Raw genomic sequence first — 144,179 nt, 5'->3', positions numbered from 1 at the left:
GCACAGAGCTGGCCCCAACGCTTGCCCAGAAGAACTCAGAATCTCTTCCTTTATGTAGAAAATAATTTAATTTTCCTCTGTTATTCCATAAAGAAGAATAATCAGCACATTTCCAACCTTTCAAATGTACTTGGAGATTTGTGGATGAGAGCAGAGGTCATTCTCACCCTTAAAAGAATTAATTGCAAATGACTTGGAAAATGGCTACAGCAATAACAGTGAGGAACTTCCCAGTTTTCTCTTTTCCTTTAATTTCTTTGTCTGTTGTGACAGATAGCAGAGGTGTGTTATAGAGTGTGTGTGTTGCTGTGATAAACTAATTCAGTCACGTGTAAGGTTTTAGTCCGAGGCACATCAACTGAGACGGCGATGTATAATTGCTTTGCAAATCCCATTACAAGGGGGAAAGATAAAGCAGGTTCTCTGACTAATAGACTTGCAAAAATCATGAACTCTGATTGAGGTTCATTACAGAGCAATTCTGCTCAGAGAGTGAGAAAATAACAAGGCAGCTCCATTGCCCCATGGTACACTGGGCATATGGAGCAGGGTAAGAAGGATTTGCTGTCCAGTGGGAGGTGAGAAGGATTCAGCTCCTCAGAGGGCACATTCTCAACCTCCCCTTGGACTTATTGCAGATAATTCCCATAGATCATTGCAGCAGCTGCTGCACACATTCAGGCTGGATCATCAGCACTTCGTAGGATACCACGGAAAATACTTGAAATTGCGTTCTTGGAGCTACAGGGAGCATTGCTGTTGGGTTCTTTCACTTCTCAAATGTAGGTCAGCCTCTGGCTACTCTTGCTTTGCTTCTGCTTAAGCTACATTTCCACTCTTTTTTATCTGTTTTGATTTTATATTAAAACATCTGACAGGAAAGACACTTTTCTATTTTTTGCTATGTCTTGCAGTAAAGATATTAGAAGCTTATTACTTCCTTAATGTGGCAAGAGCTGAATCATCTGATTTGAGTGTGTTATTTTCCTTGGTAATGTCTTGTTAGAGTTTGTGCTAATGTCAAACTTAATCGGGCCCTGTAGTTTTATGCTGTAAAGTGTGATTATCATTGAATTTTCATACTGAAAATTTTAAGTACATCATTTCATATTCAGTTTTAAGCACTTACTTTCAGTGGAAGACAGAATTTTAATCATTACAGCCTAATCCAGAAAGGCACATTGACAATAGCTAGAAGTCTTGCAGGAGCAACTGAAGGAAGGGCATATTTCATAAATCAAAATTTTAATCTCAGGCATCTGCAACAAATTACCCCTGGCCTTACTACATGGCCTTTCTCATACTGAGCTGTTAAATGGTCTGAATTGTGAGCAAAACTGCTGGTTACAAGCCATTTATAAGTCTGTCCTTCAGGGTCTGGACTTCAAAGCTCAGTGTATCCCACACACTACCTTTAAGTCTTCAAATAAACTGTCATCTCCATAAAATAGGTTTTCTACAAACTACAGAGGTAGAAATTAAGTTTTGATATGTGCTTCGTAAACAACTTATGTTAGACAGACAGCAATCCTCCTCAATACAGCTGCTGGTTTGGTGTAGAAAAGCAGAAAGTGGGAAAATCAGAATGTGCTTAGCTCATGTATGTGTGATGCAGTAACTGCAAATAAAAGTAAAAGAGGAATGAATAGGCTTGGGACATTTATGTCTTCTTACAGTTAAGCCAACCATTAATCTGTAACATTTTTCCAAGTTTTCTATTTGGATTGAAAAACCTAAATTAAAAGTAGGGTCACCTTGGATATAATGAGTCTTTGCAGAGTCATAATGGAACATGAAGGAAGTTTTAAATTAATCCAAAGGTGAGTATCTATTCATGGATATTTTGTGTGGTTTCAGCTCAAAAACTAAGTGAAATCCCCATAGTGTCAACCAACTCTTTCTTTGGGGCTTTAAAATTAAGTTATGCTTGCAGGAGGATGGTTTATGAAGTTCAGAACTGACTGTGCAGGCTGCCACAAACACTTTGAATTATCTGTGGGGCAAAATCTGTTACAGCTAAATAACTTTCTTCACTCCAGTCTAGTACAGACAATTATGGCAGAATGGATACACAAACATAGAGTCATAGAATGGTTTGTGTTGGAAAGGTTCTTAAAGATCATCCAGTTCCAGCCCCTCTTCAATGGTCAAGGACAACCCTGCCTAGAACAGGTTGTGCAGAGGGACATAAAAGCTGCTGTCTTATCTGCACATTATGGCTTTAAAACTGTATTTATTAGAGGAAAACCAACCAAATTTAACTTCACTATGTACAAATATAGACACACACACACACACTTATTTATGTAGATATGCATGCTATTGATTAGATGAAGCAATGCAACAACTTTCAGTATCTCAGCTGAATCAGATATTTAAATATTTTGTAGTAAAATGTTTAATTAAAAATAAAGGGAACTCAGACTCTCAAATTTTGTTCATTCTCCATCCCAACCTCCAGAACCAGACAGAGAGAAAGAATGAATGAATGATTGACATGTATGCATGTGCAGTGCATATGCCTCTATGTTTACAAATTTCTTTTGATTGCAAATGTAGATGTCAAAGAGAGTTTTTGAGGTTCCATTCTTCAGGAACTAAACAGGTTCTACTTGTTTTTGTTTTTTTCACCCTGAAGGAAGCAATCCCATTCCACGAAAGTGCCTTCAGTCAAAGAAAAAAAACTTTCTATCAAAATAACTTCTGCGGAACAAATTTAAACTGTTTCTATTTATTAAAGTCAATGCAATAATAAAACTCCTACACCAGCAGTGCTCATTAGCAGTTATTGCTTAACTATTATTTTTGTCACTACAGCTGTCTAGGTGCCTTACAGGAAGTGAGTCATCCTTGCCTTGAGGTACTTCAATTTCTAACAGGCAAATCCCAGAAAGGGCAAGGAGATGGAAATAAGAGAAATTACTACAGTGAAAGTAATGCCATCATCTTGGAAAGGATAAATTTTTATTTTTTTCAGTTGGTTCAAAGGCATATTCACTAGGTCCAGGATCAGTCAGGCAATGCCTGTCTGTGTGGGAGATATTATCCTTAAGCTTGTTTTGGAAGAAGTGTATTTAAAAAAGGACTTGTTGGATTTGGAGAAGAAGAGAAATTGCATGTCAGACTGAATCAAGAAAGTGATTATCAGAGTAATTGTGCCCTTCCCTAGGGATAACAAACATGGTCAGGAGATGACTGGTCTGATAGCCTGGGAAGGAAAATAGACAAGAGTCATTGGCTCATTTTCACTGTAAATGAAGCTTGACAGAAGATCTAAGACCTCTCAATACATCAGTGTGAATCACTAGGCCAGAACCAGGCTGTTATTAGGTGGTAGCAAAGCTTTCCACTAAGTATTCTGATGCTGCTTTTATCTGACATGTTGAATAGCATCGCAGCAGGACTGGAAACAAATCCATGACTGCATAGCTAGAAACAAACCTTTCACCAAGACTTAATCAGAGCTAGGTAAAACCCAAAGTTCTAGTTTATTTCAGAGAGGAATATGTATTCTTATCTGTTAATATCAAGGTTTTTGTGGGAACAAAGTCCTTTTGTTAAGTTTAGGATACAGCTGAGATAAATGTGCTGGTCTTTGCCTGTAGAAATGTTGTATGTTGTATGCCTTTGTGACACACTGTGGGCAGAGACTTGGGGAACACAGGACTAATCATGTTTTATTCTCAAGAGTCTGCAGGCTGGTTGGAGATATTCAGCCTAGCAATACAAGAGCCAATCAGTTTTATATAAAGTCAGATCTCCACCAGCATAAATCCCCTTCACTGGCCCTGTGCTGCACTTCAGCACCTCACCACACTTTGCCTGAAGTTCAGCCAAGCAAACTCAGTTCCAAATATTGTGTCACTGCTCTTCCTTGGCTTAAATCCTACTTTCAGAATACATTTCTTGGTCAATATATAAGGAAGAAATGAGGAGTAGAAAAGATTAATTATGTGGAAATGCTTCATCTACGTTCCTTATTTCAGCAGTAGTTAATCAGCACTGTAGCATTTCCTGGAAACATGATCAAGTTTAATTTATTAATTTCTTAATAGCCTCCAACAAACACTGAAAGTAATTAACACCCTTGCTACTTCAGACTGATGATTTTTAGAGCCGAGTGAGTTTGATTGTAGTGAGAGTGAACAAATCTGGCTCCAGGAATGGAAGCATTCAGCTAGAAATCCAAAACTTGCTGGGTGGCTGGTTTATTTTCTGATTTGGAGTGAAAACAATTGCAAAGATGAAACAAGACTGGGAAGGCTGGACAAAAGGATAGATGAGTGAAATATAGGGATAGAAAAGACTTTACACAGAAAGAGTGGGTGAGAAGAGAGGTCTCTTAAGCAGAGTTTGTAGGTCATATTGTTTTGGTAAAGCATATTTCCAAAAAAAAACTAAATAAAATGAGAGGTTAATTCCTATTTTTAAACACTAAATGGAAGGGGAGAAGTTTATTTCGAAAGACTTTGAGGTCCTTTGTTCCATAAAATTACTGAATGTTTAGAGGTCTCCACATGTTTGTGATTTTTTATAGCTTTTAATAAAATAAAGTTGTAGCAAAAGCTTGACATTTTTTCTCCTGTCAACTGCAGAATCAAGTCTTTATTAACCTTAGACATACCAATTTATTCTTTAAGTCTACTTACAAAAAGTGGAAGAAATTTTATCAAAAAGAAAATTGAAGCAAAATGAAACCTACACAGTGAATCTTAAAGAAAATAAACAAAAAAACCCACAAAAACACCTTCAATTACATGCAAAAAAAGGACCATTATTAAGCCAATCACTCCACCTTAAAAACAATCTTCAAAAACCCACTGATGTCTAACGAATCATAAATTTAGAAATATTTGCTGAATCAGGGCCAGATATATCAGAAGATACAATGATACAGATTATTGATTCTCTGACTGAAATCCAAGTGGTGTTTGTGGTTCAGGGAGCCATCGTAAATGGTTCCCAGGTGGTTCATGGAACCTTTTAATTACAGAAAATTGTAGTGTTTTGAGAGCTGACAGTGTTCTCTGAGCCTTATGAGCTTGTGGTGACCATATTCAGGAGGTGGATGTATATGCATTCTTGGATTAGAGCAGAAAATTTAAAAAACCCACAGAATGCTAGAAAAAAAGTGTGTTGGCAAGAGATAGCATTAGGGATTTAGACTGGGATACTCCACATTTACAGGTTAGCAGTATATGATGCCCACTTTCTGCAAAGATCTATCTTACTTCAGGAAATTTTAGCTTTCATTTTCTTTCTTTAATTTATTTCTGTGAGTTTTCTTTTTTCTCATCTTTAAACCTGTAGTCTCAGTTTTGAAAAATATCTCATAAATTAGAAGTGATACTCTGCTAATCTGGGTTTTCTTTCTGTCCCTCCCTCTCCTTGGATGCACAAAATCCTTTGTGAATTATCAAATGAAAGTCAAAGTTCCTTGGTTGGAGGAAAAGAAGAAAATATCCTTTTTGTTTCTACATCAACTTAATCTCAGTGAAAGGTTCCTGTCTTGACAACACTGCAAACTAATGGTCTCTCCTCATTCTTGCAACAGACCAAGCACAAAATGTGCCATTAGGAGCCTTCAGCTGCTGGCTCAACTTTGTACTTGAAGAATCAATTTTGACTCGAAATTACAGAGCAGTGTACAAGTATGATATTCATCCTCCTTGTCCTTAACCATCTAACATTTTGCCACCACTACTAAACTAAACCAAACCACCAGACTTTACAGTCTCTACTGCTCTCTGCAGTCCATGTAGAGAGAAGTCTTTAGCAGAGGTATCCAGTACAGGTGATCTGTTATTTGCCACTTTACATCTTTCCCCAATGAGATAGAGGCAATCCAAACTTGAACTCTATTGAGTTTTAGGCTAGGTTCACCTTTTTGTCTAATGAACACCATGGAATCAGCTCACATTTTAGCCTGCATCTATAATGCTGTGTCTACTTTTGTCTTCCCTCAGACTAGAAAAACATCCACAAAGTGGGAGAAGTTCAGTAGGGAGCACTGAGATGTTCAGGGTTAGAGGATTGGCCAGTGAGATGAGCCTGAGGGACTGGAGGTTGCTCACTCTGAAGAAGGAACAGCTGAAAAGAACATGACAACTAGGAGATTATGAGGAGGTCATCAAGAGAATGGAGCCAGGCTTGTTCTAGCCTTGCAGTGGAGTTAATTTAAAGGTAAGGATATGTATATGTTTGTATCAGAGCCTCTCTCCTATGGCCAGAAAATTACTTTGTTCAACTTTTTATTTTAAGAGATATTTAATAATTCCCAGGTACTTGTTCCCCATGACTTTCTGTTCTACCTGAGAAATCTAAGTCAGTTCTATTTAGGAACAAAAGTTGCTGTAGGAACCTGATGCTTCATAAAAGAGAAAAATGAGGGTTTATGCAACAGCAAGGTTGTGACAGGAATGGCCATACTGTGTCTCATAGTGAAATTGCAAAAGAAAAAATGCTATTGATAGCAAACCAAATTTCTTTAGAGGGTTCAGGGCAATCACCCTGGATGACTCACCTAGGATGAGTTTCACTTAGGACATCCGAGATAAAATGGCAAAGGAATTTCCTCAAATCTCCATTAATCTGGACAAATTTTTGTGCTGAGATCCACCTCAAACCATGACCCAGAGTGTGTCATACCCTTAACTATCTAAAAAGCTGTAGGTTTCAAAGTTTGACATTTAGGTACATATGGAGTAGATGGAAATTAGATTAAGACAATTTCATCTTGACTGTGGCAGTCACAGGGAGAACACAGATGTTCAGCATTTACAGAATAATGTTTCTGTTTTAAGGCATTGGTTATTCCTTGCTAACTACCCCAAATCAACACATTTCCACTGCTTCCAGCCTATCCATACCAGTTATCAAATTAGGATCTGCAACCATTCATTTCAAGTGCTGGCTTGGCATCAGTGCATCGTGGGCAGCCTAATAGAAAGGCTATTTGCTAACAGATGCATTTGGCTCTCTAATGTACACCATCCAGTTTTATTCAGCATTTACCTGCCTCAGTTATCTTTATGCAGCTAATTCACAGATGCAGCAAACCATGTATTATTTCATTTAACTGAAGGATCCATTTATCCCAGTCCCACTGCCAAATATGCACAGCATAGGAAATGCTCCCTTATTGTTGTTAAAGAGGGATTTGTTTGTTACCTTTTTTAAATGTTATGATTGCAATAATTTAGGTTTTTCTTTGAAGAATATAGTCTTTTACAAAAATTTGAGATAAAATTATTTAAAAAAATGAAGAGTTCAGTTACTGGTTATTTCTTAACAGTACTTTGGGTAGTTATCTGCACTTTGGTTCTGTTGTGGGCTAACCTTGGATGAACACCAGATATCCAACAAGCTGCTCTACTTTCTCCTTCCATCAACAGGGGGAGAGAGCTCAATAAAAACCTCATGGGTTGAGACAAGGACAGGGAGATTATTAACCAGTTACCATCATGGAAAAAAGAGACTTGAATTGGGGAAGATTAATTCAATTTACTGTAAATAGAAATCAGAGTAGGATAATGAGAAATAAGAACATATTTAAGAATTCAGCCCTCAATCTCTCCCTTCTTCCCAGGTTCACCTTTATTCCCAATGCTCCTACCTCCTTTCCTTGAATGGCACAGTGGCACTGGGAATGGGGTTGTGGTCAGTCATAATTCTTCAGCTCTGCCTCTCCTTCTCCTTCACACTCCTGCCCAGCTTCAGCACGGAGTCTTTCCCATAGGATAGAGTCCCTCACCAACTGCTCCCACATGAGTCCTTCCATGGGCTGCAGTTCTTTACTGCTCTGGTGTGGGTCCCTCCTGCAGGGTACAGTCCCTCAGGAGCACCCTGCCCTACTGTGGGTGCCCCATGGAGTCACAAATCCTGCCAGAAAATCTGCTGCTGTGTGGGATCCTCCCATGGGCCACAGGTCCTGCCCGGAGCCTGCTCCAGCACAGGCTTCCCACATAGTCACAGCCTCCTTCAGGCATCCCTTGCTCCTTCCCTGCTCTCCCATGGACCCAGGGGCTGCAGGGGCACAGCTGCCTCACCAGGGGCTGCAGGGGAATCTCAGCTCTGGCACCTGGAGCAGCTCCACACAGCCCCCTGCTCCCTTTGTAAATGGTGGCCATACGCATGAATTTAGGAACATCAGCTTCTCAGATCAAACAGATTCCTTGTGGAATATTTCCCCCTGGAAGCCTCTCAGATTTGTGTAAGCAAGCCTTTGCAAACCCATGAAGAACAGCAGTCCCACACAAAGTAGGAAGTTGGATTAAAGGACCTCCAGAGATGCTGCCAAACCATTTTCGCTTTTTCTTCACCATCATGATATTCTCTTTGGTGTTTTGTCCTTCCCTTCACTCTTTTTTTGTAGATCCAGGATGAATTGAGACAAGACAATTATTATTTATTAGCCTGTGAATAGTGACTTTTTTCCTTGGTTTTTTAGATGAGACAAATTAGGGCATTTATCCTACGGGGAAAAAAAAAACAATAAAAACCAAAAAAACCAACCAAACCAAAAACGCAAAAAAACCAACCAAACAAAAACCAAATCAAACCAAAAAAACAAACAAAAAATCCCAGAAAACCAAAACAAATGCTTTCCAGGGCAAATTTAATGCTAGATTATCTGATCTTTGAACTTTTAAAATGGTAGTGGAAGTAACAGAATTCTCCAGTTCTTCCTTCACTGTTTTTTCATGGTTTTCAAAATACTTTTCTCAAATCATTGCTCCACATTTCCCAATAGGAGGGTTGTGCAAGTGACAGTTTCCTTTGTAACCTCAGGGTGTGTGAGAGAGCTGCGTGAGCAGACACAGGATGTTTTCATCTGCCTGTTCTGGTCCATTTCTTCACTTCCACTGCATCAGTATGTAATCAATTGTCATGAAGATCAGCCCTTAGAGGGCATCCTGTCTCAAAAAGTTATCACCTCACAAGGCAAAGCCACACCAGAACTTGTGGTCACCAGCCACAAGTTCTAAAGTTTTTTTTTAATTCTGTTTTAAAGATCTGCTGTTATTTGCGGCTTAAGGTATAATTTCTCACTGTGGTCTGGAGGAGGGAGAAAATAATTAGCTGCTGGCAAGCATGCGGGAAGGAAATTTATTGTCATCATTGACAAATGGAGGGAGACACTCTCAACCACAAATTGTTTTAAGTCCCACACATTTTCTGCACGTCTCAAAGGTCATCCTGGAGGACTGGGTGATGACCTGAGTGCTGGGGTGCCACTGAGATTGCTCAGCCAGGGCTGGGCTGTACTGGCACTGCAAAAGCAGCTATACAAACATCCGAGCCCTAAAGTGCATTCACATCTATGCATCCTCAGGTGTTTTGTTGTTGTTTTTTTTTTTACACATAAGAAAGTCTGGATTTGCCATGGCTGGGAAATAACAAGGACCATGTGGTGATTGAGAATCACTGAATGTAGTGTACTTTACCTCCTCAACTTTCATGGTTGTGTCAGCTGCTGCTTAAATTTTCCACGTCACAGACGTCTTTCTTATGACTCACAAATAAGAACTTTCAGGGAGTTATGCTTGCAATGCTCACATCCTTCATAAATAACACTGTCTTGTTATTGAGGGGCAAGAAAAACAAAAGCCATGAAGTCAGGCAGCCCATGGATGATCAGCAGGATGGAAGGTGAATGCACAACCCTGCTTACTCTCACACCCAAAGGCTTTGCAAAATCATGAGATATGATAACATTCCAGAATTCCACCCGAAGTCTTTTTGCAATTCTTCCAGCCAATATCCACCTCACTTCTTTTCCTTTTCTGGTCTCTCTGAGGGTATCTATGAAACTCCTGGCAGCAGGTAGGCAGCTGGTGGGTCACGACTGCTGCTTATGACACGGGGAGTGATTGTCCTTTTGAAACCTTGTGTTCCCACCATCTGTCTGTCATACTTGCCTGCTGTGCTTTGTTTTATCTTTGCATTGCAAACTCTTCAGGGATGGTTTTCTTTTGATACATATTTCTGAAGTGCAGAAAATGGTAGGCTTTTACTTTAAGAGTCCTGGACATATAGAGAAAATAAACAATAATCAACTCTGGGTTTCTTTAAATGCTAAGAAAACCACATCTGGGTTAGTCACATCAGAGACATACAAGTCCGTTCCTAAACCTGATAGAATTTTTAGCTTGTAAGAAAAGTAATAACTCTGTAATTTTCTAAAGGAAAAACTCTTACAGCAGGAAATAAAACTTTAAGTGGAGTGGGCACAGAAGCTGAACTAGCGTATTACTTATACCTGGTGCCCAAGATTTCGCTTTTCTTTTACAACAATATGAAAGTGCCAGACACATTCAGTAGGTGATATCTACTTCCCCTGTTGCTCTTTAATAACTATTGCTAGATAGTTTTTTCTCTGGGCAGAAAGAGTAATATTCCTGCCCATCACATAATATGTAACTTCATGCAGAGAAAATAGAAGTATTGGTATTACATATGTATATTTTGTTTCTTCACCGTCGATACCACTCTCAACATATCCCTCAGCAGCAAGTGCTAATATTAAATAATCAATTAAATGTAAGATGGAAATTAAATATCTTTGATTTTGAAGCGCTGTGATGTGCATTTTTTGTGCCATAATTTGTCATTTCACTGGGGCATTCAAAGGAAAGTTTTTTAATGTGGGACTGCTCCACAAAGTAGCAGTTTCTCTTGTAGAAAATAAAATTGTTATCAAATCCAAAGCACTGCAATCCAAGTGTCTTCTGGGTCCATGTGCTTATTACACTAAGAAGCTGTAGTGAAGAGCAAATCAGACAGGAATATGTACTACAAGACCAGAAAGCAATGGTACCACTGTGCTGGAGTGCAAATCTGAGCACTAATTTTATTGTTTCTAACCAATAATATCTCTGGAATCTTACCCCTATTTACAAGTACCAAAAAAAGAAAAAAATCAAATGAAATGGTTTTCTATTTGTGAAAAAAAAAAATTCACCACCAAAGCTAAATACATCTATGATGCACCATACAGTTATCTACTCTAGAACTGCTCTCTAAAAATAAGTTCTTCAATATTTATAATCTGTCCCACTGCTGACACCAAGAAGAGGTAAATTATCTCCCTTGATCACAGGACATCCTGCCAACACCAAGGTCTTGGAGGAGATATCACATAGGGAGCATGGGGTAACTTCAGAGACTCAGCAAGGAATAAAAATATTCTTAGTTTAAAGAGATCTAGAAGTAAGGAAATATTTTTTGGATAAAAAAATGCTTTGTTATTACCTGTATGTACATACAAGTTGTGTAACAGAAGAATGAATTACATTTTGCTTGTTTGTTTGTTTTATTAATGGATGACTTGTGGGCAGCATATGCAAAAATCCATCAGCTCAGCGAAATGATCTAAGGATTTACAACATCCATTAATCTCTGGGAAAAATCCAGAGAAAGAAATATTAAATTTACATTTTACTGACAGTGCAGTAGAGAAATAGCCATGACTCATGGTGTTCTGGTTCCAGCATCAAAATACAACTTAAAATCTCAGGGTTTGCATTTTTCATCTCTTCCCTCTCTTTGGTGTGGATTTTTTTATTTGTTTGTTGCTTTTCTTTTGATGATTGATTCTGGAAGTCACCTGACTTGGAGATTCTCCTCAGTGTCACAAGGTGGGGCTGGCACAGAGTGGAATTGTGACCAGTCAGAGTAAAGAGAGATTCTCTCCAGGTAATACCTCATGAGAGTGGTGTGTCAGTGATGGAGACTGTCACATTCAGTGCTAAATCCTGGATGGCACAGTAGCACCACTGTAAAGAAAATTCTGACATTTATGGTGAGATGATATTTATTTCAGCTTGAAGTTTGTAGAACTTTTTTTTGATTCCAATTTCTGAGTTTGCCTTTGTGCAGGATTTCTCACCATCTCTCTCTACCGGTAAATACTGAGATCATTGCAAGCACATTTCCTATGCTACTATAAATAACCCCATTTAAATATTCATCTGCAAACATGTTGCAATAAATTATATAAAGAATACTCATGATTCACTACAAATTATTGGATCCTAGAGCCCTATGAAAAGTATCTGATTCTGAAAAATCCATGAGTTTATTTTTTTTCCTAATGTGAGAAAAATAACCAAGTTTGAATGATTTTTTGGGATACATCTCTGCCAGCGAAGGTTTGGGCTAACATTGTGGAAATCAATAAGAGCTCTCTTGTCAATTGCATTATGTACTGTATCAGACTTGCAGAATATTATGCATCTATTTGCATTGATTACAGGCACTTTTTATTCCCACTCCTGGAACTGACTGCAGTATTATCACTGCTTTTTAGAAAGGGCAATATAGCATGTCAATTAGAAAGATTGCTACCTCTGGTCATATTAAAGTAGGAAAACAAATGTAATTTCCACATTTCTCAGGTTCAGCCTTATACTGAAACACCACTAAAAAGCACATTCCTTCTTCTGTAATGCCATTATTCCCACCACACAAGTGCCATGCTCTATGCCATTGACTTCTTTGTGTCTCTAAAACTTTGCTTTGTGCAGACCTTGGTTTCTCACACAAGAAATCACACAGAATGTCCTGAACCTACAAATTTTTCCTACTCTGGGATAGATTCATATTTTGATAACAATAATTACATTTCAGAACTGTGAAGCGTCAGTCTCTTCTCCCAGGTAAAAAAATGAGAGGATCAGAGGAAACAGCCATAACTTGGACCAGGACTTTAGACTGGATCTTAGAAAAAAAAATCTTCACTGAAAGAGTGGTGGCATTGGAACAGGGTGGACAGGGAAGTGGTAGAATCACCTTCTCTGGAAGTGTTCAAAAAATCAGTGAATTTGGCATCTGGGGACTTGGCTTAGTGGTGGTTGGTTGGACTCAGTGGTCTCAGAGGTTTTATGATTCTGTGGTGTTTTAATCTTTGAGGTCTGAAAAGAACAGCTCACTAGGGGGTGTCAAAATACCATGACAATTAAGAGTTAGGAGGTTGCTGTTGCCTGGGGCTCATGGAAAGGTGGGAATACCTGGAACAGGACAATGCATGTTGGTAAAGAGAAATCTGGGCTGGGGCATGGAATCTACTTATTTCATTGGCTGTGTGATGAGATGACCTAAAACAACCTGAGCTCCATGGCATGCCTCATATAAGCACTGCTCCCACACAGTTACAGGAGCTTTCCAAAACAGCAAAACAAACTTTTGTTATTTAAGGATGAGAGCTAAATTTTTCATAGTTGTGTCTAAAATTCTTTCTCATATTTTAATCCATGAGTGGTGACTTTTTAAAGCAACATGCCATAGAGCTGTTCTTCACAACTAAGGAGAATGGGAAAACTTGTGTGTGATTAGAGCATAATAAAGAATAAAAACCAAATAAACATATAACAATAATAATAGCAGATACTTAAAAATACATTTTTTAATTCCTCATCATTAAATTATTAGTGTGTGATTTTACTGATAAGCGGTAACTAAAACCAAATTCACTGACATTTACTGTTGACATACCTACAGACCTGGGGATTCCCCAGAGGAACTCCGCTGGAAAAGAGTAAGAGGACTAAAATTGTAAAATCTCACTGGATTAGCACAAGAGTCAAAAACAATCATAAGACTTAGAGAAGAAGAAAAGAACTTACCCTCTTTTTAAAATTTATCAAAGTTCTTGTAACCAGCATCTCTTTATGTGTTCCCAACCTCCCCTTTATTAACTTTTTCTGACATATTTTGAAATATGACAGTTATTCAGTGAAACTATAAATAAGCCTCCTCCCCCTACTCCCCCTGATACAGTCTATTAGATCCAAAGCCTTCATTCCTGTTTTGCATAATTGACATCATTATCTGTCAGGTTGCTGGGCTCAGGTTTGCAGTCATTATGAGATCATTAGAAAAAGGGTTGTAATAAGTTCAGAAGGCCAATCGGCTCTGTTCTAATCACTGGAGAAGAGAGTGCTGATAGGGGCCTCAGGGAGAAAGTATTGAAGCAGCTAGAGGATTTTTAATGACCAAATCAAGTTAGGAAAATCACCACCTGTGCCTCAGTGAACAGGATAATTTCAGCTTGGGTGAGGGTGAGTGTAAAATGGATTTGTAATCACTTCTATTTTTCTCACATTCTTTTTTTATTTTTTTCTTCCCTCTTTTTATATTTCCTTAGGAGTGGGGTTGGTGACTGGGAATCTACAGAGCAGAGCAGCAGAAAATAAGGAAAAAAAATCCAGAAAATAAGGTTATTGAAGGAGAATGCAAACAGTGTCCTGTATCAGCTGAAGGCATTTCAGGTCAGAACAGAGACTTAGCCAATTCAAGGTAACATTAAGCATTTCAAAATCAAGGGGAAACAGTTCTGTAATGTAAAAATGAAAGTGCGGGTTTTTTATCAGTAGTCAGGTGGGGAGAGAAAAGCCACACCCACAGATGACTCAGTCCATTGTAATTTAAGTGTCTGAGGTAAGTGGACAGGTAACTTCTCTGGGAGTGTCTGGCTTTGTTCATTCTCTCCAGAGGGAATACAAATGAGTAGCTGAGTTAATAAAGCTAATTATTAGACAGTTAAATGATCACTCCAAGAGTTAAATGACTCTCAGCCATGACGAACTTGAGCAGACACGGCACTCTGATTCTGCCTTGGACTGGTTCTGTATTTGAATGTGCAGTTACTCAGTCCTTCCCCAAGAAACTGCCACTCCTGTCCTTTGTCTTACCCATCCAGACATCTCCAAAAATCATATTGCTCTCTTCCACATTGCCATTTTGTATTCTTTAGAGTTGTCTATATAATAATGTTCAGAAGACCAGAGCTCACTTTGTCCTGGGAAACCCTAAGCACAAGTTAAGATACAAAATCTTTCATCAGCACTCAGTAGCTGGGGCTCAACTCCATGTTATTTGTATTCACAAGGCTTCCAGCTAATGTGGAGCACAGGCAGACAAAATTTCCATCTGCTTTGGATGCAAATAGAATGAGCTCATGTCTGCTTAGAGGGCAAGAGCCCATGTAGGTGTATCCTACGTCTGGCTTATCTCTTAGATAATAAATTAATCAGAGCAAGAGCAATCTCCATTTTGTATGTTTGTACAGCCCTCAGCACAGGAAATTATGGGTCCTGCTGAGGTCTGAAAAGGCCACTCCATTATGAAAACTGAAATTTAGAATGAATGCACTGTCATTCATATCTGCATTAAATAAATATATGAAGCACATTAAAGCCAAGGTGAAAAATATTCAGCAGATATACTTCTAATGGAAAGATAATTTAATTGAAAAATAATCTGTTCACAATATTCTCATATACACTATTTTATTAGATCATATTGTCAAGAACCCATTTACTCTGCATCCTTTGGAAGGTATTATAGTGAAGGGAAAATTTAGGCTAGATGAATGGATAATATGTGGGATGAATGAATCTTCCTGTATTAATATATCTCATGTTAACAGAGGTAGGTAATTAAAATAATCTTTTTAAAACCAGATATAAGCAAGGAGACTAAGAAAAAGATTGTGTCAGGTCTTTTTTTTTTTTTTTTTTCTTCTTTGTGACTGATCTTTGTCAAAGGAGGTTGCTTCCTTGAAAGCTTTTTTTTCCCCTTTTTTTTCCACACAGAAACCTTTGACTTTATTATGAAACACTACCATCCACATAAAGGACTATTTAAAGCAAAGAAACATATGTTAGTTCCCTACCTCTATTTATACAATCAGATTTGTGGTTCATTTTGCTCAAAAATAGGGGTTTAGGCCACCAAAGAGCGCTTTATGCTGCGTAAAATTGCTATATGAGATTACTTAGTAAATGAATCAATAATGGTCCTGCCAGTTCTCAGGGATATCAGATTTTACTTGTTGACAAAATGAAAATATGAAACAGATCTCCCTTTTTTTCCCCTAAAGCTGGAGGAATCAGACTCTCTGCCCTTTGTTCATTGCCTTTGCAATCATTCCTAGAGATGCTGAATTATTGGGAAAAGCTTCAGTCATCACAGTCATCAAAAATTGCAGAGTTTTTTGACTGTCACAGTTTTGAGATGTGTTCTGCACACATTTTTTTTAAAGGTTTTGGTATTTACCATTAATTATTTATATATTTGGAGGTCCATGCCCAGAGAGTGGTGAGGAATGATGCTACATCCAGTTGGTGGCAGGTCACCAGTGGGGTTCCCAAGGGCTCAGTACTGGGTATTGTTGGCATAATAATGTCTTTATTCTTGTTTAATATCTTCTTGTTTAATGTCTTTGTGGATGAACTGTACCAAGGGATCGAATGCACTCTCAAGCAGTTCATGGATGATGCTAACTTCAGCAGGACTGTTGGTCTGCTGGAGGGTAGGAGGGCTCTGCAGAGGGTCCAGACAGGCTGGATCAATGGTCCAAGGCCAACTCTGTGAGGTTCAACAAGACAAAAAACAAGACATGACCCAGGTCATGTCCTTGGGTCACAACAACCCCCTGCAGTGCTCCAGGCTGGGGGCAGAGGGGCTGGAAAGTGCCACAGTGAAAAAGGATGGGGTTGAGTTTTGGGGCCCTCACCACAGGGAAGATCCTGAGGTGCTGGAGCATGTCCAGAGAAAGGAACAGAGCTGGGGAAGGGTCTGGAGCACAATTCTGATTAGGAGCAGCTGAGAGAGCTGGGCTGTTTAGTCTGGAGGAGGGAAAGGATGCTCAGGGGAGACTATTGTTATCTCCAGCTCCCTTCAAGAAGATTGTAACCAGGTAGGGGATGGTTTCTTCTGTCAGAAAACTGGTACTGAGACAAGAGGATATAACCTCAAGGGGAGGTTCCAAGGGAGGTTCAGGCTGGGCATCAGGAAGAATTCCTTCACTAAAAGGGTGGTTGAGCATTGGAACAGGCTGCCTGGCACAGTGATGGAAACACCATCTCTGGAAGTGTTCAAGAAATGACTGGAAGTGGCAGTCAGTGCTAGGGCTTAGCTGACAAGGTGTTTTTGATCAAAGGCAGGAGTCAGTGATCTTGGAGGTCTTTTCCAACTTTCATGGCTCTAAGATTATTTTAGATCATAATAAGGATAATTATATCTTTGAATATGTTAGCACATCTCCTGCCTGTGAGCCCTGGATGATCAACAGCACCTTCAGCACCAATGTAAGATTCACCTCACTGACTCAAACTCTTAAACCACTCCTCTGCTCTCCCTATTCATTAAACAGAAACAGGCACTTATAGAACATTAATACCTCTACTACTGCTACTACTACAACACTACTACTAACAACAACAATTTCTGTGCACCTTAGATAATTTAATTTAATCATTTGAAGGAATTTTTTTTTCTCTGTTAACTACAAAACATCAGTTGATATTCTACTCTCTGTAACTTTACATCACCTGATTATTTATGTAGCATAGCATGAATATTTTTCCCCAATCTGCCTTCCTTGATCTTATGTGATTTTTCTGAAGAATTAAAGCTTGAACCCTCTGTATGTGAAAGCAGTAGTATTTATATACACTGCATTTACTCAGTATTGACCAAAGACAGTGGGAGAATTTCCACTAAACAAGTGGCAGGCAACTGTGCTTAAAATGTGACTCCTTTCACAGCTGAATTCAGTAAGTAAATTATTCTGTAATTGTAAAATCATCAATCTAAAATACTTAGCTACGTCTGCAGCAATATATATATATAAAATATAGACTAAAATGACCAAAGTTTGTCCTATTGGAGAAAGCCTGCCTCACTATCTGTGACAGATACAGCCCTTGGCAACACAGATATGAGAACAGTTTGACTCACACACATGGTGAATTGTCCCTGCAAAGCCCAAATTCCTATTTCAATTCCTTGTCTAATTTGTGAATCATCTTGGTTTGAAGATTCATGTCAACAATTCAGTATAAGACACTTTCTGCACTCATGCAGACTATGTGCATGCTGAGATTTGTTCATTGCTAGAAGCTATTTAAGGACTTTAGATGAGAACAATTAATCAAGAGAAAATTTATTTCAGTGTGTGATTTGATTCAGTTACTGCCTTAGTCTCCAGGCTCAAGCCATAAAGCTGTTCTCCTTTTTACCTTCTACTGCTTGTTTGCAAAACCCCTCCTGAGTTGTGATGTGTGTCATTGTATGAAGCTTTAGTTGATAGCTCTGCTTGAACTGAAGTTTTTGACCTCACTCCTTTATTAATCCAGCTGGTAAATTCTGCTTGCCTTTAAAAGAAGTATGCTATTTTGGAAATTAATCCACTGGACAAAATACATCAACCTTATTCAGACAGAAGTGCCTTGTAATGTAGTTTCACTGAATTTAATGACTGCCCTGAATAAGAAAGTACTAATATAAGTCAAATGAGTAACAGAACATGGCCATCATTGGCATAGATAGAAATTAAGGATTTGAATTCTTCATTTTCCTTCCTTTATTTTAAATGAGGAGTTTGTACAACTTAATTAAGAACACAGAAAAAAATATTTTTTGCCCTACAGAGATATATCTTTCCTTTTAATGGGGGCTGGCTATGGTTTCCAGTGATGATTTGAAAACCCACAATATCCTGGTATTGATCAGCACCTTTCCCTGGACTTTGCCCTGATCAAAGACAGTATAAATCATAGAACCATAGAATTGTTTAGGTTGGAAAAAACTTCTAGGATAATTGAGTTCAACCAAGAACTTAACACTGCCAAGTCCACCACTACACCATGTCCCTAAGTGCCACATCTGCATATCTTTTAAATATATCCAGGGATGGTGACTGCACAACTCTGCTGGGCAACCTGTTCTGGTCCTTGACAACACTTTCAGTGAAAATTTGTTTTAAATGTCCATTCTAAACCTTTCCTGGTGTAATGTGAGACCAATTCTGCTTGAGCACTGTCTGTCAGGGAGTTGTAGGAAGTGAAAAGGTCTCCCCTGAGTATCCAGGCTAAAAACCCCCAGCTCCTTCATCTGCTCTTCATCAGACTTGTGCTATAAACCCTTGAGCATCCTCATTGCTCTTCTTTGGACACACTCCAGCACCTCTACCCAGTAACTGCAGATTGAAGAGTCATTTTTCTTTTAAAAATTCTCTTCCTATAGAATTGGATGAACATTCACCTTTCTGTTGCCAAGCGTGGGCTTGTTAGATGGCTTTTCCTGATACAGGAATATTCTACTGCTAATTGGATCTTCAATATTTGTCAATAGGAGTAAGAGCATACCAAAGGAAACATGGAAAAGCTATCAGAGCCAGAAAGTTTACTTCTTCAGATATCTTCACTCTTTTTCAATATTTGTCAATAAGAGTAAGAACATACCAAAGGAACCATGGAAAAGATATCAAAACTAGAGCAATTACTTCTTCAGCTATTTTCACCCTTTTACACCCTCCTGTTATAAAAATGGAAGCTTATGTATAGTTTTTATAATTTATTTTTATCTTAGAGTCAAATCTGTGATATTAAATATTTCATTTTGACATAAGTCTTCTGCACGAGAGCTGACGGGATCTTAGTGATATTTATTGATGAAAAAGATGGAAGTAGTTTTTTCTTGATTTGAGATGCCATTTTGGATCATTTTATGCCTAGTAAATTCATTCTGCAGTGATGAACAGATTGCCCTGTTTGCTTCCAAAAAGAAATCATAGTAGCAGCATTTTAAAATACACTGAATTCTGGATAAATATAAATATATGCTGTTGTTGTTAGTTTTGCCATTACAGTAGCTTGATCTCTGCTTCCAAGGTGCACAAACTTTCAGCTAACAGGCAGATATTTTCATCTGAGCATCCTTACTAAGGAGTTGCACAAAACTTAGTGTTGACAAAAAATGTGCCAAGAACATATTTCAGCTTTTTCTCTTAAAGAAAAAGTTTTTCACCCTATGCATTCATCAGGAGCCTACGTGTGGCTCAGAAGAGTCCGGAGGCTTTCAGACAGGACTCTTTCTGTTACAGCTTTCTGCACACAGCCCAGAAGCATCAAATAGAGGGAAAAACAACCCAAAACAAAACACATACAAGACCACAAATGGTGTAGAAGCAGGAAACAAGGGAAATCCCTTGCTGGTTCACAGAAGGAAAAAAATGTTCAGGAAATTTTGCTTGAAAATTGGCCCAGTGAAAGGAGCAATACCAACTCTACATTTCCTGCCAAAGGCTCTGAGATTGCTGCAAAGCAAATCTTGAAGTAGACTGAGAGAAGTAGACTGAGAGGATATGGATACATCCTTCATTTAGTGGTCTACATTACAGGGGAAACAGGTACAGCAGCAAAAGGATTAGATCTGAGCCTCCTGGGATTCACCTAATGAGTATTTAGCCTCCAACACTGTGCTCCTATTTCTGATGTATGGTTCTGAGAGTGCTCCCTACAGAAAAAACAAGTGTCAAAAGGGTTTCTTGATCACAGCTGACCATTCTGTAATATCAAAGAATGGTCAAGCCATGCAATATTTATCTTAAATAAATATAAGTATGCCATTCAAGTACCTTAACAAGATATCCAACCCTCCCTTTGTGATACCTTATACCTGAAATATCTGATAATCAATGGTTTTGTCAGATTTATACCTAAGTAATTTTCCCCTTTCATCACACAGAGCACATCTGCATTACATGTCTTACTTCTGAAAACTAACTTGAAGAAAGAACAGCCAATCAGCAGTGCTCACCACCATGAGATTTTATTGTTTTCTTTTAACTGAAACCTTGCACAAGACCCTATTTCTTCCATAAGTGTTGAATCTTTCAAGTGTTTTCAAAATTGTAGCAACTGAATGTATGGAACACAGCACTGTACTCTGCCATCTGATATTTCAAATAATAAATTTCATTTTCCTGTTTTTATAGGGAAAACTTTCTGGCGACAGATGGCAATTGCTAGAAGATAAAGAGATCACTATATTACCCAAACAGGCTGAAGAGTGATACAAGTTTCCTAATGACTTTTGCATGGAAAGATATCTTATTAAATGAATTAAATAAACATTTTCTTTGAAGATTTGAATTATAATTTAAACTTTTATTACAAGTGCCAAGGCTAAAGTTTTTTTTTCATATTCTGCATTGCTTCAATGGGTTTCCACATCAAGAAAATGGCAGGGTTTTTATCATATTTATCATTTTTATAATCACAAATTTTATGTGAAATTGTGATTTTAGGAGTCATAAACTTTATTATACTAAATTTTGTTCTCATAATTAATACAGGACAGTCAAGATGCACCTTTTGAGGAGACAGGATGATCAAAACACAAGAGGAGAAATAAGGACATAGAATTATTCAAGCATCAGTGACAGAACTGGAACTGCTTAAGGTCATAATAATAACTCATTGAATCTAACACTTGTTATTGAAGAAAATAGAATTTCTGCTCCATCAGAAATCAAATGGTCTCTCAATTTGATCATAGTGTCTCAAATGTCAGCTCTCACCATTTTCCCTACTTCTGGGATAAAAAGCTCTCCTGCCAAAAGGGCTGTATGCCTCGCAATGTTTAGTTGTCATGCATTTTGTAAAGGGACAGAAATATTCAGTGTGAAGAGAAAAAACATCTGTTTCTCTGACTTCTTACCTATTATCACTTGAAGGAAATATTATTCACCTCCACCATCCTCGCTTTTCCCTTCTCTCTTTGCATAAGTGACAGAAATGCATGTAGATAAGGATGATTCAAAACCAGACATGTAGATGTAGATGAATTACAGAAATATCTACTGCCCTTCATCAGAGATTTCTTTGGGTCTGGAAGTACATCAGCAAAACTATTACTGACAGATGGACACTGCTAACAAAGGAATGCTTTAAGATTATACATTGTTAGGGAAATTTTGCTATGAGGCAGAATCTAAATAACTTTTAAGATTCTGCATGTGAGGAATTTAAACCAAGGCAGCCATCAGTATTGTGTCAGTATTCTACTACTTAAACTAAGAGAGAAGGAAAGGGGAAAAAAGTGTTGACTTTGCATTACCAGCTAAACACTCAGCACACATGACTGGGCATGACCTTTCTGTTCAAACACATGCTCTCATCAACCAGGACAATAGAGGATGTCAGGCTCTAATGTTTGATATATATTCCACACGCTTGGTGAGCTGAATATGGCCCATTTTACTTTCCAATGAAGTAAGCGGTCCTGAACACACAATCATTCCTGGTAATGGCTTTTTTTTCTTTTTTTTTCTCCCCTCTGAATTGCAGTGTTGGATGAAATATTTTGGGGTTATTTTCTTGTTTTTATGCCAAAGTTTGTACAGCTTTCTAACAAAGGCATTTGCTTTTGTTCTTGAGGTTTCAGTGATATTCAGCTGGGGGTATTATGCAGAGAGAATGGTTTCCTGACCAAATGTCATCAAGCAAACATCCTGGGAGCTGATGGATTTTTAAGGCAATGTCCAGTTACATATGAAATAAACATGTTTGTTTCTTATAGAGATGAATCAGTAATGAGCTGTACTATACAAAATGTTTTTACACTCTAAATAGAAAACAAACAAAAGAAGTAAGAAAAGATAGACCAAAGTGCTTTTCCATAGAGCCAACAACAACAGTGATAAGAAAATTAGGCAACCAATTCTCTGTGCTCTCCCTGTAATCAAAATAACATCTGGTAATTAGAAGGGTGATAAATTACCTATTTTTGATCTTCCTACCCATTAAATCCTAAGGCTTTGATGGTGCCTTTGATGTGCCACTGATGGAAAAACTGGAGAAAGATGAAGATGGGAGACAAATTCTTGCATTGCACCACAAGTTGCATCCTGATGCCATTTCTTATATTGCATCCAGAACTGTAGTTACTTCTAGGTTTTGTTTTGTTTTGTTTTTTCCAGGAGGACAGTATTCTACATCTTCATTTTCATCTTTATGTACTCTGAGACAGAATCAGTGCAGTGGAAACTGGACTCTCTCCATTATTTGTTTTTCCCCATTGCCTTCTTTTTACATTTCATCAGTGCCACTCTGGCCTCCATGGACAAGATAGAATCAAATCTGAGCACAACTTACCAAAGACATTACCAATACCATACTCACCAAATGAAAAAAAGACTGTGAAGGAATAGATCAAAGAAGTTGATTTCTTTGGAACAACTTTTCTATATTTGTTCTTTTGGTTTTCAGCAAATCTTAATTAGAAAAGCTCTATTTTTCTTCTCTAATTACTTTCTTTTTCCTTATCCTTATATACAAACTTCAATTAAGTTCATTTAATGATCAAAATAATATTCTGTACACTTGTACACATTATTTACTTATAATCCATTTATGGGTAGCAAAACATAAGAGTCATTTCACCTGCTTCCATCTAATAATCCTCAGTAATGCTGCATAAATATCCTGTAAGCAATGGAACCAAAGAATAATTTTCATTGCCACAATGTATTAACAACACCTGGACTCTGGCCATAAGGTTGTACTCCTGGCTGTATTTTTTCCTGGGAGGGTGAAGTTCTGTAGTGATAACTACAGATGTGTATCTTGGTTTGGCTTTGTATTTCATGCAAAATATGACATTTCAGCAGATGTTTCCAGTCAAACAAAGCAGGATTTCTAGTGAAATTCTGACATAATGTGATCTGGGAGCACTGTGAACTGCTTACCTGAAGGCAAATAAATATCTTAAAAATGTATTGACTGAGAAATGCTTCTAAAAAAGAGGCTATCAGACACTCTTTATATGTTGTTTTTGATTTTCATCACTTCATGTTTGTTTCATAGTAGATACTCAAACCAGTGTTTTCAGGAGTCAGAATTGTTTCTGGTACTGCACTGATCTGTAACACTTTCTAGGTGCTTCATTAGAGCACAAAGGTCATATCCTGAAATTAGTTCAGTGATAAAGAGAATGGCAAGTCCAACCAAAGCAATAGAAAGGCCCCTTGGAGAAAACAAAAAAGCTGGAATAGATTCTGATGCCTCATTCATTTTTGATCTTTGAATGAATGACTGAGATCTAACTCTATAAATGCAAATTGGATTGCTGTGGAAGAAATATAGTTGAAGTCAACCACAAAGCCAACAAGTGTGGTGCAAAAGAGGAGAGGGCATTGTTACACATCAGTCAGTGACACAATGAATGAAGCAGTGAAAGTTAAAGCTGACACGAAGAAAAGTGGGCATAATTGTTGGATATGAAAAGTAATAAGGCTAACAGAGGACAAACTTGTTCTTAGCATGATCAGGTAGAAGTAGACTTGGGTTTTCATGTGGCCTGTATTTCTTCAGAAAATTTTTTGACAAGTGGATATTAAACAATCTGCCTGAAAAAGGCTGATATCTCCATTTTACACAGGAAACACAAAGCAAGGGTTTCTGATACCCCATAGCCTATCTAAGCTGGGACTTCAAGAGAATTTAGATACAGATTCCATTCTGATTGTATCACTGTTTTCCAGGTGTGTCTCCCAATCAGCCTGTCTTAGGTGTGCTCTTCAACACATTCCCTGGAGAGATGATGAAGCAGCTCTTCTTGGAACTCTTCCTGCTTTGGAACTCAGGAATATCCTTGGTTCCAAGTTTCGAAATTAAAATGAGCAGGTATTTTCCCTGCTTTTTCTTCCAGTCATCTTTTAAGGAGAAACACTTTTATGCATTCAACTGTCTGTTTTCATGAGGTGATATGTCTAAGCAGGCAGAGGTCCCCATTTGTGCAAACCTAATTTGGAACCTAAGCTCAACAAAACTAAGTATACTCCTCTCTCTTAGCTTTTTTTGCACAGCTTTAGATGCATCATCTCTCAGAAATCACATTTTTTCTTTGGTTATTTGGAGAAAACTATACACCTAAATGGCTCCTTTTTAGTGCTTTATCTGTTTTTGCCAAGTACCTACCTGCATTTTCTCCCATGCTGCACAGTAACTAATGCTGATGGTCAAAAAGAAAATCTACAGTGAAGCAAGAAATAGAACCTGTGTATTTCAAACCTCAGTTTATAATCTTAACGCCTACAGCATGCTTTGTCTTTGTGAAAATATACCAAACAAAATGCAAACAATACACAATGCAAACAATGCCTCCCTTCTAGAATCCAGGAGGGATTTATTCTACCACTGATTTTCTGGAATTCATGTCTTCTGAGTGCCAAATAAGGCTCTGTCCTGCAACATAAACTTCACTATGGTAATAAAGGTACATATTTAAATGTCTGTATGACTGAGGCTTAAGAATTTAGGCTGTTCTATTTTCATATCCCTGTTCTTCACTGTCCCAAATCATTCTTCTCCATCATCTCTTCCCACTCTAGTGTTCTTAGATTAGTTTACTTTTCAACTGATTAATTTTTTCTATGTAATGATCACTTAGTAAAATTTTGTGCATTATACCAAAATGGATAAAAATTATAACAAAAACTCCATAGACCTCTGGAGACTGAATTGACAGAGACCAAATTAAATCTCTAAAGAGATGCAGGTATTAGTAAATTAAACATTCCCAAGATTGTGCAATACAACACAAGATGATCTTCTGATACTGAGACCATCTGTCACAGAGTTGAATGTATCCATGTCATTAAACTCTAAAATTATATGGCTAAATCCAAACATATTTAGGAATCTTTTCAGATCCAGAAAAGATACTAAACCATGCTCAAAAATTTATTCAGATGGTCCCAGTTGTCCAAAGCTAAAATCATAGCAAGGACCATTCTAACATTTGAGTGACTGAACAGAAACTTTTCCTGATACTGTTCAACTCATTCTTCATATAGCTTAGAGAAGCAAAGGCAGCCAAAAACCAGGGATCAGAAGATTCTTAGAGGTAAGAAGCAGCAGTCAGTGTCTGACACATGGGAAATACAAGCTGAGGTCTTCAAACCCTTCTCTTTACAACTCAAATTGGCAGAACAGTTCAATGTTTCTTTGCTCAGGACAGCATTAAACTGAATGCTTCTCTGTTTTTTTTCTTACTATTACTTTTCCTTTTCTTGAGAATGGCACTTAAGTCTACCTTGTATTAATAACAAAAATAAAGTTGTTCCCAAGCCATGGTAGGAAAAAAAATTAAGCTCTTGAATTAAAAGGCTTTCTGAAGGACCAGACTTTTGTGAAGAGAGTCACATTCTGAAAGAAATAGTAATGAAAATACACATATTTTTGAAAAAAAATACAGTTACGAGCACTATGCCTCTCAGAAGAATGATGGAGTGATGTTCTGTCTCAAAAGACAAGCTGAGATCATAAGAATTTGATCATGGTTGCTAATAAGCCTGAGATTTTAATTGAAGCTTAATGACATGGAACTTGCACTGATGATCTTAGAAAAAGAGTGAACTTTCACTTCTCAGTCCTGTTCTCAGCTGCTGGCACTCGAGAGTGACCAGCCCAAACCATGTGTCTGGGCTATACTTAGAAGCAATGAGAGCTCTGAGACAAGAAACTCATGCTATTAATTTAGCCTCACTTATTAAAATGCTAATGAAACTTCAGCCACAGTGCAGAGCCAGGACAAAAGGAGAAGGAATGAGAAAATAAACCCACTGAGTGAGAAAAATTGTTGGTAGGCTCAAATGAGGCTCCACTATGCAGATACCAGGGCATCTCTTGCTTTAGAGGAGACAACACATACATGTATGGGATATCCTGAAGAGAGTTGATGGCTGAGCTATTACATATTTCCTATTCCATGTTCTGTGAATTAAGGCTCTCAGAATATGTTTCTCATAAATGTTCATAATTTTAGATTCCTACATGAAAAATCAGAAGAGTAATGTTTATATGCCTTTGAAAAAAATTGGAAGATTGGTTGGAAGATTTCTTACCTTAGAAATGTGAGTAACTATTTTCATCTCTATTTTCCCAGAAGCATTACCTTAGTGCTTGAGGACTTTACCCTACTTATATGCAGGATTGTAGTTTTCTGCCACATTACAGCCATGTCAGCAAATTTAGCATTCCAATACGACTTGGAAAGCCTTGTATAGAAAGAAAGACATGGCTATTTTAAACTTGTTGGATGAGAGGTGTTAGACAAAATGAGCTCCAGAGGTCCCTTCTAAACTCAACTATTCTCTGTTATTTTGTTCCAATCTCACAAACACATCTGTACTGAAGACTATGCCTCTCTGAGTCTTGGTTTTCAGGCATCACTTTCACTTCAGTCACCTTATCCTGGGAGAAGGGTTCTGTGCAGTGATTTGTAAGCACAGCAGATTCACAGCCTCACAGAGGAAGAGAGTGAGGGAAGACAGACAAACAAAGCACTTGACAGCAGGACAAAATGAAGGAGATTAGGTAGCAACAAAACCAGCTTCGCCTTAATTCAGTTTATTCTGCCATCAGAACAAATCCCTGACCAACATGGGACAAAATTTCTGAACAGAGAGGGAGCCTTTGGTGACACAGGACTGTAATGAAGCCTCTGCTGTGTTGAATGCACACAGAAAGAGCAGGGGCTGAGGAAGAGGTGTTTAAAGAGACAAAAAATCTACCCAGCAACCAGCACACTGAAAATTAACTGCTGCCTCACAGACCGTATCAGGAACACCCAAGCTTTCCAGAGCCACTGAATAAGACTCCTGGGATTATTGATTTTCTTATATCTGGCAGTGATGTTTTGGAATCTATTACAGATGTTATTTGCTTTATCAGAACATGTGCCAATTGACAAATTTCTTAATATGCTACAGGACCATGTAATGTCTTTACTAAGCCCCCCAGGGGCCCATTACAGTAATACTAAAGACATTAGTGATGTCTACAGCGGTATAAAGATACCTGCAGAAGACATTAAAGTGTCATATGGGAATCCTTCAGCTATTTCTGGGCAGATTGGTGTGTCCCTAAAGCATGATCCTCTACCACCCACTGATTGTAATGAGGATCTCAAGGGCAAGAGGTAAAAATTGGAGCATAAAGATTTATTACATGGCTTCTGTCTCCACCAATTCAGCACAATGAGCTCTCTGTTCCTAATTTGACTTGCCTCCTTTGTATTGACAAAGTCTCATGCCTCATGTTAACCTTCCCTTTGCACAGATGAGAAAAGATTAATACATTTCTAAGAACAGGAAACTTTAAAAATAGAGGCCAGTGAGTAGGCTCGTGTTTGTACAGCACGTAATATAATGAACAACGGATGCATGCCCAGAAATCCTACATTTTGTTACAAGAGAAATTATAACTTTTACTACAGTTAGTTTGTGCTTTGTTTTACAATAATCATCTACTTTGCTCATAGCATCAGTCAAGTAGCCTTTTCCACAGTTGAAAAGCATCAACAGAGTAAAATAACAACAGCTGCCAATTTAAGGTTATTTCTACCCATGAACTTCTGTTCATACTGTACTTTTCACACATTCTTTTTCTAGGGTGGAAAGCAAAAACAAAAATAAATTATACCTCCTCTGTTTCCATATATTGAGATATGTATTTGCCAGCACTAAGACAGTGATTTAATCAGCCCAGAGGGTTTCCGAGAAGCTTGGGTAGCAAGAAAGGAAAGCAGCCCAGAACAAGTGAAATAACTGCTACCAAGTGGATGACTCTCAATGGGTGTGACAGTGGTCACAAGGGTTCTTGGATGAGGGAAGAGACGAGAATGTTGACTCCATGTTCAGAAGGCTTGATTTATTATTTTATGATATATGTATATTACATTATAGCTATACTAAAAAGAATTAGAAGGAAAGGTTTCCTCAGAAAGCTGGCTAAGAATAGAAAGGAATGAATAACAAAGGTCTGTGGCTCGGACAGAGAGTCTAAGCTGTGTGGTCTGTGGTTGGCCATTAATTGTAAACATTCAAGATGACCCAATCACAGGGGCACCTGTTGCATTCCACAGCAGCAGATAACCATTGTTTACATTTTGTTTCTGAGGCCTCAGCTTCTCAGAAGGGAAAATCCTAAAGAAAAGGATTTTCACAAAAAGATGTCTGCGACAAATGGGAGCTGGGAAGAAAGACTCAGACTTTTGGAATTCCACTCAGATTGGTGAGAAATTGTCAGAAAAAACAGCTACTTACTGTTCTTGACCGATATCCACTTTTTTGATATATGTTGGTGTCCTGGTTTTGGGAAAAAATTTGGAAAGGAACTTCCAAAGGGATGTATTCCTAAAGGGCAAAATTCAGCAGTCCTTCCCCCTACCCGTTTGAGAGATAAATTTCCTTTATCCTTTATCCTTTCCTTTTATCTCCCTACCTGTTTGGGAGATAAACTTCCTTTGAGAAAAGTGGAAAAAAACTGATTATTTAACCAGCAAGTAGTCACAAACATGGAAAAATAAATAATACCGAACAATGGAACCTCTCGCTGTTTAGAAGAGATGGCAAATTCAGAGAGAGTCCTTTTTGTGGGGTGCAGCTCAGCTCACTCAGTCTCCTATCAGTCCCTCCTGAGCTGGAAAATGCCACAGCCCAGGCCCCAGTGCGCCACAGGTGTGAGCTCCCAGTGTTTTTCTAGGTTTTCGGTCCTGACCAAGGCTGATTAGTTCCAAGGAAAAGAAAAGCCACAGTCTGGGGAACTTCTCTGCCTCAGCTAGCTAAAAACACTGACTAAAAGCAAGGAGAGCTCTCTGCTGCTGTCCATGCTGCAGACAGCACAGTCCAGGAGCAGGATGAGGGGAGCGAGTGCAGTTTCTACAAACAAACCGTGCACTTCTTCTCCCTCCCTTCACTCTCAGAATCAGTCTTAAAGGTGCAGAACTTATTTCTGGGCTAAACAGAGAAATCGGGTTGCAATTCAGCATCATAAAGTCATCCCAGGACAGTTGGTAATATTGCAGAGAAAAACTTCTGAAAACCTGAAAATCCCTTTGCATACAGTAATTCCAATAATCCAAAAATATATTTCACACTTCTGGGGCTTCCATATTGTGGTAGATCATGTAAAAGTAGTCTTTCCTCCACCACAACACAGAAAATATCCCCTTACCTCATGTACCCAAAGGATTAGAGTAAACAAAAAAAAATCCTGAAGTAAAGTAACACAGGAGAATTATTTCATTTCTCAAAGACAGTCACTAGCTCCTTGCTTTTCCCAGTTTACCAAAGATGTATAACTGGTTCCAAACTTCACAGCATTTGGGAGCATAATAACTCCCTAATATCCACCTTAATCACAAGTCTGCAAGATGCAATTTTTTTTAATGTGTAATTTCTGTTTTAATACTAAAAATGGGTCTAGTTAATGATTTTACCCTTGTTAAAGAATATTTGATATTCAAAGAAGTGACTATTTTTCTCTTTTCTTTCCCTCTCCCTTTCTTTTTTAAAAATTAATTAGTTATTGCTGTATTCCACTGAAACACACACATTTCACTAAAATTATTGGTGGGAAGGTGTCTGAAATCCAGGGAGAAATCTCTGCATGCTGTAGCTACATCTACATCAATAACCTATGTGCACCCTGAAGCATTCCCAGACACTGAGGTAAGCTGGCAAGGAGTCCTGCATCCATGTTAATGACCTGTCAGTCACCCAAAAGAGCTCAACACTTGAAACCTGCCTGCTGGGATCCCTGGGATAGTCTAATTGCTAAATCTCATTGAGAACCCTTTGGGATGGTGCTGCTGCACAGGCCAAAATCACAGCATAAAACACTTGTGAAATATTACTAGTACAGGTATGTGACTCTGAGTTAAACCTGAATTAAAACACTTGACATTTTGGGAGTAATCCAATTTCACTTTCTCTCTCCCCACCACACACTCAGAGAAGGGCCTGAAGGATTTCTCATGATTCCCAATTAGCAGAGGCAGAAGGACCAAGTAAAAAGGGACACAGAGCTGCCCTCAGTAATAGAGACCAACTTGTTACACCCCTAAGAGCAGAGAGCTCTCAGAGCAGTGTGTAAGAACCAGCTAGCATGCAGACCCTCTTGTTATGGCAGTGGTGTGACCACAACCCCACACCATCATGGCAAAAGCTCTGGATTTGAACTTGTTGACATAAAACCACCTTCAGTTTCCCCCTTAATTTTGCTGTTTGATGAATGTGTGTAATTATGGACCAAAAAATTGCTTGCAATAATATCAAATGATCAACATGAATCACATCAAAATCCGTGGATTTATCTTATTTCCAGGTGGAAACCTGTCTGGCAGAAACAAGCTGTTCCTGGCATGGTTTGTGTTTTGAATTGACTGAAACATTCATTGCCAAAAGCTTCAGACATGGAAGCCTAAACCTTAAGTTTCCAAATATGAATATAAATACCTAAATTTATAAATGTAAGAACTTAAACATTTATAAAATATAACTACAGGAAACTAGATCTTTCTCATTGTTAAAGATGAGCAGAAATTAAAAATAAATTCTAGCCTAAACCGAGATATTTTGAGTAACAATTCCAAGGCTGTCCTCTAGGAAGACAGATATGTTCTCAACAGAAATAGATATGAGCACTGTGTTGAGAATGAAATTTAATTAGACAATTACTCTAGCTTATTTATCATAATATCCAGCATTAAAAAATGGTTGGTTAAAAAAAAAATCTATACCAATCACCTCATAGAAATAGAAATTACTCTCTCTTCTTCTTCTAAAGTCTTCTAGATCATTATGACACCAACCAAAAGTCATTCAGAGTTAGTGCAAAAATTATGTGTGTTCTCTTTATTCGTTTGTTTGTTTGACAAGTTCTAGTATAGGATGCAAAAGTTTGGGTTTAAAAAAACCCAAACTTATAATTGGCAATAATTTTTATCAGAGATAACTTGAAACTTTTTAAAAATTATTACCTATTTAATTTAAAATGTAATTAAAGGCACATCATATTTACTGCAGTAGGTGCCTTAGACTCATGTTTTGTTTGTTTTTCAGTGTGAATTTGACTCATATAATGTCAGTGTCTGTGCTCTGTGAAGGGAGATGTTGCATCCTGTGTGTTTCACTCTCTGAGAGCATCCTAGGAACGGTGTCTTTGTGCCCTTGCAGGGAGTCACACCAGTACAAGTATGAAAGAACTGAAGTAAAGCTGCTGCAAGATTCTGACACCAGCTTCTATGTGTGGGATTTGTATCAGAAAATTAAAATGTTCTGTACAAGAACATTTTTACTAAAGATCTGTTTAAAACTCTGTCAGAAAAGATTTGTTGCCGACTTTTTGATCTGCTTTAACTGAAGGATTCCTGTTATTGGAATATCAGATTTGACATTTCACATGATAATCCCTCAAACTGACTTTGCATTATGTTGCTTGATCTGATATTGGAGTTTATTTTTTTTTTTTGCTAGCAATCCTATAAATTTTTTCCCTTTTAATAGCTATTCCTCCATTGCTGTCTTTCACCACACACCACACAAATCTGCAGATCAAAGTAAAACAATTGCAATGTACAGCGTGACTCCTACCTTCTTTTATTGTTGTTGCTGTCAACATAAGGATTTTTCTTCAAAAATGGTAAGAGAATATAAAATATATACAAAGCAGCTTAATCTACAGCTGTTTGCCATAACATTTAACTGAGAAGTTAGGATTAGTTATGAAAAGAATCATTATAGCTCTAATAGATTAGTCCAAATGAAATAAATAAACTCTATTATTTCTACTGATTGAGATGATATTAGTGTGGGATGTTTAAAAACCATAAAAATGATGCAAAAAGGTTATTTTTTTTTAATCTTGAACCCATGCTAAAAGCGGTCTGTGCCTTCCTCTGAAGAAAGCCCATATATTTTCTTTCAAGGAATGCCTGGCTGCATTAGATTCTCTAAAAAACCAAGAGCAGTTCATCCCTGGAGGAAGGACGCTGAAACAGAACAGCTGAGAAGTGCCCCAGAGATTTCAAGGACGATTTCAGATGCCCAGTATTAAATTGTTTTATGGAGGTTCAGATCTCAAATAGAAGCTACAGTCCTTCCTTGACTGTTCTAAAATTTCCATAACCTGAAATGAGGCAATACTATAGGTAAAAATCTTTACAAATATGCATTTTTAGAATCCTTTTAAAGCACAGTCTTGGAAGAAGTGAGACCTCAGAGTGAGGTAATTCAGAGTGCATGTGATGGAAGAAGTGCAGAAGAATTGGCCAGTATTTTTTTGACTGTATAGAAATACAAAGGATGTTAAAAAAAACCATAAGCCCCAACACACTAATTTTAGAGTACAGAAAACTGGGAGCTATGATTGGTTTGATCATTGCTGCAAACACTCAGTTGAAAGGGAGGAAGCTTTTACTGAATTTAAGCCCTCAAGGCAAGAAGAGAGAAGGCTGAGATAATTGTCTGAAGAAGAAAAAATCAAAGAAGGAAGAAAAAAAGAGTATGAGATTCACAGTTCTTAGAGCTGAAGCAAGCTCATGGTCATTGAGGAAGAGGAAACAAGGAGAGAGAAAGAGAGAAAGTGATTTTTATGAACAAATCAAGATTTCTGTGATGGGACAGTCATAATTAAATGAAATCCATGTCTGGAGGATAAGAGATTCTTCTCAAGAGATGACTCAATGTTGCAGGATAGATAAAACAATACAGAAACACCCCAGTATAGCTGCAGCCTCTCAGTACTGTTAGCTGATTGTAAACACAAAGAAAAGCAATCTGAACGTGTATTTTTATCTCTGCACCAAGAATTTCTGTGTACCAGACCCAGGGATCATTCAGCCAGTCCTTACACATCACCAACAATCCTGACATTAGGCACTTGGCTGACAAAAATCCATTTCTTTGATGCATTTGTGTGCCATCATTTAATATAATAGACCTAAATTCATGTTTACTGTAGATAAATGTATAATGTTGAAATGGAACCTAAGCATCTATTATTCACATACCATTTTAAAAAGAACATCAGGTTTCTCCTGCAAAGAAAGACAAACCACATTTTTTCACTGTGGACTGTAGGTTCTGGTTACACATACTACAGTAAAGTCTTCATGTTTTCAAAAAAATCTGTTTAATTAATACTAGAGTGAAGCCTAAAGGTCACGTACACCCTTACAATTACTTAAAAACCAACAAATGATGAAGGATTTCTGCAGAAGTATTCATAATTCTTGTGATGTTTTCAGAGTTATAAGGAAACTCTTGTTTCGTAGAGGAAGGAATGAGAGATATCTTTGAATGTTGTTTACTACGGGGTAGAATTGGGCAGTTGCAGTGATTTCTCATTTCAGTTCTAATACATAAACTACTACAGAGAATTTATTTGTGTAACTTCGTTCAGAATTATTTAACTTAATTTATATACAAAACTTTACTGTTTTCTTTTTTTTTCTGCTTTTTATAACAAGAAAGGAATTGTGTATTTCCTATGAAATGAAAAATGCAATCCTTGCTCTCCTCTATTTCTAACACCATTTCTTTGAAGAGCTTGTGCAGGGAAATCTGTTAATTGAAAATACTGACAGGATCCCCAGAAGGCAAAAAAATCCAACTGAAAATTAGTCCAAAGTTTTACTGAAATATAGAAGTTCTCAAAACTAATTAACTTCTCTTTATTGAATGCATGCTAATGGAATAAAACTGTTCCATTCACCACATCAACATAGCTGAATAGTTTTCTAATAGATTTTTTTCCTCAGTAAGTGTTATCTTATGAATATCTTCCCAGCCTCACTCTGCCTGAATAGAGGTTAAGACCTGTAAGCAGTAGTTAGGAATTTATTAATTGAAAAATATAAATAAATAAAAGATTTTCATCAAGATGTGAATGGTCTTCTGTCTAACTTCTCTTGGTTTCCTTTTTTCTTTTCTTTTTTTCTTTTCTTTTTTTTTTTTTTCCCCACTCTGAGCAGGGGACAGGTGTTTGTGCTTTTGAAGGACTGAAGGTCATTGGTAGCAAACAGCTCAGTTTGAAAAGCAGCTGCTTAGGAGGTGCTGACAGCACGAGTCCTCTTGTGCTCGGGCAGTGAGGAGCTCACGGCTGCACAAAGTCTGAGCTGCAGGGCTCTGCCTGGGCACAGCGCTGAGCTCAGGCCCACAGCATCAATTAGCATCTCTAATATACTCAAGTCACCCCAAATTAAACCAATTGTCAGATCAATTGGTAATTTTGCAGTCAACATAAGGAATTTTTTGCGTTTATTCTCTTGTGTCAGCAGTTTTGGTAAGATTTCAGGATTTTTTCTTTTTTTTCGGTTTTCTAGGAATTTGGTTTTTTTAATCTTATACCTCAAGAGACATTTCTTGCTGTTCATACTGCTGAGTAGCTCAAGCACAGCTCTGATATGATCCCAAACACCCTGCAGACCTGCAGCTGATGGTCCCAAATTCCCCAAACTCAGGTCAGACTCAGCCAAACCCTACACAAAGCCTGGGCCGTGTGCAGGCATACAATTACCTGGGCTGACCCTCTCTGGAAAGCTCTCAGCTGTAGCCCCCAGGAGTGATTTTTGGCACAAGTTTCAGCATTCCTGATGAATCCAAAGTGTCAGGCTCAGTCTGGGGAGCACAAAGACCCATTTTATACCTGACAGAGCCGTGCTGAGTAACAGGCAGTGGCCATGTGAAATATTCTGAGCCACACTGCTTCATTCCCTGAAGAGAATTTGGATAGAGCCATTCCAATAGAGCCCTAGGCCATTTAATCATATCCATCATTGTCTGGAAAAGATTGTGCTACTGATACACAAAGTAAACATCCATCAGTTTAACCCAGGGATCCAGTGAATTCAAACCATTTATGAAAGGTATTGTATTTGCAGCTGAAATCAAATAATTGATCTCTGTCTAGGTTTACATCTGTTTCACCTTTCATGAAGTTCATCCCATAATAAAACCATTTCATTCACCAAGTGAGGATTATTGAAATACTGCTTTGAGTATTGCATAAATCATTTGCATTTCATAAGTACAATCCTTTTGTCCTTCCACTGCAATTTTCCCTTTTATATGTTTATCATGTTGCAGAACAGTCCATGGTAAAAGTATTTCATTAGCATGACTTCACTGAACTTCAACCTTTCTTCCCATCAAATGTGAGCTAACATTACAAATGTGACCATTCTCAGCTGGGGTGAGGGGGAAAGGAATGCAAACCACACAAAAAACAAACCAAACAAACAAAGAAAAAAACAAACAAAAAACCCCAAAAAACCCAAATCACAAACCCCACACCTAACAGTAAAAAAATACAACCAAATTGCCCAAAGTAAAATTCCTTAAATCTTTGAGCAACCTTTTGTTTGCAATCCTCCCACTGAAAATCATTTAGGATTAGTTGTTGGCTAACAATAATTCTTAAAATCCATTGAGATGACCTGGCTGTTGTTTAGGTCTGCAGTGTAATTTGAGTGTCTGCCTGTCTGCAGGTGCCTTCTGATGATAACCTGGAGCTGGAATGGACCCAGCCTGGCCAAGCTCCTGGTTTTAGCAGTAGTAATTCCAGGAGCAGCCACAGCCTGTGTGCCAAGCATGCAGAGCAGCTCAGGAAATTCTCCACCAGACAAAAGACTGAACAATCCAAAGGTGGGAGTGACTCATCTGAGGTTATATGGCAAAGATGAAAAGTAAAGGTCTTTTTAATCCCCTTTCTCAGGTCACCAAGCCCCACTGCCCTTCTCATTGGAGATGTATTCTGGTCTTTGGATTTGATAATGTCCTTTCAGAACAAAGGATGATGTCAGCTGATTAATGGTGCAGACAGAAGATTGCAAGATCACCCAAGGTTAATATGATAAACAATTAGGGAACTTAGGATGCAGCAGAAATCATATTGTCTGACAACTCTTTCATCCTTACAGTGGTGAAACCCTGAAACAAGCTCCCCACAAATGCATGGTCTGCCTCAGCATCAATAATAATTCACATCTCAGTGCTGTCAGAGATAAATTTTGCTGATCTCAAGGCCACTGAAATCATCCTGAACCAATAGTCACAGCCATCAGTAAGAGAGACAGAGTGATAGAGGAGGAAACACTGAAAGAGAAGCCCTTAGATTGTGCTTGCCATCAAAGCCCTCTGTAACTTTTAGTTAAGTCAGTCATGAAAGAAATTTCTGACCATAATGCCCACAAAAAAATGGGCACAGTGATTCCAATCACTGCTTATTGGGCACCCTAAAAGAGTTTTGTGTGTTAGAGGCACTGGAAGTCCACAGATGTTAATTAATTTAATATGACTGAAAGTCAATCCAGCCAAAAAAAAGGGATGTGAGCATTTAATCAATTCAAGCTGTTTCTTCCTCTAGAGCCAGATTTTGAAGGAGGCAAGAACAGCCCAAAGGACTGTCAATACACATATGAAAGGATGAAAGGAAGACTGGAGAATGGGAACAGTCAGAGAAAGGCTTTAGGGGTGCAACATGGAGTAAATTGGCAGAGAGTAAAAGGAACTGAATGGACTTTACAAAAATGGGTACAAAGATATTCACAGAAAACAGCTGTAGATTGGGGCGGTGGCACAGGAATGCACAGCATCAGCACCTCTGTGCTCCATCCACTTTAAATCCAGTAAGTCAGTGGCATTGATTGTCCACTTTTAGTGGGGTGTTGTCTTACAGAACGTGTTGTGACCTCTGAATTTAGGTTAACGGTGTTGGGCAAATCTTTGTTAAAAATGAGTAAAAGAGAATGAGAAACAGCTTTCTCAGGAAACTGACAGAAGAAAATGCTGACCAGGTTTAGTTAGCTTAACTAATTTTTTTTCTTTTAGGTATTTAATATTAAACAATTTGTTAAGTTTAAGATCCAAAAAATAAAAGTGTCTTCAAATTATGAAGTTAAAAGATTTATTTGGCATTTGTGGAAATTATTTTTTTTAAGCTGGAACAAAGTTCTTATCAGGAGTGGTTTGATGGTCCCAGCCTCATTTACTAATAAATTATTCAATTAGTCAGAAGATTCACCATGTCAAAATCCATAGAAGACAACATCCAGGTAAAGGAGGCAGTGGTATCATGGCTAACCTAGAAAGAACAGAGTAAATTCAGAAAAAGCCCACATTTTAAAAGCTTGAATTTCTGTGAACATCCTGACATGAATCTGAAGTAAATATGAAATACAAAGTCTGCTAATTTCAGAAAATATTATTTAAATAGACTTACTGGGGAAAAAAACACCTACTAAAATAAAACGAAACCTTACATATCTTAATAAATGAAACTTGATTTTATATTTCTTTCTATCAGTTCCCCTTTAGATCCAAACAGATGTTCAGCCAGCTGATAGGGCCTCAAAGCATCATTCTCATTTCTAGAATAGTGAATGTTGCAAAGGGCTACCTGACAATAGCTCCAGGTTTATTTATTATTATTATTGATATTTAACGAGAGAGTGATGGGAAAAGTTTTTATCAAGATGGCAAAATTTAATTCTAGAAAAATGTTGATTATCTGTTAAATTTGGAATAAAAATGTGCACATTGGTTGCACACATATAAAGTGTCAGCAGGATTTTTTCAACAGGAAAATTCTAAAGTGTAGAAAAATAATTTTTAAACATGTTACTACTAAAAGAAAGTGTAAATCTGGCAGAAGTTAGTCAAAATTTTGGTGCCTGTTTCACAGAGTGAATAATATAATTGCAATCATCATTATCATCATTATTGTGCCATTTACTTTAAAGAAAATGGATGGCTTGCTGTCAGGCTCTACTCAAACACTTCTTTGATAATGGTAAAAAGTTATGACAGGAGAGATCCTTTGGTTTAAAAAATTAATTGTTTCAGACAAGCTGTCAAGTTGTTAACACTAACATGCCTTAAATGTAAAAATTTATATACCCAGAGACCAAGATTCACACTTGATTGTACCTGACTAAGAGGTTTTCAATTCTGTAATGATTTTTGGCACTAGAAATATGCCTGCAAGGTTCAAACACTTTACAGAAAAATTGCCTGGCAGATTCTCTGCAGCCTTGTTTGATTACAAGATCAGAGTGAATTGACTGGAGGTGTTAGCAGCAGTTTTAGGTCCTTGTTTTAGAAATTTCAAGAAAATACTGTGAAAGACCATGAAGACTAATGAGCAAGTGGTAAAATGTCACTGACATCTTTCTTTATCCTAGATGTTGTCTGGGTCCTAAAGGCCACTGTGTTTGAGACCTGATTGAGCTTTGGGAGTAGGAGTTTCACAAAAAAAAAAAAAAAAAAAAAAAAGAAAAACAAAATCCTGCACCCAAAAAACTGAAGCAGCTTTACTTTTTCTCAAATATGAAAAAAAAAAACGGAAAGACTTTATCAAGAGATGGTGTGATGCTTAAAGTTGAGGATATAAATAGATGATGATCTGTTCTAGGCTTCACTTCATCTATTCTAGAACTGGAACAAAACGATTTTGGCTACAGAAGTTTTGCTTTTGAAATCTGTCCTCCTTTCTCTGCTTTTTCTGATGCCAGCTGAGATTTGAAGAAGTAGCTCCAAATTACTGTGGGAAACGCTGCTGTTGAAGCATACTGAGGCTACACAGAAATAATGGAAAGGAATCCTGATAATCTGTCTTGCTACACCCTCCTCTCATGAAGCTGTAGAGTGTTAAATTTTTCACTAAGCATCCCTATCCCCAGGCTAAACCCACTCACTTCCCTCAGCAGCTCCTCATCAGACTTGTGCTCCAGACCCTTTCCCAGCTCTGTTCCCTTCTCTGGACCTGCTCCAGTCCCTCACTGTCTCCCTTGTAGTGAGGGAGTAGGGGCAGTGTAGGGACAGAATGAATGAATGAACACTTGCTCAGGGTAGGAATTGTCTCCTTTGCCTCACAGCCAGTAGTGTACCCACCCACCCATGTGTGCTGGGGAAAGAGACAAACAGCCCAAACCAACCCTGCAAAACTTGCTACCCAGGCTGAAGACAGATACCCCTTTAATTCAATGTCTCCCTTTTTAGCCCAATAAAATAGATTTCACCAAGAGATTTGGTTTGATTTTCATATAACCTAAGTCTTAAGAACAAGCCCCATCTGTTTTAAATATGAGGTTTAAAGAAAAGGTTTATATGAAGGCCATTAAAACAAAAAATAAAAACAACTTTACAGGAAAATTCCTCCAAACATCAGCAACATATGCTTTTTATAATTCCCTTTATTTTAAAACACTTTTGTTGACCTCAAATTTTAACAAAGCACTATTACTTTTACAGCAGAGTAAAGATAAATATTGTTATAAGTGTTTAATTAAAAAAGTGAAGAAATATCCTGACTTTTTATACAATGCAAGCTTCCAGTACTGCATCAGGGCTTAACAACAGTACATCATAATTCACATGGTGTAGTCTAGGACCATGATCCACTCGAGAAAAGGAGCATGCAGAAGAGATACAAGTATGCACCTGAAGCTCTGCATCAGTACAAGCAAAGGGAATTGGTAGCAAACCAAAACAAAGCATCTGGTATAAATTCTGCAGCTGGAAACTTTCAGCAGCATCCATCTTATAATGTATTTTAGATAGAAGTAGACAGAAAAATGTTGGGGTTTGACTGAGCTTGTAAGGAATCAAGGGCATGTTAGATGTGCTCTGCTTTGAACAAACCCCAGGCTACCTGGACAGAATCTGTCCCTGAGCCCACAGAGGTCACCCAAAGTGGCACAGGAGCTGGGAAAGGCTCTGGCTGTGAATATAAAATTACAGCTTTTCCCTTCTTCTCCTGCATGAGAATTCCCCATGACTACAAGGAATCTAAATTGATGAGGATAAAAGATTGCTGTCACCTCAGCAGTGCCTGCCATGCCAAGGTCAGCTCCCAGACTACCTTCTCTATGGAGCAGCCTGATCCCAGACAGGGAGGCAGAGCTGAACTCTGGGTCAGGGGGATGTTGAGCTACATTTAGTGCATCATTATTTAGGTATTTTGGAGCTCTGGAGAACTGCACCACTTCAGCACAGAATCACAGAATTTTCAAGACTGGAAGAGACCTATAAGATCATCAAGTCCAGCCGATGTTCTAACTGTTCAACTAGATCATGGCAGCAAGTGCCACATCCAGTCTTTTTTTGAATTCTTCAAGGGATGATGCCTCCACCACCTCACTGGGTAAATGATTCCAGTTTCTGACCACTCTTTCTGTGAAGTATTTCCTTCTTACTTCTAACTTACATCTAGCTTGACGCAACTTGAGACTGTGTCCTCTTGTTCTATCTGTTGTTGCCCGGAGAAAGAGGCCGACCCCCAGCTCACCACAGCCACCCTTCAGGAAGTTGTAGAGAGTGATGAGGTCACCCCTTAGTCTCCTTTTCTCCAGGCTGAACAACCCCAGCTCCCTCAGTCGCTCTTCATATGGCTTGTGTTCCAAGCCCCTTATTAGTTTCGTTGCTCTCCTCTGGACACGCTCAAGTAACTCGACGTCCCTCCTAAAGTGAGGGGCCCAGAACTGGATACAATACTCCAAGTGAGGCCTCACCAGTGCCGAGTACAGGGGAAGAATGACCTCTCTGTTCCTGCTGGCCACTCCATTTCTGATACTGGCCAGGATGGCATTGGCCCTCTTGGCTACCTGGGCACACTGCTGGCTCATATTCAATCGACTGTCAACCAGCACCCCCAGGTCCCTTTCCACCTGGGCACTATCCAGCCACTCCATCCCCAGCTTGTATCGGTACAGGGGATTATTATGGCCGAAGTGCAATACTCGGCACTTGGACTTATTGAAGCTCATCCCGTTTGATTCTGTCCATATGTCCAGCCGTTCCAAGTCTCTCTGAAGAGCCCTACACCCCTCTAGTTGATCTACACTCATTCCCAATTTGGTATCATCAGCGAAACTACTAATAAAAGACTCTAAGCCCTCATCCATATCGTCAATAAAAATATTGAACAAAACTGGTCCCAACACAGACCCCTGAGGGACACCACTGGTGACTGGTCATTGTGCCATTTGTTGGTAAATCATCAAGGTGAAATCAAAGGGCTTGGCAACCCAGAGATGGATTTTCCCCACGGAAGAGGGAGCATTTTCAAATGCAATGGTCAACATTGTTGCAGATGACACAGACTATTTCAAATAACTAACTAAATAAATAAATTGTTGTGAGTGTCAGTGAGGAATGTGTAACTGAAAACATTGGAAACTACAGACATGGTGATCCAGAGATCTACCTATGAATTGGCAGATGCCATGAAGTAGGTAGAGAACCTCTCCAAATGTTTAGAAGTGCTTTTCATTTTGTTGGTCGGGGTTTTATAGGCTTTTTGTAAAATTTTGTTTGGTTTTGTTTTTTTATTTTTTATTTTTTTTTTAGTTTTTACACATGTGAGAAGGACTAATGGGAGGTGAAAAACTAAATGTGTGCAAAAGGGAAAAAAAAGTTATGGCAAAGAAGCAACTTTGCCTTAAAAGCCCGCTCTTCTTTTATTGAGTATGACAAAATGGTAAGATGGAGACTGATTTTTTTTTTTTTCGTTTAATAACTGGAAAGCTCTAAAACAAAGAGGAGCCAATGGGGTATTGATGGAATCATACCACAGAAACCAGAGAGGAAAGCAGACAGCTGGGATCAAAATTGGGACAGGAAGTGTTTGGAACTCCCAATATATGCTGGCAGAAAGAGAAATGAAGAAAAAAATTTAGTAAAAAACTAGGAGGAACCTCAATTTCCATGATTTCTCCAGTGGAACTATTCCTCCTGTGGGCTAATTATTTTCCAGCTCTGTGAGGATGTACAAACTCCTCAGGACCACAAAAAAGCCTTTAAAGGAGCCGTAAAAAGCTCATGAGGAAAAAAACCACAATTCTTCTGTTGATTATACTCACTAAATAGGGGGTTGAACTTGTCTGGAAAATCAAAGAATATAGAAAATGACTGCTCCAGTTGTCTTCAGCTGTGTCTTAGCATTCTTACTAACCACCCTAAGAATCCAAATAGTGATCTAATCCATTTAGGTAATTTTTATGCATCTCTTTAGCTTTGAATGGTGCAAAGTACAGACAGCCAGAGGAAAACATTCCCCTGAGTCAGGATCAAGAGCCATCCCAACCACTAAACCACCATTTCACTCTGTCCATTTTCTCCCCAGCTTTCTCTCTGCAGAAGCAAGAACACAGGGAGAAGTTTTGCCCTTTTGCCAAAGTCCATGCAAATCACAATTATAATTAGAACAAATGGAAATAAAAAAAGATAGGTAATAATATTTTGTTTCCATATTTTTAGATCATAAATTAATCTCAGATCAAGGCATTAAATGCAGGACATAAATATGAACTGTAATCTCATTTCAAAGTAAATTTAACTTAAGAGCTGTAATGAGGGAACCACAGTGGCGTTGCTAGTCCTTCCTTTCTCTAATACTTAATAATTGTAACTTAGAGGGAAGAAATTGTTCTTGTGCCGTCTTTACTCTGGTGATTCTGTACAAAAGAAGTCTCATGTTTGTCTCTGCAATTAGTGCTCTGCAAACCCAATGCATTACTTCAGTAAAAGAAAATAAAAAAATCCATTAATGAAACCAAAAAGCAGTGTGCCCATTTCAAGAAAATATGTTTGCTGAATTATATTTCTAGTCAGGCTCAATTTTTGCTGGCATTATTGAGAGACATTGAAGAGTAAGGAAAAAGCATTAATAATCCAGGCAGTACTAGGAAATAGTGTTCAAATATTTTGTGATCATTCCATTTACAAGCCATAACTATTGAATATATGCCCATTTCTTTAATAGAACGTGCACAGTTTTTGGATTATCATGTCTTCTTTTTATTGCAGTTCTTCTATTTGAATATGTTTGAATTTCAAGAGGTATTTTAGGAAAGTAAGGGTGGAATTGCCTTTTAGTCATGATGCTAGATCAAATTTCACCTTTTTTCACATTTTTGCCCTAAGCTGAAATAACTGTGTTTATCAGTTAAAAAAGGAATTATTATAAATAAATAAATAAATAAATAAATAATCATTGCATTTAGCTTCATGGGAATACAGAACTGAAAAAAAGACCCCTCAACTTTCCAAAGAAATTATGGACACCATTTTTTTCTATACTATCAATTGGCATAACTGCTCATGCAAATTTTTTGTGGTTTTAAGCACACCTTATAAAAGGTGGAATGGAGAATACTGGAATGATTTGAATCAGCTCATCACAGTGCAAAATTCTAATGGTGTTCATATAACAGGACCTTAACCTGAGACCTTCAAGACACTTAATTCAGGCAGGAAGATATAAGTAGTTCTGCTTGACTGCATGGAAATGGAAATGTGAAAAATGAAATAATTTCCTGATAGAAGAGGGTACTGTAATCAAGGATTTTAGTCACAGCTTTGAAAGTGAGGTTTTAGGAGTATAATTTCAATGCTGGCTCACAGAAATGCAAAGAATAAATTACTTTCTAAGCTTCTTTTTGCCCTAACATGAATCTGTTTCCTTAGTTGGATCTATTCTCCTTTTTTTCCTGTGCAAAATAAATAGTTTATCATATAGTGAGAAGGAGGCAAAGAATAGAGGAAAAAGTTTTTTATATAATCTCTTGAAAGAAGATAGGTTTGTTATCTGTATGAATATACTAATTAAGGTTGTGTTGTTTTTTGTTTTCTTTTGTTTTGCTTTGTTTTAAATCAGTCTACAGAAAAAGGGAGGTAGAAAATACTAATATATCTTTCATCCTGAGTTTCTTTTGCTGTATTTATAAATATGGAGGGAAATGGTTTGCCTGTGTCCTTCTGGAAAAAAAAAAAAAAAACATTTATTAGTTGAGCTGTAAATAGATAATTAGATCGAAGTAACACTGTTTTCTCTTTTTTCCTCTAGCTAATTAGCCTGAAGTTTGACTTATTCAGTGTATGTGGTGTTAGAATAAGAATAAAATGTTAACATCAGTTAACATCCTAGAAAATTTGAAACTTTCACTGTAGCTGAAAGATGACTTTTTCAGAAGTTACACATTTCTACATTATCTCACCAATCTATGTGCAGTTATTTTACAGTAATTAAAGGACAGCTGTTCCCAAATGAAATCAGAATTATACTCTCAAAGCCATCCTCAGGGGTTGTTGCCAATGAAGATACTATATTTCAAGATTTGTAAACACTTTGGTGCCTCATTCCAGCTGAATTTTGCAGTGTACAGAAAAGACCAAGCACTTCAAAGCAGGTAACAACTCCTTCCATTAATTCAAAAGTCAAATTCTTCAGCCTTTTCAAGTACAAATACACTTCCACTCAATAAAAAAAGAAAATTAATATAAAAAACCTGTGACTGTCTTGTTTTTAAAATGATTGCAGAGTTTAAATAATTGTTTTGAATTACAGTATTATGCAATTCAGTGAACTTTTCAGATATTCCTGTCATTAGCCATAGGACAGAGGGAGAAACTACTTGCCCTTACTGCAGCAGCTTATGATCACGTTTCACAAGAGAGAAGCTAATTTTCCATTTATATTCTTCTATTTGTGAGGAATATATTTAAGATCCAAAATTACCATGAGCTTCTCCTGGAACACTTCCCTACTTCTTTAGTTATTCTGAATTTTCAGGGTTTATTGCCTTAACACTTGAATAATGTGACATAACATTTTCCCACCTACTCCTGCACTTGCTGCTTGCTATACTGGTATTGCTTTATTTAGGCAATAAGAACCTCTCTTGTTTAAGGTCTTATTTTCTATCCTATTTTTATTTCTCCAAGAGTTCAAGACTTTTGACACTGTTCACCCTTCCTGGTCTTCTTTATTAAACCAGTAAAACCAGTAAACCTAGCACTGGATATAGTTTACTGCTTTCAGCTGGAAAAACAGCTGTTATACACATTTCTATCTCCAGCTGTTATACACATTTCTATCAAAATATTTATAATTTATAAGTTTGTTTTATTTTTTAATATAAAAAATAAAAAGCAGCATTGCAAAACCACAGAGGAAAGACAAGAAACCTCTTAAAAACTTGGAAGATGTTAATTCATTCTGAAGGCAGTTCCCACAACCAGGAACAGAGAAATGGCACAGCCTATAGCGATGCCATTTGGGGTTTGGCTTTTTTTCTTTTATACGTTCTCTGTATTCTTCACACATATATTTGTAATTCTGTCTCTGTTGTGTTAGTAGCTAGTTTTTCCTAGTACTTTTCCATGATCTTTCCCTAAGGAGAAAGATAAAACAAATTCCAGAGCTCCAAGACCCAGGAAGTACAAGGCCCTCCACTATCTTGGTTCTTCCTGGGAACCAAGACTAAGAACAATTCATGGACTCTGAGATCCATTCTCATGGACAAAGTGCAGCTAGTGCTGAAGGGGGGACTCCAGAGACGGGGCTTGAACTGGGGGGAATTGCATCACCACTTGTCCTCCTAATTGGTGCTTTTATCAATTATGCTAATTTCCTAAAACCTATAAAAATGTGCCCACCCTGGGGGTGTGGGCATTTGTTGGCATCTTTCCATAACTGGTCCTGAAGGCCTTCGTTAAAGATACCCTTTTATATTACCTCATTACTAAAATTATCTCGAGTTTCATTTCCAGCTTGGGCAAAAGGCAACAGTTATTCTGGCACCCCAGATGGGGGATAGAGAATCTGGTACCCTTCTTCCTGACCGAAAACATCCTGCAAAGAATTCTTTGCTACTGGCAATCAAAAGAATTCCCTGCTTTAGGGAATGAGGTTGAGATACCATGGTTCCAAGATCCCACTGGAGGTAATATAAAGGTTCCTCTTTTTATTGGGTAGTATGTAGTTCACATCTGTGTGCATATTGTGTATATATTGTGTATCTGTTTAAGGTCAGTAATTGCTGCTTTTGGAGTGGCTTCTCAAAAAGTTTTGTTTTTTCTTTTCCGTGGCTTTTCCAACCTGGCCCAGATGGCGGGGGAGAGGCAGAGCATATGTGTGTGTGCGTGTTTGCCATCAGCTGAGATTGTTCACTGGTGGAGAAAAGGAAATTACAATGAGAAAGTTCATTTCGTGTTTTTCGTGCACGGTTTTGAACAGAAAGGTGGCCTGGGGATGCCTGGGCATAGAGAGCCGGGGCAGGCCTGGTCTGGGGAGGCCTGGCCTGCTCCTTAGCGGGAGGTGGGAAAAGGCCCCTACTTGCCACAGGTCAGCAGGTGGAGAGGGAGAAATCCCCACTTCCCAAAGGCTGGTAGGATAAGGGGCAGAGATCCCTACTTTCCACAGGTTGGCGGGAGGTGGGGAAGGAGCCCCCACTTCCCAGAGGTTTCACAGAGCGCCCGAGAAAATCTGGACTCGCGCCATTGCAGGGGAGGGGGTAAGCGCCCCCACTTCCTATGTTCCATCTGTGTGTGAGAAACAACTGCTCAATGAAAATTTTAAAAGGTTTATTAAACCTTAACAAAAATACAACAAAGGACTACATAAGGAAAAAGCTGCAGTGCTGGGAACTGCCCCTCGTGCATACCACATGTCTGGCTCCTCTTTAAGATGGATGCTCAGTCTTTTATACCCCTGGGGGTTGCATCAGCCAGCCCTGGTCCCTCCCAAAGTCTGTCAGTCAGCTCTTCTTTGCCATTTATCAGTGGAAACTGCTTTCTTGTCACTGGATTGGAGGTCAGGTGTTGCCATGCCACCCCCCTAAGCACCAAGCTTTTCCATTCCCAACTGCCCTATGCAAGGGGCACTGTGCAGCTTCTTTGTACCTGTCCTAGACAACCCCGGCTGCCTGATGGCAACAATACAGGGAGAAAAGGGAATTATGTAGTTTAGAGGACATCTAAACTACAATAACACAACAATACATCACTAAAGCTTTTATTAATATTCACACAATAGTTATCTTTTAACTGTGAGAGCCAATCATCTCATTATGCATCTATAACATATGGCAGGATTTTTCCAAGATTTCAGGGTAGGAGCGGCTCCCAGACTCCCGGGACACACTCCGGTGTGGGGCGACCCCGCTGCGCAGCCACGGCCCGGCCCTGGGCTCCGGGAGTGTGAAATCTGCGGGCCGGAGCCTCCGAGCCTCACCCCCCAGGCCGCAGCGATTTTGCGGCTGTGGGGGACGGGAGAACGGGCAGAGTTGAGCTGCTCTGAGGAAGCTGATGTGGCCTTTGTGTGTGGGGTGACTCTACCGCAGTTTCCACAGTGACGAGTTTTGTTTTAGAGAGACCCCAGAACCGCTGAGAGCAGGGGCGCGGCCCGAGCGCGGCTGTGCCCGCATCGCGCCTCTGCCCCCGACCCGGGCGGCGGGCAGGGAACGCTCTTTGTCTGCGATGTTGGATAATCAAAAGGAAACACCGTGTCCAAGGAACAGTGAGCCCTTTCCAAGCTTCCTTAAAACAGGCTTTAAGTAAGCAGAGTCCTGTGTTGACAAATACCTTAGAATGGAAACTGAGTCAAGATACTGTAAAGACTTACAGAGGGATAACAGACATAAGCGCTTTCTTCCAGCCTTTAAAATATGCATTTAAAAGTTTATCAGTGATTTATCAGTTTCTCTATTTGCCAAACTCTCCTACAAAGGATCCATTGGATTTTTGCAAAAGGAAGAGAATAACAGATAGTTTAGGATGGTTTACTGAATGAATATACACAATATGTACAAATATATACAATGGTATGTACACCTATATTACTTATGGCTCTTAGCCATTATAATTTATTGAGATTAGAGGTGACTGATGGTAGGCTTTGCCTTATATCATATATTTCTGTACATTATGTATAGCAAAATTCCCATCAAACTGGCTAAACAAGAAAATGCTTGGTCAACAATGCATTAAAGTACCTTAAATGTAATTTTGAACTGAATCAGCTACTTTATGAGTATCTTCCAGGAGGTCAGTGAAGTATCAATTCCACAAATAATTTATGTAACAACCTAAATGACCAGGTAATTATTCCCGAATGTAGATGTTTGACCTCATCATGATTGTGCTTATTCTGAGTCCTCCCCTCCTTCCCCCCACCCCAGCATTCAATCAGAACACAAATGAAGAATGTACAGCTGGCCATGAGTCACCCTAATGGAGACAACTCAGTGAGCCTCAGCTCTGAATAGGGGCTGATTGTGATACTTCTTGGTAATAGGAATCCTGTGTGGTCCTTCTGGTGTTTTTGTACCAAGCATGAGAGAGTTCCATGTTGGTCACACCTCCAGGTTGTTTTGCTGAATTGGGAGCAGTGCTCCTTGCTAATCTTCTAAAAAATAGTTGCTTATGAATTCATGGATATGTATCAGTAGGAGAGGCAAAAACCCTCCTAACAAAATAATTACACATATGCAAATGGCATTCATAATGATCTAATAGTCCTCTCTATAGTAGGGTAAGGAAAAAAGAATACCAAACCAAACAATCAAAAAAACTTCTACCATTTTCAGTTTGTCCTGGCAAGGATGAGGTTAACCTGCTGGTGATTTCCAAATCTCCAAATAAATCTTCAAAAAGCAAAGATGACCTCAGTGAAAATCCTTCTTTCATCTTGAAAGATACCATTTCACTAAATTCCCTGTACCTGAGGGGTTTGGAGGAAGAAAACTAGGCTGCTTTCCATTGAAGTGTGATGTAACTCCTGCAGATATCTCTGGCACACAACATAAAGTACCCCAGCTAATTAAATTCAGTACTGTCAGTTTCCTCAGCAAAGATAGAAAGCAACAGATCAGATGTAACTTTACCACCTAAGAGAACTCTGAAGGGCTTTCACTATGTTTTTTATGTCTGAATTATAGTGTCTCGTTCATTTGTCTACTGAAGAAATTGAAAGAAAACAAGCTCAGCTGGAAGTGTGGAAATCAGCCCTGCAGACAGAAGATCATGGAATAGATCCCACTGGAAGAAATTTTGAAACATATGGAATACAGGGAGGTAATTAGGGACAGCAAGCCTGACTTCACCATGGAGAAATTGTGCCTTACTAATTTAGTGACCATCCTATGATGCAGTGGCTGCATTGGTAGACAAGGGAAGAGTTATGGATGTGATCTGCCTGGAATTTTGTAAGGCTTTTGATACAGTTCCCCAAATAGTTCTTTCTGATAAAAATAGAGAAATATAGATTTAAGGACTGGACTGTTCAGTAAGTAAGGAATTGTCAGAGTGTCTGCATTCAAAGAGTTGTGGTCAATAGCTCCATGTCCAAGTGGAAACCAGTGAGAAGTGATGTTACCTCTCAAGGGACTGAATTGGGGCCAACACAGTCTAATATTATAATTTTTCAATTAAACAACACTGACAGTGGGACTGAGTACAGCCTCAGAAAATTTGCTGATAATATCACACTGAGGGGTACAGTTGATTGGTTTGAGGGAAGGAATGGAACCCAGAAGTACTTTAAAAGATTGGGCTCATACGACCCCCATGAAAAAAAAAAAAAAAAAAAACTAAAAAAGGTTTTTTAGGTTAAAAAAACCTAAAAAAACTCCAAAAAAAGGCAAGGTCCTGCACCTGGGTCAAGGCAGTTATCAGCACCAGTTCAGACTGGGTGATGAATGGATAGAGAGGTTGCAAAGGGACTTGGGATGTTGGTAGATAAAGCTTGGATATAAACTAACAATGTGCACTTGTAGCCAGAAAACCAATAATATCTTGAGTTGCATAAAAACAAGTGTGACAATGGGTGGAGGGAGGTGATTCTGCTCCTCTGCTGTCGTGATACCTCACCTGGAGCACTGCATCCAGCTCAAGAAAAGCATGGACCTATTGGAGCACCTGCAGAGAACACAGCATTAGAGGGATAAAGCTCCTCTCCTATGAAGCCAGGCTGAAAGATTTGGGGTTATTCAGCTTGGAGAAAAGAAGGCTACAGGGAGACTTTACTGCAGCCTTTCAAGACTTAAACTGGGCCTGTAAGAAAGAGCATAGAGACTTTCTACAAGGTCCTGTAGTGACAGGAAGAGGGGCAGGTGTTTTAAACTGAAAGGGGGTAGATCCAGACTGGACATATGAAAGGACAAAAAGGGGTAATGGGACACTGGAAGATGTTTCCCAGATATGTTGTGAACATCCCAATGCTGGAAGTCTTCAAGGTCAGGTGTAATGGGGCTTTAAGCAACCTGATCTAGTGAAGAGTGTCCCTACCCATGAAAAGGTGGTTGGACTGGATGAAATTTAAAGGTCTTTTATCATCCAAACTATTCTATGAAATGTTGCTTCAACACATGGGGAGTGTATTCACAACGGAATGGACAGTTTGAACTGTATTTCTGTGTTTTCATTTTTATCTGATGTAGGTAATCTCTCAGAAAGCTGAAAGAAACTATGGAATTCAAAGAGGGTGAGGAGGAGCAAAGAGAAAATAGTAACATAGAAAATAGTATTTTGAGTCTTGTAATATTCTAGTCCAAAAAGTATGTCACTTCTGGTCTTCTGTGCACAGCTCTGATTACTTAGGGTCAGCCTGTCAGAGATACTTGGCACCCAATTAAATTTACAAATTAAGTGAGTACTGAAGTATTATTAAGATCAATTGCAAGTCTCCTCAGCATTTTTGTCTCTGAAAAGCCTGGCAAGTACCTATTTGCATGATCAGGAGCCTAAACAGCTTTGAAAAATATGCCCTTAACCCCTAAAACAGGTTTTGAGAGAGCCAAGAGTGGCCAGAAATGGTCAAAGAGAACAACTAATAATATGGAAGAGGATATGGATCTTAAGGAACCTGGGATAGATGTGATGACAAAACCCAATTTCTCACTTATTAAAAGAAAAAAATGAGGTTTTATTTAATCTATCAGAATAAATAACTAAAGAAATAAAACATAAAACCTGGCATATACAGAGGTTGCTATCCACAGAAGATCTCCCTATTAAAAATTTGCATCTTCTCTTGGAGTGTGTTTGCTACAAGATGTGTAAGATAGTACTTTTCAAAGTAAAACAAACTTCACACTCTTTATATACATGATAATCATCACAAATTACAGTTACATGAATTCAAAAAAACAGACCTTCAAAACCAACTAAATAAACCTCTCACCTTTTGATGTGTATAATAAACATTACTCTTACAGCCTGCAAAGGCAATCACAGGCTAATGGAGTTTAGGGAAAGGTTCCTCTATGGTTCAGTTGCTTCATCTTTGTCAACATTCCTTATGCTTTGTGAATGCTGATATTGGTGTTCAACACTGACAGAGGTTAGATATGATCTTAATGGACCCTGTCCAGGCTCCTCCAGCACAGAAAGCCTCATGTTTAATGATATTTTTTTGATCTTCCCCTGCTCAGTAACATAGCTGGTAAAAATGCCGTGGAGGGATGGCAACAGTCCTGGCTAAGGGGTGTCCATTGGATTGAAGGTGAAGGGGGAACAGAATGTAACAGACACTTTATTACAGGAGAATGGATGCAAAGACAACAGGAACATTAAGAGTGGCCAAGATTTATCATCATTGACTTGAATGATTCCCAGATTGCTGAGGTTGAGACAATCTTCCTGAATGCTGATGTTGATCTGGCTTTGCACAAGTGATTTAATGCCTTTATACTTCAGTCATTCTAAGGGTACACCAACCACAACACATATATTCTTCTTCTAGCTCCGGTCCAGCCATGTGGTGTGATTGGATCTGCTCTTGCTCCCTGCATTTCCTCTATTTCTTTTTGCTCACCTATCTACTAAACCCATTCATGAACACCAGTGTTGATTTTTCATGGTGTTGATTTTTCTTTCTTTTTGTCCATCAGTTTCTTCCCATTTCTCATCTGCTGCCTAACACACTCAAGGTGTGTTAAGTAAATATTTTCCCTTTCTGTAAAAAAAAAAAAAAAAAAAAAAAAAAGGAAAAAAAAGAGAAAAGAGAATAAGAAAAAAAAAATTAGAGAGGGTGTCTAATTTTTTTGTTGTATTCTCCTGCACTGCTAGAAACAACTTTTGTCCCTTCCCAGGGCAGCACAGACAAGAGCAGCCCATTCCAAGGTACTCATACCTCCAAGTCAGGACCATCAGGCCCACATTGCCTCAGTATTGGCCATTAGGTCATCTAACACAGGCATTGTCTACAGGATGGACATTTTTTTTTTTTTTTGATAAATCCAGTGCTGAATTAGCATGGAACATGACTTAATAAATCAAGCAATTTCCTTTCTTCTAGAGGAGAAAGGCACTCACTTTTCTTACAATAGATTGAATCATTCAGGAAAAGTAATTTTGATAATAGTTCCAAGATTTCTTACAATGACACTGGCCTAGTGTAGCATTTCATGTTAAAATTAGATCCCCTACATTCTAGGTATTTTCATTTAGCATCCCAGCTCTCAAGAGCATCTTACCTTTGTTCTTTTACCTTAATTGACCAGTCATTTCTAACCCACCTTCACCTCTAACCCACCTTCACCTAAGAAACAATAAAACTTTTCTCTGCTTAAGCTTCCTGGTCTCCTGTTATTTCTCTGGGTCCACCAATTAAGATATTTTTCTACTTTTGCCCTGGCTGCAGTTGAACACCTGTTCCATTTCCCCCAGACATTTGCAGTTCAGGGGCTGGCAAAGCAATCTCCAGTTGCATAGAGCTCCTTAATGCAGGAGCACTTGCACTTTAGCTCTGAGGACAGCAGTTGAAATAGATGGAGATTATTCTCAAGTTCTCCTACAGAGCATTCCCAGAAATATCTGTGTTTACTCCACCAGACTAACTAGAGAAAGCTTAAAAGGAAACCCACTGGCAACAACTTCTACTGCAGGCAGAGGCTGCATCTCTCCATTTAGAAATCGCCTTGTTCTCATTATTGTAGCTTCATTTCAGGCTGCCTGAGAATGTGAAAGCCACTCACACCTGCAATTGCACAAAAAAATCCCTACTACCCCTTCTTTGAAATTAGAGGTCAGGGCAGATGTTTTGAAGAGAGCTATGAGTGTATAAATTCTGGTTTGATTTACAGATCTTGCTGCCACAGTTCTGTCAGTGGCATTACCTTCAGTTATTCCTGCACAATACTTAAGTGCAATAAAATCTAATCCAAAGGCAAAAAAAAAGGACATCAAAGCTTTGTCACTGCCATGATAAAATGTAATATCCAGCTTTAACTCACTCTAGATCATTACAATCCAACAAATAACACAGGGAAAAAGTCAGAGAGACAAATATTTGGAGAGAAATAATGCCTTATTACAGAAGTGGAAAGATTTTCACTGCCTGTTCCTTTGTCCTTTATAAAAATATATCTCCTGATCCTGATGTTATACAATTATATTGAGAGTCATCTGAACACTGAGGTCCTGGCTATAATGTATAAATACAGGTACAAGTGCTATGGGGAAGTGAAGACCTCCTACACAGGTCTTTAGGTTTTTGTTTTGTTTTAAGCATTTTTATGAAACATTACCCAAACATGTCTCTTTTCAAGATTTTTTTGTAGGGCAGAGGGTGTAGAAATGATGTGAGGCATTAAAAAACAGAAGTCGGTGCCTAACTCTTTCTCCCAGCCCCATCTCTAACACATTTAAAAAGGAACCCTCAAATGTAAAACCATAGTAGGAACAATTGGCTGAAGAAAAGACAGGGAAAAATATTCTGAAGTCAAGGAAATGGTAGGCCAGATTTTTATCTGCTGTGTGTGTAGTAAAATGTCTTCATTAATGGAATTTAATTATGCCTATTTTTTTACCCAGTAGTCACATCCAATGTGAGTCTCAAAAGCAGATGTTGCTTCCTCTATCTCACTAGAGAAAAAGAAGTCCCTTTCCTGTGTCTGGATAGATAATGTAAAGATCTTCAATGGAAAAAAAGGTAAATGGATGAGACCATTTAAACAAATATGTGATAAAGACAAGGTACTTGATTTTATTTTGGGTAATAGCCTCACTGTCTGCAAACCATCCCATAGCTGCTTAGTGAGCATCTGGATCAGCATTGTCAAATTAGGAGAGAAAGATTTACCCAAACTTTTCTGAGCAAACCTACATAAAACTAAGAATACATTTTTTATTTTGTCAAAATTAGTGCTTGGTGGAAACTGAAAATATTCCAGTTCCTGCAGATCTGGAGGTAAGCTTCCTGGGGTCAAGATTATCAAATTGCCTTCACAAAGACAAATGTCAGTGTTGGACAGGAGGTTCAGTCCTCCCAATTCGCCTTCTACAGACAATTCCAGCCAAGGTCAAGTTCACAGAGACCATTTAGCAAGTGAGCAGAGCAGAGTGAATAAAACTGGATTAAACTGGTGGATGATATAACTCCATGGCAGGTTGCCCCTTGTTTGGCTTTGAATTCCTTCCCCTGAAATTAATGCTGTAGTAAAAGTGAGCTGTCTCTCCTCATCCTTAAGAGGACGGCACGAGTCCCAGGTGGTTTCGGGAGCTTTTGAGTTTCTTTTACTTGTCTCCCTAAAAACAACACTTAATATCTGATTTTTTAAAAAAAATTATTTACTTGTGCCTCAGGAGAGCCCATCTTATTTGCAATTCCTTTCTGGCCCACTCAGGCATGCTGGCAAATGGGGAGTCCGAGTGCTCGGAGCAAAGGTCAGTGAAACATCTGCTTCTCCAGTCTTGTTATTACCAGGGTGCTCTTGCCCAGCTTCTGTTGTTCCGGAAATCTTTCAAGCATATAATGGGTAAAGTTCCCTCATATCTAAACCTTCAGCTCCAGCTGACACCTCAGTAATTTGTTTCCCATAGCAACTCATTTGGGATTCTTGACCTTGATGGAATGGCTAATGCAGCCACGTGGCCAACCCGGCTTCAGCGCCGCGGAGAGACTTCTAGCAAACCGTGACAAGTGCGTTTGTTTTTGTGTTTGGTGCTCTCATTTTATTAACCCTGGTTTGCTGTGGTTTCAGCAACAGTGCCCCGTAGCAAAGGCTTTCTCTCAGATCTCTTAGTTTTAAAAAGAGACACATTTCTTGTTTTAACAGGTTGATATAAAATCAGACTCTGAGGGCACCTGCATTTTCTAAAGGTTAGATGGAATCAGGGTGTTTCTGGTTTAATTCCAACATCTCTGATAAGTTCCTTATGAGCAGCATTGCTTACTTTGCAGAGGCAAGACAAGAGCCAAGCAATTCCAGAACACAGTTAAATACAAGTATTTCTGAAGATGGTTGTAGTGTAAATCAAGAGGATGAAGTTCACATTCTCTGTTATTCCTTTATGTGAAAGTCTATCAGCTATATAATTAAGGAAGCAGTTTCTTATTGTCGTTAAAGACTTAGGTGTGAATGCAGATTTGCCATTGTCTTAAATAAGCCATAATTTTAAAAATACATTTATTAAATTAACATTTTTCCCTTTTCTTAAAGTAGATAATGTTTTTAGGGCTTGTAAAAAAAAAAAAAAAGTATATTTATGAGTGAAACTTTCTTTTTTTTTTTTTTTTTTTTTTTTTTTTAATTCCTGAAAAACAGGAGCAACAGAAAATTGAAAAAAAAAAAGAAATATTTTGCCAGAAGGTTAGAAAATTTCCATTTAGAAATGCTTTAAGTGAACTCATAAGCTAGTCAGTCCACTAGACTCCAGCTCATCATGTCATGGAATGAATTTCCTGTTTGATTAAAATACCCAGAATATAGAGATGATAATTTAATAGATGATGACAGCCTGGATGGAAAGAAGTGTCAGAATATCATGAACAAAATGATTTGTCATGGAGTTTGACTCACAGATAAGAAGAGGATATATCAGGTATCAGATGTTTAACTTACATAAAGCAGAGAGAATGCCTTACTAGATTTATTAAAATAAAAGAATCCAAACCCAGACAACAACCACAGATTTTCTTAATGAGACACTGTTGAAAAAGAGGGGAAAATATAACTGAAAATATTTCCAACATTATATGTTGGGTGACTCCATTTGAAACAAAACTTGTATATTAAGCTGATTGTAAAGAAAAATGTATTTGTGATTTAAAAGGAAGGAGAATTCATGTTTGCCTGTATGTGTGTGACAGGGAACATATTCCTCTTCGGAGCTACACCAGGATTTACTGACAGAAAGGGGATCTGGATACTGTAGTGGAAATGAATCCTAGATCCTGTATTGATGGGTGATGGTTAAATTCTGCTTCATGCAACTGTTTCAGTGTGCAATCCTTAAAATTTTTTTTTATTCAAATGTAGTTGTAAAAAAAAACCTCACACAAAAATAGAAAGAAAAAAATGAACAGAGCTGAAGCCATCATGCAACATCCATCATACCCACAGGATAATAACAGTGAGCCGCCTGTGAACAGTAATTGTAACATAGACTACAGTCAGCAGAACAGCTGGAATGAGAAATCAATTATTCAGCTAGAAAAGACAATGTGCAATTATTAAATTATGAGTAATTAGTATATGCTGGCTTACATCTTACAAGCCTGCACTTTGAGAAATGCTGTGACTCGGCAAAGAAAGCAACAGAGAGGTTTCCTGGGTCTGCCCTGTGCCATTGTTTAGCAAACAAAAGAGCCTCAGAGAGAACAGAGCTTTCTGCTTACACAGCTAAGATGCCTATCCAGACATGTTTGTGAAGCTGGCTTGCAAGTGGAATAACAAAATTCCATCACCTCTGTACAATAATATCAATAATATGTATTTAGTACCTTTCAAGCCAGAGGAAGTAATATTCATTATACAAATCATTCACATATATACTGATATAAAATCAGTAGCAGCAAAAAGACCCCATTCTGTATCCCTGTGTCCTAACTCTTGTCTTGGCTACCTGACTGTAGTGCTCCTTCAGCATTCTCTTTCTTCCAAAGTAGTGGATGTGATGTACTGATTCATCAAGGGTGTTAGTTATCTTGGTCTGACCTGAGCCAGTGCTTGAGTTTCCTAAATTTTCCTCTGGCAAATGAGGTCACCTTTACTTTGTCCTTCATTCTGTAGTACACCTCCCTTTTTACTAGCAGCTACCCATTACTATTGATTTTAAAAGAAAAAAACCTGAACAGCAACAATGATGAAATAAAAAGCCAAATAACTTTTCCTTATTCTTTTCTGGAACCACAAGGCTACCCAGAGTGAGAGAAGGGCAATGTCATTTATGCTCACAGCAAATCTTGGACTGCTAGATTAGCTGGGCACAGTTTCACAAACCAGTGCCACATGGAAACGTGCGTATGTTCTGGAAAGCACCATGTCATTTACACAGTTCAAGTGGGTGCAGGTGGAAATTAAACAAAAATCAGCTCTAAGCAGCTTCTCAGCTTCCCTTGCATTTAACAGATTGGCCCATGGTGTACAGAAAAGACTATTGTTACTTTTAATCTCCTTTCAGTGTAGGGAGCTACTGTTCTCTCTCCTGCACTGATAACACACAAATTGCTTATCCACCAAAGCAGCCTTCACCTGACCACCAACTGCACTCTCCTCTTGCCAGGCTTCTGATAATCTCTTCCCACTCGTTTTTCAGTCTGTTGTGCTCAGCTTAAGGCATTTCTGTAGCCCCATACAGATGGAGAATTAAAAAGGATCTTTTTTTTTTCCTTTTTCTTCCCCTGCTCCCTTCCGTGCTTTCCTGTCTATCTGTGAGGTGAAAATCCACTGGGAAAAGGAAAGAAAAAACAGTGATGGTACTAGCATGACAACTAAAGCTCCAATTTCAAATCACATTGTGAAGCTTCACATGTGCTGTGAAATAATTAGAGGGCACAAAGGGGTCCAGATTCTCAGTAGTGGAACCTGGTGATATCTCAAAATCTGCCCCCATGGCTCCTGGCTTGTTCAGCTGAAGCCATTTGGCAACAGCTAATATATTAACTTTCTGAAAATACAAGTGTCCTCTCTTTCTGTAACTCTGGTCAGTACATAAGTCAATGAGAAATCCTTATCCTGAATGCTGTGTAGACATCTTCTGATAAAAACAACAAAAAAAATTTTGAAAATATATGTAACAAAAGGTATTAAAAAATCAAAATTAAAAATAACAAGATTATTTCTGAACAACAAAGACAATAAAAACATGATATGGAAAATTGCAGGAAAACAAGCAAAATATAAGTGTTGTTTTTTTCTTTATATGTAAGACGAAACTGGAAACCAAAAAAAATTAGAGGCATCAATTTATTAAAAGAAAGTATATGGAATTTAGTTTTTTCCCCATGTAATTAAAGAGAATGAGGTAATTGGGGTGGGAAGTTATATTCTTTTTACTTTAGGGAACTAAATCACAGTAAAATCTTGCTAGGCAAATTTGATTTACTAGTTCTGTTGAAACTCATGTGGCTTCCTTAATATTGAATATTGCTTAATATTAGATATTCCATCTCTGCCTTGTGATGAGCACACAGTGAAAGTCATCAAGACCTCTGCTGAATTAAATGAACTCTTCAGAAACTCTGATGGTGCCGAGAAGGGACCCAACTTCAGATCCTCAGGAATCATTCCCTGCTCTCCTGTGTGTGACAGTGTTCACAGGGGTCTTAGGATGAGGGAAAAGACGAGGATCTGACTCCATGTTTCAGAAGGTTTGATTTATTATTTTATGATATACATTATATTAAAACTATACTAAAATAATAGAAGAAAGGATTTCATCCGAAGGCTAGCTGAGAAAAGAAAAAGAAAGAATGATAACAAAGAATGATCACTTGTGCCTCGGACTCTGTGTCCAAGCCAGCTCACTGTGATTGGCCATTATTAGAAACAACTGCATGAGCTCAATCACAGATGCACCTGTTGCATCCCACAGCAGCAGATAATCATTGTTTACATTTTGTTCCTGAGGCCTCTCAGATTCTCAGGAGAAAAAATGCTAAGGAAAGGATTTTTCATAAAAGATGTCTGTGACACCTGTGGAAGGTTTTTAGCTGTAAGTCAGGATCAGTGAGGCACAGGCAGGAGCTTCTCTGCCTCTCCGCCACAGCAGTGCAAAGAATGAGTCTAAGGACAAGTCAAAGGAATTAACAATGGCTTAGTTGTGTCCCCAAGATGAGAAGCCGAGATGCAGTGGGACCTCAGAGGGGAGGCTGCCAGGCCCAGGCCCAGCTGATCAGAATTCCCAGAGCTCTGTCTGTGCTGCTCTCTGCCCCTGCAGTTACCCCAGCATGTGCCGAGGCGCTGACTCGGAGTGAAGGAGGAGCGTGGCTCGTCACCCGAGCAGCGTGTGGGCTGTGGGAAGCCTTCTGTGGGAGATGATTCATCCTGACACCTATGTTAGCATGATTATATGTTTTTCCAGAGATGTCTCAAGCACTTTACCATGTGCCAATCCCATTCCTTGGAAAGTCTTCAAATAAACTGAGTCAGACAAAAGTCAGTCTGGTTTCTAGGAAAATATGACAAGGTCAGGGCAGGGATATCCTGTCACTGAGAAGTGGATAGAGCATGACTGGAGCAAGTTTGCATTTGTATTCCTGTGTCTGGGCACACAGATGGAAGGGAGTAGGAAATTCTATTGTCTTTGTTCTTTATGGGTCAGACTGAACCATTCTAGAGCAATCTGCCCCTTTCCTGATAGGTTTTTTGGCATCTGCTAAATTCTTTCTGTTTCCTTGGGGTCCTGTGCCTGCAAAGTGCCATCAGGCACTATCAGACTGGGGAGTGGGAATGGGCAGTCCAGGGGTGAGATGGACAGGACAAGAGTGAGATCCTCATACCCTACATTAAATAACCAGAATTACTCTGCTTTCCTATTATCTGTGTGTAGCGATTTGCAACAGCACTTGCTCCAAAATGACGTGGCTACTATTTGGAGGGAGAAAAATGTGCACTTGGCACCAGCAATGGTGATGGGCACCAGTTTCCAGGACTCACTATACTGCTGGTTTCCACGGAATTATATCACTGCTGCCCCTCATGAGACAGCTTGGCTGATCTCCTGGCATACTTAAACCATTCAGCAACTCAGGTCTACGTCCTTGACCTGCAGTGTCAGAGCTGGTGCCACCTGAAATGAGCAACTGGTTTCTGGAAGCCAAAGCAAGGTGGGTGTAAGAGTTCTGTTGTGACTGGAGGAGGGTTGGCTGTGGCCTCATGTCTTACAAAAACTAGAATTATGCCTAGGATCGCTGGAAATTTGAAACAACATGAGTATCCTGATGATGACCAGAAGGGATAAGCAGCTTGTTCCTGAGTTTTCAAAAATCATAGCCGAAGCATGGAGGAAATGTCATTGGTTGTGTTCTGACATGAGATCACCTGGCCAGAGCATGATGCTAAGGTCACAGGTTTGATCTCTGTGGACCACTCTCTCAGGCATAAGAGTTGGACTTGATGGGTCCCTTCCAACTGAGACTGTTCTGTGACTCTGACACAGTCAGCTTGAGCAGTTCTAGCGTTCCAGCTGCCTTCAGAAAGGAGCTGAAGAGCATGGAGAGGGCCAGGCCTAGGGTGCCCTAATTTCTTTTTGACCATGCTCCAGAAGCTGCAGCAGCGTTGCTAACCAAAAGGTACTACTGTCAAAAGACTGAAAATTTAGCCTCAAGTCCAAAATTTGTTGCAATTCCATACTTTTTAAAAAAAATCTGTTTGTTTTCAGCTACCAGGCAGCCTTCTAATCACCCAAAACCTGGCCATGCAAACCCAGTATAGCCACCTCTGTTACTCCTTTAAATAATGCATTTGTCAGCATCCTGTCATGCAACTTCATGTTGATGTGACAATTTACTGAGTGCAAAATGAATCACAAGCATCAGAATGATGCATTTAAATAAAGGTGCTTTTAGACAAAATGCCTGTACTGCATCTCCTAAAGAGGAGGTAGTTTGGATTAAAATAGACTCTCTAGTTTTGGGCTCAAGTGCTTTAAAACCAGAGTTTAAAACCAGAGAGATGTTCTATGTAAATATGGAGGTCAAAGACTAATCCTACTTATGTAATCCTGAGAAGGGAAATAGTTAGGTAATTATAGAAAGTCATTAGGCAATTTTAAGAGTCACAGTAGTTTCAATTAATTTTTTTAGACAAATAAAAAAATCTCAAAAAAGAAATCTAAGAAAGGAATTTGGCATTTTTATCTGCTTTTGAATAAAGTAGTTTGAAGTGATTTTAACTTCATTTTTAAATATCCAAAAGTTGTAGAAAGCTGAAACAGCATCTAGTCTTTTATGCTGGGATGTTTTCTGAATCTTTTTTTCCAGATTTTGGGTCACAAAATTTTTATCCAGAACAATTTTATGCACATTATTCATTTTCTGGGGGGTGAGGAAGGGGCAGGGGGTTTGTGAGTCTACTCAACATGAACAATTATTTGTGTAATAATACATTTTGGTGAATTTATTATTCTATATAGCTGGCAGAACAGCTGCTTTTCCCCCCTGGTATCCCAGGACAGGATGCATGGGAACAGCTCAAAGCTGCATCAGGGCAGAGTCAGTCTTGACATTAGGAAGATTTTATTTACAGAGAAAGCGGCCAAACACTGAAGCAAGTTTCCTGGAGGTGTGTTCAATGCCCAAGGCCTGTCAGTATTTAGAGGCATTTGGACAATTCCCTTATCAACCTGCTTTATCTTTTGATCAGACCTGAATAGGTCAGGCAGCTGGACTCATCAGGAGGATGATTGCTGAAAGCCCTTCCAACTCATCTCAATTATTCTATTCTATTCTATTCTATTCTATTCTATTCTATTCTATTCTATTCTATTCTATTCTATTCTTTCATTTTCCACTGTGACAGTTTCTGATTTCTAGGAATGTCCATTTCTATAAACCATTTAATCCACAAAATTCTACCAAGTTCCTCAGCATCATTTAGTTCAGAACAGCGGCCTTTATGATTCAATAGTGTCAGAATATTACAGACCACATGTTCTCTCTAAAAGAAAGAGCCTATGTGTGTATATTTTTGAGATATATCTACTGTTTGTGGCAAAATGCATTGGGCCATCTATTTAGTTTTAATTTTGTGATTATATGAAGGATATGAAAAAAGCATGGAGTGCTAATTTATTCTGAGCACTTTTGTTGATGACATACAGGTTGCTAGAAAGCTGGAAAGTCAGATCAGTTTAATAAGCAATTAAATGGGTTCTGTTGAAAGACAATTAATTTACCTCTACCACAATTAATTTTATGGTAGAGGTAAAGCAAGGTGGTGCTGTAATATTCTTAAATCTCTGATGATAGGAGGAAAAGATAGTTCACTGACTATTAAATGTCTCCAAGTGTTCATGTTCCATAGCATTATTTATATTTCAGGTCTCTTCACTGTTTTGCTGTTAAATGTGCATGGTTAAATGTGCAATTTATTCACGCTCTAATGAATATTTTATATTCCAAGGTCTTGATGAAAATTAACTATTCACTTAATAGACAGTGGCTATCTTCTGCTCATTAGCAATGTGATGTGTATCAGGGAAAGCAAAGCTCCCTCTGATTTCCAGAGAAGATGAGGGAAGAAAAGACTGATAATGGGCCATAGCTGGTTTTCTTAAACACTGAATGTGGAAAATTTGAGAATGCAGTTAATTACTTTCACAAAATAAAACTGGGATATTCTGCAAGATGTGTAATTAGATTATATTCTCAGAGCAGTAAAAGTCAGAAACAAATATGAGAGAAAAATCTATTCTGAGCAAGACCAGGAAAAAGAGATCTAGGAGTGTTTTGTTGCAACCTTACATCCTGCTTTAAGGTTTGTATATTGAAAAGGTTTACATTTTGAAAACTTGCAGTAGACAATTATGAACAAATGCATTCTTTCAAATAGTCATCATCATACATACTCTCTCTTCAAAAACTAAGATATTGTAGGTGTTGGTACATGTGTAGTCTGAACAGTCACATTTCTTTGAGAATTTTGTTAAATTTGGTATCTTACACAGATTTGTAAGGAAAAAAATCACAAATTTAACTTATTACACAAAAAAAGGATGACTGATCATATAAATCACTAAATCACTTTATTTTTGCTAGGTCTATCAAAAGGTGTAAAGGAGCATTGTAGGCTGAAGTAACACCGTTTATTTGTAACATCAGTCAGGGAAAACAGAGAAAAATTATGTTCCTAATCAATATTCATTCTATTTTTCTCCTTTTAAGGAGTTGATTCTTATTTGTTTCATTCATGATCTTATAAGATTTTTCTTGTTTTTCACTGAGGGGACTTTCTATGTCCTTTATTAATTCTGCTTATTCCTCTAATTCCTTCTTGTTTTGAATTGTCCTTCTGGAGAAATGTTCCACCAATGTTCCTTAGATGAGATCACAGAGGACAGGAAACTCTGCAGAGTACAGACAGGGTCTAAAATATGATCTGAAATACTACAGCCTTATTCTTTGTTCATTTCAGTATAAACATTTTATCTGCAGGTGAACATTGAGGAGAGATTTTTAGAAAAGCCTTTGCTCATTTATTCAGCCACTGCTGCTACTGTTGAATGCTGCAAGGTTTGAAATGTGATTTAAGAGGTCCTTGTGCTTTATTATTTTAATTATTTTTTTTCTGCACAGAACTTCATTTGCCATTTAATAACCCATTTATGTCACATGAAGTCCCACTGAAACTCATCAACAGAATCTTTCTCCTTGAGTAAGGTTGTAGGAATAATTAATATTTTGGTCTGGCTGCTAAACAAAAATAGATTAGCATTTAAACAAGCATATAAATGTTTCATTGTTTCTTTCCAAAATGAAAGCCTGGGTTGAGTAGGTTACTGTAGCTGACAATACTCTCATGGAATCTCAAATTAAATGCTCCAGTGCCCATGTGTTTTGAGGAGTCAAATCAATAAAGTGTTCACTACCCAAAACTTCTGGGAGAGGTTCACCACAGAGCTTCCAACAGTTCACATTTTGTCAGAGCCTAAGGGTCAGAGTATTCACATAATTGAACTTTCTCTGAAGGAAATTGAATAATTATATTATTTCATCTCTTTATGGCATGTTCTTACTACCAGTTTATTGGAAAGAAGAGTAGAAGCGGTTTGATGGTCTAGTTCTTCAGACATTTTTTCTAGAGTGATTTGATCTACATTGGACACTGCAGTTGTGAAGAAAATCAGAAATTGTTTTGGCAAAATAACTTATTGTCATGTATTCCCCTGTGCTTCTGTTCTTCTTTTACCTTCCTATCACTTTCACCTTTCTCTAACTTGCCACTTGTGCTGGTAAATACTAAATAAACTGAGCAAAAGCAAGAGAAGCCAACTTTTAAGTCCTTGCTATATTGAAAAATTACTCTTTTATCTTGGTTTTCCCACTCTTTAATCCAGTTCATTGCTTTATCATAGTGTCACATCTCAAAATGTTTTGTTACAAATATTTTCAAAAGTCTTCTCTAACTCTTATTTCTCTTTACTTATTAATTAAAATTAATCTTATGCAAAGTGAAATGAAGTACATAAAAAACACAAGCCCTTGAGTAATCTCTAATTTAAGGGCTATTTCAAGAAAATAGGAGAAATTCAGTGATCACTGGGCCTTGTGATTACTAGATACTGGTGTAGAAAGGGTTATTTATTTTCATGCATGAATTTCCATGGTCCATCTGTTTCACTGCATGAAGATTATTGCATTTTGAAAAATGCAAATAAAAATTTAAGACCTTTAATAGTTATTTTCCTGTTTATTTCAAAGGCAAATGGTAGTTTAGTCAGGAAGGTTCACATTTGCTGTATACGTGATGGTTTACATGCAGTTTGCTTCTGCCAATGACTTTAAGGATGTCAGAGGGGTTGTATGCAGACAGAAAAAGTTTACGGGACCAGGACCAAAGTCATAAATTTTGATTCTTTCAAGACCAGTGCCCTGTAAAAGCTCAGAGTGTTTCTAAACTAGGGTATTTCTGGAGTGTAGGAAATATACACTGAAAAATCTGAGATATTCATAAGGTGCTAGCTGTCACTTTTGATTTAGGAGAGCAGCTTGAGTGCTTCATGAAGTGCTTTTCTCTTGTAATGCAGGAGTCAGAGCACTGACCCAGGGTGGGAGACATCCACCTTCCACTCTCTACTTGGTTAAATGGAACTAATTCCAGCCTCCCTCAGCTCCAAGGGAATACCCAGTGGTGGTGCCTGAGGGAGGATGAGCCCTCCATCTCTTACCATGCCACTTCCTTGCAGAGCTTGAGAAAGTTCAAGATCAATGGATTTAAACACATTGAGGAAGAATTGACTGTGTTCCCTGGTAGCTGGCATTCACATGAAAGAGCAACAGTTTGTCTATGTCTAAAATAAAAATTAAAAAAAAAAAAAAAAGAAATGCAAGGAAAACATTTAGAGGACAATTGGCTGAGTTGTGAATGAGAAAGAATTTCTCAGCACCATCCATGTGTTCCTGTCACCCCTTTGGGAGCACCAGACCAGGCTTGCCTTACAGCAGCTTCATCCCATAATCAGGGAGATTGTTAAAAGATACCTATCCAAATCTTGCTGTCAGCTATGATTCATGACCTTTGATACAGTAGGTAAATGAACAGAAAGTGAGATTTATTTAATGCTATATAACAAGCCTTGGGGTTAGAAGTCCAAGCTCTCTGACACAGTCAGCCTTAGTCATTAGAAGGAAGCTATTTCAGTAATGAATTATTACAACCCTGGGAGTACTTTGGTCATGGTTCATCACCATGGTACACTGAGGACCTTAATAGTGTCTTACAATGTCAATATGTGCTTTATTTAAGGTTGGAATCATTTTAGCCAGTCAGAAAGGATGAAACTCACCCCTGCTCAGCAGGTCAGAACGTGGCCTATTCATCTTGCTGGTCCCACAGGAGTCCTCAAAATGCTTTTTTAACTGAGATGGAGGTGACACATAAAGCTTCTCTCAGGTCTTTTGCACACAGATGGTTTTCAGCTGTGAATAGGAAGCCACCAATTTGCAAATAAGTTATTTGATAGAAAATTTTGCCATCAATCAGATTTGCTAAATTGCATGAATAATTCCTCTAGCCTTACCTACAATATCTGAATCTTGTCTTCCAGTATAGTTTTGGGCAAGCAAATGTCATGGAAAATAATGGAAGAACAGAATAGTAAGAATGGGGCACGGGATCATTTAGATTAAATACTTTGGTTTATCTCGCTTTAGGCCAAAGTATTCAACATCAGGCATCCACTTTCTGGAGGATGGCCAGAAAATAAATTTCTATTAACTGCTTAAAGCCATTATAGCTCCCTCATTCTTTCTAAGATTTATGCCATATTTTGCCTTTGAACACTTCTAACGTCTCACATTGGTGCTTATTCCAGTTCCTAATATCATCAACACAGCTTCTGTTAAGAGCCAGTCTAGGCTGTGGTGCTGCAGCATCCTGAAATGACACATGGGGATTGCAATGTCACATCTGTCAGGGACCACTGAACAACCTTGTGGTCAGAAATGAATCCTGCTGGAGGAGCTGGTTAAAAAATGTATTTATTTATTTATTTACTTATATCATAGAAGATAGGTGTCAATACAAGCTTCTGGCTCCAAATTGAGAAAATCTCAGGATGGATATTATTTTTTTGTTTGGTGCAAGCACCCACATGAGTGCATGCAAATTTCATCCTTCTCTTGTCATCCAGCACATAGAAGATGTGAACTGACTCCAATCAGCTGCTTTTGAACTTTGAAATTTTCCCTTAACCCTATCTGAGACATCAGTTTCATAATAAATAGGCCCTTGCTTCCCAATTAGGCCTGTGAGCAACAGGCAGAAGCATGAACAAAAGACTCTGCTGGCAGAAGCAGGAGGAGAAATTCCACCAAGGAATTAAACACCAGTCACTCCTCTAAATGGTCTCTTGTGGCTCCCTTCATCCACACATGGCACATAGTAATGAAAACAGGCACTGTTACTTACCCTATCAGGGTCCTGCTTAGCCCAAATTGCAAAACCTGCAGCCTGCTTGTTATCCAAGTCTTTGATTAAAAAGCAGGATTTGGATCCCAGTGAGGCCTCAGCTTGTTGTTCTGTAATAATATTAATAATAGATAATCTGCTACATTCAAAAAAATTTAACCTTGATTGTATAAAAAAGAGATCGCCCCAAAACCCCAGGGAGGTATTTTCTTATTCAGATTTTAGAAGCAGTAGTAATTTCATCACATCCCTTTTAATCCTCCATTACAAAGTGGTGCATGAAAAAAATAACAATCAGATCATGGAATAATAGAATGTGCTGAGTTGAAAGGGATCCATTAGGATCATTGAGCCCAACTCCTGCTCCTGCATAGGACACCCTAAGAATCCCACCACGTGTCCAAACACTTCTTGGGCACTTTCAGGCTTGGTGCTGTGATCACTTCCCTGAGGAGCCTCTTCCAGGGCCCAACTACCCTCTGGGGAAAAGTTTCCCTGATTTCTAACACAAACTTCCCCTGACTCCATGCTGTTTTCTCAAGGCACTTGTCACTAGAGTGAAGAGACCAGTGTCTGCCCCTCTGCTCCCCCTCATGAGAATGTTGCTGACCACAATGAGGTTTCCTCTCAGTCTCCTCTTCTCCAGGCTAAACAGATGATGTTTTCAGCCACAGAAAATTATTTCTGCCACACCTCATATGGCTTCTCCTCCAGACTCTTCACCATCTTTGTGGTCCTCCTTTAGACACTCTCTGATGGCTTAAGGTCTTTATATTGTGGCACCCAAAACTGCCCCAGCACTGGAGGTGAGGCTGCCCCAGTGCAGAGCAGGGCAGGACAATCCCCTCCCTTGCCAGGCTGATGTTGCTGTGCTGATGCCCCCAGGACAGGGTTGGCCCTCCTGGCTGCCAGGGCCCTGCTGGCTCATGTTCAGTTTGCCATCAGCCAGGACCCCCAGGTCCTGTCCCACAGCTCCTTTCCAGCCTCATTCCCCAGTCTGTACATCCAAGTGCTCCCCATCCCCTGCAGGATTCAACATAATCTCCATAGTCTTGGTGATTCCCCATTTCTCTGATTTCTCAAGGTCTCTCTTCAGGGCCTCCCTGCCCTCAAGGGACTCAACAGCTCCTCCAAATTTAGTGTTGTCAGCAAACTTACTCAGTATTCCTTTGAGACACAGGTCCAATGTTAATGTAGATGATGAAGAGGACTGAGCCAAGGATCTGAAATATGTCTTCTACCTCCTTAATTGTCACAATCAAAATTTCACGTATTGGCTTTAATTTAAGGGGAATTATCTCTTGGAATGCCCCCAAATCTTGTAGCACAACTTTTGTCATCTGTCTCTGAAACACTTCTGTTTATTACAGCTGTTCCCTGGTGCTGAAATACTGCACATTTGATTCCTTTACCTAATATTGTTAGGATTCAGCTCCCCCAAGATTTAGATGTTTAAATACAAAATGTTTTAGTTCAAGCCCATCTCACATAAACTGTTATTGATAAGACCACAGTCATGCACATTTGACTGTCACTCAGGTGTTTATGAAGGCAGAAATAAAAATCCCATTCCACCTCAGTGTTAATCAATCTTTGTCACTCCACCAAGTTCTTTTATCTGATAAGCTCCCCTGTGGCTAGGAGAAAGGAAAAAAAAGAACCCTGTGAATGGAAGCCCTGCAGCCCAAAGCAGCAGACCGAAGGAAATGGTAATAAAGCTACATCTGGCAGCTGCTGCTGCCACCACAAATCATCCAAACACTGGCCACTGCTGGAGGTGTGCTGGCCCTTTCACCAACACCTCAGCTGCTCTCCTCTAGAGCCACCAGTTCTTGGAGCCCAAGGTGTCATTTTGTTTGTTCAAAGCATGGTACACTCCACAATCCAGATTTATGTCTTTCCTTGTCCTTCTCACCACCCCCCTGAGCCAATCCTCACCGTAAGCACTGTCACAGGGACAATCCCTGCTGGCTCTGTCTGCCTACAGGAGCGAGCCAGGAAGGTGATAATCCATCACAGGTGGCCCAGGCATTATTCTCATTAAAGGCTCATCTGGTTTTTGACAAATCTGAATTATAACCCAGAGGCTGCCCTCACCATTGTGGTGCCCAGGATCGAGCCTGCACTCCAGCTCAGGCTCCCTGTGGTCACTGCCAGTGTTTGCTCATGTCCTGTGCTTAGCTGAGGTCAGCTCATCTCTGTCTGCCTGACAAGAAAACAGGGGCATGCACTGGATACAGGGACAGGGACTGGCTGTGGGCAGCACCCTGAGATGCACCCTGGGCAGATGCAGTCAGCAAAGCATCTTGCCATGCAGTGTCCAGATGCATTGTTGGCTCTTTTTCCTCTCTCCACATGATGGTGAGGTTGAGTCAAACACCAATGTGTCCCCACAGGCAGGAACAGACCTTGGATGGTGCTGGGAGTTTTGCTAGCACTTGTACAAGTCATCTTCTGGTGCTGATGTGAGGGCTCACCTTGTGGAGGGAGTGGAAATGAGGCTCCTTTGGAGACTGGCAGAGACAAGAACTACCCAGAATATCTCTAATGTCTTCAAACACAAATAAGATAAATTGTACCAAATGCAAACATGCTAATTTCTTCTGGGATGCTTCCACAAAGATAAACAGAGTTTGACAACAAGGTAATTATATTAATAAAAAGAAGCAAGAATATAGGAATAACATTAAAAAAAAAAAAGAGTAAAGAGATGGCCTGATGGCCAGCAAGTGCAGGGAAGGGGAGGGCATTAATAGAGAAACCTCATTCTTCAAAATAATATCTTTGAGCTTTCTGAGTAAGTCTGATACAAAATATTCAGTGGTCACACACTGAGTTATAATAAGGGAACTGCAAAGGTGAGGAGAAAAGGTAAGAGGATAGTTTTGGGATGTACCATGAGGGAAAATACAGTGTATGCCCAGTCCATGTGAGTCATGCCCAGATTTTGCATTGTCTCTTTATGATGCAGGAGTGAGTGTAGCACAGCCTGCCCTTTTCAATGGGAACTGGAGCATCCCTGAATTGGACAAGGTTGGCCCAAAGTGCCCTGTTCAGCAATTTTGTCAGAGTGGCTCCTGCTGGGCTAGCAAATGTTGTTTTAACATGCAGGAGACTGTGACAATGCATAATGGCATTTGAGACACTGCTGTGCAAGTGATTATTTTAGTGGGTTTTTTTTCATGAAAAGCCCATATGGAGACTGAGAGCCAGAGTTTTCCAGGTAGACACATGACTCAGAGCAAGAAGGGGTTTGTGATAAAGCCATGAACTTTTGGTCTCCTGACCCTGAATGTTCCAGTCTGAGAGGGAGGGGGTGCCAGCATTGCTCAGGGCAGATGGGGACTGCTGGTGACTTGACCAGAACCCACAGACCCAACATAACACATATCAATATTCACTATAGCACTCAAAGGCCTAAGATTGTGTGACAACATCTAGAATTTAAATACTTATAAACTCCTTTGCAAGGGCAATGTGTAAATTACATAAATATCATTTTGGTCATTGAATTGTTGGGAAAGATTCATCTAGTGTTGTTTGTTACCAGGATGGGTATAATCTCTGCCTAATGGTGCCATTTACCTCTGTTTTGGTGCTGCTAGACATAGATTTCATTCTACATACACTCTTCATCAACTGTTTGGAAGGTCAGGTACAGAGATTTAGAAGAATAAAAGCTGCTCTCTGGGGCATTTTTCTTCTAATTGAAATTATATATTCAATTTTTTATTGTATATTAGATTGATTCTGATCAACTATTCTAGAGCAAAATATTTCTCTCAATAAAACTTTCACAGATGCCCTTCAAAGATTTTCTGTTTTAAATTCATCCATTTTCTCTTCATTCCATTTCTCCTGACACACCACAGACAGGAAGTAAAAAAAGGAACAAATTCTGTGGAAGGCAGAAGACTACCTATTGCAGTAGATGACTAAGTTGATTATACACTTTCAATCCTCTCCTGAGGTGATTTTTTTTTTCATTTATGCTATGCAGGTCTGAATTTCTGATACAAATTGATTTGGTATTTAACTTTGTCAAATATTTTTGATAGACAGAAGAAATTAGTATCAGGAATATATAACATTGCTACACCAGCATCACTTGTTTTGCAAGTATGAAAGGTAGGAATATGAAAAATACATTATGTAAGGCAGTAAAGAATCTGAACGAAATTATTTTTATTGCAAGGGAGGAAAGAAAGACGCTTGGTTCTTGCTTTTTTAAATAAACATCAAATTGAACAATTTTAATAGCATTTTTTCCAATTATTGCCTGAAAATTGCATAAGCACCTGAAAAAAAAGCATATTTAAACCCCCAGTTCATTACTATTTATTGGAATACTGTTCTTGCTTTTCAACTCCTTCCTACAATTTATTAAAATATCTTTTTCCTGAGGATTGTAATACCTTAAATTTGCACTAAAATTAGCAGCTAAGACTGGAATCAGGATTGAATTTATTTCCTCTCACATCATTTCTGAAAGGTTGTAGAAGCAATTTCATGATTTTTAGGGGACAATAATTATTATAATTTAGTTATTTGGAATTATTTGGTTTGCCTCTCTCTAGCACTGCCTTTGTTAAGGGGTCAGTCCTTATAATTGTGAAGGCCTGGACTTCAACATTAATGTTTTTAACATGTTTTACAATATTTGTTATCTAATTCAATTTTATTGATATGTTGAGACCTATGACTTGATTATTAACAATAGAGTCATAAGTTTCTAAAGAGTTGAAATACATGACATTAGCAAATTGAATTAAATTATATCCTCACATTTTCTGATTCTTTCATCCCACAGTTATCTGGGTAAAGCAGGATGACAATTTCTTTTTCAGATGCACAATTGAGCTGACAGCTACAGCTGAAGTGAAAAAGAATTTAGAAAGTTGTTTCTCAAAAGAATAAAACCACTAATCAGCATTTTCGACAGGAGGTGTCTCAGGTTCATCGATGACTTTTAAGAAAAATTATTGGTCTCAATTTTTTCTAGCCTTGTTTTGGTAAAACACTAGAACAGTTGTTTGCACACAGTGGCCCCCTGTATTGGGCTTGCATGGCAAAAAAAAAGAAGGAGGGAGACTTTTCATAGAGCCAGATAGTGATAGGACAAGGGGAAACGGTTTCAAAGCTAAAAGAGGAGATATTTGTGTTAGATGTGAGGAATAAATTCTTTACTGTGAGGGAAGGGAGGCACTGGCTGAAGGTGCCCAGAGAAGCTGGGGATGCCCCATCCCTGGGAGTGCTCAAGGTCAGGTTTGATGGGCCCATGGGAAAGTTTTCACAGTGGGTGGCATCCCTGCCCACAGCATAGCAGTGGGATCTGAATGATCTCTAAGGTCCCTACCAATTTGAAACATTTTGTGATTCTATGTAAAAAGTTGTTTCCCTAATTTGCTGATTATAGGGAGCAAAAAGGGAAATGACCATTGTTAAAGGGACAAATTGCTTTTTGGAATTAATTTAACCAAACCAAAACCCCAAGAAAAACCAAGAAAACTGAATTTACAGATGATTCTTATTTTAATGTTAAACCCTGGAGTCCCATTTGCATTTAATTGTCAGATATAGTAAGTACCAGAAAAGCATACAAAGCATAATTGATGTTAACCCGGTTTTAGTTGATGCCTATGAGAAAATATTACTCAACTAATTGTAGTTGTTTTCTGCTGATAAGAAAGGACTGAGGGAGGAGAAGGAAAAAGGTTAGAAAGTAGGTTTGATAAGATACTTCCAAAACTGGGTGCTGCATAGATAAATTTGTCCTAAAAATACAGAGTAATCTTGAGTTACTCCTAAAGGCTTTTAGTTAGAGCTCAAAGGAAGCAGAGATTTAAAGTGTTGGTTTGTATTAAGACATTTTTCATCCTAGAACCTCGCTCTAAAGTTCTGCTAGTTAGGACATGTTAAAATGGGATGTTTCATTCTGCACTGAAATATTTTTTCCTTCAATAATAAAGCAGTCCATGGAGGTCCATTCATAGAATCACAGAATGGCTGAGGTTGGAAGGGACCACTGGAAGTCATCTGGCCCAATCTCTTTGCTCAAGGAACACCACCTAGAGCCAGATTTCCAGTCTTATCTTCTGAACACTAGTAATAGAAGAGTTCTGATGTCTATCACAGAATCTTCCATCATTTTCAGAGGCATAAATATATTATTTTTAAAAGAGTAGAGTTACCAGCTGTTCTTGTGTAATTATATTCTGCCTTATTATTCAGAAGTTTTATTTCTGTTCCAGTGTAAAATATAAGAAGGAATGAAGAAGTGGAAAGAAACAAAGAACAAGTGTAAAGCAATATTAAAAAAAAAAAAGCTTGAGATGTGTCACATTTATTTCTCACCATTTATCTGCTATGACGATGATGTAAAAATAACAAATGCCTACCTGGGGTTCTGATGAACAAGAAAGAACTTATTGATTTAAAACTGAAATAGTTATAAATTTTTCATTCTTTGGGAATAAAATCTTTTTTCTGGAGGAATATAGCAGAATAGGAAAAGATCTCTTCATAATCTCAGTAATGATAATATTTGTCATAAAACTTGCAGGTAGGTTGTTTTGAAAAGGCCAGATCATCCTGAGCTATCCACAGAACTCAAACTGTTACATATAGGCAAGACATTTTCACATTGTGCTTGTACCATTAAATTGAAGTAAAATTAAAGCATTTTTCCATCTCTTTTTGAGAATTGATTTCTATTTAAAATGTGCCATGATTTCCCTAACAATGCCATTTTCTATCTGCAAGCTCTACACCCCTAATTTTACTTTGAACATATTTTCTTCTCTCTGGTGGGAGCCAGAGTTTTACATTCCCTTTAAATGTTCCCTTAGGCATCAGTTACACAGCTGTAAAAGGAGGCAAAGATATTGGAGACTGCACTTTCAACAGCTTCAGCCTTAGCAAGGTCAGCTTATTTGCATATATCACTGCATTTTACTCTGCAGAAGAACACTGATATTTTAAGCAGGCTCCGGGCTCTTCTTTTTAATGAACTTTAAGAAATTTCTAATGCAATTAGGTAAATTTGCCTTTCCTGCCTTTAAGATAACATATAAATGCTCACACAACTGCTACTGCTTTCAGAGAAAACTCTACCAATACAGCTAATGGAAGATTTGGGGAAGAGAAAGGTTCAGAAAGCATAATTAATATATTTATTTGGGGGATTTGTTGTCTGGGAAAAAATAAAAAAAGCAACCACAACTTTCTGAGTAACAATAACAGATTTTTATCTACATATCCAATGGTTTTATATTTAATCTTACCTTATTTCATAGTATCGCAAAAAAATGCCATCTATCGTTGCTGGCATACTACAATGCAAGATAGAATCCTAGAATCACAGAATATCCTGATTTGGAAGGGACCCATCAGGATCATTGAGGTGCAGCTCCTGGCCCTGCACAGGACACCCCAAGGATCTCACCATGTGTCTGAGAGCATTGTCCAGGTGCTTCTGGAACTCTGGGGCTGTGGGCATTTCCCAGAGGAGCCTGTTCCAGTGCCCAACCACCCTCTGGGTGAAGAACCTTTTCCTGAAACTCAACTTAAACCTCCCCTGACACAACTTCAGCCCATTCCCTTGGGTCACTGTCACCAGAGAGAAGAGATCAGTCCCTGCCCCTCTGTTGTATTTTCAGGGACACCCAACGAAGGAATGAATGATGAATCTGACTCCATGTTTTTAGAAGGCTAATTTATTATTTTAAGATATATATTATCTTAAGGATGCTATACTAAACTATACTAAAGAATACAGAAAGGATCCAGCCAGAAGCCTAAAAGATAATAATGAAAACTCGTGACTCTTTCCAGAGCCCCGACACAGCTTGGCACTGATTGGCCAATGAGTGAAAACATTCACAGCAGAAACGAATTAAACAGTCAACTGTCGGTAAACAATGTCCAAACACATTCCAAAGCAGCAAAACACACGAGAAGCAAATCAGATAATTATTGTTTTCCTTTTTCTCTGAGGTTTCTCAGCTTCCAAGGAGCAAAACCCTGGGCAATGAGTTTTTTCAGAAAATATGATGGTGACACCCCTCCCCTTCCCCTTGTTAGAGAGCTGTGGACAGGTCTGAGCTATCCCCTCAGCATCCTCTACTCCAGTTTTTGAGTTTATCTTAGTAAAAAAATTAAGGGCATTTGCTAGTTAACAGTGACTGGAATAACCTATCTGATAATCAATTTCTTTCCTGTTTCCTGTGGTGAAATGCTTGAGCATCTAGATTAAAGAATCTTCTACTTTGCTATAATGAAATAATTTCTATTAGAATGTTGAACATTTTGATGAATAAAGCCACATATGAGGACACTGATTCATCAAAGAAAAAGGATATTTCAACCTTTACTAACAGCAGTTGTCCTTTATAATTTGGAAAATAATTATTATAATTATTTCAACAGCCATGTAGTCACTTCCAGAAGTCACCTACATTAACATATAGAGCAGCATTAATCATGTACCATGAAAAGATGTGAAAGTGATTGAAATACACAAAATAAAAATCAATCAGTCAAGATGTTTTAGAATCTCAATTATATTTTGACCATTTATTATTCATTAAACTTAAAAGAATGTTTGATTCCACTCTAACTTAGAATGAAAACAAAGGCTTAAAGTCAAAATTTCTTAGATAGTCAGACATTTTAGCTTGGTACTTTTCTAGTCTGTCTTTGAATCCTTTTGTACTGGGTTTTGCTTGAACATCAGGGAGACTTTTTTTTCCCAAGCTGTCTCAAAACAAACTAGTGGACCCTCTGTTTCTTCCTGAAATTAACATTCTAAATTTTGACAGGACCTTGGTTGTCACACTCAGTCTGAGTCTTTGCATTTTTCCATACTCCTGCAGCAATACTTTTTGATGGTTTTGTTTTCCCTGGTTTTTGACCCAGCATCCACCATCCCATCATTTAAACAAAAATATTCTGATAGGGACATCATACTGACTTTCATGGAAGACCATGAAAACAAAAAGTCAGCTGGCACATGGACATAACTCCGTTGGCCTCATCAGCAAACAGCATGGGAAATTCCAGCCCAGAAGGTTCTGCACTCTCTCCTTAAACTGACTAATTCCTCTCTGATAGAAAAAGATTAAGCAAAATTTAGTATATTTTCTTTGTGTTCCTTGGAGTAGAGTCAAATCCAAAGGGAAATGAAGGTCTTATGGCTGTGAACAGGAAAAGTGATTCATGTGGCTCTTTAGTTTTGGGGTCACCATGGGGTACCTTCACACAAGGTCTTCTCAGAACATGATCAGCTGAAGGAATATCTACCTTAGCAATTTTTTACAGCTGAAAATGTGAAAATACAGATTTGTTCATGCACCTGTACATGTGAGAGAAATATCACTTTTGTAAGATGAGAACCAATCACAGGAGAAGCATCTTAGTATGTGTCAGTTGACAAATGTCATATATTCCCTGAAGCAGTCCATGCTGGAAGCAATCTTTTGAGCCATCCAGCTTTGCTGTGTGCAGAAACTGAAAAGCAATTCTTGCTTTTGTGTAGTCTAAATGCCTTTAAAACTTCTTTCACTGCTGAAACTTTTCTTTTCACTCAGCCTCAGTATGCTGAACTTAATGTAGTTATTTGGAACGCTGTTAAAACAGGCAAGCAAAAGTTCTGCTCAGAAATTTTAGTAATGGCAAAATATTAGATCATTGTAGAATTTTGCCCCCAAGATAGAGATGAGAAGTAACAGGGAAAGCTTGGGGGGTTTTGTTTGTTGTTTTGGTGCCTTTGGTGAGTTTTTTTTTTCAGTATTCAAACTGCAACCTACTTGGGTTCTAAAGAAAATTCCCAAAAGGTTTCTCAACATTTTTCTGACATTTTACATTTCTCTCCTCTCACCCAAATAAAAGCTGATAAACCAAACCAAAGAGACAGAGTACAGCACAAAAGAGTTTCACCAAAAACATGGAATGAGATTGCTAACAGGAGCTGCATACATCAGGACTATCATGTTAAAAAGCTGGAGAGGCTGCACAGAGGATTTTCAGGATAATTGGGAGTCCAGGACCCAGTACCTACAGGATGAGCTTCAGGGAGCTCACACTCCTCACTCATGGAAAGGAGACCAAGGGACAAGCTGAGCTCTGCTTTTGGCTACTGGAGAAAAACTACAGAGCTGATGGAGCTCGGGTTTCATCCACAGTGACAGGCACATAACAGTAGGTGACGGCTTGGCATGGGATATTCAGACTGGACAATGGGATGAATCCCAGCACTTGCAGGGCAGCTCAACAGAAGAGCAGGTGAGAGCACAGCTGTAGACCCTCCATCCTTGGAGGTTTTCACACCTGGGTGTGTCAAGCATGGCTGGCCTGATCCAGATACATTGATATTAACAAAATCCTGCTCCAAGCAAGCAACTGGGCCAGATGGTTCCAGAGCTTCCTTACTACCAGCATTGCTGGGATTCCACTTTAACATACCGTGGAAAACACAATAGGAAAGGAAGATTAAATAAATTACATGAGGATTTCTTTCAAACCCAATGACGAAAGAAAAAAAGCCTTCAGCTTTTGAACCAGAGGCACACAAATAAAAAGTGTCCCCATCCTATTTCACAATGATGTATGATGAAAATTGTATAAACAACATTATGCAATGGAGGGTGCAAAAAGAAAAGTGCAGGTGATTCAGGCTACAATTCTCAAACAAAGCATTATTATTCCCTTTGAAAACAACCACCTTCTCACAGGGCTCCTTACTGTCTAAAACATATTTGCCACATGACTGATGTTGTCACACTGGATACAAATGGAACCCATCTGGAGGAAATATCTGAGGGAGCCAGATGTTGAACCAGCAAGGGTTTCTTTGGGCTACTGTGTGAAAAAGCAGTAAGTCCCTCTAATTTGAACTCTGCTAAGTGAAACTTGGATTCCCCTTCTGCTGTTGTATAGAAGATTAAAAGGTACCTTCCATCTTTGCACAGCCCCAGGACACTCTTTCACTGGTATAATAATTGTTGAAATGCATCTGTGATGGCTACAGCTGGGCAACATTCTCCTAACAAACCAGAAATAATTTGCAAAGCTTTCAGTAGTCTTAGGCCAACTTCTGGCTGGTTTTCATTCAAACTTGCCCATATTCTGAGCATATTCCCATGCCAGATTTTGGCTTAAATTCATGCAGGAATGCAGGTTTTTCAAGGTCACTTGGAAGTCACACCAGCTGGTTGATTTCCTTTTTACAAAGACTTAGCAAATGGAAATTGAGTAGTTTCAGATACAGTGTATTTTTGAGCCCCCTGGGAATGGAGCTGATATCCAAGACCCTTGAGTCCCAAACTACAGAACATAAACCAGAAGTAATAAAAAACTGTCCTCCAAACCCTTTGGCATAGAAATCCTCTGGTTCACACAGCCTCTGCTGGAATTTCTTTGCTTGTTTAATTAGGTCCATATTTTTCAAAGGACTGTTACATATAACTTCTTTCTTTTGCTTGCCTTTTCATAGCAAATAAATTTAAGCCCACAAGTTCAAGACAACCCCCTGAGACAAGTGCAGTTAGCTATGAAATGGAGGAGAAAACTCCAAGTGTAACAGAAAGGTCCCTTTGCCTGACATGTCTCCTTAGATTTTCATAAGTGTTTTACTTATCTGTCTGTTCACAGCTGTCTAAGAAGCAAGACTGTAAACAAACCTGAGATGGCCCAGAGGCTGTAATACAGTTTCAGCCCTTCTTCCCCCAAAAATGTACTAGATATATACATTTATGTGTCTTTAATATGTGTATATATCCATATGTATGGAGAGAAAGGAGAGGGGAGGAGAAAGATTTTCTATTCACAAAGGCTCACACTGGTCTTTGAATGAAACAGACCATGGCCTTGGAATAACAGACTCACAGAATCGGTAAGGCTGGAACACGGGTGGGAAAATCTGGGTCCAAGCTCCCTGCTCAGGCAGCATCATCCCAGAGCACACAAGCAAGGGATCATGTCCAGATGGCTCTGGAATTTCTCCACACCCTCTCTGGATCATCTATTCCAGTGCTTTGTCACCCACAACATAAAAAAGTTCTTCCTCATGTTCAGGTGGAGCTTCCCGTGCATCAGTTTCTGTCCATTGCCTCAGCACCACCAAATGGTCCATGCCCCTGACACCCTCCCTTCAGACCCTTCTCTGCATTGTTCCCCCTCAGCCATCTCTCCTCCAGGCTAAACTGGCCTACCTCCCTCAATCAGGGAGATGTCCTCTTAAGAGAGATGCTCCAGTCCCTTTATCATCTTTGTAGCTCTCTGCTGGACCTGTTCCAGGAGTTCCATGTCCCTCTTGAACTAAAAAACCTAGAACTGGACAGACTACTCGAGAATAAAAGCAAAAAAAACCCCTAGATTTAAGGAAAAATTCCAAATTTGAATTAAAACTATCAACTGGCTCAGTTGATATGTGTTCAAAGATTTTGTCTAATTAGCTAATAAATGCAAAGAATTACTGACAGTTATTTGAAAATGTTATGGAGCAGTTCCAGAGATTTAGACGTGGTATCAATCTTCTAGCATTTGACCTTGGTAATTATTGCTTTGTAATGTAAGTTTAATTACCTTCCACACAACAGAATGATTTTCAGGGAAAAAAAATCACAACAGAGAAACAAAACCAAATCCTTTACCATGTACAAGATATTGTATCTCTGAATAACAAGCTCTGTGAGCTTGTAAGAAAAGAAATCATAGCAGTCAGACTTGATTGCTTTTCTCAAGAATCAGTGAATAAAAAAAAAAAAACACAACTATAACAGATCAGAAAATATACCTGGATTATACTAAGACACTGGCTATGGCAGCACAGTAATTTTGAACTTAAAAAGTGACAGCTTGAGCACAAACAGGCTATGGGGCCACAGAATATGACAGTGGAACAGAAAGTTTGTGGGATGCATCTAAAGCAGGACAGAATCAGCAGCATGCTGAGTCCCTCCAGCCTCCCAGCAGTGACTTGGCAAAACAAGGTGAGCAGCATAGTAGTGAGTAGAAGATATTTGTGGCAAGTGATGCTGCAAGGACCAGTGGAGTAAAAATTCCAGCAGAAAGGTAAACTCAGCAGCAATATAGGCTGACAGCAAATAATTGACCTATGCCCATGTTCTAAAATACAAGGCAATAGGCTGTCATGGCATGAGCAAACATGGCACCGCACTGGGAACAAGAACATCTCAACATTAATCTTATCTCTGCCACAGATTTCGGGTACAATGGTGGGCAAGGCCTCCTTTTTTGATTTTTGAATATCACCTTTTCCTCCAGCTGTTGGCCATTTCCTGAATGCAAACTCTAAATTTTTCATAATAGCAGATTCTTATTCAGGATTTTTACCTCACCCAGCACACTAGGACAAGATCTAGACCGCAGCCACTGTCATCTATATTCCATATAAAATCGTGGAACCAATGCAAACAGTCAAAATTTACTTACATCTGGTCTAGCAAGAGAATGAATCACTGATTCATTGATTCACTGATTCATATGATTGAGGATGACGCCATATGTTCTATGAAGTAAAATCCACAGTTTCCCTTGTGAATCTGCATTTATTCACTATTCATTCAAATAAGGAACAGAAAATGATCTTGTCTAGTAGAAAAAGAGGCATTTCCCTGTTTCTCATGTATCTGCCACTGTTTGCCATAAAAACCACATCAAATTCTAATTTGAATATTTGGGATATTTATAGAAAAAAAAAAAAGTAAAAAATAATTACATTGTCCATATTCAGACAAATGCTAACAAGTGAATGTGGAGAGGATGTGAAACTTCATGCATCAAAAAAAAAAGCTGAAAGCTGAATTAGCTTACATTTCATCCAGGGTAAGAGCTCAGTTTCTCAGGGGCAGGTGACTCATTGATATTTCAAGGGGTATATTGACAATATGGGTACATGTCCACCTTGCCTCACCTTTCCTCCAGAGGATCAGCCTACCTTGCTTCTTGCACAGTCTCCCTCCCTGGACCATCTCTGCATCGCCCACATCCATCACCAGGATTCAAGGCTCAGAAAGTCTCTGAGTTCTTTCTTACTTAATAATCTCCATGAGATCATAAAGCAGCAGAGATCCTTGGAAACAGATGCACAAGTAAACAGAATGCCACCATTTAAATAATAACTTTTACTGAGTAACATTTACTCCTTGAGCCCAAAGCAGAATAAATACAGACAGTACATCCATTAGCTGCAACTGAATAAAATGTTATTTATAAAACGGGTAATTTAGATCTGATTAATGTTTATAAATGTGTTTACATAAGAATCAGATATTAACCTATAGCTTTAAAGGATTTAATTAGCCTTGGAATATTGTGTCAGTGTACAATGAAAAATAACTAATTCACAAAGGACATGCAAAGAAAATCTGCAAGCTCAAATGAGGTCAATTAATTAAGCAATTTGCATAAATTTGAATGGTTATTTTCAGGGCATTACTGACATTTTGCACTTCCTATTCCCATCACACCGGCAAAAGCAGTCTTCTGTCACCCTATTTATATGACACATCAATCATCTCATGGGATCCCAGAATACCAGCACACACCACAGTAAAACAGCTTCTACACACAGGCGTTCTGAACCGTGCACAATCCAGCATCCCATTTCCAGCTGTACTATCTTATCACCAGCAGATGCATTTCCAGGCTGTTATAGCTTCATTCTTACTTCCAAATGGAGGAAAAAAATATGAAATATAACTTCATCTCCATTGCATTTTTACATCCTGAATACCAAACAGATGGTAACAATTACAGATGGGTGTATATTTCTTACACGAGAAGCCAAATGCTGCACAGCTCACCAGTTGAAATCTGGAACGAGTCACTTAATGAATTTAGTTTATCCAGAACTAAATTGGTGAAAAAGGGTAGAGGAATTTGGCCTAACAGTTGCATATTCCCGTGGTTACCCTGGCAATACAGTAGCAGCAAACTCCTCTTAATACAGCTGTGTCCACACAGATCCTTTGGTTTCTTCCTATCACCCATGGAACAATCAAGGCACAAATTAATATTTTGCTTTAATGTAATATTGCACCTACTCCAAAATCTTTTTTGCAATACATTTGCCTGTATGTTTCATACACTGCACTACTGAGAACTGTGATTAATTTTCTGAGTCGTATTTTGTCCCCATCTGTTTATTATAGTCACAAGTGAATTTTTCAATTGTGTATTTATTTATGCAGCAATTCCTAGGCCAGAACTTCAGCTGATGCAAACAAGCATTTGCTGTACTGAAGCCAATGAAATAAAACTGCCTAACATCAGCTGAGAACAAGGCTTTTGTACATGTTATATGTCAAGTGTTACCATGGAATCAAAAATACTACCCAAATATAATTAAAAAAAACACTAAGGCAAGCTGGAATAAATATTTTTAGTTTGCTTCATTTTGTATCACCTGGAGGCATCTGGGATTTTCAAAAAGATCTATTTCAAAATTAATGCTAATGTCAAAATATTTAAACATGTGCCCTAAAATCTGTAAAACTTTCAGGAGCTGAAAGAATGTATTTGGACTGTTTCATGTTTGAATTGATTTTTATTCTTTTTAATGACTACAATTCTTTGTCTGCAGATCAATATATATTTCAAAATCAAAACAAGTTTAATTCCAGGAAGATCAAAATTGTTAATTTGGAAAATGTAATTTTCATCACTTCCAACACTTGTCCCTTTGCTTTTTTTACCAGACTAGCTCTTTTGCTACAAGCATTTTTAATCAACCCATTCCAGTACTGTAGATGAGACAGATTTCTTTCTCTAACTTGCTGGTTTTTTTTCTGTTACATGGAATTGCAAAATTCCTACAAACAACCCAGAAAGTAAGCTGTCACTTTATGCCTTGCCTGCTCATTTTTCCTTCTTTATGCTGCTTTTACAACTTAGTCTCCCAGGTATATTATTTTAATTGTTAAAAAATAACAGCAGCAGACGTTATTTCTCCAACTTCCACACACTGCTGGTTCCTCAGCAGAGCCTGTTTCTTCATAGCTCATCGTGTCTCCATCTGTCTCAGGCTCAGCCTAATCATGTAGAAAACAGAATTTCCAAAGAGCATAAAAGAATAGATGTATTAAGAAAATATGTGATTAAGACAAACAACAGCTGGTAAAATACCAGAGAAGGTCCATAAAATCAGGAGATTCGCTTTCCCCATATTTTTCTGCTCCCCCACTGCTTGAGGGCTGAGCATATTTTGATTTAAATTGTCCAGCAAAACATATTTTATGACACCCTGGATCACTGAAACCAGAATTTCCTCCTCTTAACCAATTCATCATGAAACAGAAATCTTTCTGACCCAGGTGGAATTTGTAGTGATAAACACATTAAAAAAGAACACCCTTTCAGTACTTTCATCAATTTGGCAGTAGAACAATTCACCAGAGATGCATGTGTCTTATTGAATCCAGGATCTGTACACAGTTTGTGTGAGTGGTAGAAGTGCTAACTATGGTTATGGTACAGGTCCTTATTCTACTATTTTCCAAACCCTTTCATGAGAAACTTGGAAGATGTTGCTGTAGTCCTAATGGAGAAGCAACACCAACAATAATAAAAGTCCAAAGTATTTTACAAGATGGTAACAGCATGACCTTCCCTTCTGTAATTTGATGTACATTCTTATCTGAGGTTTTTAAAAGCTGCAATATCTGTTATAAAGTTTACAGTTCTCTGGGAATTAGTCTTTTCCTCCCATTAGGAAACTGAGTTGAAAAAGGTGCTTGGTGAGCTGAAATTCAACTGCTATGTGCAGAGAAATGGAGAGTCCAGGATTGCCTTTTCAGGATGAAGGCAACACTTTTATCTGCTCCACCCTTTGCAGCAAAAAAATTCCTGACATCCTCTGATAGAAGATTAAGAATTAAAGGATATATATGATTTCTGGGGGAGCCAGTCAAAAAGGACAATTTAAAATAGTCTAAGCTGTCTGCCTGTATCTTTGGCCATTCTTATGGCATTAAAGTTCATGCTCACTTCAATAGTCATCCATTGAAGTGTGGAGGATAAATATGCCACAAAGCCTTGCAGCACATGAGCTGCATTCTGACACAAGAGTCTCAAAGAGCGCGTGGGGATCTCTAGAAAATCAATCACAGACCCTGGGCTGTGCTGTCACAGAGCACACAGACACATCACCTCCATGCTATTCACTCTCCCACCACATTTCCTCATTTCCTAAAGTAACTGGAATCAACACCAAGCTGGCATTTTACAGAGAGAGGTGCCACGCTTGCAGAGTACAACTCTTGCTCCGGGGTATCCAGCGGCAGCTCCGTGCCCTGGCTGTCCATGCAATGAACTCAGCAAAGAACTGACTGCTGCACCTGCACCTGTGGAAAACACACTAGAGCACTGCTGAGCGCTGCTGGCTGGGGCAGACATAGTTCCAGGCAAGGATATAGAGATTTAGATAGAATTTGGCAAAAGTGATTTTGGTCTGTAAAGGGTTTAAATGCACATGCTACCAAGTTTTCCTTCAAATTCTCTGCAGATGCTCCAGCTATGTCTTAACTGATAAATCAGAGACAGAGCAGAATTCTGAGCACTGTCTTGAGATTGTCACTGCAGATTAATTGCTACCACAGTTGCTGGATTGGGTTTTGCTCCAGGCAAAGCTCAGGTGTGTTCTGGGATTTGTCACAGTAGGCTGTATGGATGAGGCTACACTGTTTTGAAAGGGGAGAGAATTAACTGTATGAATGTGAGCAGTTATGTCACTTGCCTTCAGAGCCAGAAAGCAAGCTCTGTGCCATACTGTCTGTTCTTTTGACAGAAATATCCTCAGTGTAAGGAAAAAAATCAGGCTTGAGAGTTGCTTGAGAGTGTCAGAGGGTTGTGCAAGCCCAGGGCACACAAACCTGATATCTCCACACCCCTTCTGGAGCTTGAGAGGGTTCATGCTGTGTACTGGGCCAAAAACCGGAACTAAATTTTGTTTTGTTGAATTGAACAGCAAAAAGAAATCTCAGAAGGCATTTTTTGCAAATTGGAATAGCAGTGGATCCAAGGTGTGGGGTTGCACTGCTGAGATATTTATTTAGCTGTAAAAACCCAGCAGATCTTCAGCTGGTATAAGTTTATTCCATTAATATCAAACAACCCATCATCTATCTACAGAACAATAAACCAAGACCGAGGCAGCAGGGCTGTTACATGAGGGCATGACAGGGATTACTCCTGGTCTTTCCATATAAAAAGTGAGATGGGATTTAGGGAAGCCATGAAGCCTTCCAAACCCAGGAATAAGCCCACAGAAAAAGGAGAGAGAGCCCTGAGTCAAACACAGATGATGAAAACTAGAGAGGGCAGCAGCATAAAAAAGAAATCCAAAGTTTTCCAGTAATCCTGCCTAACTCCACCAGATGGTCTCTAGTAGAGTCATGGCTCAAAAGAGATCGAAGAGAACTACATTGACTGAGGGCTTGATCCAGGGTCCTTTCACAAAGCTTTTTCCAGAGCTGAGAGAAACTGATGAAACCTTCAATAAAAAGTAAGATAGACTCTCTTGCCTTCGTGCTAAAATTATTTGATAAAAGGAACTCCTCAGGGGTGTCTCAATACTCTAATCTGAAAAGTGGCTAAGCATGAAATGGATGTTACTGGACTAACAGCTTCTGGGTGACTGTTCCGAGGTAATGGAATAACATCCAAATGCATTGAGAAGGAAAAATATTTGCTGAGATAAGTGAGTTTGGGGTGATTTATGAGTGAATTTCTGGATTTTCAGCAGAACTGTGCAGTTTCATAAAGGCCTATATGAAGGTGTGTTTTCATCTATTGATAATGCAAATTGGAGAAGCAAGTATTGAGAGGAAAAGAAAGATACATTTCTTAAGTAAAAATATATAGAAGTTTTTCCCACAATGAAAACGGTTATTACATGATTTTGTTGGGAATACACCACTTCTGTTACAAACCTCTGCATCAGATGACCTCTAAAATATGAAAGCAATCACTCTTCCCTAGCTTTTTCTAAGTCTCAGCTCTGGCAGACAGACTCATCAGCCTCAGGTGCTACTCCAGCCATCTCCCCATGCCTTAATCATTTCAATCTCTGCTTGAATTGTAAGCCTGAGAGCCCCTGAATGCCCCCCGGCTGGTGGCAGCCAGACTGACTTTGTGAAGTCTAGAAGAAGACAAGAAGCTGGTTAAGCTTGTGAGCTCAAATTAAATGGCTGACAGTGAAATCTGCTAACACTGCTCCTAAGAAAAGCACGGGAGGGTTTTGGATAGTAGCTAGACCTGACAGCTCCTTACAGATTTGTGGCTTGTCCTTGGAAAGAAAAGCAACAGGAAAACAAACCCTACAACAATACCTTTTCCAAGCAGTGCTCAGTTTGATTGTGGTTTTTATTGTTTTCAATAGAATCTTGAAAATATCCTCGTGACAGCCATCATCAAATGTCTTTTGGTAACACTGAGCACTGCATTTTCCAAAGGCATTTGACAAGGGCCACTAAGAAAAAGGTTTGATGAATTTAATTTGCTGTGGGACAAGAGGGAACATTTGATTCTGAGATTTCCTGAGCCAGAGGTTTTTCCTTAAGAGTTTTGGTGACCTTTTCATCCATTCCTTTTTTTTTTTTTTTTAACTTATATTTTGGTTACATGAAAGCATTTGGCATCTTCAACATCAAGTTTAACAGATGATCTGTTTGCAATAGCAGACACAATGAACCATCATTTCCTATTTATCTTCTCCAGTCCAGTCATGACCATACAGAATTAAATCCTTTGCTGTTCAAGCAGCTCTTTGCAAAATCATTCTGCTCATTTTTTTCCTAGAATCTGCAGCAAGCCATTTTTAGAGGAATTCTACTGGGCTACAAGGATTTATAAAGTGACCAAAGAGAGTTTATGTTCACATGTCACACAAAACTGTTAAATTTGTCCATACCAGTGTTAGGTGTAAATGCTGATAGCTGTAGAGAGTTACCCTGCAGGTTATGGCCCCACTCCCTGTAGCAAAGGGGGAAATGTCACTTGGCTGTAGATTCTCAGTGTAGAAGTTATGCTGTTATCTGCAGCTACAAGGACCTCACAAAAGAGGCATCCATAGCATTTGGGAGATCTATGCCCAGGTTCCCCACTAATTGAAACAAACACTGAGGCACAAAAACTTAATCCAGAGGAGTTCCTGTTTCATTTTATACTGTGGGACAAATTTGGAGTTTAAGAATCCTCACCTGAAGTTGGTTAAAGCCATTGCTCCCTTCAGCATATGTTCATCATTCACTGGTTAATGTTGGATTTTTGGGGTGTGACCCATTAGGGAGATCACAGATCTGGCTGAAGTTAAAGGTCTTTTACTTTCCTCAGTATTGAGAGATTTTTGGTGAGTATCTCTGCTGGATTTTCTGCAGTATAATGTTAACTGTTTAAGTGCAGTATAGCCTATTAAACACTTAGCTGGGAAACTGCTGGTGATACTGCATGGCTTCTTCATTAACTTTCAGACTGATGGACAGCCAGGTGAGTTTCTGGGCTAGGCTGTAAATCCTAGCTGATATCCCTAAATGCAGTGTATTTCTAGGGCTAATTTCACCTTGTCTTTAAAAAGGATTAGTAATACACAGACTCACTTTAAGGCCTGCTTCCACAAATGAGTAGTGTAAGAGTTCTTCATCAGATCCTTCAGAAGTTTCTGATGAGCCCAAGTAGAAGCTGAAGCCATGAGCCATGTCTGTATTAAGTTTAGAGCTGTTTTTTTCACAGTGCAACATTGCAGACAATCTCACCATCTTTCTAAGCAAAGCACAAGAAACAGACTGAAAATTAGAATGTCAAAGTCACTGTCTCTTGCACCAGCCTTCTCTGACACTTGATATTGTTGAAGCTTCATAAATAAAAGAAGGGTGACATACACAGTATTCTAGTTTAATGGGGATATATTTCATAAGTCACACATTTTGAAAAATGTTTCTCCTTTGTAAGCAAAACTAAAGCCTCCACTTCAGCATGTTTCATTTTCCTCTCCCAAAGAAAGATTTCATGATTTTTCCTTTATACTTGTTCAGAAGAGAGTTCATATTCATCAAAGTTAAAAATGAAGGAGAAAAATAAAAGAGGAAGGAGATAAAAGATGATGTGAGCAAGGTGATATGTACACATAATTTTATTGGGTTGTATCTGGAACATCCACAGTAATGCTGTTCTAAAACTACAGGAGTTTTATCCAGGTGATCCGCCAAGAGCTACCACTAGACCATGAAAATTTTCTTGTACATCTACAGTACTTTCTAATTCAATGGTGCCTAAGCAGCACTGCACATCCACACCACTTTGTCCTTTTGTATATTATGTTTTCAGTTTAGCATGGAAATATTTATAGGGGAAATCTCAAATAAAAGAAAAATCTCAGGTATATATTTTTTTAATAAAATGAAAATTGTGCAGAAATTACACATTAATTTTCCCTACTGTTTGCAACAGTTTTCCGTCAGTATTTCCAAAAGGTTCTATGTTTTATTTTAATTACAGAAATCTTCAAAACCTTCCCAAAGCTTATTAGGTTTCGTCTTTACATTTACAGCTCTAATGCATTTCAGAGAAAACTTGGCATTCCCTTTGAGATGTTTGAGAGAAGACTGATATTTTATCATTCATTCTTTTTCATCCTCCTCATGTGTAAATAGCATAATATTAACTAGGTCAGATAAGGTATGTTTTAATCCCAATAAAATAAGTTCTTCAACATGGATGGGCAAACATGTTTAATACAAAACTCCCAAACACATTGATACTGGATTCAGGGAGCTGTTTTAGCGTTCATTTGAAACAAACCTGAATTCTGAAGCCTTTGGGAAAGACTGTTTACAAAAAACATGGGAAAAGATCTCATAAAAATTATTTTTAAAGCCTTATTTTTTCAAACCTATGCATATTTGCATGCATTATGCAAGACTGGTAATGAAGGAGTATTTCTAACAAATCCAAGAAGGGATAGCCAACAGCATTTTAATCCACAGATAAAATCCAAATCCATTAAGAAAAGTTCATATGGAAGGTAATGCCCATTTTAATTTTTTTTTTCCTAAATTTATTGCTATATATTGCAGGTAGGAAAAAAAAAGAAAGATGACACTTTTGAGTTCTGATCTTCATGTTTGAAACAAATAGAATTCAGGCTGAGCATAGGTTTAGAGTCTTAATCAGATCAACAAGTGACATAAATACAGTTGATACTTAATCAGAAAGAAAAATTCCTAAGCACTTTAGAATGACACACAGAGAAAAAGGGATTTTCACAACACTTCTAACTGCAAACAAAAATAAACATAAATGGTAGTTCTTTAGAACTAAAAATTTTCTGTAAAACATCTCAGGGGTATACTCAAGTGAAGGTTGTGTTTGCATAGAATAACTCTATGTATGTTTGTAATTTTTTAATCAACGGCCAATATTTAAAGCCATTCATATAAAATTGGAGACATATATTCAGGCCCTTTTTTGACCCAGAGATATAGGGTTGCTACATATTAAAAGTAAGGCTCTGCAATTCTCCTGAAAGAAAAATACCACTTTACTCTTGCATATAATATGTTAAGAATCTTAATTTTATTACAAAAAGGGAAGAACATTTAATAAAATTTGATTAAAAAATCAGTTATACACTGGGAAAGTCATCTGCGCTGTGCCTCCATCAATAACTTATCACATTGGATCATATATCCAGGAGAATAATTTCATGAGCAGGTAGAAGTAAAGAACTGTTAGTTTCCAGTAAGCCAGCCAATAAGCTGGACATAAACCAAGCTTTTCCAATGTGTATGTCATAATAATTTGCTTGCAGTTTTTTAATCCCTGATTTGGAAGCATCAGATAACTGAGGGGTGAGAGGCAGCTATTTTAATGAGATTTCTACTGCAAAATAGTGTTGGAAAGTGTGCAATTAGCAGTGTGTATTTGCCTTCTGAGGAATTTGAGTCAGAGAAAAATAAACCACCACCAAAAAACCTCCAAACAGAACACAAACAAACCACCCCACATGAAAATCAAGACTGGGATGATATCTTATAGTAAATCACTGGAAAAACTAAGACTATTCAAACACAAAATAAAATTTGCATAATACCATTGTCACAGTATAAGTGGGGTTTTTATTTACACTCTTACATCAAACATTCAAAATTCCTTTATAGGATTTAAGGGTCATCCCTAAAATTGGATCATATGGTATTTCTGATCATTCTTCACTAGTTCTGAGCTCTGTTGAGTTAGGACCTATGTAATTTGGAATTTTTTTGTTCTATTTTGATTTATCTAATTATCCCCTCTTCATTCACAGAAGTAATATAAGTCTATCACTTTTGCTTTACCAAATTTATGACAGTGTTCTGCTTCTTGGCACTTGAAAGTGTCTGGAAGTAAAGATATCAAATAAGCACTCACCCTTGATAATTACTTTCTGTATTTTAGATGTAAAATGTACGACCAACAGAAGGCTATTTCATCTGACAAGGAAAAAGTAATAAAATTACCTTTCTATTGATCTCCCCCTGCTGCCCTTCCAAGAATGACAAAGGCACAACTCCAGCAGGAGCATCATAGTTTTGTTGTCAGCTTGAATCTAGAGAAGCACCTTACCTGTAATGCTGTTAATTAAATGTAAAATGTTTTATGTAGCTCTTTATATATTGAAAGGCTGAGCAACTCCAATTTTCTAAACCTGTCTTCACAAGGGAGGTGTTCCAGCCCTCCCTATTGTGTGTGGCCACTGGTAGGAGCCACTCCTTTTTCTTGTGCTGTATAAAATACTCAAAGTGAGGCTTTCATGAGAATGGAGAAGGAGAGAATAACTTCCCTTGACCTGTTATTCACATTTCTTTGGCTGCAGCCCAGGACATGATAAGATTTCTGGGCTGGAAACAAATATTTCCAGTCCATGTCTAACTTTATATCTACCAGCATCACCAAGTCCTTTTTTCCAGGGTTACTCTCAATCCATTCATCACTTGGCCTGCATTGACACTGGGGATTGCCTCAACGTAAGTGCAGCACCAGGTATTTGGCATTTTTAAACTTCATTGGATTCGTCTGGGTGCACTCTTCCAGCCTGGCAACCACAGCCACTGATCTTGGTGTAATCTGCAGGAGAGCTGAGGGGGCACTCAATCCCAGTCTGTGTCACTGGTGAGGACAGGAGTGACTTGGCAACTACAGCTGCTGGTTCTGCAGGGCCTTGGGATGTGCCTCATCCAGTCCCAGCATCTCCCAGGAGTGTTTCAACCATAACCCTCATGCTTTGGTTTACCCCTGTCAAAAGGGAGAATTCAAAAGGGCCCCTTGCCCCAAACAGGCTGGAAAGCATTTGCTCATATAATAACCAAATATTACACAAGGCAGTCAAAACCCATTTGATATATTGCATTTGTCAGGTTATTTTTCATAGTGTAGGTAAATCCATGTAGTAGTCATTAAATTAATGAGATACTAAAATTATCAAACTTTATGATTGTCATCAGATATATGAAACTAATAATAAGAATCAGTTTCTACAGTTATGAAACCACTTAATATTATCAATCAGTACCTAATGCTGATAATAGGATGAGTTAAAGGGATAGAGTTATAGACTTGAAAATCAATAGGACTCATCAGATTTCATAATACTAAATAAAAGTTGCTCAAGTCAAATTCAATATCTGATTTTTGAGAATAAGGTCATCTCATTTTGCTAGACCAAGACTTAAGTAAGCCTTTACTTAAATTCTTTTGTCTCAGTGTGTCTCTAGTTCATTCTAGTTTTGAATGCAGTGCAGCAGGAAGATATATTGTGTGTTGAAAAGATTAAATACCTGAGAAATATATTTTCTTTATTTTCCATGTAAAATGCCAGCTGGAAAAACTCTCTGTTTTGCTTTGTTTTACAAAATCAAGGAGCAGTGGGGAGGAATTGCTTAGAAAAATATTGAACAACTATAACAGCTTTATGACTTCAATCTAAAAGAGGCATAGGAAATTTTCAGTATTACACAAAAGGCAATGAAATTATATGTACACAGGATTGTAAGGAATTTGTATCCAATATATCCCTTTTCAGCTGCACATTTCTGTAGTCTGTATGAGCTAATGATATGTTCAAAGTCACTACTTTGTGCATTGATAAACAAGTGTAGATGTGTATGTTGTTTTTCCAGTCCATTGCTTCCAATTCTATTTTTTTTTTATCTTGATGTTCTCTCCTCATAGAGAACAGAAAATATATTTTCTTCCTGAAACTGTAGAGATCTTGTCCAGCCACAAGTAGGCAAGGAAGAGGAACCATGAGGAGTTCTTGGGAAAAGCACTGCAGTACTGGATACTAAAAATAATGTACAGGAGGATCTCTAAATTGTTCAAAAACTGAGAAGCTGTATATATCTAAAATGGAAAAGAAAACACTCAAACCCCAAGTGAACTGTGTCTTCAGCTGCTCAGACTATGGGAAGCAACTCTGACACATGTCTATTCTCAAAGAGCAAATGTGTAGAAAAAAGAATTTTTTTTCACTGATTCAAAGGAGAAAAAATTCTAAAATTAACTCTGTAAAATTAAATACACTATTTTGGAGATATTGCATAAGAAAAACATATTTATTGATTTTCCCAATGGAAAATGAAGTTAGCAAAGTAAAATAAATTATAAAATCAAAAATCACCTGCAAAGTCTGATTTTTCAGAGAGTATTTTAATTCTTGCTTACTGTTTTTTGTTAGGCCTTCATATCTTTTATTTATGACATGTACATTCTGGTTTGCAAAAATACTTAGAGCCAAAAAAAAAAAAAAAAGGTAGATCAGTTGAACAGCTGAGTATTCTGTGCTGGCCAGCCAAGCTTCTTAAACCCAAACCTTGGATTTTACTTTGCTAGGAGGGACAGAGTATTCAGGTAGCAGAAGTACTGAAACAAAAATAGCCTGTTTTGCATATACAAATTTGAGGATGAGTTCAGTTGTCCGAAAAAAAAGACATCCAGAGCTTTTTAAGAGGTTTGAGAGTAACCAAAATATTCACAAAGAAACTGAGTGTGACAAAGAGCTGACAGAGATCTTTTTGGGACTGGTAACTGGAGATCAAGCAGCATGGGATATAATATAATATATAATATATTATAATTAGATAATATAATGTAGGTATCATATGATGTGACATCATATAATATATATGATAGATAATATAAAAGGCCAATGTCATACAATATTTTATTGTATCACAACATTCTCTGCAAAATTGACATTTCCTCAGGGAATTTTTTGATTCCTGTTGATTGTTTTTTTTTATGTTTCCCTTCTGGAAAACAGCCTTGGGCTGGGTCAAAAGATCACAGGCCGGTCACTAAATTGATCCCTTTCCACTTCTACATTGAATAAAATTGAATATAGCTGAAATAATTTACAATTTATTACACACTCATTTTGTTTTTCCATGTTTCTATGTTAAGCAACCATCATATCCATTACTTTTGTTCCTCTTATAAAAGGTTTCTCAGTTCCTGTTTGTTACTGCTGGTATCTTTTAAAATAAAAATATTAATAAAAATAATAATAATAAAAAAATAACTGTTCTCCTTCTATGATCAGACTCCATCTCCAAAACAGGGAACCCCCTTTAGGCAATGTAGAGCTATTTTAGGCATCTAAATGCCTATTTATCTATATTGATTATTATTTATCTATACTAATATCATAGTATTAATGGTAAAGTGCACTATGTTACTGTGTTTTGAATACATGAAAGCATTTCTTTTTGCATTTTGGTAAATAGATATTTCCAGATCCTTTCAAAAGAACATCCCCTGAGAAATAGTTTTTGTGTACATGTTGGCTTTTGTTTGAACCCATTACAACACTCCAGATTTTTTTTCTCCTTACAGGCTTTTTCATGAGTTTTTAAAAGCCTCATAGTTACTCTTCAATAACTGGAAACAGCTCTGGATTTCTAATTGCCTATTAAGGGAGGTCAGAAGGGCTTGTGCTACAAAGCAGTTCAGATCCAAGGGAGATTATGTTATTACATTATGCTTGGATTGTTACTTTTGCAAATTGGCAGATTTCTTAGAATAGCATGTCTATAGCTGTGTATATTTTTTTTTTTTTTTTACTGGTAGATATGTTTATCTCACACTAGCAAAGAATACCAAGACTCAAAAGCAGGATGTGTGCAGGAATTGATAACTGTGAGCAGAGCTTCAGCTAACAAACCTCAGCTAACAAGCTGTGCTGGATAAGTGTTGGTTCCACAAAGCTCATGTGGATGTTACCAGGGATGGCTGAGCAGGGAGAAAACAAGGAAGCAACAACAGGAGCAGTTCCCAAAATATTTTGAATGTTGCTGTTGTACTTTGGTTGTTGAGTGAAAAGTGTTTCACCAGAGCCCTGCAAATGTTGGATTGTGGGTGAAATTAAACTGGATTTTGTTCAGCCTGGGAAAGCTAATTTTGACTGTTTCACGTAAGCCAGCAGAGGATTTTATAGGTACAACATCCAAGGTGTAGTTGTCTCTTTTCAATGAGGCTTGCAGACTAACAGTGCTCTGAAATTCCATATTCCTTCATTCATGGCAATTAATGAACAAATGAGGACTAGAAATCTTGACTTTCACTTAATGCTGTTTCTAATCCTCACATCATCGAACCAATTGTTGACTAAAGCAAGGATGAGCAAGGAAGTGTGTGTGAGGAAAAAAAAAATCAAAGTAAAATATCTTTACAGACAACATAAACTGTGTTATCTGAGCACTTCAAAACTGTTAATGGACTTTATCTTGACAGCTTCACTGTGAAGTAGGGTAGTGATAATAAATTTTAAGAATAAAGACCTGAAATGCAGAAGGACCAAGGGTCAGTATTAAAAACAAGCCAACCAATAAATGTATCACAAAACAAACAAACAACCCTCCCACAAAAACATGAAACAAAGAAATGAACAAAAAAGTCTTTAAATATTCCTAATCTTTCTAGACTGCTGTTCTCAATTTTGTGTTCTATGATTAACATCTATATTTGGGTCACTTTGGAGAGCAAAAAATACCTGGATAACTTACAGTCATGCTCTTTTTTAAATGTGGACTGAATAAGAAAGCAGTCCCAGCTCTCCTTGGCTTTAGGTACCAGACAGATCCTGTACCTGAATTGCATCACTGTGGGTCTTTGAAGGAGGAGTTTGGTATTTGTACAGAGCAAACATAGGGAAGTCCTACTCTTCCCTATGCAAAAAAAAAAAAAAAAGTAAAAATCAGCTCTTTCTTGACCCTAAACCTATAATAATTCAAAGATCTTCTCCACAATATAATAGCTGAAGAAATAAGATCTAACTATTTCTTACTTAAGAAAAAATTACACATAAATACAGGTCATGTATGGGCTAAATAAACCCTAGTCCATTCTGTCCAGGAAATGGTACAGGGAAAACAATAATAATTAAACCTTGAGAAAAGAAGAAGGTTAATCTGACCTTTCTTTTCATCCTGATTGTTTCATCCAGACCCCCCAAATTTAAATCCTTGTATTTTAAAGCTGAGCATTTTTAGATGTTCAATAATCTGTTGCTTGTATAAACATCCATTTATTGCAAGGTTTTGGTTGTTTATTTTTATATAAAAAGTATTTGGACTTGATTGCAGGTGTTTGAATATTGTTGCATGCATAATTGAGATTTTATATAATATAAAATTTGTGGTGATCTATATGCATATACACAAGGAAGTAAAAGCATATTTAAAGGAGAAAAATAATTACGTAAGTAGCATTAGCTATTAACGGTCCATGAAAGTTACTGAGGTACCCACTTTACTACTGAGAAATCTTTTCTCTGAGTGTTATTGTAGAGCCATGCCCAACAGACAGCTCAGCTATTGAGCATCCCATGTCAGTGCAGTCTCATTGATTTTGGTAAGATTTTGTGTTACTGGATCCAGGTGCAGAAGTGGAGTCAAAGTCAGACTAGAGGGAACATTGATCCGTGATGGTATTGTGATTCCTGTGTCTCTGTGCTATTGAATCACATGTTTGAAAGTCATTGAATTAAAATGAATATGCCTGCAAGTAAGTGTGAGGCTTTTGCAGACCGCAGCACAAAGTATGTTGAATTAATCTCTGAATGATTCAGCCAGAATTTCTAAATGAATGGCTCACACAACCCATGGAATTTATAATTGACAGCATGCAGGTGCATGAATATGGGTGAATTTTTCTTGGATGTGTTTCAGAGACCTATAAAGCCTCAGACATCACTAGAGAGGTGCCGAATCAACCATAAATAATTCAGGTAGCCCAAGAACCTCTGCATCTGCTGTTTTGCAAGGAATCTGCATGTACTGCTGTTAGCTTTCCTTCTACTCACAGAAATTATTTTGGAAACAGCAGCTTGCTTTTTAGATTTGCAGCAGTTATTTGAAAGAACAGTTCTTTAAAAGCTGAATGTCCAGATGTGCTGTGTTGAGTTTCTCCAAGATGTGTCAATACATTATTTTGGGGTCACAGACTGATGTTATGTGATTCTAAATGTCAAATGTGAAAAAAAAAAAATTAAATTACTTCTCTGCTTTGGACAGATAGACTTGTTCTTATACAAAATATTCTATCTAAGATTTTTATTGCTTTTTAGAAGATCATGCCCCTCATAAAAATTCTCCTTCTCCATTTTTGACTTTGCCTTATCATTTTTGTTTTCCTCCCTTTGGTGAAACTGATACACGAGGCACATTTGGTTCTCATGTGCACTTAGTTATCCTAGAAATAGAGTTAATGCAAGGAATTAGCTAAAACTAAAAAGAGCTAACGAAACAAAACATGTTACTTTAAATCCAAAAGAAAAAAATTGAAAGAGACTCTGACTATTTTGAGCTCAGTTCAGTTGTATGATCTGTAGTCCCTCGAGTAAAGATAGGTGCAGTGTGTTTTCCTCCAAAAATACAATACAGATTTGTGTCAATCATAGAAGCCATTAAAAAGTAACTTAAAATAATGCTTTTTATTTCAAGACATTCAAAATAGAATTTTTTTCATTAAATTATTTTTGCAAATGCACTTGTGAAAGCAATTTGAGGCAAAAAAATGTTTGTTCTTTTGCAGATCTTGAAATAAAATGTACTTTTAATAATGATCTAAAAATCTTTACTTTTGAGAAAAGTAACATAGTTTGTTCAGTCCAAAATATTTTTTTCCAGAGCTCACACAAACCCAAGATTTAATTGTTTGCTCAGTTCTACTCCTGAGTTTAAAGGAGCTCCCTGAAGGCTTTTTATAGCCTAGATATTTTTTGATTCCTTTTCTCAATGACAATTTTCATAACTTTTATACTTATATATTAATTATATATATTATGTGCTTACATAAGTGATATATTTCAGGAGAGGATGATAATCTTGAGATATCAATCTGCAGTAGACTGCAGTGATCTCAGTGATCTCAGTGATCTCTATCTAAGTTCCAAAGTGGTTTTAAGGAGTTTTTGCATTCTTGTGGTTGTACAATACCTACCAAAGCTGGCTTATTCACTTGAATTATTGCACATCAGCTGAGAGGTTCCTGCCTCTCTCAGGTCAGACCACCCAGCTGAGGTTCACAGTCTGACTCACAGACTGGTTTCAAAATGAGACAGCAAAGGAGACCCTGCAGAGAGGATGAAACCCTGCTCCAGCTTCCTTCAAAGCACAAGTGGAATGACACAAGATACCCCCTAAGGAATCATTTTATTATCAACAGCTAGGCACTACATCAGATATGTTTACTCTAAGCAAGCAAAACTGCGACTGAAGGAGATTTGATCACTGGAGGGAATATTAAGTTCTTGTAAGTGTTGCTTCTGGGATCCCAATGCTGCTCCTTAATGATGTTTTGGACCTCAGTTTCCACTGCTTGTTCTTCTCTATCTCCAAACCTTATTACCACTCTGTTTAAATTCTCATGTATTCTTCAGAATTAATTTATCTTATCCAGTTTCTTTGGGGTGTTTAATGACTCTCAATCCTCACATCATATTCACTTCTACTTGCAGCATTCACAACTGACTCTGCCCACTTCCTGTTGCTATTGCAACAGTAAGTACAAGGCAAGAAACACGTATTTATATTTTTATAAAGCTTTTTCCTCAGTTCTTTGCTTGCCAGCTTAGGCTGGGTGGTTCTTAAAGGCTCCCTTACCACTGGAACAATGTTGACTCTGTAAAGCTCATTTAATAATCATGATATGTTGCAAAAGAACTTCCAGGAAGATCAAGTACACAGGCTGGATGCTGCAAAGTTTGGTGACTCCATGGAGTGAGGATCAGCAGGGGATCTTTGGGGACCAGAAGGAGAGATGGGATAAAGCAATATTAACCCCCAGCCCAGAGCCCCCAGCACTGTGGGGATGCTCTACAGAACAAAGTTAGGCCATTTTATATACCAGAATAGATCTGGTAATCTCTTTCCAAAGTCCAAGATACGAAAAGGTCCAAAAGTTACTCCTTTGGAAGAAACTGTAGCCTGTTTCCCTGACAGAAATATTTTCTGGAAACTAAACCCATTGTTTTGCTTAATATAGGCAAAAAAATTAGTCTCTGTTTTTTCTCTGTACTATAAAGTAGTTTTCCTAGGATGTATTCTAGTTATCTCTCCAACTGAGTTTCTCTTCACTGTATAACAATCAATACTGTGATGAGCTTTTGCAACTTTTAAACTTGCTCAACAGTTTTGGAAAGTAAATTTAACTGCACATGTGCATTGAAAAGTACACATTACAAAAGATACATATTTAACTTTGAAAGCTTTAGGGTGTTTCAAGATTACAAAGATAATACAAAATATTTTTTGTGAGGTTTTATACAGGGGAATACATGACCTATCTGGGAAAGAAAGGGAAACCTGAATTATAGAACACAGAAACCCTTAAAAAAAGGCACAAGGCTACTGAATATGGAAATCTAAGGATTTTCAAGTTTCTGACTTTCGGCTTCTTTATTTTGGTGAGCATTAATAGCAAAATTTCCCTGTTAATATAAATCCCAGCAGAACTTGCAAACCTTGAATCAGAATTCATTTCCTTTTGTCTGTGCTGTAATAATGACTGTATATGGAAATAAATCTCCCCTTTCTGCTTTCTTAAAGCCCTTGGAGATTGGTGGGGGGGGGGATTTTTAGCTAGATGGCAGAAGTAAGACCATGTGCAACTTACATTTCTATGTTGCACATTTTCTATTTATTTTATAGGAGTGCACACTGGGGGCAGGAATCCACTGATTCACAGTAAGTGAGTTTTCAGATTCCAACATCATCCCAGGCTGGCAAAGCCTGTGCAAACACAAATGCCAAGACATTTGCCAAAGGTCACAGAACAAGCTAATGGCAAAGCTCAGGAAATACTCTATTTGCACCCAAGCAAGGGTCTGAATGACTTGACTGGGCTGGTTTTCAAGACCTGGCTTTGGAGGATTGTTTCTTCTGTGAAACCCTGTATCTGAATGATGCAATTCACATTCTGATCTGTTAGGATTCAGCCCAGAGTCCAAACCAGCTGCTTTGTGCCTTACTGGTGAGGAATTTCTGGACCTGTTATGAATGCCCCATCCTTTCCATGCTGAATTAAGCCTGTCTGTACATGGCAAGTGTTTTTCTCAGGTGTTTAAGTAACACCAGCACAATCTCCCCTCAGTGGTGAATCCAAGTGTTAGAAAAGTAGCAATAATACTGCCGCTATCACTGTGTTGATATTTTCCTGATATTTCTTGTGAATCTGGGCACAGGAATTTAGAAGCTTCTACTATACTGATGTTTGAATAAATCATTATGTCAAATTAGGTTGTACTCAAACCCATATATTATTTCTCCTCTAATTCTGTGGAAAACAGAGCGGTTAAATTTCAAGATTCCACTTGCCTTCTTTCTGGGTTCAGAAATTCAATATAATTTGTGGAATAGAGGGCCAAAACCTATAAAATCAAACTCTCCTCCCCCATTTACATACAACTTAAGAGGAAAAATGCCGACATTACCCCTGAGTGCAGGCCCTCTACACCAGGAAACTAACAGGAACCACATTATTGTTATAATCACTGTCAAAACATGAGATTTAGAGGAGAGAAGAGTTTAAATTTTAAAGGACTTTTATGAAAGAACTTACATTTTCCCAAGTAATATCTCCCATTAATTTAACATGTTCATTGTTCTCTTACCCGTAGCCATCAAATTATTCTTCCTCTTTCGCATATAGTGCTGATATCTGCTGATGGATTAGTTTGTTTACAAAGTCTGCAGCTCAACAGATTTTGAAAAGTGCTGCAATTCAGAATTTAATAGCTGGTTCTCTTGAAAGTGGAAGGTCAGAATTAAAACTGTATACCATGAGGCTGTCACTGTGAGTATGGGTTTGGTAATGGTCTCTGAGGCACAAACAGAATACACTACAGCAAAATTTATTAGATAACTTTTAAACACTCAGGAATATGTTTGAGATTGATATGTAGGCATTGGAGGCACTTAAAAAATGGATCATTTTGGAGACCGTTTTGACAAATGATACTTCCTTCAACAATTGGCCAGCAATGGAAGCTGTGTCACTTCTAAGTGCATCTAAATTGCCTAGTACTATTAAGAAGTCATTTAAGCTTCAGCAGTGTTTTGTCTGATTCTGAAACTGAGCACTTAAAATGTATGTCTTGTCCAAACACACAATGAAAACATTATTTTTAACTTTCTTTTTAAGCCTGTCTTTCTCCACAAACATACACACATCCCCAGCTGAAAAGAAATAAAATAGTAAATGATGATGACATGTTCTATCAAACGCATGAGTGGAATAGGATCTATCACTGTGTGAGTCTGGCTATAAGAGCTTTCTTCTAGGACTCAAGGGGATATTAAAATAAGAAAGGCTTTTTTTAGCACTTTACGTGATTCATGATTTAGACACAACATCCTTGAGTTTCATAAGCCAAGGAAAAACTTAGGTAGATGCAGAGTAATACAGAATAAGCGAAATAGATTTTTGATTTAACAAACCACTCAAATGGACCTAATAATTTAGACACATTTCTACAGTAAAATGAGTGGGAGAAAGCTTCTGTGGAAGTTTCTAGGTATAATTTACAAAGTCAAACAGACTATTGCAATTTATTTCTCTTACATCCCTATATGATGTGCTGTGCTTAAAACTGGTAAAAGTTAAAGCAGCGATGGGTATCAAAACCAATTCCTCTATTCAGTAGCCAATGAAAATTCAACTTTTTTCATTTAATGAATTTGTTAGCTATTTTCTCCACCTCTTCCAATGTATGGGGAAATGTATAGGCAGTTACAGCACAGCCATTGCTCAGTCCTGCAGTGGTACACGAAACAATTTAGAAATTGCTGACAGTATAAGTGTTGATAAGTGGCAGCTCAATGAATGTAAAATAATCTGACAGTCTTTTCTTATGAAAGGATGAGGATAATAATGTGTTGGCTATATGTACATCTTACAGTGATTCCCATTGCATTTCCTTGAACTCCACTTTTCAAATGTGTCTTTGTATACTGAGTAGGAAGACTTACTTGTTTGAACAAAAGTAACTACTTTTTTCTTAGGGTTCTTCTAAAAATTCACTTTTGCTCTCACAAAAAAATAGATAAATGAACAGCAATTTGCTGTTATGCCAAGAAACAACCCTGGCTTTCTCACGGTCTTCAAAGCTGTCTGTATTTCTAAGATTTCTACTTAGATTTGCAAGATTTCTTAGCTAGAGAAAGTCTTCTTCTTCTTCTTTGTTCAAATTCTGTGTGGTCTCCACTCCAACAGGAAGCTTATTCCACAGCATGGGCTTCCAGGCAGTACAGAGCTTGAGACATCTATCATCAGGAGAGTGGTATGTGAGTGCTTGGTAAGTTACTGACTCCTCATGCACTGATGGCAACTTGAACAGTAGGAATGTTCAGAGAGCACTGGGATGGCACAGAAATTGGAACAGCAGCAGCTGTGTTCCTAAGATTGAAGATTTTGTCACAAGAAATCTGCAGCTATGAAGGTACAAATCCAAAACTATCTTTGGTTTACCATATGTAATCACTGAAGGCAGAAGAAATTAAAAGAAAGAAATAAAAAAATTGCACTGCTGCAGTGGAGAAAGGAATGTAGAAAAGAAAAAGTTCCTCTCCACACAGAGGTCCAGAATCATCAGCGATTTAATATTCAAATCAGTTATAGATCTGCACATGCTTATCTTAGGAATTAAATGTATTTGCTTGGCTGGATCAAAATCTTTACCTTTGAGATGCTAACACAAAATAAGCAGGGAAGTGACTAAATTTAGTAGCAGGTAAGTAATTTGCCCTTGTTTTCCTGACCACCAAGCTGGGATTGTTTGACATGCTTTTTCCATTAGTGTTCTTGAACAAAATTCCTCCTGAAGAAGAGACTTATATGGATTTTGAAAATCTGCGGAGAAAAAATGGTGTTTCAACCAGGCAACCTTAAAGCCACAAGAGCTCTTCCTGATGTGTATCAGAAAACATTTTTTAACAACAATATCTCATGAAATGCAATGCAGTTTAAAACAAAAGCATTGTTTATAGCAAATTACAGTGAAACTGAGAACCTATCTCTAATTATCCTTTGAAATACAAACTGCATGGTGTACTGTAAAAAGGACTGCATAATAAATGCAGACATACCACTGCATTGTTGGACAGCTATTTCATCTTTGTCCAATTTATTTATTTAGTGGTTAAAATTAGAACTGGATTCTTTCCAGAAGGTTTCAGTACCTGATTTGCTCTAAAGCACAGTATCAGAGCCCTGAATACAGTAAGACAATATGCTTTCACTACAATAATGACTGAAATTCAGCACTGACATGCAAACAGGTTCAACTGAGTCCCTTCCTTCAGCTTCATTAGAGTCCAGCTGACTAATTGGTGACTGAGTCAGCACTTGATGCACTCAGTCCAAGGAGATGAAACCGAGAAGAAAATACTGTTCTTGAAAGTGTAATTTCCAGGGGATATTAGCTTAAGAGTTCACAGTTGCATGCAACCAAAGCACTGACTCAGCCACTCAGATGAGATGCCACTGGGAGAATTTTTCCTTGGAGCAATGTGAAATTTTTGAATATATACAGAGGTTCTTTTGGTTAGACATTTCTATTCAAAGTGCATGGTGGACAGGGTAACATGAGAAATACTGAATTCAGATAAATAAGTAACTTATCCAAGAATTCATTTGTATTGGAGGTGTGTGCTTGTGAATCATTCAGATTCACCCTCCAAAAGAAAACAGAAAATACACCAATAATACATATGCACCATTAGAGTTAACTGATTGGTCAAGCATCCCCCAATTCACAAAAAATTTTCAGGCATTTATCATAAAAAATCCAGTTTATGCTATTGTGAAACAGATCAGGAAGCAAAAGAAAAGAGATCTATCTTTTAATATCTATTTATTCTTCATTATCTTTTGTTTTTTAATTCAATGTTTACAGGAAATCATGAAACCGAGGTAGCACTTTAAAGTAATCGGCTTACATTTTTAAAAACCCTCACCAAAGGCTCTAGTGAGCTTGCTTTTTCTATTTTTTTAGAACTAGCAAGTGTTTAAAGTACTAACCTGGAAGCCTGAACTAGGATGTGGCAGTCATGGCATCAGCAGCTATGTCTGTGTTTTTGACTCCTGCTATTCACATCCCTTTCCCTGCTACAATATCCTAGGAAAAGACATGACACAAACTCTGTAACATCAAACCCTCCAAGCTCATGGCAAGTCCAATAGCAGAACCCATTGCCAAGAGAGCAAGGCTTCATTGTTCCTCTCTTTCATGAGACAATCATTAGCTTGTGAACAAACATGTCTAATTTCAATGTTTTCATAAAAAAGGATCAATTGAAACAACTTTTAAAAGTAGTTAGCTATCATCACTTAAGCAAAAAGGAAACTGTCTGTTTTTAAATGGAATTAATTTTAAGTTAGGTTGTTCCTTTATAATATTTGGTGTATAACACCAGAAGAAATAGACAGCCATAAGATTATAATTTTGAGTTGAGAAAAACCTGCTGTGGTGCCATGGACGGGATGAGGATTGCAGGGCTGACTGGCTGCAAGTATAGCACTGATCCTGACCCCATTAAGGTGATGAGGAAATGTTGCAGTAAATTTATTTTGGAAGAAACAAGTCCACAGGGCTTCTGTTTCATTCCTTAATATTGGAAAAATATGTGAAATGTGCTTATTTTGTACAAATTCCTGTTCTATTTCCAAGTGCTCAAGTCCTTTGGAAGGGTAAAAGTACATGCTTAAACTGATATAGGTATGATGGTTCTTCCCTCCTGAGGCTGAGATAAGACACAAAATCAGCTGCAGGAGTTCTTTCCTGGAGCTCAACGTATTTTTCAAATCTGGGAAGCAAAGAATCCATCGTGCATTGAGTTTTCTGTTAGATCAGGAAAATGTGAGAAGAAATTATTAACCAAATGAAGTCAAATCAACCAAAGCATCACTTCAGAATCAGGCAAAAAAGAAAAAAAAAAAATGGTTGTTCACTCTAACTGGCCCAACTCTTTGTTTGTTTTGTAAATTTATTTTCTTTTCCTACCGGCCCATCATTGTCACCTGTGTACTTCTTGTTATCACACGGCACGAAAAAAATTAATAAAAGAGAAATAAAAAATCAATATGAGAGGTCATTCCCCTTTTGCAAAGCTCTTCTGTATGGTGGCAGCCACAGTTCAGTAATATGACAAAACATAACACAGAATACAGCTGGGTTTTTTTTATTTATTTTTCATAGTTAAAAGACCTTCCTTGAAATTGCTTTTCATTTTTTATCTTGTTCTCACTTAAAAAAGACAGGACCACCTGCATATAGATAACAGGAAGGGAAATGAGTTTTGGTATCTCCTATTTAAAGTACAAACATTGCTCTTTATAGTCCAAATCTTCTAAGGGATTGATGGTATCTTGACTGTATTTGTTTTACTTCTCCTCAATTCAATTTACAGAAAATGTCCTAGTGCAAGAAGCAAGAGAGTAAATAGAGTGATGCACAGAATAATAGCATTAGGTTTCTCCCATTTTGGTCACTTGCCAATACTCGACATGAATATGAAACAAAGATTCCAGAGTGTCAACAATTCAGCCTTAGAACTTTGTGATTTGTCTGGATCACCCAGTGATGCTAGGACAGAGAGCACAGAAATTAATATTTTTGGACAGCTGAAAAACCTGCTGTTTGTCATATAAATCCAGCTGAAAAACCTGCTGTTTGTCTCCCCATAATCTGCCTGGGAGATCTGCAGATCAACCCATGTCCCTGCTTCACTGGTGTGAAAATCCTATCAGGAAGGAGGGTAGAGGGGAAAGGAAGTAGATGGCTGGCATTCCCATATCATTTTGCTAATTTGGGATATTAGTCAGGACACAGAGTCCCTGGAGATAGAACGCAATCCTAATTTTTAGTAAATACTTCCTTTTATCATCTCAAAGTACCATTTATACCCTGGTGCAACTGGGATCTAAACCCAACTTTACTGACCTAAAATAATTCCTAAAATCTTTTCTTGCTTAGCTTGAAATATAATTCTGTGTCTGAAAAACATGACTCTGAACAAGTCTAGAGCTTCTCTGTTAATGATTGGGTAGTCTTCAAACTCTCTTAGTCCCAAGGGAGTCAAGGTACCTTGGCATATTCTGCAATATGAGGTTTATGTGGAGACATGGTACAAAACTGTCATGGCACGGCATTCAACTTTCTTGGCGACTTATTAGGAGGGACAATCTGAGTTTTGGCCTTGGATCCAAAAATGACATCTACTTTCTGTTCCAAGGACTATTTGGTGTGGACTGTGTAAAACTGGAGAAGCAAGACCTATACTCAAAACCTTCCATATAGTTCAGTAGCTTTAGCACAAAGCAGAGAGTTCTTCCTGTGCTTTTTTTTTTTCTTCTGCTTATTCTTCCACTCCATGTCTGAGGATGTCACTCATCTTTACTGACAGGAAGTGTATCTACAGTAAAAAGAGCAAAAAGTAACTTGCTTTTTGTTTGTACAAATTATGCTGCTAATAAATTTAAGGAGAAACCTAATAATGTCTTTAGTGTAAATTTTCATTGGAATACAAACTAATGTCATGATAAGTTCTCCTTTAGATCAATTCAAGACTTCTTATAGTCTTAATATATTTTTAGATATTTTTTGCACTGGATTGCCTTAATTAATCCTGGAGTAAGGGTGAAGAAATTGAGCATCCCTGACAAGAGGTATGCTCCATTTTTCCCAAAAATTTCATGAATAGTTAAGAATCTCCTGCAATTATTAACAAGCACTGAAACACATTATCATGTGAGCATGACTTCTAATATTTTGGGATTGCAGTTGTTGGTGTGTTCTGCTTCTCCCGTCTCTTCTTTGCACTTTTACAGTACATTTGCTATAAAATTGTAACAGGGATGGGGTTTACTTTTCAATCAAGAACAATTCATGGTTATGTTTTTCACTTTTCAAACTTTCGTTTTTCATTTTAATTCCTTCAATGCCAGGAAAAAGGATCTGACTGTGGGACAGTAATTTTTGAATTTGGATGATTTAGAGGTAGCCTTAGATGGTTGACTTTTGGTGGAAGTTCTCCAATAGGCTTTATCTCTGTGTTTTGAAAAGCCCAATTGACTCTTGCCATGAATCACATTGGATTTAAAGAAACTTGGCAACCTGAGAAACTTGGCACCTATTTACTTTTTTTTTTTCCAGCTCTGATCTTCAAGTTCTCTACACACTGATGCAAGGTGGGATGTTGCTCATAATTTTCCTGAATAAATTGTAGTAAAAAAGAAAACTGCTAAGCAAATCTTCCACTAGGTGTGAAGACAAAAATAACAGGGAATCTGTGTTCCTTTGAAATCAACATTTTCTTTCACACCAGCCACTACCAGGTAACTGCACTTGGACTGCAAACTTAGGCTAAATAAAACCAATGTCTTAGTGTGATATCTTCATGTCCCATTAGCCAGATTCCCTGAGTCCTGCTTGCTGCAAATGAAAAGTCACTTGTTTTATTTTATTGGCTGGGTTAATGGCAATGAAACACTATTACTTCAGGAAAACTTCTGACCTTTTGCTGCATCGTTTTTAGAACTGAGCTGCTAATGAGTGTTGATATTAATTGGAAATCTGGAAAACAGATGTTTCAGTACAATTCTTCATTCTGTGATGTTCAGTCATCCTGCCACCCATCAAGAGATAATAACCTCAATATAGTGCAGCAGGAATAAACCAAGTATTTGACTACCATCAGTGCCTAATCTCTGTGTCAGATAACTCACCCAAACATTTAAAGAAGTTTTACTTGGTTTACTTTGTTACAACACAGGTTGAACCTGACCCTCTTAAAAAGCCTAGGATGTTATCTAGTGCTTATAAGCCAATGGAACACAGGAATTGAGGACTTGGTACTTGCTCAGATCTGCCAATCCTGCTGTTAGGGCAACAACCTTTCTTCAAGGACCAGCTTGGGTTGGGTAATAACTCCTAAGAAAGCCTCCACATCCTTCATTTCTTTTGTCAATATATTTAGTCACTGTATATCAAAGTGGTTCAGTTGTTCAGATGAGCTGGATCAGTTCCGTCAGCTTTTGTCTTTCTGTTTGTTCCATTCAAAGGGTGAAATTAGGACACTAAATAAAAACTAATCATACACCATAAAAGTGTGGAAACGCATATTTCAAACAGTATTTTGATAAGATATTCAAAATATATTCCCATTTTTTCCACTAGAGTTAGTTTTTAAACTTGAAGAGCTTGAGGTGCATCCCAGACAAAATCTTGGAACTACATTCTTTTTGGATCAGTTAAAGCAAATGTGTATTATGTACTTGTGTAGTATGTAGTTGTTTTCAAATGATTAAGAAAGGGTCATTCCCTGTTCATCCCTATTTTCATCCCATTGATATTTTTACCTAATGAAGATGCTCTTCATATCAGAGATACAAATAAGTGTTTTGAAAGCTCCAAGGAGTGGGGTCTTTGTTTTCAAACCAGTTGAATATATCTATATTTCTGAGGGACTCATACATTAACAGAAGGATAATATAAACCCAAATCTAACTTGTAATATAAATCCAAAGGTAACTCGAATTAATATACATTATTTTAAGACTAAATTCAAATCTAAATTAAAATTCAGTTCCGTCTACAAATACGGAAGCACTGAGTGTGAACCTGTGCCTATAAGAGCCCTCATGTATATATTGGAGTTTTACTCTAAGAAGTACTATGCTAAGAGGTAGAAGAGGTAATAGCAATTTTCCTGAGAAATTGCCTCCCTGACTGTATAAATAGCACACTTTTGCAATATTAATTGAAGAAGGATCCAGGAATAGTAAATACACATTTTATTCTATAAATCAGTTTGACATACTATGGCTCACTTGAAACATATCCATCAGTGGTGATCAGAAAATTAATTAATATAAGAAAAGGGAAATGAGAACAGAAGACATCCTGTAAGATTGTTCAGATTTCCAAAGGAGCTTATTAACAAAGATATATTCCTGTTGTCAAAACCCTTTTTTCAGCCATCTTTCTTCAGGGCTTGCTATGAATAGAACCACAGCCATTTACAGGAGAGCTGAAGACATATGGCAAATCTCTTACCAGAATGTCTCTCTAACTTCACTGTAAGACTACACATATTTTCATAACTTTCTGAGCCATAAATCTTCAAATCAGGAAAAGAAATTTAAGTCCTTAAGTTTCATGTGAAACTCTATGACTTCTTATATGCCATGTGATGTCTCATAAGGTTCTTTTCATGTGACCCAAATTCAGGGAACATCCCTGCCATCCAGGCTGGTGATGCCTGAGGGAGAAACAGTTTCCAGAACAGGCCAAAGGCAGCAGTGTCAGAGGAGGAGGAGGCCAAGGAAGGAGCAGCAGCAGAGAGACCCCAAGGGGGATGGAGGACAGGGAGGGACAGAGGGGCTCCAGGCCCGGGGCAGGAATCCCTGGTAAAGGATTCCCCTGTCAGTGTCTCAACCCACAGATTTTCCCACCCTATTTTCTTCCCCATCCTGTTGAGGATAGGGACTGAGATGCTCTGTGGGAGTTTGACCCTCAGCCAAGGTTAACTTTCTCTGGTTCTCTTGACTTTTAGATGTGATGTAAGTTTAAGGGTCTCACAAGAGAAAGGGAATAGGACAGTTCCCAGTTTAGAATGACACCTTCTGTGAATGCTATTTTAGCACTTGGACCTCCTATACTCTGGGATTTACCCAAGGTGGCTCAGATTAATGAACAGTGGGGTTTTTTTTACAGTCTTTAGGTCTGTAGAGTTGGTCTTGTGCCCATCAATAAATAACAGGACGAGCCTTCATGACGGCAAGAATCCCCCGTTTCTGTGCTCAACAGCTTCTGCTCAGGTTCTCATGGTGAGTTATATCTCAGAGCAAGTAAAATGTTTCCTTTTTCATCAGCTCCTGCACAGGTTCACCCTGCAGACCCATGCTAAGCACATTGCAGTCTCTTCTTGTAAAACCACATCACAAGGATCTCAGACACACCAGTAACATCTGATGCTGTCAAAATCATCAGAAAGATGTGAAACAAAGTTTTGCTGACCATTCCCAAATTTGACTAAAAGCACCTGCACAACTGACTCCATTAATCTGTAAACAGCAATTATTGTCTGTTCACATAATGGAACATTAATTGCAAGAATGAATGCTAATGTAATATATAATTATTGTAACAGGATTCTAAAAACACATGCATTAGCAAAGTAAGAATAAGTCAGTCATACCTTTAATTATCTATTTATGTTTGGGTTGTTTTCAGTGAGAGAGAAGCATAGATTATAAAATCCAGAAGACCTTTCAATTTTTCTCTAGTTTGTTCAGCAACAAGCTGTATATTTGGATTAATATTAGCAAATAAATTTCTTGCTTACAGCAGAATATAACCTGCAGACATATAAATCTGATATCAGTCCTGTTACTAGTGAACTAGTTACTAGTCAGGTTTGTATTCCTTAAGGATTTAACCAGTATTTACACTATTATAACTAAAGATTTTGCATTATTTTGACAAATTTTAGTTGCAGAAAATGTAGCTATCTAGCATTAGCTAGGTTGTGAAAGAAGCAGAGCCATGGTAAACCAGTGTTCTCTAATTGTGATAGACTGTGTACTCACAGACTACATCTCTCAGGGCTTGGGATTTTTCCTATGAAACTCCTACACCTGCCAACAGGAATTGTGTGGATGTATGTACAGCAGAATACAGCCATATTTCTTCATAAAGAGTAAAAATACAAACAAAAATATTAAAGCAACGTTTGAACCATCTTTTTGAGATAAACGATTGAAGAAGATGCAAGGACAAACAAGAATAGGAATGGAGGGAATGACTTTAAGCTGAAAAAGGGCAGATTTGAATTAGATATTAGGAAGAAATTCTTTATTGTGAGGGTGGTAAGGCACATGTTTCCCAGAGAAGTTATGGATGCCCTGCCCCTGGAAGCCAGGTTGGATGGGGCTTTGAGCCACCTGGTCTAATGGAAGGTGTCCCTGCTGGAGGGATGTGAGAGGTGTTTGGAACAAGGAAGGGATCATAAAGGTCCCTTCCAACCCAAACCATTCTATGTTTGTGTGAATCTGTTCAAGATCAAGAAGCTTTTCAACAAGATCAAGAGCCTTTTGCTTGAAAAGATGACAGTTGGAAGCAGAGGAAGTAGGGACAGAGAAAAAAAATCAATACAGTTAAACCAGATCTGGTGTGGAGAAGGTAAATAGGGAAAACTGGAAACTTGGGGGGAAAAAAAGTCAGCATTAATGGATTTCTAAAATAAGGAACTTTTACAGGGATTAGACAAATTAATGAGACAAGTATATATCACAGTCTATTAAATATGAAGAAAAGTCTTCTGATTAAGGAGGCCTCTGAATCACCTATCATGGTGCTGGAAAAATATTCTAGAAATTATTACAATATCCTTGTTCCACTTTTATCCCTTTTTCTTACACCATTCACAGTGGTCAATTCTACAGACTGAATATGAGGCTATATGAGCTTTTAATCAAACCCAGAACCATTTCCTAGTTGGAAAATTTTAAAAAAATGTTATCAACAACACAGATTATCTCATCTGTAGGCATAAAAACAATAATTCTTTTGTCTTCAGTGAGCATTAACAGTACAGTCATCTTAATTACTGAAATCTATCCTAAGTTACCTTTGTTTTTAAGAGCTGGTGCCAGTTAGTACAAACCATTATGATGCAAACTGCAAAATATCTGCATTTTAGCAAGTAATATTTTTTAAGCAGCTTTCTTTCTTATGTTTCCAACTTTTAAAAGTTGCTTGATTCCTAGCAAGTCTTGTGTAGAAATGTTCCTGGAATACTCTGAGATTATTGTCAGAGTGAGCAAAGGTCAGGCAAAAGAAGAGCACTATTAAAAATCTTAGAGGAGATGACAAGAGTGTTCAGCAGATATAGACTGATTGAATTATGCTAATCGGCTTTTACTTGCTGTCCTGGTTTTGGCTGAGATAGAGTTAATTTTCTTCCTGGTTGCAGGTGCAGTGCTGCATTTTAAATTTAGGATGAGAACGGCATTGAGAACAATTGGATGTTTTAGTGGTTACATTCAGTCAGGGACTTTTCTGCTTCTCACCCACCCCACCAGTGAGGAGTCTGGGAGTGCAGGAGGAGTTGGGAGGGGACACAGCTGGGACAGCTGACCCCAGCTGGCCAAAAGGATATTCCAGACCACACTGTGTTGTGCTCAGTGTATAAAATGGGGAGGAAAAGCTGGCTGGGGGCAACTGCTGAGAATCCAGCTGGGCAACAGTCAAAAGATGGTGAGCAATTGCATTGTGCATCACTTGTCATGTAACTTCTAATTATTTTATTGTTGTTACTATTATATCTTCCTTTTTCATCCTATTACACAGTCTTGATCTCAATTCATTGATTTTACATTTTTTTAATCCTAATTCTCTCTCCCATTCCCTGGGATAGGGTGAGTGAGCAAGTGACAGTGTGGTGTTGAAATATCTGCCAGGTTCGACCTCAACACAGCTCAAACATGCGGTTCCTCCAGATGGGCTTTGAATAAAGTGTATTTTTAACAGGATAAACAGCAAAGCTTATCTTTCTGCAGGGAAGCTTCCAGCAATGATGTTGTACTGAATTGAGTGGAAAAACCTGTGTAAATGTGGATGTGCATTCCTGCAGGGATGTGCACAGCATTGATCCAGTGTAGTGAGAGGAGAGTGTTGTCTGCACAGCCAGAAGCTCACCAGGATGTTGGTGCATATTAGAAAATAAAAGCTTTTTAACAGTCTCACCCACGCCCACTAAATATACTAACTCATTTACTCACATTCAAACACTGCTTTGATTATATGCTAGTTTCTCCATTTTTAGTATTGCAAAGGGCTGTGAGGTAGATAATTTGTGACTATATCCTTTTTAACTAGAGAGAAAAAGGATTTTCCATTAGCCAGAGAGAGATGCCTCCATACTCTAGGCCCTGACTGGTAAGCCCTGCTTCTCCCAATTTCTGGAAGCTTATTCTCAAAATGGCTGAAAAACCAGTCACTGGGATTGAAGGAGATAGCCCATCCATTTATTCTCATTTCTTAATTGTTTCTATGATGTAGTTTAATTTTCAATTAAGTTCCAGCATATGCAGAATCAACATTTTGAAATATGCACTTTAATAGATAAAGAACCTTGTATCTTTGAAAGCTCTCTGTTTTATTACACTTTTAGTTATTCCAATGAGCAAAATCCTCTACAATTATATTTATCTTTCTATTCTATTGAAAGGATGAAAATCTTTTATATAGCTAGCAATATAAAACAATCATAGTTCATATCAAAATCAATACTCATTGACTTTTCAAAGCAAAACAGTTTCTACCTCAAGGGTCTTGGTTTATTTTTGTGTTGTATCATGAAACATCACTTTATCTAGCAATTCATATTTTTACTAATAGCACTTATCCAGCACATTTTCACTTCAATTTATTTCGTGCTGATCATCCAAGCATAAGGAAACACTTTGTGAACATTATCTAACTTCAAAAAAATGAAGAATGTTAGCAAAAATAACACTTTTCTTCATAGTTCTTCTCCTTGTGTGTTTTCAGAGCAAGGTCTGTTGAGTTAGCTAGCAGTTGCATATTTTTCTTACATTTATTTATATTTTTCTTGCAGAAGTCACTCAAGGTTGTGAAGGTACCACTGCAATATTTTTATTATTACAGTGAATCTACCTTTATGATTCTAATTTAAATCTCCAGGTCTGCAGGAACCAGAAACCCAAACTGAGCTCAAGACCTGTTTTATTAGATATTATAGAACAGTAATGCAAGGATGGGATTCATATCTTAGCTTTATGATAAGTGATGAAGTAATAAACTCTCATAATGGCCATTACTACCAAGGATAACAAAACTATCACAAAGATCCTTTAAGTAGGTGATACTCAAATATTCCTGTGAAAGTAACTCATAATTACTGTAAAGAAATATATATGTTAAGAATTTATTTCTGTTATTTTCCATAGTTAAATGGTACTAAAGATCCTAAAACAAAACCCTAATATTTTTCTAAAATGGAAAACCAGCATCCATGTCTTACTTGCTCATATTTTACTTGCTGATATAACTTCATCTGTTCACATTTACATTATTTTTATGTTTCAAAATGTAGAAGGAATTTAAAAAAGAAAATGCATGGAATATTTTGGCTTCTGTGTATAAGGTATTTTTCGGGTTTGTGTGTAATAAACATTTTTTTCTGAGTATCAATGCTTATTGCCCTTTAGGGTAATTAATTTTCTTTTCAGCTTAGATCAATATTTGTAATGTTAAGTCAATATGCCATGACAAAATACTTGAACTTTATGTGTATTTCTTCAAAATACATTTTGCATTCTCTGCAAGGCAGTGTTCAGTTCAACAGTGGAGAGCTCATGCCAAGGTTAGAGTTCTCTGTGCAGTTTGGAAAATCCAGAAATGGTCAGCATGGAGTGAAAATTCACAGGTTTTTTTTTTCCATTCACAGAATCACAGAAACACAGAATTATTAAGGCTGCAAAAGATCTCCAAGATCATCAAGTCCAATCCCCACCTTGTCAACACAGCACAGCATTGAGCCCATGTCCAGTTGTTTCCTAAACTCCTTCAGGGATGGAAACTCCTCCAGCTCCCTGGGCAGCCCCTTCCAATGCCAAAGTCCATTCCAATGCTTTCAGTTCCATGCTGTGCATTCCAGGTTGTCCATGTCTCCTCCCTGTGACCCAAGCCAGGTTTGTCTGACAACTCTGCTCTTTCTCATTCTCGCTTTCAAATCTTTGGGTTTGGCATTTGTTTTCTGCTTAACTTGAATTCCCTGCAGTTCAGTTCATCTCCAGATAAAGGTGAAAACTTTATCTCTCTCTTTTGCCTACTTATTTACTCCCTCTTTTGACCCATTCTATGATCTTTTATGGCTGCAAACTAACTTCATAATGTTTTACTCCCCATTTATTAAAAATAAATATTCAATTCCCTCAGTTCTGTGTTCTCTTCCACTTAATGTTTGTCTAGGAACCATACCTTTTTAAACTGGATCTTCTGGTTGTATCCTGCTGTAGCACAAGCTGTAATTAGGTTTGTAAGCCTGAGATTTTGTGGTCTTTTACCAAGTTGGCAGCACCTGAAGAAATATTTGCTCTGTGTCATTCTTCCTTCTTCCTGCATATAGAACACTTCAAAGACCTCCTGTTTCACTAAGAGAGCACAGCAATGCAAATGGTTATTTGTACCAGCAATTAGTACTGAATTTCTACTGTATTAAACCCTGAATAAGTGCAGATATAATCCTTACCTGAGAAAAAAAGACTACCAGCAAAATGCTTCACACTCCAAACTGGGGAGCACATAGCAGATTAAGAAAAATTATGGTTTTCAGGACTGAATCATGAAGTATCAGCAATAAACAGGCAATATTCTTCCAAGGGGATGTAGAAATTAAACACCATACTGCCTCAACAGGTAACTCAGTAATTTCACAGAATTTTAGAATACCCTGAGTTGGAAGGGACCCATAAGGGCCATCAAAGCCCAACTCTTGAGGGCAGCATCAAGAATTCCAGCAGGTGCTGCAGAGCATTGTCCAAAGACTTCTTGAGCTCTGCCAAGTTGGGTGCTGGGACCACTTTCCTGGGGAGCCTCTTCCAGTGCCCAGCCACCCTCGGGGTGAAGGATCTTTCCCTGACATCAAGCTTAAACCTCTCCTGGTACAGCTTCCATTTCCTTGATGCAAAGCCCAAGCAGATGAAAATCGTATTTCCCAATTATGACAATGAAGGCAAAAACTGCCATTAAGGTTTCCTGAACTTACAAAGAATATGGATCAAGGAAAAGATGCACATGAATTAGCTACTAAAGTCTAAGCTCACAATCACTATCAGACAGGCCTTTTAATTAATGAGGTCTTTTTAAGAATTTTTGGGTTGCTTCTTTCTTTCCTTCTATTTTTTTTCCTTATTCTTTGTCCAGGTACAAAAGCCTGAAAACCACACTGCAAAAGTACTTGGATCTGCAGTTCTTGTCATAAGGATTTTTAATATGACCTTTTCTTTTTTTTTCACAGGTCTTAAGTGGCTGTGAAGATAAGTACACCTCACACCACAAATGTAATATTTTCTCAAAGAGTACAGATAATGCAATTTCAAAGGCAAGTCCTAACTAGGAGGCTTGAGAATTATTCAATGAAACATCTTTTTTTTGCTATTTTGGAATCATGTGTTTATTGCAGCAGACAGATTTTATAAAATCAAATTATCAATAGAATTCATATCAGAAAAGGTTTCTTGGGGTGCAAAATTTCTGCTCAACACAGCAGACAGATATTAGCCTCAGAAAAATTTGGTGAGGAGGCAGTTAGGATGTTTGGGGGGAGGAGAATGCAGGGCTGAAACTGTCCCTGATTGTCATCCAAAATTAATTCCCAAAACTGCACACTGATGGAAGGGTCTCACAATTTCACTTGTATTTCACACACACCTCAAAATAAAGTTCTTCTTACCAAGAACTTGTCAACAATATTTTTTTTTTCACAGCTCGAAGCTTCCACATTCTTCCTTTTACTACTCTTACCTAATATATCAACTTTTCACATGATTCCTGTATTCTGCATATGGACCACCCATACCAGAATAGGCTGCATTTAATAGGCCTCCTGTGCTATATCTGCCACAGCCATGGATATAGGGTGTGAATACCCTAAAGCATCATAAATAACAATAGGTGTCTGATCATGGAAAGCTGAACTGAATCCCTTAGTAGAAATACAGGAGTTCAGAGGAACATTCAGATGACTTGTCAGTAAGTTAAATTTAAAATAACTTTCTCTCTAGTCTCACAGAACTCAAAATTCTATTAAAAAAAAAAAAAAAAAGGGAAATTAGGTATGGATGGCATATGAAGACACCAGTATTCACCTGTCTTAGTTTAGAGCCCAAATCCTAACTTTAACTTTAGATTCATTCTAGAATTTCCATGTGATGTCTTGTAAGTCAACAGTAGTTTTATACCAAATATTCTCAACTTAATACATGTGCTCTGGGGAAGGGCACTGTGAAGATACATGTTGTTCTTAAAGTGATATAAAAAACCTAGTTGCATATATTTTTCAGAAGCACCACCTATCTGCAAGGTATCATTTATGGAAACATTTCTGCCCAACTCTCTTTGACATAGATGGCAAAGGCTGTGCATTTCAGGATGAAGTGAATAAGAATACAATACTGTGAGGCTGATGATCTGCAGTACTGCTCTTGAGCAAATCAATAGATCTATTCAGCTTTAAGAACAATGTGCAGCAAATGGGACCCTAAATTATGTGCAGTCAAGCTACAAGCCTGCAAATCTGCTAGCAAAGCAAAGTATTATTTCACATAATTCAGTGAAGTTCTTGTCATTAGGTATTATCACTAAACAAACACAAAACAAAAAAATAAGCATTGAAGAATTTTGCATAATTTGGTATCTCAGTATTCATCTCATGGAATGCATGACACCAGCAGGATTTTATGAGCTGTATGAGGTCACTCCTACACCTTGTGGAGAAAGATGGATGCTTTCACCAGCAAGGCATTTGGCCTGCTGTAAGTCTCTACTTTAGGAAAAATTCTCTTATTTCTTCTCAACAGATAGTATTTTACAATCTCTTTTCCTATAACAACTGATAAAAGCTCACAGACACCCAGCTCAAAGCATTTATTTTAAATGCTCAACAAGGTAGGGTTGTCTCCATATGAACATTTGCTGTCATTTTGGGCACTGTGGGACTGGAGAAGAACTTGGCTTTCCTAAGATCAGTGACACATTTGCCATCTGAGTGCAGATGTCTTCAGTATCCCAGGACATTGCTAAAGACCTTAAATGCCCATTTTAAAGCAGCTTGGTTTACTCTGATGAAGTCTTAGCCAAATGAAGTCACTTTTCTCTTGCTCAGCCCGTCTAGAGCAGCCACTCATCATTCAGTCTTGGGTTACTTCAAGCCTTTTTCTACATCACACCTAGAAAAAAATAAGACTGTAAACAGGAATTAGAAAATAACAAAATTATTTCAGATCACTTACTATAGCCAAAAAAACCCTAAAAACAGAACAGCAGCAGCAACAAAATCAGTGATAAAGACTATCATGGAACAGAAGTCGACAAAGAACATTTGAGTTTGGTCTGCCAAGCAGTCTGTTAATTTTGAGTGGACTTTTAAAAAAAAATAAATCCTTAATGGAGTCAGAGTACAGATTTACATTTTTAAAGTAAATATATGCAAATATAAGCAAAACTAGATACTATATTTAAATTCATGTTATTTTCCTATATTTTCAAAACACAGAAAATTACCCATTAATTATTGTTTTGATTGCAACATTTTTTGCCTATTGAAAGACAAAAACTGAAAAAAAACCCATCATTAATACACCCTCTATATTTTCTGCTATGCAAAAGCATAAAAATATTTAATTCAAAACCTTGTTTTGTGCAAAAGGAAACATAGCTTCTATGAAAAATCCAGAATGTGTAATTGAAATCTTAACAACCCACACAAAGAATTGGAACTAGTCTAGACAAAAATAAGGCAGGAAAAACTACATATAGCATTTTATACATATTCATTGGTGCTTTACACCTGCTTTTTTCATCTGTGATTTGCTGCCCCATGCTAATATTGAACGTACTGTATGTGAAGTGTCTTCCCTTTTCTCAGTCTAAATGGTGTTGATATTCTGGGAAGCTGTGGTCTGCATGAGAAAATAAAATTTACTAAACTTCAGGGTTACAGAAGTAAAGTATAATGGCATTTTCATGGCAAAGGTTGTTTAGTACATATACCATGACATTGGTAATTAAGACATTTCAATTCCTTTCCTCAGACCTTCCCAGATGAATCATGACTTTTACCTTTCATAGTTCATTTTAGTGTCCTAAGAAACAGAGCAATATTGCATTTCTTGCAGAAATATCATGAAGATCAATTAAATAATCCTTCAGAAGGATTTCAAGATCCTCTGAAGAGCCTTTATCTTGTGAAGTGCAGAACACCTCAGCTTTATGGCAACATTTGAACACACATTTAGCCTGAACTGCTGGGACTTCTCATACATTTAAAGTTGAGCACAAGAATGAGTGTGTAAGGAAAAGGATCAGAATACACAGAACAAAAAGCACCCAGCAGGGTTGAACTCAGAAAGGTAACTGTGCAGGATTAAAGTATTATTTGAATTATGTTCCCCTTCCCAAATCTTGCCAGGCAACCATGAAAACCAATGTTCACCGTGACTGCTACCTTGGCTACTTTAATCTGTGATGGGCATCAGTGAGACTAACTTTGCATTCCTTGATCCTCTGGAGCATCCTTAGGATGTGTCTCAGTGAAATCACTGGAAAGGTACTTTTGCCTAAGCCACTTCTTAAAATTAGTATCACTATCAGAATGTCGAAACTTTATTTTTTTCCTTTTCCCCTCTCTTAATTTTTCTTCTGCCCTACATTAGTCTATATTTTTCTCTTTTCTCCCCATTTTCCCATCTCCCTCTCCCTTTTTGCTTCATATCTCCCCTTTTTTTCCTTTTCCCTTCCCATTTGCCTATTAATATTTTATTCAATTCTTTCTAAAGTAAAACTCACACTGAAATCAGAATGGAAAAAATGACCACGGGAACCACAGGAGCCAAACAGGACTTGTCCATTTAAATAAGAATACCAGAAAGATCCAAGGAGATTGCTGAGATTTCCTCCTTCAGTGGCTTTCAGCAGAGGTAATTCAGGCATTTTCCTGGGAAGAAGATACTTTCAGAGGTGCAGAGCTGCCATCACATCTCTAATTTGCTCATACTACACCTCAAGACTGTTTTGGAGGAATGGTGATGGGTGGAACAGTAATTCCTGAAGTTCTGGAAGGACAGTAGCTCCTACTGTAGAAGTGTCCTCAAGCGACATAATTTTGTCGGACAAATTAAGCCCAACATAATTTTGCAGAGGGAGCTGATACTAGGGGAAAATAGCAAACCAGACCAGAATATGTGGTTGTTCTTGGTTGTCGTGAGCACACTCTGCCCATTCTTGAGCAAGAAGCATCTTCAGGACAAGAGGGAATGGCCTCAAGTTGGAGGAGAAGAGGCTTAGATAAGGTATTGGGAAAATTTTCCTCACTGGAAACATGAGGGTCAAGCATTGTACCAGGCTGCTCAGGAAAATGAAGGAGGGCTTTAAAAGATTGTAGATGTGGTGGGTGGGACATGGTTTCATGGTGAACATGGCAGTGAGAGGTTAAGGGTTGGAGTGGGTGATCTTAGAAGTCTTTTCCAACATTAATGATCTTGTGACTTAAAGGAAGACTGTTCTGAGCACAGCTTATTTAAGATAACATGCATGTAGACTTTGCACTTGGCCTGAGAATCCTGAAGGACACCACCGTGCCTTCCAAGCAACACAGTGCAGTAGGGAATTAGAAAACTTAAGTATTTAAAAGTGTTCCTAATCTTTTTGCACACAAGCTCACAGTCAATGGGCTTCCAGGGCCAGCAGCAGATGGGTTCCCAGTCCAAGTGCATGAACAATGCACAGCAGAGCCCCTTTCTGCCTCTGTGGGCTGCTGGGCTATTGGAGATTTGAAATGTCAGATGCCATTGTCTGGACCTGTGATGTGTGGATACGTTTCAACACAATCTGTGCTGTTACATTGATTAAACTATTTCAGTTATCTGGGTTATCAGACCACAAGGCCAAGTCATTGATTCATTGCACAAGGAAGGAAAGGGAAAAAGGTGGGCATTTATTTTCCCTGGTTTTATCCCCTTATCACTGCAATCAAATTAATATATTATTTTTACATTTGCAAGACACAAAGGCTTTTATTTTTTACACAAATTTAGAGAGAAGTAGCTTGTTATTTAAGGTCTGAAACTCTTTATTAGGTTCAAAACCATGAAACTGCAAAATTTTAAGTACGCTTGGGGGAAGATGCTCTGGCTTGATTTTCGAGAAAGAGTCAATTTAATTTGTTGCATTACTTTATATCTGATACTTCCTGAGTCCTTCTCTTGCTTAGTGAAAAAAGTCTAATATTTGATTAGTTTTTCCCTGATTGGACAGGATTTTAATATATCCACACAGATATTTATATTTCTGAAAACTAGAAAATAAATATAAAAAAGATAAGAAAATATTATTAGAATGAGAAATTTAATGGTGTTTTAAAGTTTTTTTTTGAAAAACATAGACAAAAACATATCTGAGTAAAGTAGTGCCATTGGGTGTAACAATTTAGAACTAGCTAAGGAAAAAATACAGATATTTTTAATCTTTTTTCTTCCTTTTTACATCTACTTACATCCTAAGACCTCAGAGTTAGAGGAGGTGATTAGAACATGAAGAAACAGAGCTCCAATATATTGGCTTTGAAGTCTGTGGCAAGTTTCCCATTGACTGATAAAACCACAGGCAGTAAGGAAGCTTGGTGCTTGGTCTGGCCTGCAGAGAGCAGGTTATCGAATACCTGCCTTCAACAAGTGTAACAAAATGATTAAATTTTGAATAAAGCAGAGGCAATTCACACCAAAAAGAATTCAATTTTATCTATCCATGAACTTCAAGTCTGAGTTACATGTGTACATCCTCACTTTTAGTTAGTTAAGAAAGAATGAACTTCATCTTCAATGGATGGACAAATCACATTCACCCTTTTCAGACTCAAGTCTTATTGCCTTTATGGTGTTTCCCTTTTCAGAGGAATGCAGCTTAATCTTTGGATCATGTGCCTGACGGTGGGAAGAGTACTATCAAATCAAAACCTTCCATTTTGCAGACATGGGTCTTGGTGGTTAAGAAAATGGTGTAAGAAGTGAGAAATTTGGTCCCAGTCCACACATCATTTTCTTCTATATTTCAGATAGTGAAAAAGTCTCTTGTTCCACTCTGGATCCTGAATATCCAGTTACTTGTGCCTCTTCTTATTGCACAGAAATCAAGGTAAAAAATCGGAGCTTCCTTTTTTTCTTTAACTTTTTCATGTGATAGAGGTTTTTGGCTGAAGGTTTTCAAAACCTCTGCCTTCTGTTTCTGCTGAACTGATCAGTCTGTGCTTTGGTAGGTAAGGGGATGGAACAGCTCTTCTCTGGGCCGGGAGGTAGATGCAAGTCTCTTGCTCCCTGCAGAAATGTGCTGACTTCATGCAAAGGAGTTTTCACTTTCTCTGACCCCATTTCCAAATGTCCTCTCTGAGCCTGCTGCTTGGCCTATGCATTTCTGATAGAGGAAGCTGTAGTTTCTTCACAGCATCAAATTGCCTCACCACTCACACTGGAGCACATTGGAACCAGCTCTAAATGTCAAAGTTTGCTTGAGACTGTGCTCCAAAGTAGAGAAACTGATTAAAACTGATTAAAGTTCAGATAGTCCTAAAAAAACTGGCCAAAATCCTCCCAGAGCCCTGCCCAACACAGAAAGTAAGCAATACAAGCTTAAATTTCAGATAATAAATCTGTGGAAAATGAGATTACAAAAAAAAAAGTGATTTCTCACTGATCTGGACTGCCATTTAAAGCAGGAAATGCTGAAAGTATCATTCAACACCATGAAGCTTCAGCAGCAAAGACAGCAGAATTGGATTGGAGAGCTCTGACAACTAACTATTCACCAGCTATAGATGAACCAACCAATATGCTTGCTGAACTAACAAGAGACCTAGAAAATTTGTCAATTGCCTTTTGGCTAGAAGACTGAAGGAAAATGTTCTTCAGACACGATTTGTTACAAGTTACTTTCTCAGTTCTGCTTTTAATCTTTACTCTTCAGAAAGAAACCCCTTCTGCCTGGGAAGGTTCACAGTCTCTCTGTACCCACTCCTTGTGTTTCCCACTCTTTGGGTGAGTCACTGCTGAGTTACCTCAATATTTCAATGTGTAGCTGTCAATTCTCTTGGCATCCTGCATAAAGTGAGACATGCAACAATAATCTGAGATGATCAATATGCTTCACATCATAGCAAAGAGGAAAGGTTAACTTACATGCACAATTTCTTTTTTTTCTTATGTTTTCCTGCATTCTGTTGGTGCCAGCAGAGGGAATTATTGTCTTTTTATAGGTCACTACTCCCTTACCATCATTGCTTTGCAGCCTCAGGTGTTTTTCATCCACCTGATGGGATGTAGCTTCACGTGTACTTCCAGGTCTGAGTGCATCTTCAGCCAGCAGATTTGACTGTTCCGTCACTCCTCATTCACTCATCAGTGACACCCTTGCTATAAACATTCACCAATCCTGCTGTATCTGCCTAGGGTTTTCTGAAAACACTTTGTGGGATGAAAGAGACTCCATCAGATACATTATCTCCAAGATTTTATTTTGCAGTTAAATTCTATTATGCTTGCTGAGCTAGAATATCTCTGTTTCTGGTCTCCTCTCCTGCAAACTACTGGGACATTTATTTCAGGAAACAATTCGTCATCATCACATATTGATATCTTCAGACTTTTTAATACTTTTCAGGTATAACTAGAAATTTGTTTCATCCTTCATCCAAAAGAAAGGATTAAAAAAAGTAAAATATTTCATACCTTGATATACACCTTCCTTTAGATGGATATTCTTCAAAGACTATATTATATGGAAATTCTGTAATTTTAAAAATTTAATATGACCTTGTCTATGACCTAATCTCTATCAGATTAAGATTACAAAATATTAAAATTATTCCCTATCTTTTTCTCAACATATTTGCTTTTCCATCTTATTTTCTACCTCTGTCCTGTTGATAAGGAGGGGTGAGAGAGCAGTTGGGTGGACTTCTGGTATCCAGCCAAGGTCCACTGGGTAAATGTATTTTTAATATTTGATTAAGGAAAAAGAAGCTTGTCATCCAGAAAATTTAGAAAGCCTTTGGAGGACTTTTAATGTGAAATAAGAAAAAAAAATGTTGCGGAACTTTGTTAAAATGACACAAGGTGAAGTGTTGCAGATAAATTAATGCACACATATGTGTATTCTATACTGTAAATTCATTTCATTGTTGCTGTCAATCTTGTAGAACTATCTGTGCTCTTTAATAGATGTCTCTGTTCCTGAATCATGAAAACAAATGTTGGTTTTTTATTACCACTTGACAGAGAAATATATTTGTATTTAGACATTTTTAATGTTTCTTAAAAATTTTTAAATATAGGCACATTTTGTTGGAAGAAAAAATATTTATTTTCTCAATAAATAAATGAAAAGGCAAACCATTAATTGTACTACTTTGTAAAATAATTTAGGACCACACATGGTATTGCTAGAGATAGAAAGTGGAGATTTCAAATGTTACTGTCACTAAAAGATTTGCTCATGTTCTGCATTAAAAAATCAAAATACCGATGTAGGCCATCAAGAAGAAACATTGGGGACATAAAATTAGGCATGTCTAGTTGCAGAACAGCCTTCCAAATATTTGAAAAACCTTTCAGTCTTGCAAATTATCTGCTTCCCTCAGGCAGACACTTTTAGGGCCTTCTTGAGGGACTCATCCAGGAAAGGCATATATAAAGGAGATACAATTTTGTCATGACCTATTCTGAGCTCAGGCCAGGCAATCTCCCTGCTTGCCTTCCCTCACCTTTGTTCACCTTTACCTGGGGGAAAATACATGATAAACTCACCGGGGTGCTCTTACTGTGAACCCTGGTCCATCTCAGCAGAATTTCAAGCCTTTCAGAATTTCTGTCAAACCACAGGTGAACAAACGTGCCTAAAAATACACGCACACGTGTTCTATCAAGTCATGTCAGTGAGGCCCATCCTGGAATTGTGCACAATTTACAAGAGAAACAACACCTAATTGAAACTTAAAAAACAGGAAACACAAATAAATAACATTTTAAACAATAAATATAAGTAATAATTTAATAAAATTCAGTAGAGAGAATGTTTATACTGATTCCAATACATGGGCTCAGAGTCATATCACATGTCTTGGCAGTTTTTTCTTTTTAGCTCCTGCAAAAGGCAACAGATTGCAAAACAATGAAGTATCTTTCAAAACATTCCAAAATGACTCTTTACAAATAGATCTGGACAGAAAGCCTTTCTTTCACCCTTTCATTGAGATTTAGCAACATGCTTTTAGCAAATTGCAAAGTAATCCTATCACAAGGAGCATGGCAGTTTCTCTGTTACAGCTTATTTCCAGCAATTGACTTACCATGTGGGTGTGATGATGAAAAAACAGCCCTTAGAAATCTATTTTTTTTTCATTAATTTTTACATAAAATTTAAGACCACACAGTCATATATCATAAATCAGGTGTCATACTGCATTGATCCTTTACGGAAAAGGAAGTTGATCATTCCTGGTTTATTTCACTAGGAAATTATTTGACTGGATTACTTGGATGTTCAATTAAATTGTCATATAACATGAATAAAGTATAAAATATCAAATAAAGTAGTCTTTTGCTGTGACACAACATTAATTTTCTGTCATCAGAAGTGTTTATCTTGTTAGCTGCTTAACTTAAACTTGCTCAGCACCAATTAAGTGTTATATCTGAACACACTTAGAATATTTAAATTCCTTCTTTTATTGCTCTCTTGTTAAACTTTTAATTTTCTTTTTTGTTGCAATTAACATTTAGGGAGCTCAATTTCTTTAATAGGCTCCCTTTAATTTACATTTTATATTACTCTACTTGTTTTTCATGAGATCAGTGGAGCAACTGCAGATTTGGTTAGTGGAAAAAAAATGTGTAATAGTATACAGTTTATGAAATTTTTAATTCACTTTCTTTCCTAAGAAGGAGAGATTTATTCATTAGGCTTTTTGGACTTTCTGTCTTTTGAGCCCCCATACCACTCCTGTCTGAGTGCAATATTTAGTGTTATTCAAATCTGATAGAGAAGGATAGATCTCAATGATAATTAGGTTGCTATCAGGAATTCCTAGACTATTTCCTGCCCATGGCAGCATGGTCAAAAACACCATCATGGTACAGAAGTTAGAACAAGCTGAGGACTCTTTACAGTGCACAGATTGTTGCCTCTTTCTGGAGACTAAGTTCAGCAGCCACCATAGTAGAAAACAGACTTTCATGGCCAGTTATCCAGAGAGTTCCAGGTACATTCCATGCACTCCCCATGCCCAGTTATGCCTCAAGTATCACCTGCATTGCAAGCTCAGATCGAGGCACCTGGATAAAGGCAAAATAAGGCAGGATTTGCCATGTCAAAGTGGCTCGTGTTCATGGGTTTGTGGCTGTGTGAGGTCAGTGTCCAGAGCAGGGTATGGTCATAGTTCTTGATGTCTCCCAAATGTACAAACTGCCCAGGTCACCATCCCTTGGTGTCAGACACTGTGTGCTAACAGGGACATCCCAGCCTTGTCTGAAGTCATCTTGCTCTTGAGTCTAGCACCCTTAAAAAGTACAAAGTTAGTGCAATTAAGATCAAGCCCTTCATTCCCTCTTCTCAAGTAATAACACTTTGGAGAAATATTTGAAGCTTAATATTTTAACATACTTTGAGATAATTTGCTTTAAGTGGTGTTACAACAGCAGACAAAACACTCAGAATACATAGGTGCATTTTTCAAAGGCAGGAATACATCCTTTGCTTTAAATTAACCCAAGAGCCAAAGCACTTTTATCTACTTTCTGCCCATTTGTTCCAATTTACTAGGTAAACTTCTAGGGAAACAGTCATTTTCTCTCCATCCAGAAATAAGCTAAACAAAAAGTCCTCCTTTAGTCATTGTCACCCACTAATTTTGTCCAGGCATTTGAAATAAAGAGTTTTTGAGAGAAGTTGGTGTTTGGTGTGCTTAGTTTTAATCAGTTACATGTCTTTCCCCCCAGTCACCATTATCCAAAGTAAGCACTATTAGTTTGAAATTAATGGGAGGATAATGATGCAGCACAGGTTGCAGGAGCAAGGAGCTTGATTGTGCTGGAATACCGTTTTTTTTCTCCTTGCTGGAGGCTAACACCTGGTTGAGGAAAAACCCATTCTAGCTTGTTTACATAGCATTCAAAATTGTAGAAATTCTGATGGTTACAAGAAACAAGAACTTCTTGCCTCTGAATAGCCTTTAAATGGCCTTTGATACAGGAAGGGATGTAATATGAAGAGAAACAGTTGAATGGCTCAAACACATATTTCAGGGTGAGCTGGATAGATTTTAGATGTCCTAAACTAAACTCCACCCCTACAATGTGAATTGGATGCCACCCATCCAGTCTGTCAGTCTTGCACTTCAGGGAGGGAGTTCTTGATCCCCACTTGACCCTGGCCCAGGTAACCTTGCAGTTTCTGTCTGCTGGCAGAGTGACAATTGCAGTAAGCGGTTGTTAACCTTGGCAGCCATGGTCCCAGCCTCTTCAAACTCTAGCAGAGACTTCAGGAACACCTCCCCTATGGCATGATTCACACAAAAATGCCAAGCAGCATAGAGTAAAACAGCTTTGAATTGTCATGCAACACCAGCATGTGAGAAAAAGACACTTAAGTGGGATAAAGTAAGATTAATTGTATTAAATGTGTTAAGTGGGATACATGATGTGGGGGCAAGTGGGTGTATTGACAGTCAGTCTTAGGAACTAAAATCTACTACAAGAATCAGAAAAATATGTGATCATTTTTATTTCCAAATTCTAAATTATTTGTTCTAAGATGGGACTCATTTGACTTGTGATTGAACACATTTGTATTATTTAAGTCCTGAAGTCATGAACAGAAGTTTCCCCATGTTGTGGCATAAAAGCTGCAGGCACTGAAAAGACAAGATGTACCCTTAGAAAAGCAGACACTTCTGTCTCTTCCATAGCATTACTTTGATAAAGGAAATTTTAAACCACAGCATCTCTATACAAATGGGACACATTTTTCTCCTGAAAATGCTTTATGCTCTATGCACAACACTGATAGCACACACCTTGTTTCCACCTCAGAATTTTGAAGCATTAATTATAATTCAGCGTCCTTGAGTTGCCTATCAAGAGACAAAAAAATATCATAATTTTTTTTTGTCCAGAGCTAGAAGCTTTCAATATTCAGCTACACTATAAAATTTTTGCTCTGAGTTTGTTTTCCTTTCTTATTCATTTAAAGGCATACGCTGCCAAACCCTGGTGATGTATTAAGAATTATTTTACTTACCCTTGATTGTAAGCATAGTTTGAGACCTAGAATTGTGAAAGAACAGTGTTTTGGGGGAAAGTAAAGAAAAAAAATGTGTGTCAATTATAGGCACAACTTGATTCACAAAGCAGCAAAACCACTGGTGTGTTTTAATGAAGCCATTGCCCTTCTCAAGGTAATCCTCCAACAGTCTTTTCCACCAGAGCAAACCTTATCCAAGCAGGGAGTTCTTTTGAAATCCATTGAATAAGGCTCCCTCCCACTGGATGAAGAGGTTTATTGGTAGCTCTGAGTTGGCAAGGTGGGGGTACAGAAAATATTTCTGCTATTGTTGAAACCCAGCTGCAAAGGTTTAACATAACTCACAGCAGTGGGTGGTACTAATACCAAAAGGTCACCAAGTCACAGGAAGCCAACTGGCCCCACTGTATCTTATCAGCTGACAATTATTATAATCTATTATTGTTCTGTATTTATAATAAATACATCAAAATCTTGAAAAAAAATAATCCATTTGGATATGTAAGAATTCTTGTCAAAAATAAAGTAGGAAATTTAAGTTAAACCCAGCAGCTGCTCCTAGTCAGCAAGCCAAAAAGAAATAACCAGTAGTAATAAACTGAAGTCCAGCCCATTCCTACATTTCCTGCAGATTTCAGACCTTAGTGTGTCACTTCCTGAGATACTGCCTAAAGAGACAGACTGCAAGCAAATCCTTGGAGTTCCTTTTATTTAATCTGACCTGCAGTACCAACCTTCTCTTCTATTTTACAAGGATGCTTTTTCTTTTACTGCCAGATTGCATTCTGGGTCACCTTTAAGACATAGCTTAACATGCCATTTACCTGATGCTCTGGTCCCAAGGGCACAGGAGAGCAGAATATAGCAACTAAATCTGCTTTCTTTCCAAAGCTGGCTTCTTTGATATTGCTGTTGTGAGATTGCTGAACAGCAGCTGGGAATTCAACCAAAAAAAACCCCAGAGGTCAAACTTCAGTAGCTAAACACAGGTGCTGGATTCAAGCTGCTACTTCTATCTCCACTCTAAAGTCAGTGAGGGCCAGCTAATCATGAAGTGATGTATTCTCTGGTGACTTATCTGATGTCTCATGTAAGGGAGATAAATATGTTATTTAAACCTGGGTACCAGAAGGGTGTCAACATTACAGTAAAATGTCTGCTATTGACCTGTCCCCTTTTATTTATGCTGAATAGAAGGAAATGTGGTTCTGTTTTGAAATTTGTATTGAAATGTCCCTCGGAGCGAAGAGAAATTGTACATATATTGTTTCAGGGAATAATAAACCAAAAAAGACTCCAACCCATGCTGACAGCTGTATCATTTTCTCTTCCAGTGTGGTCAAACATGTTGCCAATCCTTACCACTATCAAAGGAAATTAGCAATATAAAATATAAAATTAGCAATGTAAAAATCCAGTTTAACTCAGAATTGTGTTTACATTGGACATTTATACATTAGTGGAAAAAAAAAGTCCAGCAAGTGGTGATAACTTATGCAAATTCATAAAATACTCCATCCTATATAAATTTTTAATCACTTTTTCAGCTTTCTTTTTTTAAGTTTGCTGAGATTCTCTTTGAGTTTATATTATGGCAAAGTATAGTAATGGTTTTCTGTGGTATTTGCCCTGTCTTTTGTATTTATTCTCTGAATTACCACAACAATTGAGTTCTGTTTTAAAAACTTACAAACTAATAATACTAATAAAAGACTTCTAAATAATTTTTCATTAAACTTTCAAGGTTCACAAACCTGCTCCAACATAACTGTCAGAGATTTGCATAATCAGTAGTATATCAGATAAAGCTTGCAGAAACATTAATGAAAGAAAACAAAAACACCAGTGAAATTCCTGCCTTTTCAGTGAGGCATATTGGAAAATTTTCTGTAGTTTTTGGTTCAAGAAAAATTCTCATTTATGAAAACTGTTCCATAACATTTTCACTATTTCTTCAATGGTTTTTATGAGGAGGGTTGGCTTTATAACATTTATTTTATTTTATGACATTCAACATTGAAAAATTTTGATCTCATTTCTGACATTTAGGCACTACTTTATTCTGCAAAGCAAATCATCCAAGGAAGGAAAATTGCAGTTTTAGTAACCTTTTCCATGGCTGCTGTAAAATGTCCAAATGCATCGTTAAGGTCAACACTCCTATATTTGTTTCCTTACAAAACTGATATAAAACTTAACATTTATTTTCTACTTTCAACTTCTCTCCATAACTTTTTGTTTATATTTGGAACTTGTATGAAGCCATCTCACCTCCAAATATATTTTAACACGTATATAGTCTTTGCTGGTTCTATTTTGTTGTTCCTTTAACATAACATGACTTTGGTCATTTTAATAAGCACTGTCCTTTAGAGAAAACTTTTCTTCCTCTTCTGTTTTCATTTTGAAATAGTCCTTCCAGGAAAACAGTAATGACAGGTAATGAAAACAGAGTTTGAAATTCCATGTGCCAATGGGAAATGTACATTGAATGGATGTGGCATCAACAGAGCCTCCAGCAGCAGCATTTCAGCAACAAAATGAGGCAATCAACCAGCTGCTGGCAGAGTTACTCCTGGTCTCATGGTATTCCAAATGCACCCTTTTCATTTGCTAGAATCATCTGAATACCAATCTCAGATTTCACACCAGCATTTCTACAAATTTCCAACAGGAAACAGGTTGGTTTCGTGTGCTTTTTAAGCGCATCATTCCTCTTGGTAGGGCAGTGTTCATTGAATGGTGATGTGTTATCACCTTAGATAGGGAAAAGGTTGTTTTCTTTTTGTTATTATGTCTATGTTATTTTTGTTTGCTTGTTATTTTTAAATTCTGTTATTTCTATTATTTCCCCTCATTTCTGATTTTAATATTTAACTTGCTGCAGTTGCATTTAAGAAAGCCCCAAATGCCTGCAAATCTTTGCTAATATTAAGGCACATAATGGAAATGTGAACAGCCTTTTAATTTTTGCCTCAAGCAAGGAATGCTTATTTTTCTTCATTTACCTTTCTTTGCTCTTTTTTATTTTTCTGGTGGTCGCACTTTTTTTGCATCTATTCTTCATCACTACAGATATCTTGTTGCAGAAGGAAGCACTCTCAGCTCTGCTCCTGGGAAGCTGTTGACACAATCTCTGTTTACTTTACCACAAGCAGGACTTGTGGTAAAGTCCTGTACTGAGGTAAATTTTGTACTGAGTGAGCATTTATTTATATTCAACTTTAGCATAAGACTCTATTTTAAAAAAACACTGAAGTTTCACAATTTCAGGATTCAAGCTACCACATGAACAAGTAATAGTAACCCAAATACATTAGCAAATACTTTGCAGTGGTAAGATTCATCAATCAATTATGTGAATAATAGATTTTTAATTTAAACAGATTAGGTACCAGTAATCAAAGTTCCTAACAGGGTACTTTTTAGGTAGAGAAAGAGGAACAAAGTTAAGTATAAACATGATTTGTCCCTGCCAAAGTAAAGCCAGGACAGACAAAGCACTGCAAAGATAAACTACGTTAAGATGCTAAGGGAAGTTGCTCTTTCAAAAGGCAATTCTGTAAAAAATCTCTTTACAGGATAGCACTGACAGTCTAGATGAATGAGCCTAGGGCTAGAATGTGAAACTTAATGGCCTGTGACATAAATGTAGCTATATCAGGAATGAATTTGGGTGAACAGAATGCATTAATACACAGATAATTCCCAAAGTAAGGTGAATCAAACCAGTATCGATAAATTAACAGGCAGAAAATTTTGATATTCTGTCAGACTCGGTATTTGTGCTGGAGGAGAAGTAATAGTCCTGAAAAAGACGAGTAGGATGCTTAAACAGGATCCATTTTAAGGACTAAGTGTGTTTTGATATATCCAAATAAGATAGCGTGCAGACTACAATGCTCAATTTCAGAAAATTCATTGAGTTTCAGAAATCAAGTTTCCCATTCCACCAAAGAAGAAGAAAATAATTTTCAGGAGCTGTTCATGGGAACTCACTCCTATGATTTACCCTGGATTTTCAAGTCTTGCTGTGTCCACCTGAGGAAAAGGGAAGATGCAGTTCTGTGCAGAGGAAAGAGAGCTGACCCCACTGATTTCTGTGTTTCTATGGCCTGTAGGGGAAAGAACTGTGGGAGCAGGATCTGGCTCCCAGCACTGCTGAGTGCAGGTAATTTCCTCTTACTAGAAAAAACCTGATTTATCAAAGGACCATTGAATACAGCACAGCAGGAAAAAATGGAAAAACACTCAGAGCCTTTTGTAGACAAGTTACATTTTACAAATCATTGTTTATTAAGTTCCAGAAGAAGAGACTCGGAAGGATCTGGCAGAACCTGGATATGGTGACAGTTCAAGATTCTTACATGTCAGCTCCTAGAAATCTGTGGGTTTTCTTGTCCCCAAATGGTATAAACCATTTATTATAGTATCATGAAAGCAATTTTTATAATTTTTTCAGCTCAACAAAGATGAAAGAAAATATTCTAAGAGTTGTTCTCTTTCTTGGAGGTTTTTTTTATTTTTTTTTTTTTTATTTGTTTCTTTGGGTTCTTTTTGTTTATTTGGGTTTTTTACTTTTTTTCTCTTATATGAAACCTGTAAAAAAATTCGTGCATTTATCCATTTGGAAATTTTAATGCAGAAAGTCATTAAAACACTGGCAGAGATGAACCCAATGAGGACACAATGCTGCTTTTGTACGATGTTTCAAAAGTGTAAAATTAAGACAAGTAGTTTTGTTAAGGTTTGGTACAATTAAAGTTTTATGGGGTTTCAGGTCATTTCAAGCTATGTCATTTTTTAAGTCTTATTTCCCCTTTCCATCTTTTGTAACATTGAACATATATAGCAAGAACTGATTTTGTTGATCTAAGAAACAAAAAATTTTGAGCTTTTTGTTTTCTGCACAGACCTAGGAGGACAATAAATATGGAGATATGAAGGGTCTAAAGTATGCTAGAGTACAAAAGAAAAGGTTATAATTTACTCCAGCTCAAAAGCCTCATCCTATAGGTAATTTTTTTTAAAATCTTATAAAATGGACAAGCCAGAAATTTTTAGTGGTGCTAGAATTAGAGGAAACGGAGGAAAAAATAAAAGATTTTTACTTGCTGATTTGAATTTCCACTATAGTAGTACATTGCATTTATTTTGTCGCCATCCAACTAATATTAAAGGAAATATATTTGTTTCACTAGTGTCACCAATTCATCCTTATGTGACAATATGGGATTTCAGAATTTTTCAGAGAAGTGGCAACTTTCTTTTCTAGGGAGAAGTTCCACTACGAAGTGGTTTAATGTATGAAAAATGCACTCAGAAAGTTTACCAAGCATTAATTTTATATAATTTATTTGTGACATGTGTTGCAAGAACATTATCTTCATGAATATATTAATGTACTTAAGATTCTGAAAATTCCTAATAGAAAGCTAAATACTGTCTACAGGAAGCTGTGTAACATTTGAGATATCAGAGTAAGTCTATAAATAGATGAAAATTCATGTTTAGAATTACTTGACATTTTGGAAATGTCTATTTGTCACTGTCAAATTTCTTTTAAGGCTTCCTAAGTGCTACAAATTGCAAAGAGCAGACAGGAACTAGTTCAATATCTCTTCATTGCCATCAATGGCTCTGCTTTCATCCAGAAAAAAAATCTCTTACTAGTTTTATTCCAGTTTCAGAATAATAAAACATTATGCCTGTAGAGTGTATTAAAATTGTCTTTGTTCCTAGTCTCACTGCTGTGTGTCCACTTGAAAAGTTGAAAATGACTCCTGGGTTCCTTGGTGTCTAGCATGAAATGTGGAATTCTTCATAACACCTTTAAATTAAAAAATCTCCAAACCTTTCCTAGCATGAGCCTGCAACACAGTGAGTGATATATATTATATTGCACAGATTCCCCTGACCCTCCTCAAAGCAGACAGGGCTATAAGCAAGTGACAGAACAAGAGGAAAATTGCACCAGAGGAAGAAGAGAAGTTGCAAGAGAAAGGTTTGTAAAGCATTGGAATTGACTGCCCAGGGAAGTGATGGGGTCGCCATCCCCGGATGGGCTAAAAATGTGTGTACACAGCACTTGGGGACATGGCCTAGTTGGGTTGGTGGTTGGACTTGATAATCTCCAAGTCCTTTTCAGCATTTACAATTCTATGATTCTGGGATCCAGCCTAGCTGGAAATTGGCCATTAGTTGCCTCCCTATGCATAATTCCTGTTATTCCATACTAGGTGTCCTAGAGTGTCCCACAGTTCTGTGTGTGCTGGAAGACATAACACACACCAGCATGAAACCTGTGTGATGCAAGATCAGCAGTTAAATGTCATGCAGGATGACACAGATATTTCTAACAACAACAAATGTTTGGTTCAGATAGCTTCATCATGCTTGTTAGTTCAAAATGCTTTCAAATAGCAAATAGCAGAAATATGTTATGAAAATAAACATCTTTCTACACTATACTTTGTGTGTGTGTGTATCTGGATTTGTATCACTGATATCTGAACAGGGAGTCAAAAAACAAAACAGAATTTGTGATGGTGTTTGTAACCCTCCAGGGCGTAAGTCTCACTGGTGCATTTGAATCTTTCTGAGATAAAACCTGATTCAAATAAATACTAAAGCATGAGAAATCAGATAGTGAACTGCTGCACAAAACATCCAGACTTGCTGCTTGCCTTGTCACCTCAAGGGGAGGGACACTGAAGTGCCTTCATTTTCTCCTTGACCTTAGAACAGAATCAGACTTTCAGTGTGCTGCATTCACAGACACCCAGAGCCAGCACTTGTAACAAAAGTGCCCAAAAAGTTCAGAACCTAAGGTTCTAATGCTGTTACTGTACCAGAATGCACTGATTCCTGCACATGGATAGCCCTATTGAGTTAGACAACAATTATCTGCAAAAAGGAGGTCGAAGCTTTTGGAGGACAAGAAGCAATATGACAAAAGCAGTCCAACATTGCAGAGGAATGCAGAAGCTCTTTTATCCATCCATCAACACAAAGGGCAAACCAAGAAGCTGTTCATTTAATCATAATAATCTTGCTGCCACTGTCATATTTGTTTTTCCTCCTTTGTGAGCTTACTTGCTGCATCAGTCATTCTGGTGCAGCACAAGCATCTTCCTCTCTGTACATTTTGTCACAGGGGAGTGCTGGCATTTGTGCCAGATGATTGTCTTTGCAGCCATGCTCTATATGTGCATCTTGACTTGCACAGAAATGTCTGCAGCATATGGCAGTTGCCACTCAGAAACCCAGGCTGACTTCTAAAGAAGTGATCATAGTTTTTTATCAGTTTGGTGAAAGCTTTTATATTGAGCTCTCCCATTTTCACACAGGTTCACTGCACAAATTCTAGCATAAAGTAGCGCTTTAAAAAAGCTTTCTGGCTTTCAAATGAGAGACTTCAGAAATATAGTGATGTGGGTGTTTTCTCTCCTCATTTAATTTTTCTTGCTGTAGTATGTTTTCTGCCATTTATATGTTTTTCTCTTTACAGAGGTTTGCAGGTCATATGCAAAAAAGATTGGCTCAAACAGCAGAGGAGAGAAATCAGCTACAAGAAATATACTACAAAGAAATCAGCTTCAAGAAATCTGCTTCTTACTTTACTGCTTCTTCCTTATTTTTTTCATGCAAGTTCCAACATTTCCCAAACTATTTTCCTGGTTTGTAATATTTTCCTTTTTCTCTGTCTTTTGATCCTTTCTTTCCTAGTATGAATAAAGTCTGCCCATATTCTTTTCTTTTACATATCCCTGTCCTCCCTCTTTTCCCCTTTTTTTTTAACTCTCAGAAGAACGATTAAACCTGAAACAGTTTGGCTGTTTGTTTTTAATTGGTTATTATTAGTTTTTTTTAAATCGAATTAATCTCTTTAAATTCTGAACAGAATGTGTCTTATGTCAGTGAACAAATGAGATTGTGGTATTCTTTGCAAAGCTGTTCTTTGCTTCTCAAAACTGTGACTGAAATTTCTGTTTGCATATTCTGGCTCTGAAAATTTTAGCTTGTATAAATGAAAGGGTGTACTAGAGCAACCAAAAATTAGAATTAAGTCACTTCTTTGCTGTTACCATGCAACATTTGTGAACTGCTGAGCAGTGATGATTTTTCTTTCATGTGAGATTCAGTGCTCAACATTCTGGATAAGGTATTTGCTTATATTAAATATTGTGGTGAAAACACTGATAAACCTATGAGAAATTCAAAAAAGGCAATGTTGTCTTTTTATAGCAATCATTGCGTGCAGTAATTAACAGGTACCCCCTGCATACAGCACTGACTTGGAAAAGTGAAAAGCTGTATGGATCAATCTGTTTTGTTGTAAAACTGTGAAAGACATTGAAAGAAATCAACAGATTCTCTTAATTAATTTCTAAAATACAGAAATAAATGCTCAAAAAAATTAAAGTGCATCATGTTAACAACAACATTAAAGGAAAATATTTCATACTTTAAGTATGCAGGGTGGTGATTGTCTTGGCTTGGCTCATTACCTTTGCCCATATTAGAAAAAATAAAGTTAGAGAACTTCGAATACTCCCAAGCAAATACAAAACCTGTTCATTGTTCAGAGAATGACTACAAATCCCTGTTAACTACACAGGCCAACAAGGAATGTAAAATGTCACATTTCATGCCACCTTCTCATAATCTCATAGCAAGTCCTTGGGAAACCACAAGTAGCACCAAGAGCTTGGTTCCAAGGAGAGTGCCGAGTGTCTCACCAGCTCCTCACGGCTGAAGCTGCATTCAATTGCATTTTGAGAAGCAGTTATGGAAAAAGTTAACAATAAATATAGATACTTTGCTTCTCTTATGAAAGAATAAATAGAAGCATAATGTATTCTGAGGAGGATCTGGGGCAGCAAGACACAGGAATCCTCTCAGCAGCCCACTAAGGGTATGTTAGTATTCCTTCCTCAGTCATAACTCCCTTCTGTCTGTAATTATTACAGAAGTCTGAACTTATTAAAGAGTTCCTTTTTGTTTGCTGACTGATACTTTTGCTGATATGTTACTTCCAGCAGGATTTTCTCCTTTGTTCCCAAATTCAATGGCTGTGAGATAAATTTCTTCCACATGTCCTCCTTTTATTCTATAAAATTTTATCTCTTCAGTAATTCAAGAGAGCAGCCAAGATATGGGTTTGTTTTTCTGTCTAAGGGCAGCTCTGCAGTGCAAATAAAACATTATCAAATTCCTTTTTTCTTGTTACATAGAGTGATTACACTAAATCCACTAAATCATTCAGATGAGGAATGTTAGCAGAGGATATGTAATGTAAATATATGCACAGTGCAATCACAGATTTGCCTCTTCTCTCAAGCAGACAGACAAGTAGAATTTGGTGACAGAACTATCCTTGTCCACTTTTATTTTAATTTTTTAAAAATACTTTTTAAATTTTATTTTTTAGTTGAAACCTTCAAAGCCATATCATGGTGAAGGTACACAATGAAGGGTCTGCCAGGAGAGTAACACTTCCTCTGCTCATTGTGAATCTCCAACATCCTTCACCAGCCAATAGTACCTTGAGTTTTCTCTGGGATGTTGGATCCTATTTAAATTAAAAACTCTCCAGGGTGCAGATACCAGGAATGCCTACAGTACCACATATGTCTTCAATGTGTTGAGTTGCTGCCCATCCAACCATTTCACCAGATGGAAGAATGTTGCAGTCAGATTGTGCAAATCCTAAAAATCCATAGAGGAAAAAAAAAGAAAAAATAAAAGAAAGTAAGTCCTTCAATTATAATATTAGCATAATGCATCTTTCACTTCCCCTTAATAGCAATTGGGACTGGTTTCATTAAGATAGTAATAAATTGCACTGTGAAGATTTCTCACCTCAGGGGGGAACAAATAACTCTCCTGCATGTGTTTTTTGACCTCGGTCACACAAGTAGGTGATGCTTTTCCAGTGTGTGGAATTCAAAACACAGATGTGTCAGAATCTGGCCCTGAGGACTCAGCCACCACTGCCACAACCGCCTGCATAGACCTCTAAGGATTTTATTTCCAAAGCATATGGGTAACACATTCCTGTGACAGTTCCACTGTAATGTGGATGTTTCCTGACCATGGCAACACCTCTGCAGGGATGTGGACTGAAACCACCAATTTCAGTCATGCCGGCCACAGAGCTTTTCTCCTTTGCTATTACTCCCTTGACCTGGTATTGAGCTATGTTACCCAGAGGTTAAAAAGCTGCTACTGATCCCCAGAGCCTCATGAGGCCCTCTGTGCTAGCATTTATTTGTACAACAGCTAGTTCCCTGTGTTTTTACAGTAATTTAAAGGATGGCGCTGAAACTTGTGCCATCTGCAGCTATGCATCTAAGCAATGGCTGCTTTATTTCCCAGTAGCATATTGTATATTAGAAATATAAAGCTGTACTCACCACAACCAGCCCTGGAATTAGATAAAAATATACCAGGTGGGACAGTGACTACCCTGAAGAAGGCATTTTATGGGGTTATGCAGGTATTCTCTATCATTTTCATAGACACTTGCATGGTGGTCAAATGGTATAAACATGTTTCCTAAACCTGACTATACTTCTGGCTTTCACATACCATCATCTATTTAGCATTTTTCAGGTCCTTTTTTTCCAAGTTTCCTGGGATAGAAGGGGGCAGGGAACTTTTCTTCCCATATCTTTGAGGTGTTTTAGTCTCTTCCTGCTGATAATGTGGCCCCTCAAGGTGACGTGTGTGGTTGTCTCTGAATGTGGGTCTTTATCCAAGCCTTCTCACAGCATGCCTTTTTCCACTTCTTTTGGGTAATCACATTTGCTTTACTCCTTAGCTTGCTCGTATTAGATTTTTCTAATCTAGTTTCTTTACCTGAATATGATTCATTAGTTCTTTTTCTATGCATGGATTTGAAAATTTCCTGCCTTTTTCCCTAACCAATTTTATTAGTTTCATTCTCTTCTTAATTTTTTTCTCCCTTCCTGTAGGCTTTGTATTCGGGCATACTGACGGCAGAAAGGTGTGCAGAAATATACACAACACTTCTCAGTCTATTCCCATTTTTCTCAGCTATCCTACAACCTTCTTGAGGATAAATCCCAAATATTAAAAATAAAGATGTACTCAGTCCTCAGAGATTTCCCAGAAGGGCCAGTACCAAGCTACAGGATTTGTTAGCTTGGATACAGACACTTACTGCAAACCAGTTAAACTGAATATTGGATCATGATCCACACTGCTTTATAGAAGGAAAGAAACATTTTCTGAGCCATGCTCTTAGTCATATGATTTGGTTTTAGGCAGTCCTGCAAGGAGCAGGAAGTCAGATTTTATGGTCCTTTTGAGTCCCTCCCAGCTTGAGGTACTCTGTGATTCTGATTCTATGAGTGCTTTTTGTGGTCTCAAGGCTTCATCTCCCAGTTTTTCCACACTCCAACAGTGCTGTGTCCAAAAGCCTTATTCCTTCCATAACTCTTTCTTTTAAAACCAAGATTCCTTGGGGTATAAATAGCTGAGGCATAAACCATGTCACAGAATTGCAAGCCAGCTTCAAGGAGCAAGCTGTGCTGGTTTATTTCACTTTACTTTGTCTCTTCTCCAGTTTCAAAATTTAAATCCAATGTATCAAAAATCTTAAGTATGCAATTTTTAAAAGAACTCAACATCTGAAATCTGAGCAACATTTTCAGGTGAGTCCTTACTGAGGTATTTAAAAAAAACTGAGCAGAACAGATTCAAGTCAAACTAGACATCCTAATAAGCTCAGTCCGTCCATTTAGAGAATGGTTTTTAGGAAGCAGATTCACTTTTTAGGCACTAAACGTGCACATGTAGAGCCTCTTTGGAGGCTCTTTCAAGTATTGTTGACTTTTAAAACCTTACAATGACCAGAAGGATTCCACTAATTAATTTCAATTAATTCTATTGATTCTCCCGATATTCAGATTCCTAATTTTTATTTTACTAAAGTTTATTTTCCAGTAAGCTGTGGCTTGTAATAACCAGAACTGGAGAATTTCCTGTTTCCCTTACTAGAGAGTTTTTGTTTTTATTCTTTTGCTTTGAATAAAAGTGGATTTAAAATAGTTTGTATTTCCATATGCCAATATAGCCACTTTGTCAGTGAAAGCAATAACAGCTGAAAGTCATCACATCACAGCAGCCCATAAAGAATGTGATAGAGAAATACAAATAAACAATTCCTGTAAATACATGATTGTCTCCTTAAGCAGTGATTTTGAATGCTAATTATGTCTGACTCTAGTTAGACATCAGTACAGACAGTTTGTGCTCCTCTCAACCTGCAATTAAGAGACTTACTTAACAAATTTGAAATTGCATGAAGATACATTATTTTGTCAAATGTTCCCAAAGATGATTTCTTCATAAATGAAAATGGTTTAAGCAGCATTATTTGCTTTGTCACTGGAACTCGGTGTGCTCTTCCTGACCCTTATTATCTTTTTGATAAATAGTTATCTGCTCTCCCATTTCTATGATGTAGACATTTTTTGTAGAAAAAAAGAGTAGGTTTGGTTATTAATTACATGAAGGGATACCTAATCCCTTCAGCTCTTTGAATTTTAATGGAGACATTAAAGAGAAAAAGACCCACTAAGAATTACCCTGTGACTTGCAGATGATTACAGAAGTTTTAACATAAAACCAGCCCTGGGAGTGGGAGTGATGTGGATTCTGCTCACATTTCATTGTATAAACCTAAAGGCTCAGAACATAAAAAGTGGAGAAAATATAGTAAGATTCAGTCTAGTTTAATTTTAAGCAGTAGCTGAGGGATCAGTGTGTGTTTAGTCTGGATAAAAGGAGGCTCAGAGGGAACTTCATTCCTCCTCACAACTACCTGAGAAGAGGTTGTGTTCAGGTGGATGTTGGTCTCTTCTCCCAGGTAAAAGGGACAGAACAAGAAGAAATGGCCTTAAGTTGAACTAAAAGCAGTTTAAATTCGATATTAGGAAAAATTTCTTCGCTGAAAGGATGATCAGGCACTGGAATAGGCTGTCCAGGACAATGGTGGAATCACCACTCCTAGAGGTATTTAAAATAAATGTAGATGTGGCACTTGGGGACATGGTTTAGTGGTGGACCTGGCAGTGCTAAATTGAAATGTTGGACATGGTGATCATAGAGGTCTTTTCCAATCTACACTTTCTATGATCATATTATTCTATGTTTCAGAACAGTTAAAATAATGTTAAAACCCCAGTATTAGACAAATACAAAAAGAAGGTTGAAGGACTTTTCACAAGGCTGTATCATGTGAGGACAAGTAATCATGGCTTTAAACTGAAAAAGAGTAGATTTTACTTCAATAATAGGAACAAATTCTTTATTGAAGTGTTGTGAGGCATTGGAACAAATTGCCTAGAGAAGCTGTAGGTGCCCTTATGCCTCTGTGAAGGGGGTGATGGTTATTGGGGTTGTATTGAACAGTCTGGGACCTGAAACAATGTAAAGTACATGGAATAGAGTGTAAGGTGCTGGTTTTGGTTGGGGTGGAGTTAATTTTCTTCATGGTGGCTGCTATGGAGCTGTGTTTTGGATTTGTGTTGATAATACAGACATGTTTTTGTTATTGCTGATCAGGGCCCACACAGAGCCAAGGCCTTTTCTGCTTTTCATATGGCACAGAAGGAAACTGGGGGTTCAGGGGAGGCTGGGAGGAGACACAGCCAGAACAGGTGACCCAAATTCTGCACACAAAGTGGGGGAAGAGGAAGGCAAGACATTTGGAGCATTGGTGTTTTTCTTCCTAAGTCCCCATTACACGTGATGTGGCCCTGGTCTCCTGGGAGATGGCTGAACATGGGAAGCAGGTAATTAATTACTTCTTTTAATTTGCTTGTGTGCTTGGATTTTGCTTTCCCTATTTAACTGTCTTTATCTCAGCCCATGAGTTTTCCAGCTTTTACCCTTCAGATTCTGTCCCAGATCCCAGTGCTGAGGGAGCAGGGGCCTGGCTGCCTGGGGCCTGGCTGCTGGCTGGGGTTACACCATGACAATTCTCCATCCTTGGAACTGCTCAAGGCCAGGCTGGATGGGGCTCTGAACAACCTGGTCTAGTGGAGGGTGTCCCTGCTCATCACAGGGGTTTGGAATGAGATGATCAGTAAGATCCCTTCTGACCCAAACCAGTTTGTGTTTCTGTGGTTCTATGTAGTACAGTGAGCAACTGAGGCACATCCTGAGACCTCACACATTACACTTACTGTGTCTGAGTGAAGTGAAACTCAGATGCACATAGGCAATCAAAAGGGGTCATTTATCAAGGTGAGCAGATTCTGCTGGGCTGGATTTCATCTGAACTGAATTTGGAGAGAGAAAATTCAACTCCATACTCCAGACACACGTGTGTAAAGGTGCACCACTGATCAAGATGTAAAGGAGCTGATTATAATTGGTGATAGCTTAGTGGCTGAACTCTGGATATCTGAGTCTCCTTCCTCTGAAGGGAATCCTTCTCTGACAGGATACAGGAGATGCTTTACCAACACCATCTTTCCTTTGTTGACTGTACTGATGAAATAAAGAAACAATAACTTTGGGAAGGGCAGGTTTTATCTCATATTCAGCCGGTCTGAAATGTAAATAGGATTCCTTTGCTTCCCTGCTATAAGCAATATCCCCTGAAGAAAAGATCTTGCTGAATGTTTACTTTGTTTTTCTTACCACTCTCTTTAATCAGCTTAAAGATTAGACTGATTTGCAGATTTAATTAGTAACAAAAGCATAAACTCACACATACATGCAAAAAACAACCCCCCAAAAAACAATCCCCCCAAAACACCCAAAAAAACCCAAATAAGCAAAAACTCTCTAGTTTACTTCACATGTATCAATATTACTCAAGACAGATTTAAACCTAACATATTTTTACCTTCAGTGGACTAATCTGGCTAAAAGCTTGTCCATGAAAGAAATGTATCACACAGAAAGCTTGGGTCCTGATGTGTTTTGACAGCAACATATAAAACAGTAGTCCAGGCATGTGGAAATTGTGAACAAAGAATCTTTTTAAGTTCATGACAACCTGAAAAAATTGCATGCTGAGAAGAGTTTTGAAGTGAATGAAGTTGCCCTCTGCAAATACACTTTTTAAAAGTTAGACTGAACTGTTGCAGTTATATTAGCTGTTAGAACTGAAAATTACTATGATGGCTGAAACTATAAAAGGAAAATATGTAAGATCTGAATCTGTGCTTTTCCAAAGAGAAAATAACCTGATGCCACTCACAAAGGCAGCTAGACCTTTGTTGTCAGCAGCCTCCTCCAGTGGTCTAACAATTTCATGGCTTTCACAACACAAAACTTTGCCAGCATTACACAAAAAAACACAAAACATTTTGATGTGGTGAAAAAAAGAGAAAAAAGGCACAGTCTTGATTGTCTGCAGTCCATGGCAGTCTGTGTGTTGTCTGACAAGGAGACTAGTAGTAATTTTCAACTTTACCTTCTGTTCTGAAATGGTCATTTGTGACATTTATTTATAAATATGATGGCTGAGTCAGAAACTCAAAAAAGTGATGCCTGAATATATGACATTCTCTGTATTCATTAATTTACCTTGAAGATGGTAGAACACTTTTCAAGCTATATACAAACCATAGTATTTTGCCCTCCCAGATGGCCTGCAGCACAGTCCATAGATAGAACCTGAATAATGGACAGTGACACTCTTCAGCTGTGGATGGATGAAAATGAGAAAAAGTGTTTCCATGTTGTTCAGAGAAAAGAATTTGAACCGGAACAACAAAAACACCACTCTTAATGTATATTAAATTTGAGGGATAAATTTTAATGATTTCTTTATTATTTTAATATTGTCTTATTAAAGTACTGTCTTAATTTAATGATTTGATAAATATTTTAGATTTATCTTGTCTTTTTCTTGCTTGCTCATGGACCAGTTTCTTTTAGGGTCAATACTCTGCAGATCATTGGTTTGACATGCTATGGAAGCAGCATCACAAGGGAATAACTGGATAGACCAAGGATCTACCTGGTCTGATAGTGAGTGTTAGATGATGTTTGATAGCGGGTATAAGGATTGAGTTATGACAACAAAAGATTTAGTTATTACAGTTTTTCATAAGCAGTAGTTTAGGGGTTTCTTGAGCTGAAGGTTTAAGCAGTTTTTAGTAGTCTTAGATAAATGTACCTCCTTGTTTTGTTTGATTTTGTCAATTCATGCTCTTTCACAACCCATAATACCCATTCCTTGTAAGTTCTGCCATTAAAGCCTGGTATACACAAA

The sequence above is a fragment of the Melospiza georgiana genome, chromosome 1, assembly GCF_028018845.1.
Source record: "Melospiza georgiana isolate bMelGeo1 chromosome 1, bMelGeo1.pri, whole genome shotgun sequence".
NCBI classification, from domain to species: domain Eukaryota; kingdom Metazoa; phylum Chordata; class Aves; order Passeriformes; family Passerellidae; genus Melospiza; species Melospiza georgiana.
The sequence above is the reverse complement of the archived record's forward strand: the minus strand, read 5'-3'. Positions refer to the sequence as shown.